General features: G+C 49.5%; 1 protein-coding gene and 1 long non-coding RNA gene across 4 annotated transcripts; both read right to left on the reverse strand.

The window, feature by feature from the left end:
- Window positions 1–12,667: 12,667 nt before the first annotated feature.
- On the reverse strand, window positions 12,668–114,185 carry SH3BP4 (SH3 domain binding protein 4). Of its 3 annotated transcripts, XM_050752932.1 has the most exons (7): window positions 81,289–81,807; window positions 69,397–69,470; window positions 55,868–56,060; window positions 33,629–33,879; window positions 25,639–27,998; window positions 15,538–15,726; window positions 12,668–14,699 (listed from the first exon to the last, which is right to left on the reverse strand). In XM_050752932.1, the coding sequence occupies exons 4-7, from the start codon at window positions 33,744–33,746 to the stop codon at window positions 14,475–14,477; spliced, it is 2,892 nt and encodes a 963-aa protein (XP_050608889.1). In that variant the 5' UTR covers window positions 33,747–33,879; window positions 55,868–56,060; window positions 69,397–69,470; window positions 81,289–81,807; the 3' UTR covers window positions 12,668–14,474. The 3 variants fall into 3 exon arrangements, with proteins under 3 accessions (XP_050608889.1, XP_050608888.1, XP_050608887.1); XM_050752931.1 differs by lacking the exons at window positions 55,868–56,060; window positions 81,289–81,807 and adding an exon at window positions 113,988–114,185; XM_050752930.1 differs by lacking the exon at window positions 55,868–56,060.
- On the reverse strand, window positions 23,753–25,315 carry LOC126933212 (uncharacterized). Its single transcript, XR_007718460.1, has 2 exons — window positions 25,219–25,315; window positions 23,753–24,896 (listed from the first exon to the last, which is right to left on the reverse strand). It is a non-coding gene; the product is annotated as an uncharacterized LOC126933212 (long non-coding RNA).
- Window positions 114,186–143,821: the final 29,636 nt, after the last annotated feature.

A 143,821-nucleotide genomic window follows, 5' to 3' on the forward strand; every position in this document is an offset into this window, starting at 1 on the left:
ATTACCCAGTCTCGGGTATGTCTTTATCAGCAGTATGAAAACGGACTAATACATCCCCTAAAACCCATCCATGGACCCTGGCTGCAAAAGTCTTGTAGGAATACGCAACTCGTTTTGATTATCTGTCTGTATATGCCCACTTTGTTGATTAATAACATGTTAATTAGGTACTTGTTTGATTTCTAATTTTGCAAATTGGGGTATTTGCTCTATTCCTTGGGTACTTACAGACAATTCTAAATTGCTCTCATTTCATAAATTATCGGTCACAAAAAAGTCTGTAGAATTATGAAAATTACATTGGCACTGAGTAAGATGCTGAACAACATCAAAGGAAACACAATGGAAACTGGGTCCTTCTCCAGAAGTTGAAGTGCAGGTCCCAGCAAACCCATGACTAAGTTTCTTGAGTGTCATTTTAGAAATACTTCACGTACAGCTCTATGTTTTTTCTTTCACTATAAATGAGAGATTTTATACTCACTGCTCTCTTTTTTCCCTTTACTGTGTCTTGGAAAGCCTTTCACACCAATAATTATAGAGCTGCCTTTTCCCTTTTAATGGTGGAACAGGATGCCATTGTATAAATGTAGTGCGAGCTCTCTAACTACTCCATTATTGACAGATATTTATGTTGCAGCAAATTTTAAAATCACTCTTGGTTCAGGAGGTCTGTGTGCTGTCTCCACGCCAGCCATCAGAGTGTGCAGAGAGAATGCAAACTAATGATATCTGCTTGGCCAAAGGAAATAAAAACAAAAAGCATCAAATCGATGGCAAGTCTTTCTCCACTTCTTACCGTCCTCTTCATGTCAAGAGTGAGAAATTACAACTTTTGCTATTTACCACTTTGAATTAAGTCACTATTTATCTTGCTGGTTTATTTTTGTTTTGTTTTGTTTTTGTTTTTTGGCTTTTTGAGACGGAGTCTCGCTTCTTCGCCCAGGCTGGAGGTTTTTGACTCAGAAAACCATCACCTGAGCATGATGGCAGCAGGATACTGCGCACACGTTAGAGCCTTGGAGCCGCATTTAGATCTCAGCTCCGCACTTCCTAGCTGTGTGACCTTGGGAAAGTTGCTTAACCCCTCTGTGCCTCACTTTTTTAAAATTATGCTTTAAGTTCTGGGATACATGTGCAGAACGTGCAGTTTGGTTAATTCTGTCTACTTTACAGGCTGTTGCCGGAATCAAATGAGTTAAAAATCTCTAAAGTGCTTAGGACTGTGATGGGCACAGGGTAAGTGCTAAGTGAGTCTTGGCTGTTATTAGTCCAGGTGGCCTAGGAATAAAACTGGAGCCGCTTTTGCTTCTGCAGTCGTGGTGTTGCCCAGGGTAAGGAATGCCAGGAACTGGGCTTGTCTCAGAACCCTCCTGGACCCTGGTGGACACACACACATACACACACACACACACAAATCCTCACCTGCACACCTCCCAGGGACTTACAAAGGCCTACTACGCAGGTACCAGTGTGCAAGAGGGACCTGAGCGAAGTCCTGTCTGAAGACTGGCATCAGCCAGATGTGAGGACTGTGGATCTGCCCACGTGGTACCTTCCACAGAGACAGGGAACCTCTGTCCATCCAAACAGCCATGGCCCTTAGTTCCTGAACATATAGCCCCGGGTCAGCCCCAAGCCTCAGCCTGGCCAGGGGCACATGCTGTCCTGTTTCAGAGTTTCCAGCAAGGGGATAAGAATCACTCTCTCAGGCCAGGCGAGGTGGCCTATGCCTGTAAAGCCAGCACTTTGGGAGGCTGAGATGGGCGGATCACCTGAGGTTGGAGGTTCAAGACCAGCCTGATCAACATGGAGAAACTCCGTATCTACTAAAAATAAAAAAAAAGCAACTGGGTGTGGTGGTGCATGCCTGTAACCTCAGCTACTTGGGAGGCTGAGGCAGGAGAATTGCTGGAAGCTGGGAGGTGGAGGTTGTGGTAAGCGGAGATCATGCCATCATACGCCAGCCTGGGAAACAAGAGCAAAACTCCGTCTCAAAAAAAAAAAAAAAAAAAAAAAATCACTCTGTTGGATGCACAGACAGCCTGAGACAGACACTAGGTAGAGAGAGGGGGTCCGTTGCTAAGCCCTGGCTGGCTTCTTTATCCCTCTCAGCGGGGGCAACCCAACAGATCCCAGTCACATGATCTGCATCAAGAAGGCTCCCTGAACACCACTGCCTGGATTTTAATTACACTTCAGCGGGAGGTGCTGCAAGTCGGACAATGATTGGAAGCCAGGAGATGCAGAAGGAAGAGGCTGGAGCTGTGGCTGCTGAAATATTTAGAAATCACAAACAGAATCCCCGCTCCTCCCCTCCTCTCCAGACATGGCAGTCATTTGTTTCTTTTCTGTCTAGAATTTTACCAAAAAATCAAAAATGGAGCTTGTCCTCACATGTTAGGACATGGAAGAATCCGAGGGAAAGCTTGCTAAAATGTAGATTCCTGGGCCTCCACAGGCATCAGATTCAGGAGGCCTGGGAAGGCCTTGGAAGCTGTATTTTTACCAGGCTTTCTCCTGCTGAGTTTTCTTCAGGAGCTCCATGGGCTACACTTAAAGACACAGATGAGTGGCCACAGCAACTATGTTTTCAGAATGGTATTAAATAGTGGAATTCTTTCATTTTCTCCAGATTACTAGGCTGGTACCTAGTTGGCCTCCTCCCAGAGCTGTGAATGAAAGAATATACATGGAAACCCAAGGTAATTATATTCCAACCAGAGCTCTGTTGTGATCTGGTTGATTTGCAAAATACCCAAATAAGAAAATTTTATAAAAATTTCAATAATGTGGCTGGGTGCCATGGCGCATGCTTGTAATCCCAGCACTTTGGGGGTTTGAAGTGGGAGGATGGTTTGAGGCCAGTAGTTCGAGACCAGCCTAGGCATCGTGGCAAGACCTCATCTCCATTAAAAGTTAAAAAAGAAAAAATGTAGCCGGGCATGGTGGTGGCACACAGCTGTGGTCCCAGCTACTTGGGATCACTTGAGCCCAGGAGGTTGAGGCTGCAGTGACCTGTGATGGTGCCACTGCACTCCAGCATGGGCAACAAGAAAGAGATTCTGACAAAAACAAAAAAAACAAAAAAACAACAATAATGTGAGGAAACCATATATTTTTTTAAATTGTATTTATTCATTTATTTATTTTAGAGATGGGGGTGTCGTTATGTTGCTCAGGCTGGCCTCGAACTCCTGGCTTCAAGCAATGCTCCCATCTCAGCCTCCCAAAGTGTTGGGATTACAGGCGTGATCCACTGCGCCCGACCTAGAAAACATATTTTTAAGACATTTTGAAAGTAGTGATACTAATAATGACACTAAGAAACTGCTTTGTTTGAAGTGAAGTGTGAGTAACCATACAAAGCTCTTTCATTGCAGGAGAGAAAGCTGCCTGACTACACCAAAGGACTTTAATAATATTTGAAGTAGAATTTTGGAATATTGTTATATGCACATCACAAACAGAAAATGGAGTTGTTTTTGCTTGGATATGAATTTCTGAATGTGAAAAAAAAATCCTTGTTTTGATATTCTTGTGCGTGGCATAGTGACATCAGCCTTTGGTATATCTGTGTATGTTTTGGACAAACTTAATATTTGAAAAATGATAGCCACCTCCCAGGACCTGAGAAAAATCCATAAATCTCCAGGGTCTGTGTGAATTATTGTTAAGTAGGTCAAGTGCCCTGAGTCCCTCAAAACATACACACATCCCCTTTCCTGTCTTTAATTTCTCAGCTCATCTATCATGTGGAAAATGTGATAATGAGGAACATATAAAGGTGTTGTACAAAGTGCCTGGAAGAACTGGAATCTGATTTTCTAAAGAGATGTTTAATGCATAATTATATCCTTATGAATTCACTGGCTGTGCAAAGAATCCACCCCATCCAGCACTCCCGTAAACAGGCACAGAGTTGCATTTGTACCTGTCAGCGTTGCAGGTTGTTATGCTGATCTGTCAGTGTGAATTTTGCTGTAAATTCCTCATTCTATGTATGTTGGTTCTAACCAGGCTCAGAATAAAAAAAATGTAAGTGACTCTGTTTTCTGGATCTTTTCTTTCCTAGACAAAAAGGATGGCTTTGAGCCTCCTGGAGTTGCCAGGCAACCTCCCTACACCCCTCTACCTGTCTTGGGCTGGCTCAGGTGTCCGGGGACTGTTCAGAAAGAACTTTCAACAATCAGAAAGCTCACCTGAGGCTACAGATGCCCACCAAGTGTACCCATACTTGCTATTCTCGCCTAAGTGGGATCATCTACACCCTGGGTGTGAACTGATTTTACACTTCAAGTGCAGAAAAATATGTGGGTGTGTGAAAAATACAGCAAGCACTTGTTATTCCAAAGTGTGAGCTTCAGCTGAGTTAAACATACGTAACATTATAGCGGGAAGACCAGCAAACTAGAAACGAGTAGAGATGAAACTTTCTAGAACAAAGTCTGGATTCCCCCACAAAACATGTATTTGTTTGATTAAGAAAGGAGTCAGCCGGGGACGGTGGCTCACGCCTGTAATCCCAGCACCTTGGGAGGTCAAGGTAGGCAGATCACAAGGTCAGGAGTTCGAGACCAGCCTGGCCAACCTAGTGAAACCCCGTCTCTACTAAAAATACAAAACATTAGCCGGGCGTGGTGGCGGGCACCTGTAATCCCAACTACTCCGGACGCTGAGTCAGGAGAATCGCTTGAACCTGGGATGCAGAAGTTGCAGTGAGCCGAGATTGTGCCACTGCACTCCAGCCCGGGCAACAGTGCGAGACTCCGTCTCAATAAAAAAAAGAAATGAGTATCACAAGGTACTCACAAAGCTATTCAGGCACTGGGACGTGGCCTCCATGCCCCTGAGGGAATTTCTCTGAAGATTTCATTCATCCAAGAATGTATTGAGTGTGAGTTTGAATTTATTGAGTGTGAGTCCAGTGCTGTGACATCCTCTTTGTCCATTTCACAGTCTGTGGGGTACACCAGGCAAAGACTCAGCCGTGATACAGAGAGATTCAGGTTCTATTTGTGGTGAGGTCAGAGAGCTATGGGAAAACGAATGAAGGACCTTTCACAGAGGGAACATCCCAGAGGACTCTCCTAGGAGCGCGATTTGTAGAGCTGAATCCTGAAGGAGTAAACAGAGTAGGAAGTCAAGGTGCTAATTGGAAGGCAACAGAAATTGCCAAGGGTTGATTCTTCACCAAAGGGGCTTAGTAAAGGAGACTGGGCAATTCACAACAGGGTTGGGAGAGCTGAGCCCCACACTCCGCGCTAAGCTTCCAGGAACCCCGTCCAGAACTGACCTGGCGATAAACGTGTGGCTGCAGCGGGCGTGCCTGGCACTAGGACAAACTGCCATGGCCGTATGTCCCCCACGGACTCTCAGCCAGGTCAGGAGCTCACCCTGGCGACCACGGCTGCCCTGACACTCCCGCCAGCTCCCTTCCCTCCTTCTGCATGAATCAGAGCCTCAGAGTTCAAGCTCCACGTGGTGGATTCTGGTCATATGCTTAGATTTAGCTGCTAGGGAAGCTGTGAGTTTGTGTTTTAAGGGTCCTAAATACAGCAAGAGAGTTTCCAAGATGCTGAGCACCCGGAAGGTAGGACAAAGGCCACCCTCCCAGTGAGGGCAGAAACAGCCGCAGGAGCAGACAGCGTGGAAATGCTGCAGGCAGGCATCCCGTCTCTGCCTCCCTGTGTTCAACAAGAGAAGTCTGGAACGATGTGTGTTATTGGCCAGCCTTTCACCTTGCCAAGCAAGGCATCAAAACACCAAAACACCTCCTGCCTCTACAATCCCCTGTCACCTTCAGTCACCAGGATATAGGACATTTTAACGCCAGAAAGAAGTGAGGGGCTTAACTTCAGGATCAGAGACAGTTCCTTGATTTGCATCAATGTGACTTCATGAAAATCCTCTGTGCACCATCTTTTCTTCTCTCATTTTTCGTGTACCTGTGAAAGCTTCATCAGGACCCACAGTGACCTCCAAGCTGGCATTTGGGAGCCTCCATTCATCAGCTTAAACCTGGGGACTGCTGATGGCAGAGGCTAAGCAGGAGAGGGGTATGAATCCTTTTTTATCTTGAGACAGAGTCTCGTTCTGTTGCCCAGGCTGGAGTGCAGTGGCACAATCTTGACTCCCTGCAGCCTCTGCCTCCTGGGTTCAAGTGATCCTCCCACTTCAGCCTCCCTAGTAGCTGGTGTTACAGGAGTGCGCTACCACACCCATCTAATTTTTTGTGCTTTTAGTAGAGATGAGGTTTCACCATGTTGGCCAGGTTGGTCTTGAACTCCTGACCTAAGTGATCCACCCACCTCGGCCTCCCAAAGTGCTGGGATTATAGGTATGAGCCACTGCGCCCGGCCTGAATCCAATTTTTAATTTATTTTGTATTTTATTTTATTTTAAGATGTAGTCTTTCTCTTGTCACCCAGGCTGGAGTGCAGTGGCGTGATCTCTGCTCACTGCAACCTCCACCTCTCGAGTTCAAATGATTCTCCTACCTCAGCCTCCCAAGTAGCTGAGATTATAGGCACACACCACCACATCCGGCTAATTTTATATTTTTAGTAGAAACAGGGTTTCACCATGTTAGTTAGGCCAGTCTCAAACTCCCGACCTCATGTGACCCACCCACCCTGGCCTCCCAAAGTGCTGGGATTACAGGTGTGAGTCATCGTGCCTGGCCTGAATCCATTTTAGAAGGACCCTTCTGGGGGCCATGGAGGATGAGCTGATGGGACAAGGCTGGAATTGCGGTTACAGCGAGAGGTGACAGTGCCCGGAAGTACAGGAGTCGCCGTGGAGAGGGAAGGAAGAGATGGAAGGCGGTTGAATCAGATGCCTAATGACCAACTCAATGGGTGGATACATGAGGGGCTGCTGACCAGGTTTCTACGTATTTCCACCTTTTCTTCTCACCGGCCGTCTCTCAAAGGCCTTTACCCTCTGGTCCACGATCTTCCAGCTACGCCTTAGATCCTCCCATTCAGAGCTGAGTCCTAGATCTGCTTTCCCTCCTGCTCCCCCATCTATGTCTTACTCAGCTTCTCCCCCAACCACAGCTTCTCCCTCCACCCCTCCTCTCCTCCAGTCCAGCAAAGCTGCTCACCGCAGCCTGGGCCACATCCTCCCAGGACACCAGTCCCTCTTGGCCCAGCCTGCTCCTGTCCAGCTAAACGGCAGACGAGTTGACCCTCCCTCCTCCGTTTCTGTCTGCCTTCTGCCTTCCCCATTCCTGGGCCTCTTCAGGCCGAGCCTGGCACTGCCTGACGGTCCCATGGCCTCCGCCTCCCTGTCTGCCAATCCAGGCTGCTCACCACTGGCCTGTCTTCCCACCTCTCTTAGCCCATTTGTGCTGCTCTAACGAATGCCCAGCGCTGGGTGGTGTCAAGACAGCAGAAATGTATTTCTTAGTTTGGTGGCTGGGAGGCAAGGATCACAGCTTGGGCAGGTTTGTGGGCTGGTGAGGGCTGCTCTCTGCTTCCAAGATCGAACCTTGCTACCATCAAAAGGGAGGAATGCTGTGTCCTCACGGGCAGGGCAGAGGGGCAAGTGTGCCAAGCGCTACTTGAAACCGTTTTTAATTTTTAATTTTTTTTCAGGCGGCGTTTCATTCTGGTTGCCTAGGCTGGAGTGCAATGGTGCGATCTCAGCTCACTGCAACCTCCGCCTCCCAGGTTCAAGCAATTCTCCTGCCTCAGCCTCCCAAGTAGCTGGGATTACAAGCATGCGCCACCACGCCCAGCTAATTTTTTGTATTTTTAGTAGAGACGGGGTTTCACCGTGTTGGTCAGGCTGGTCTTGAACTCCCGACCTCAGGTGATCCACCCGCCTCGGCCTCCCAAAATGTTGGGATTGCAGGTGTGAGCCACCACGCTCGGCCAAAACCTCTTTTTTTTAAGGGCTGTAAAGTCAGCAGCCTCCTGATCTAATCACTCTTTAAAGACCCACCTCTTCATCCCATCGCACCGGCCATTACATTTCAACACCTGATGTTTTGAGACACATCCAAACCATAGCTCGTCCCACTCTAATACCCCCTTGCCCTTTTTAAAGCAACTTACTCTCCAGCTTCTCTGAGCTGCTCACTCTTCCCCAGACTTCACCTCACAGGGGAGGCCTTCCAGGCTACCCTGCTCCAGCCTCGCCCTGGCCAGTGCATCACTGATTTGTCTTCCTATCACCTCTCTCTCCTCAAGCATATGAATCTAGTTCATTGCTGTTTCCCCACTAGCATGTGGGCTCCATGGGGACAGGGACCCCATCCCAGGGCCTAGAAGAATGCCTGGCAAACAGAAAATCAGTGTCTATCAATTAATAAACACCTCTCCCTGTCCTTTCTCTATCTTCTCAGGACCCCACCCTGCCTTTGGAGTCTCTTCTCATAGCCTTGGAATACTCAGCCTCGGTAGCATCCAAAGCTCCATCACGCAGCAGGTGCTCTCCTCTTCCTCAAGCACTTTCTCCGCTTGCTGCTATCTCCCTTGAGTTTCAGGTGTTTGCTCCTGGGTCTTTTTTTTTTTTTTTTTTCTGAGACAGGGTCTTGCTCTGTCACTCAGGCTGGCGTACAGTGGCACAATCTCGACTCATGGTGGCAGCCTCTACCTCCATGCTCCATGGTTGAAGCGATTCTCATGTCTCAGCCTCCCTAGTAGCTGGGACTCTAGGCACTCGCCACCACACCCGGCTAGTTTTTGTATTTTTAGTAGAGACGGGGTTTCACCATGTTGGCCAGGGTGGTCTCGAACTCCTGATCTCAAGTGGTCTGCCTGCCTCAGCCTCCCAAAGTGCTGGGATTACAGGCATGAACCAGTGCTCCTGGCCTGCTCCTGTGTGTTGATCTTCCTTATTGGATGCAAACTCCTAGAGGCCCAAGAACCATCTCTTTTCTCCCTTGCTGTCCCTTGGACCCTCTGCGTGCCCAGGACTGACATGGGCCGGCCTGTCTCTGACAAGCAGCGAGTGGCCCTCTGCCAACGCCAAGCTGCCTGCAGCTCACTAAGACGTATGCCGCACCCTCCCAAAATGAAAATTACGTTGAAAGTTGTAATATATATATATGACATAAGCACAAAGATTTTTTTTAAAGCCAATTGAAATGGAAAATTAAGAAAGATGACTTTAGATATTTAAAAAGTCACAGGCGCAACCAATTAATTTCTTCACATTTTCCTTCTCCCTCATTAAGCAAAAAATTCTATCAGAGAAGCAAAGCTTTAGAAATACAATTCTTGCTAGCCTGGAGCAGAAAATACTAATACAAGCACTTAAAAAATGTGTATAGCAAATCTGGGTGACTTCAGTTTCCTTAGGACGAGCTCTTTTTTCTTGAATAAGGGGAAAACATTATGTCTTTATTTTCATTAACCTGCAACTGGACGTTGGTGCTTCCTTCAAGAATGCACCTAGGCAAGGAACCTCTCTAGTATTAGGAGTTCCTGTGATGTGCCAAACACAGAAATCTCTGATATTTTTATTTCCGTCAATGCTTTTGCAGGTAGCGAAATGCTCATCACTATTTTGAGTTTCCGGGGGATGTAAGATGAACTACTAGATTGTGTTATTTAATGCATAAAGAAGTACATATATTACACCACAGTTTCTAAAAATTGTTGGTAATTGTACGTAAACATAATTGCTTTCACCTGTGAGCCCAGGGTTTTTATGTGCATTTCCATAATACTGAGGAGTTTATTGCCTTTATCAAACTGCCAGAGGGGTTGATCTATAGCACAGAAGAGCTAAGTTGTTCATTTCAATCTATTTTACATAAAGCCAAATTTTATTGCAGTATAAATCATGGACCAAACTGACCACGTTTCCCTCATGCCAGAAAATGATTCATTAAGGAATATAATGGTTCTTGGTATACACTTCATGGAGCTATATCCCTGCAAGGTTCATCTTTGACTTCTTAAAATCCAAGCCGGTTTTGATGCATTCATTGGTGGACAACTTTCACTTGTTTCTTACATTGGTTGTAAACACAACATGAAGCCATTTTATTCACTCCAATAGCCAAAGCCATCTTATTTGGAGATGCATTTCTATTGCAGAGATAGGAACAATTCCTCCAAGAAACCAATATTGATTGTGTTAGGCTCTTGGGATTCAGAGATGAGCCAAGACAAGATTCCTGTCCTCAAGGAACTCAGTGTGTGACTCTGCCAGGTAGGGAAGGAAAGGTGCCACAGCCTGGGCACAGCTTAGACCAACGCAGGGAGGTTTATAAAAAGATGGTCAAGGGAGTGCTGGAGGAAGTCCGTGTGTGCAAGGACAGAGCAAAGGGGATGAGCCCAGAGTTGACCACACAGCAGGATGCAGGAAGGGCTCCTGTGAAAGGAGTCCTTTGTCTATGGATAGGGGAGGACAGAATTGGAAGGGAGGACCAGGGGGAGGGTGTTGGAGTAGCTTGACCAAAAAAAGAGGATGAGCATCAAGAAAAAAAAGTCTTAATTCTGGTCATGGCAGTAGGAATGGTTGTGAAACCTGAGCTGCTGGAATCTGGACCACGGCTGGGGAAGGGCCCCAGGACCGAGTCTGAGCTTGGGCACTACTGTGGGGTGATGGATACTCAGAGGGGCTGGGTCCTGGAGGATTACAGAATAACTAACTTGACACATGCCCCAAGTGACTTGACATAAAGATGGCCAGGTGCAGATCAAGGCAAGAATTAATCAGGGACAAAATTGTCCTTTCCTCAAGAAGTCAGAGCCTAACTCTTTTCTAACTAAATCTTTTCTCCTGAATGAGGTCCTGAAGAAGACCTACAAGTACCATAATGTTAATTATCATTCTCAACAATGTCAATGTCCAAATCAATATCAATAACAAGCTGGAGGTTTAACTGAACTGCTTGAGCTGGCCTAGGAGTATTAGGGAGAAAAGTCATTTATATTCAGACTGGTACTGACCAATTGTGAACATGTGTAGGCCAAGAAAAAATTGTGTGAAAGGGGGATCTTGTTGCCTGAAATAATGAGGCGTGGTAGGGATGTTTCCCAGTTAAGAACAAGCTGCATTCCCCGCCAGCTTGTAGATTACAGTGATCATCTGGGCATAATATACCTGAGATAAGGTAAAGCAACACCAGCCACTCTAACAAGTAACTCTCACCTTCTCAGTGGCCAATCACAGTTTTTTCTCTCTAGATACCATGTGACAGATACTCTGCTGAACAGAGCTTACGGGGGGTCCCTAAGGGACTGGGGTCCTTCTGTCTGCCCCTGCCTCACCTTTAGGAACTTGGAGTTCCTTGTGATCAGTTGGAAGAATGGAGGATTTCTGGAAGGTTCCTGCGAGCCAGACTCAACAGCAGGTGGCCCATAGCATTTTGGTTCCCATCCTCCAGCTGGACTGCACCTGACTGCAAGGGAAATGGGGAAAGACAGCCCAGTCGCTGGCTCAGGAAGAGGATGGGTCTTGGGGGAACACAGCAGTCCATCAGAAGAGCTTTCTCCCTTTAAAGAATTGCCTTCCTCCACCCTGGCTTTATGTTGGGCGGAGGGCACCAAGATAGATTAAACCTGATTCGTGCACCGTTCTTCCCAAGCAGGCTACGCCCAAAGGGCCAGGCATGGAGCAGGGTGGTGGGTGAATTGTGCCTCTCAAAAAGACGTGTCCAAGTTCTAAATCCCACTGTGAATGTGACCCTACTTAAAGACAGGGTCATCCTAGGTGTGATCAAGTTAAGATGAGGTCTTGATGGATTAGGGTGGGCTCTAAATCCTATGACTGGTGCCCTTAGAGACAGATTTAGTCACAGACACGGAGAACAAGCGGCCATGTGATAGCTTGATTTCAGACATCTGGCCTCCAAAACTGTGACAGAACACATTTCTGTTGTCCTAAGCCATGCACGGCACTTTGTTACAGCAGCCCTGAGTCAAGGTCCCTGCCTCTCTTATTGGCTATGTAAATTACGGGACCACATTGAGCCCTGTCCTCAACTGCAAAATGGGTGTGAGGACCCAGCTGGCAGGTGCTGCAGGGTGGAATCAACACAGGTACAAGGGGTGGAAAGCGTTCAGCTAACAGAGGGCTTGTGCTCACTCCCCAAGTTCCAGCCATGTGGAGGGTTCAGCCTCTCCTTGCCCCATGTACTGTGTTATCGACGTTGCTGACACACTGGTCCCCAGGTCTGGCCTGTTGGTGGTCTGACTCCCACTCAGCCTTCAAGCCTTGCATCAAAGTCATGTTCCATAAGCCCCATTCCTCCCCCTACCTCCAGGTGGAGTTGGTCTCCATTAGGAGTCCCCCATAACACGGTCTTCCTAAAGCAGGGTGTGCCCTTGTTTGCTGCAATCAGCACTTCAAGGCTGACACCTGACACACAGAAATGACTCCATCCTAAACTTTCTATTGCGGGATTGGGGTTGCCAATTCACAGGACCCAGAAAAAAGCAAGGCATCGATGTGCTTTCCTTTGGGTGCCTGACGTAACACCAATTCCCATTTGGTTAGTGATGACTGACTCTTGTTTCAAGAGCAAATTAAATGAATAGCAAGAAAATAGACACCTGCCACACCAGCTGTCATGCTGTCATCTAGGGGTGACGATTTTGGGGAGGCAGCCATTGGTCTATGTATAAATACTTACATTAGGTTTTATTTTTGTTTTATTTAAAGTTTGGTTGGGTACAGAAAACACACACACACTTAACAGGTGAAAATATCCAAATAAAATTTACTGCAACTTTTGTAGAATTTTATTTGTGCTACAAGACACGTTGCATAGGAAACTATTTAAAGCCCCTGAGGAAAAAATATCCATGGTTTAAGGTGCAACTGGTTTTGTTTCTTCTTTGGGGAAAAGGTGATAGATGATCTCTGGGAGAAATTATGGGGTGGAGTTGAGAAGCACAATCGAAGGTTACATGGTGGGATGATTGGCGAATTGTGTGTCCTGGTTCTTGCAGCATAAAATAGCTAGTGTTTGTTCTTATTTTCAGTCCATCGGTCTTCAGTATCTGAATAAGTAGCTATACAACGTTTCAGGCCAGTAAGGGAGTATACATTGATTACACTAAGGAAGTAACATGTTTCAGGAAAGCAGTTTTAGAGAATGAGATTTGGGATCCCAAATGGCCCCTGACAACTGCAGGCACACAGCTGTGTCCTGGCGCGTTGCTGGGGATCACCTCACTCTACTGATTTGCCAGGTATCAGTCCTTCCTCCTGCTCCCTTCCAAGACGTGACATCTATGAGGCATTGTGAGATTCACACAGCACGTCTGCACCCTAAAGTTATTAATGCGACACTGTGCCAAGTTCCTGATTTTATGGGAGACACATTTTCATTTTTACAAAATGCTCATCTTGCTCAGATGATCTTTACATTGTACAAAAAACCGTTTCATCCAAACTATTACTTCCTTCGAGGAGACGTAGGTACACCAGGAAGGAAGAGGGGTTAAGCCTTAGATGAAATGAAATGCGGAGTTCGGCAAATGGTAGCTGGCACCTGTGCACATCAGCATAAGGCGTTGCTTGTGAGGCCAACCACAGCATTTGCAAGAAGCACGAGAGTCGGTGGCCACCAAGGCTCTGATTCGCTCGTGAAGTTTTCTTCCTGTCCACAGAAGAGGCAGCAAACTCTATGGGAAGCACTGCTTTGACCCCAAGGAAAAAACAGTACAATGGCCTCGTAGCAGTGGGACCACCTCACTCTCAAATGGCATTGTTCTTGTCAGTGACTAAACGCAACTGGCATGGCTGCTTTCTAATCTATTGGTGGAAACAGCTCAGGGCACCTAAATGCTAACGCGGGACTTCACTCTGCCCACCAAAGCTCACCAAAGATTTACATGTTCTGTGGATGGTCATTCACTACGCGTGAGGCAAAGCTCAGAAGACAATCCAATCCAAGGAGGGAGCAGGACCTCGGGCCTTCTCAGAAAGAATAAGCTGTACCCGTTTATTGAAAAGCCACTTTTTCCCACGTGATTCACGTTCTTATGTGTAGGGAGTGAAAGAGGTCCAGCAACCGAACGAGTGTCTTTCTGGGCTGAGTGCTGAAATGCAAAGTGTGGCCGGGAATCAGAAATGCCCCCAGTGACCTTTAAATACCTATATACATCTCTAACATAATTTAAAAAGGTCTATAACAACATAAAAACCTCAACAGCCTGTGCCCCGATTAAGTTTTCTTTTAAACCTTTATGGTCCATAAAAAAATTAGACACCACCTTTCTCATAGATCCCTTCCCCCCATTCTTTAGAAAAGTGATTTTAAATTTCAATTTACACTTAACAAATAGAAAGCTATGTGATTGGCAACGAGCTGCAACAGGCAGTCCCTTCAGGCCTCTCCCTCGATGGAGGAGGGTGGCACAGGATGGGTGTAGGCCTAGCTGGCGGGCCCTAAATCTGTCTGAGCAGCTGTCCCTTCCTCCCTCTTCAGCTCCGTGGTGACAGCGGCACTCAGGGCAGAAGAGGGCTTGCACTCCAGAGCAGCAGGAGGGGAGGGGACCCACTCAAATCACGAAGTCGTCCTGGTCCACGGGGCTGAAGGCGGCTGCTCTCAGAATGTCCAGGGAGTTCACCAAGATCAGAGTCCCCGTGAGGTGCTTCCAGCGCTTGGTGATGGGGTTTTTCATCTTGTCCAGGCCCAGGTGCAGCTCCTGGATGACATCCCGGTAGCTGTCCCCGATCTGATGGCTCCAGGTGAGTAAGAAGTCATACGCAGGCTTCCACATGGCCTGGGAGGTGGAGTCGTAAAAAACAAAAGGAGGGACAAAAGAAGAAAGATTAGGAGACAGAACGAGATTTGTTCCTATTCCTTGGTGCAGCTTCTGTAGTCACTATTTGAGACACTCTTTCGCGAGTGAACGAGTCCACAGAAAAAAACAGGGGAACCATCTCGGGGCCGGGGTCCACACACTCCAGAGGGAAAAAAGCAGGGCTTTGTGCAAGAGTAGGTGCACAACAAATGAATCATCAGAAAGGATTTCTCTTTCCTTACAATCCTTATGGCACTTTCTCTCTGTGCCATTCATTTGGAAATTCATCCCATTCATAAAACACAGCCTTGCGCTTGGGACTTCCTGCTTCCTGGATCTTGCAAGCCTGAACCGCCTTCCAGGAAGCTTACTAGGGTGCCCTCCGCAAACAAGCAAGCATACAAAGGACCTCTGAGCAACAGCCCGGCCACACCGGCTTTGGCCCAAGTTATGTAACGTACCAGGTATCACTCCAGCCCAGAACAGCTCACAAAGGCCTCTGTGTATGCGTTACTGCATTATTCAATCCTACTGATGGTAATTTAAGATCGAAATGAGCAAGGGACAGGCAGTTCTGTTTGTCTTTCCCATGTCGTGTGGGAAGGACATCCTAAAGCCAGGGCTCATGGCAACCAATCCAGAGGACGGTTCCCGCTCAGTGAGGCGCACCCAGTGCTGGGCACATGCGTGCACATTTCCACCCATCTCACCCTCATGGAAATGCCACGAGGCAGACCTTTTTACAGCTGCACTGCATGGGTCCAAAGAGCCAAGGGACAGAGGGGCTCAGTGAGCTCGAAGCTCAGCCGCGGCTCACCTCGCTGTCCACAACCCCGTTCCTGTCCCGGTGAGGAGACTCGTAGGCGTCCATCTGCTGCTTGGAGACCTTGGCCAGCTTCTCGGCCAGCTCCCGCCAGCGCTGGGCCACCTCTACGGCCGTGGTCAGGAGCACGAAGTCCTGGATGAGTCTGACCACCAGGCCCTGGCAGTCCATCTTCAGTAGGGCCTGCAGAGGAAGAGGCACAGCGTGAGACAGTGTAGGGAGCAGGGCAGGCTTGCTCCCCGCAGAATTCCAGCAGATGGCGCAGGAATGGCCATGGGCTCTCTATTCTCCATGTTCCCTGGCCTACCAAATGTCCCCTGAAATCGATCACTGCCAGGGCTCACGGGAGAGAAAAGATGATGTGCAGAGCGTGCTGGGTTCACCAGTGTCTCCCTCCAAAGCCCACATCCACCCAGAACCTCAGAACGTGACCTTACTTGAAAATGGGGTCTTTGCAGAGAGAATTAAGATGAGGTTCTTCTGGATTAGGGGAAGTCACCAACGACTGGCGTCTTCATAAGAAGAGAAAGCAGACACAGAGGCAGAGGGAAGAAGGCCATGTGAAGATGGAGGCAGAAGCTGGACAGACGCAGCCACAAGCCAAGGAACAGAAGGAGGGTTGAGCCAGCAGGGCCTAGGAGAGGCAGGCCTGCAACACCTTCTCCCCCACCGCTTCCAGACGGGGCCACCCTGGGAGCCCTGACTGAGACCTGTGGCCTCCTGAACAGTCAGAGGACAAGTATCTGTTGTTTGAAGCCCCTTGGTTTGTGGTCATTTGTCTTGGTAGCCCCGGGAAGCTAACAGACAGGGTGAATATGGATTATAGTTGTCACCATTCCCACTCTCTGGGGATGCCAGAGAGGAACGAATGCATTTCACCAAACAGACACCATAGCCTGAGGCTGAAAGGGACGGAGGGCGAGCTGGACCTGCTGAGCGTGCAGTGCTGACCTTGGCCAGTTAGAGAGCACTGCGGGCAGAAGAGACGAAGGCTGGTGGATTCAGACACAGACCACCCAGGGAGGAGAAGGCAGAGAACAGAAGAGGCCTGGGGCAGAGACAGAGGGTGTACCACCAAGAACCACAGTGATCAGGAGATCCACGGACCTCCCCCAGGACTGTGCAACATGAGGAAACAGTTTCCACAACTGGTGGGACTGCTCCCATGCCAAAGCTGCAAGAACTTTGTACTGTGCCTTTAGGACAGGGATTACTAACCACAGAGGAAGTCAGAGGGGAGTTAATAGGACAGACAGCCCTGCTGGGACAGTGAAGTCCCAGCTGAGGCTGGAACCACCACATGCTGCCTTGGGACTCAATTCCCACCTAAAAACGGGGGCTGGATGGGACAGGCACTGAACATATGGCTCAATAGCCTAATATACGTGGCGGACCCCAGGCTGGGGTCAAACTCACATTTCTGGTTTAAAGAAACAAATCAAATTGGCTAGCACAAGCCAGCAGGCCTGCTAGTCCTGCACACCGTGCCAAGTCACATGACTGCCACTGGGTGTCATGCGAGCGGCTCTGGCGCCATCCTAATTATAAATGAGGCCACACATGGTTAGCGTGCGGCTCTGAGCCAGTCAGGATGATGTCACCAGGAAGGCAGGAGAGCCACACGCTGGGTCTGATTCTCGTCTGAGTCTCCTCTGCCATAGAAGGCACAGCTCACCGCCACCCTTCAAGCTTTCTCTCATCCAACAACGGGAAAGGCTTGGCTTCCAGGGCAAAGCGGCCCGAGGCAGCCCAGAGACGGTTTCTGAGGCTCCCGTGGGCTCTTGGACAGGCGAGTTGCTAAGAAGAGAGGAAAGTCACCAGGCCTGGCGTTCTTTCTCCCTACGCTCTGCTTCAGCACCTGAGGTTGTCATTTTAGGACTCCAAAGTGTGCTAAAAAACAAACAACCCCCCACCCCCGCCAACCACACCGCTGGTTGCCAGCGCTGTTTGGCCAACTATTTTGTGCGGGCAGCTGGGTCGTCTTGCTAGCGCTCATGCAGTCGGCTGGGCTGCTTGCTTCAAAGCGAGCCCAGTTGTTTTAGACTGAGTATTCTGAGGTACATTGTAAGTTTACTTGGGGGTAGTCTAACAATACAAAAAGGTGACCTTTTTGGTGACGTGTGGCATGCATCAGCCAGAGCAGGTGACTCACGGTCCTTCTAGGTGGCCCCCAGCATCTCAATCTGTGCAATTTAAAAAGAACCATGAGCACCGGGCACAGTGGCTCACGCCTGTAATCCCAGCACTTTGGGAGGCTGAGGCGGGCGGATCACGAGGTCAGGAGATCGAGACCATCCTGGCAAACACAGTGAAACCCCATCTCTACTAAAAAATACAAAAAAACTAGCCGGGCGAGGTGGCAGGCACCTGTAGTCCCAGCTACTCAGGAGGCTGAGGCAGGAGAATGGTGTAAACCCGGGAGGCGGAGCTTGCAGTGAGCCGAAATCAGGCCACTGTACTCCAGCCTGGGCGACAGAGTGAGACTCCGTCTCAAAAAAAAAAAAAAGACCCATGAGCACCAGGTGCGGTGGCTCATACCTGTAATCCCAGCACTTTGGGAGGCCGAGGCGGGTGGATCACGAGGTCAGGAGATCGAGACCATCCTGGCTAACGCGGTGAAACCCCATCTCTACTAAAAATACAAAAAATTAGCCGGCTGTGGTGGCAGGCACCTGTAGTCCCAGCTACTCGAGAAGCTGAGGCAGGAGAATGGTGTGAACCCGGGAGGCAGAGCTTGCAGTGAGCTGAGATAGCACCACTGCACTCCAGGCTGGGCCACAGAACAACTCCGTCTCAAAAAAAAAAAAAAAAAAAAGAACCATGAGCGACAGATCATTCTGATGCCTCCCTAGATATGAGAGGCTGAGGCTGACATCTGGCTACCAACGAGGTTGGCCAGAAGCGGGGGGGGGGGGGGGAGGTTTGAGGACCTGGTGGCCGTTTCTGTTTTTGTAGAAGCTACTAGAAACTCAGGGCTTGCTGCAAGCCAGACACTGGGCTCCTCCACTCCCCAGAGCCACCCCACAAAGCAGAGCCTGAGTTCAACCCACTTTACAGAAGAAGCTGAGAGAGGCGAAGTGGGTTTCACACCTAGAAATGCCACAGCCAGAGCTGCCTCTGGGCGCCCATCCCCAGCTCCTCCCTGCTGTGTAGGCTGCAAGGCGTCTGTTCTACAGATAAGCACAAGAAGCCCGCAGTTGTCCCGGGTCCCACAGCTGGAAGTGACAGGCGTGGGGGCAAACGCAAACTTCTTGGCACTCGGCCAGCGTCGTTCCCGATGCCGTGAGCCCCACAGGGCATTGGGAATTGAACCAAATGTAATACTGGCCTGGATTATGCTTCACATCAACTCTTTATATATTTCAGAAGAAGGTCTGTTTCAATTTGAATTTGGATGTATTCAAAATAAATTGTTTCAAAAAATGAAATGTTGCTAGATTTGTTTCAGCAGATAAAAGCATACAGGTGTGTATTCACGTGTCGGGAGGGTGTGTACTAAGCTGGTAGGCTGTCAGATCCTAATTTTCTTGCTGTGGTGGGAGCCTCGTCTGCGGTCCCGGGAAGGTGCGCTGGACCACCACAGGGTTTGATACGAAGTCACTCAATGTCCCCACTCAGGTCTTTCGTGGCTACTCAGCACACATCAAGCCCATCTGGCTGTGTGCACAGCTGCCTGGCTCCAAAGCAGCCTCATTTTCTAGGTAACAGAACACGTCAAAGTCACCTGCTTCTGACTCGAGTCATTCCTGGCGCGAGTGATCAGAACTGCTCTCTCCCCAGGGGAACTGAGCACAGGTCCCCAATGTCCTGGGAAACACAGGTGTTCTCTGGCCCCTGGGAAGAAGGGCGCCTGGACTCCATCCAAGGGCAGCCAGGGTCCCATTTTCCACGGATCCTGGATGAATGGAGAGGTCGGCACTTCCAACGCCAAGAATGAAGGCATCTTTCCCTCACTCACTTTGGCTCCACTTACACAACTTTTACTGAGTCCAGCCCTGGTTTAGTTTGTTACAAACCACCCGTACCATCGACAAGGCATAATTGATGCATATTTTCAAAGGGCAAATTTTGGGTGCCCACCAATTGTTGGCAATAGAAAAATCTCACAGCAGGAGGCTCTAGCTCTATGAGCCTGATCCCTGCAGCTTCCTCTTTGTATGGGCACACAGGTACCCCAGGAAGCACTCAGCGGACTGATGCCCTATCCTGATTTCAGTTGGAATTTTGTTAAAGTGAGTACACTGTGAGTTCAGTCAGGGTTACTGAACTTTATAAAGGGACAGACAGTAATTTTGGCTTTGTGGGACACAGGAAGCCTGAAAGCCACAGACAAAGCATATGGGAATGGGCGTGGCTGAGTTCCAACAAAATGCCATTGACAGGAATAGGAGACCTGAGGGCTAGAGTTCGGCAACTTGTTTCAAGAGACATTCTTGGCCAGGCAGGGTGGCTGACCCCTATAATACCAGCATTTTGGGAGGCTGAGGGGGGAGGATTGCTTGAGTTCAATGAGTTCTACATCAGCCTGGGCAACACAGTGAAACCTTGTCTCTACTACAGACAAAAAAAAAAAAAAAAAATTAGCTGGGTGTGGTGGCACGTGCCTGTGGTCCCAGCTACTTGGGAGGCTGAGGTGGGAGGACGGGGGAGCCCAGGAGTTCGAGGCTGCAGTGAGCTGTGATCACACCACTGCACTCACACCTAGGGAACAGAGCAAGACTTTGTCTCAAAAAAGGGGCGGCGGGGGGGAATATTCTTATAAAGTACAAAGAAATACAATTCAGGCTTTTTTGCTGCATGTTTATTCCACCCTGCTTCCTTCCCAACATGTCCCAAAACTGGAAGGGAAGCCTTCTGTACACAGCACCTGGACAATGGGCCCCAGCCTCCTTCCCTTTCCCACGTTAACAGCCACAGACCCTGGCTCTGGGGCTGCCTGGGAGGAACCCCCCAGGACCCCATCCAATGCACACTGTCCATCAACTCTTCCTCTTCTGGAGGTTAAAGTGCGTCTTCTCCCAATTCACAGAGAGTCCCTCCACACCATTCTTTCCCACCCCAATGCGCCCCACGCACTTGCTAGCTTCCTTATTTCTGTTAGTCTTCAAGTCTCTTTGGGTTTATTCCAGCCCCTACTCCACTCCTAAAACCACCACCCTCCCTTGCTTTGCATCCCACAGCAACTCCTCTTTCTTTCTCTTAGAAACTTCTCCACAGAGCCCGACATGCCTATTTCCCTACCTCCCACAACTTGAGCAAAAAGTCCCCGCTACAGCCATCACCGATGGCTCCAGGTCACCACACCCTATGGCTTCGTTCTTATGGTGGATCCAGGACCAGTTGTGACAGCTCACTCTGGCCCCTTAGGAAGTTCTCCTTGGGCCTGAGACCACCGTAGGCTGCTTCTGCCCCCATGGCTGATGGCCACTGCCCATGGCCATCTCCAGCCAACTCCCCTTCCTTCCCCACCATAACAGAGACCAAGTGCCGAGTGCTGACAGTATCCCGAGAATTGGGAATGGTCTCTTGCACCAAAAGGGCGCTGCTGAATGCAAAGTTTTCTGATTCTCAAAAAGCTGGGTTCCCTTTCAAAGGCCTCCACCACTGCCAGACGCTGCTCCTCCTCTTTGCCTGACAGGAATCCACCAACCACACAGTGTTTCTGGCCAGTCTACAGAGGATGCACTGTGAGGGTTTCATGTCCCCTGCTTCCCCTCTGATGTCTCAGGGGGCTGAAAGAAAACCCTACCCTCGAATCATGCCATTGCCACCATTTTTTTGAACATGGGACCACGAAAGAGCATAAGGCTTAAATGTGAATGTGCACGCTTCTCCTTTCATAAATATTTATGACTCCCCCTACAGCTTATTGAATATGTATATTTGGCCACCAATATCCATAAATTCTTGTTGCCTTTGCTCCTCCCTTGAAGTGTCTGTTTTTGGCTTCTGGCAGGAGGCTCTCCTTCCCAACCTGTCAGAATAGCCACCCGCAGGCTGCAACCCTTTATGAGGAATGAGGCTCTCCTTTCCAAATGCACAAACCTTGTCATTCTTCAGCTGACACCATCACAGACAGAGGCTCTAGTGGGAGAGAGGTGGCCAGGACAGAGGGGTACTCTGAGTGCAGCCACAGCCATGCTGCTGGGAAGGGGCAGGCAGAGGCACTGGGATGCCTCACGCACGGGCTCTATCAAAAACAGGCGCAAAAATAATGGAAAGAGGAAATGGAACCACAGAACAGAAGCATGGTACGGCCACATGAGAATGCCTCCAGCTTGAATTCTTAGCCCAGCCCAAGGCCTGCCTTCATTCATTCATCACTCATTCATTCATTCATCACTCATTCATTCATGCATCATTCATTCATCACTCATCCATTCATTCATCACTTATCCATCGAGTGCCTCAGTGATTCTTATGTGCCGGGGCCCTTCCTCTCATGCGACCTATGTTCAGTTAGAGTAATAATGAGAAACAAGTGCACAAGAACATAAACTTGTTTCTTTTCTTTTCTTCCTTTATTTTCAAGACAGGGTTTCACTCTGTTGTCCAGGCTGGAGTAGAGTGCTGCGATCACAGCAGCCTTGAACTCCTGGGCTCAAGCGATCCTCCCACCTCAGCCTCCTGAGTAGCTGGGACTATAGGTGTGCACCACTACATCCAGTTGATTAAAAAAAAAAAAAAATGGAGAGATGAAGCCTCACTATGTTCCTCAGGCTGGTCTTGAATTCCTGGGCTCAAGCGATTCTCCTGCCTCAGCCTCCCAAAGTGCTGGTATTACAGGTGTGAACCTCCATGCCTGGCCAAAACAAATTGCTTCTGACTCAAGAAACACCACAGAGACAGAGGATGATGGGGTGCACGGGGCTGCAGGGAAGGACATCCTGGAGAGATGGTATTTGAGCCGGCAGCTGAGGGAGATGAGGAGGTCTGGGAAAGGGAGCTTCAGGAAGAGGAACAGCATAGCATCTGCAGGGGCTAGAAGCCGGGCGAGCTGGGTGTGTTCAGGGCAGGGATGCACGGAGCATGGTGGCCTCCAGGGGTGGGATGGGTAGGGCAAGATCTTACAGGACTTTGTGGGGCAGGCGCAGGGGCTGACCCCATTCTAATGGCAGTGGAGAGAGGAACAACCCAGGTCTCATTTGATTCCTTTTTCCTTCCCATCTCCCTGCATACTGACCGTCTCAAACTCTCACACTTTCCCCATCATTTAAACACGGTTTCCAACCCAAGGCATCAGAACAAGGACACAGAAAGCCATGATAAAAATAAGAGGCAGGGGGTGGCCGGGCTGTGACTCTCTGGGAGGGGCAGGTAAAGCAGTGGCAGAGGCCGCAGAAATCGTGACAGCCCTGTGATGACAAGCGGAATAGAACAGCCAGTTTTCAGGGTCTCCTAATAAATGCCCTGGGAGAAATCCATCTGTGGTTTCTAGAAGTTTGGTCAAGATGATGACTGACACAGGTGTCGGGGGGGAGGGGGGGGCGGGTGGAGACACTGCAAAACCAGTTTTACTTTATCACCACAAAATCTAACCTTGCCTCAGGGAGCCGACCTGGCCAAGGGCAAGTTTCACTTCCTCCTCTCTGGGTAGAGGAAGGACTCGGGCATGGAGGACACACCCGTCCCTGGAGCGGACGGGGAGGCCCACCGATAAATCCCCTCCCAGAGACGCCAAGCAATTTGATTGAAAGAGTTTGATCATTTACGTCTTTTGGAAAAAGACAACAAAGCAGGAAATGAGTGTAAAAGCCACCTCCTTGGAAGTTATTTTCCGCCGCTGGTGTAGTAGTCCTGGTTGTGTCATTTTTCCACCTCTGGTGCAACGTCGAGGTGAGTGTCCTGGGCTCACCAACGCTGTCAGGTTCCATGACGGAATGCAGGGCCATGGCTGTGGTCTCGGGGCCGCCCGCACAAAGCCTCTCACAGGATGGAAGCGCTTTGTGTGCCACTGTGCTGGGTGCACCCGTGAGGAGACCAGGCCACGGCCAGGCACCAGGTTCTGGAAAGTTATTTTACTGGAGAGCCGGGAGGTGTGCTCTGAATCACACACGGGTGATGGGTGATGGCTGATGGGAGGGACACAGGCCATCCCCTCCCTGCAGGTGACCCCATGTGGGCCCCAGAGGCTCCCCTGCTGCGTTTGTTCGCCTCCTCCCCACCCAAGTGCAGTGCCTTCCTGGTTGCCAAGGTGGCCCCTCTGACAGCCGCTTCCAGTTCTATCTCCCTCCCCTAGCCAATCTCGTGGCTCCATGCTTCTGGTACTGCACACAACTGCACGACACCCAGAGAGGGTCTCTCGCCCCACTCCTGCCCCACTCCTGCTGGGCTGCGTCCCTTCTGTCTCCTGGCTCAACACGGGCAGCTGAGCCAGGTATGTGCCATGTGCGCCCCTTGCCTGCACACCTGTGTCTACAGGACACTCTGGGCTCTCCCAGACACACAGGGCTCAATCCAGGGGAGCCGGGGAGGTGGCAGAAAGGCCAGGGCACCAAGAACCACACCTCTCAGAAGCTAGGACGCAAGAAAGGCTGCGGGTTCAGAGGAACGAGGAAAGGCGGCACATGGCAAGGTCACAGGGTTTTCCCACAGGAATGAACACCAGCGATGCGCCCCTCTCCAGAGGATGGGGGTGGACTCTGTTCTATCACAGGGGGAAGTCCACAGGGACTCTCCACCACAAACACCCCTGATGCCAGAACACAGGTGTCGCTAAGCCTAGCCAAGGTAACCGCCAGGACCCGGCTCTGCTGACGGCGGGGCTGCCTGCGGGGAGCGGTGCTGACAAAGCATTGAGCAAATGCTCCCCAGTTGGCTTGTGGGCTGGGGCGTAACCCACAGTCTGATGCTTACTTCCCCCTTTTATTTCTTTGGATTCCAGCTCACAGTTGTGCCGGCAAAACAAATGCTGTCCTCGCCCCACAACTCAAACCAACACAGAGGGGGAAGTGGAAACAACACAGAGATGTTGCAGCTTCAAGGAAGCAAAGGCAAGAAAAACTCACATTACAATGAACTCAGGCTTTGGGGCAGTGGTTCTTGAGACTCTGGAGTCACAGACCCTGTTGGGAATCTAACGAACCACAGATCTGCTCCCAAGAGATCTAAACTGAAGTGGCGAGAGCACAGGCCTCCTTCTGCCCCCACCCCCAGCGGGTCCACTTGGGGACCCTCGAGGAGCTCACAGACTCGGTGGGAAAAGTGACTGGAATGCTCTTCTTTGCAGGGTTCTCGGGTAGTCTGGGGCCTCCCAGGATCCCCGGTACACCCGTATCTCCAGATGCACACTTCAAGCCCCACATGTATATCCCAGGCAGCGGGACATCAGCCACAGACACCGTCCTGGTGACCTACAACACCACGGCCCACGCCCAGGCATATTGGGAAGGTGAAAGGCTATGCTGAGCCGCACCTATCTCAGGCAGCGGGACATCAGCCTCAGACACTGTCGGGGTGACTTACGACACCATAGCCCACGCCCAAGCATATTGGGAAGGCGAAAGGCTATGCTGAGCTGCACTTATCTCAGGCAGCGGGACATCAGCTTCAGACACTGTTGTGGTGACTTACACCACGGCCCCACGCCCAGGCATCTTGGGAAGGCGAAAGGCTATGCTGAGCCGCACCTATCTCAGGCAGTGGGACATCAGCCACAGACACTGTCGTGGTGACTTACACCACGGCCCACGCCCAGGCATATTGGGAAGGCGGAAGGCTATGCTGAGCCGCACCTATCTCAGGCAGCGGGACATCAGCCACAGACACTGCCCTGGTGACTTACACCACGGCCCCACGCCCAGGCATCTTGGGAAGGCGAAAGGCTATGCTGAGCCAGCCACACCTATCTCAAGCAGCGGGACATCAGCCACAGACACTGTTGTGGTGACTTACGACACCGCAGCCCATGCCCATGTGCACTGGGAAGGCGGAAGGGCTTTGCTGAGCCGCACCTATCCCAGGCAGCGGGACATCAGCTTCAGACACTGTCCTGGTGACTTACGACATTGTAGCCCATGCCCATGTGCACTGGGAAGGCGGAAAGGCTTTGCTGAGCCGCACCCCTAACCTCCCAGGCACCTGCTGAGCACTCACCATCACAAGCTCCTTCTGGAAGGACTTCCGGTCTTTGCTCTCCGTGTTGTTACAGTCCTCCTTCAGCTTTTCCAGGACGGACGCCACCCGTTCGGGCTCACTATCCAGCTCTGCCCGGCAGAAAAAGGTGAGCGGCAGGTTCACGTAGCCCAGGGCGTCGGCGAAGGAGCGCCAGCTGCTGATGTTCTCCATGAGCAGGGTCCTCACGGAAGCATAGATGTAGGTGAGGAACTTGCAGGGCCGCAGGATCTGCTCCAGCAGCACCGAGGTGCTCAGCTCGGGGCCCGAGCACAGGCTGGGCCGGGCCCTGCCGACCACCAGCACGTTCTTGGCGTGCACGAGGCCCACCCTGCCCTGGTAGTAGCCGATGTACCACTCCTTGGTCCACAGCTGGCCCCGGAGCCTGACCCGCTCCTCGCTGAGCAGGGCGATCCCGTCGCCCTTCTTGTACTCCAGCAGGTAGTGGTTCTTGTTCTGCCGCACCACCGTCTTGAGCAACTTACCAAACTTGAGGCTGGACACCGGGCGGTCCTGGAAAGTCGGGTACTTTGTAGTGGTGGCAAACGGGGACAGGATGATTTTCCCGACTTCGTTCTTCTTGAGAAACCTCCTTTGCCCGGAAGGCTTGATGGCACTTTTAGGGGGTGGCTGAGGAGTCTGGACGCAAAACTGGGTGAGGATGGCCTCCTGGTCGTCCTTCACCTGAACCCGCAGCGTGAAGTCAGAGAGCTCGTTGGGGTTCTGGGAGGTGATGGGGAAGATCAGGCGGCTCACCTTGCCCAGCTTCAGCTGGAATCCTCGCACCACTTTGGCCTGCTCGCTGGCTTTGACCTCGTAATTCGTCATATTGGAAAACATACAGACCTTGAGATCCTGGGGCCTGGATAAAACGAACTGGTGCTTGCCCCATAGCTGCAGGGCCACCGGGGCAGGGTTGGGTGCCTGGCGTGTGACCTCGCTGACCAGGAGTGTCTTTGGGGCACAGTCATGCCCAAAAATGGTCACTACCGTCTTGAAGGATGGGTGGATGTGTTTGGGGCCGTAGAGACCCACCGTGACTTTTTTATGGATGAAATCCCACACGGTGGAAGGGTAGAGGATGCTTGGGCCGTGGGCAACGATAGCCACGTACATACAGGGCTCCAGGTTGTGCAGCTGTGCCTGGACCGTGTCCCCACAGCTGCAGTTAAGCGGGACGGAGACATACGGCCCTTCCTTTGAGTCGCTCCTCAGGCACTGGAGGCCCACTGTGCTTTTGCTAAAAAGGTCATTTTTTATCTCTGCTGACACTTTCATCTCCAAGATGATAGAGGTTTTCACTTCCAGGTTGCTCAGCTTGACCTCCAGCACGGGGCTGATGCTGCAGGACCTGTCACTGTTGAGCTCCAGCGGGGGGTCCAGCAGGGCTTTCATGGAGATCTGCTGGGTCTCCCCAGGGGCGACGTGGCCCTCGGGCACGTGGATACTGATGCTGGTGTCGGGAAGCTGCACAGCACCCCCGGAGCTATCCAGCTTGCACACGATGTTTGTCTCCACGGCTTGGGTCTGGCCCCAACCAGGGCTTTGGCCAAGCAAGTCCAGGTCATGGCAAGACCGGGCCAGCTTCCGGTGGTTTAGCCAGGCAGTTCGGAAATCCTCCCGGCTCTGAAATTGCTCGGGGGCAGGTGATTTCAAGCCGGTGAAGAAACTCGACGATGTGGGAGCGTCGGACTTGGCTTGGAGGACGGAGAGTTCCGAGAGACTGTAGGAGCGCTTGCTCCTGAAGAAGGGGTTGTCCCGCCTGACCGGCGGCTCTGCGTGGAGCCCGTTTGTGACTGGAAGCTCGTCGAAGATGTTGCCAGTGCTATTCGTGGTGGCTGAGCTGGATTCAGTGAAGGAGGATGTGCCTGTGTCAAAAAGGAGCAAATCCACAGTACTTTTCGGATTCAGCTCATCCAGGCTGGGCGTGACGGGCACGTTCCCATTCAGAAACGGGTTGGTCTGGACCCCGTTCCAGAAAGGGTTATTACTGTACGTTCTGCCTGGTACTTTTTTGTCATCCGTCCATCCCCCGAGCAGATCCAGCTCCTTGGCTACCTCATCTGGGCTGTCTGGAAGATTGTCAATCATACCGCTGTCACTCAGTGTTGAGTTCCGGTAGTTCAAGGGCTGCACGTAGGAGGAGGGGATGTAGCCCATTTCGGTGGTGTTGTGTGCGTACCACCACTCACCGCCAGATGTGTCCAAGACGTAGAGATGGTCGCCCTTGGAGAACTTCAGTGTGGTGAAGTTGGTGGGGCAATAGTCCTTGATCGCAATCACTTCCTTCGCATTTCCAAAAGGTGTGGGGTTGTCTACTAGCAAGGCACTGGGAGAAGGCACTGTGCAAAACACAAAGAAAACAGACAGTGAGGGCAAGGCCGGTGGTGCATCCAGAGTGCTTCCCAAAGGAGGGAGGAGGGTGGTAAACCAGACAGGTGGACAATAACCCAGGCAAGTCACCAACAGAAACAAACCAAAATGAAATTCGGTACGTCATTTACCTGGCCAATGAACTGGTTACTGAGAGCACCATTGCTACTTGGTCACTTTCGAAATCGACAGCCTATGCCCGGCAGAAAGACCACAGAGGATCCTCTCCATCACTCACAGAAAAGCAAATCAGTGCAATGGAATATTTAACATGCCCTATGCCCTAAACATCTCATTTTGGGCAACTTTAACTTCTTAAAAGAACTGCTACTAGATACAAAGAGAAACTGAATGTGATTTACTTAGAAAACACGGTGACATGATGAGTTAGGTGACCACGGCATGTGACCAGGGACTGGAAATGAACAGTCTCCCAAAACTCCCACAATGACATGTCTGAGCCGATTCCAAGCCCTGCTTCTGGATGGAAAGATTCCCTCAACCTGCTTCTTAAATTTCCAAACTCAACCTGTTCCTCATCCAACTGTTTCCTCAGATAAAGTATGAATTCTGAAGTCAGTTCCTTCCAACCTCTTTTATTCTTATTTTATGTATTTATTTATTTATGAGACAGTGTCTCGCTCCGCCACCCAGGCTGGAGTGTAGTGGCATGATCTCAGCTTACTGCAACCTCAGCCGCTTAGGTTCAAGCGATTCTCCTGCCTCAGCCTCCAAAGTAGCCAAGATTACAGGTGTGTGCCACCACGTCTGGCTAATTTTTGTATTTTTAGTAGAAATGGGGTTTCACCATGTTGACCAGGCTGGTCTCGAACTCCTGACCTCAAATGATCCTCCCGCCTCAGCCTCCCAAAATGCTGGGATTACAGGCATGAGCCACTGCGCCTAGCCCAACCTCTTTTAAATTATCATTCAAAATCACAACATGAAAATAGACTGTCCACATACCTTGAAAATGAGAGATTATGCCTAGTCATAGCTCATACTATCATTGAAGAAGTGTTGAAGCAGTCTGAAAAATTCCAACCCTTTAAAAATCAAGGGTTGGAATCAAGTTAATTTACGGTTCCTGCCATTAAACTCTGTATGTTACCAATGTAGACAGCAATTGAAACAGCAAAAATAAGTCAGTTAAACAAGTGGTGTGTTTTGAAAAATAATGGATATGATTAAATAACCAAGTGTTTTCTCTCCTTCTCATACATGAGAAGGTATATTCAGAAGATGAAGAACATTCTTTCTGAAGAAAATAAGCATATATACTTCTCCCCGGGACTCCCCTCCCCCACCTCCTACACTGCCTCACTTTGGGAGTCTGCTGACATTCTGGCTTCCTGTAATAAACAACTGAAAGAAAGAAAGGAAATGTTTCTTTTTCTTTTTCTTTTTTTTTTTTTTTTAAGTTGCCAAAGCAAAGAATCCATTTTTAGGTGAACTAACCTACACCTTTTCTAATGTGATTAAGTCCACAGTCATCATATTCTATCAAATTGCTCCCCCCTCTGCCCCGCCCCGCCCCAGAAAAAATCACCTGCCAGTTTCCTTTTCCTTTGAAAGGAAATAATCACACTTCCTTGGGAAAGTGTTAGGAAATCAGGTAGACAGTTTCTATTCATTTACATGAACTGGGTCCCAGAGATGCGCTTGGCTGGGAGCATCCCTGGGCCTTGAAGCCCCACCTACCTCCTCCTGTGAAATTACAGCAGGTGGTCTATCTAGGTGTCTCAGAGAACCCGGCTCTGGGATCACTGAACCAAGACTTGAATGGAGTCCTTAGAAACTGTGTGATCTCCAGAGCCTAAGACTCTACTCATGGTGGAGAAAAAGTATATTTCCTCAATGAGCTTTGGAAAGGATAAAATGCAAAGACGTAGATAAGGCACTTGTCATAATATTGCTTGTCCCAACTTGAAGAGGCACAGGATGTTATGTGAAATAGACATCTCCTGGCCCCAACGTTATCTTCTTCCATAGCTCTTATCACCAACCACTACATCATGTACCTGATGGGGTTCAGAACATGCTACCCCAAAATACAGTACCATGCGTATTTTAAGCTGGAGGAATTGGAGAAACAGCAGGTGCAGGAAGAACTCCCTGCCCACCCCTGAAGCAGGTCACAGACTCTCAAGTGGGAGGGGCCCTCACTGGATGTGGGGGACAGAGCATCCTATCTCCAAGGACACAGGGAATCTGCAATGCCCAGGCCTTGCTGTCCTCTGGCTCATGACACTTGCTCATGCTTTTTTTTAATCCCATCACATTTTTTCCAGGACTCTCCACACCTCATCGAACCCCTCAGGTTTAACTACTTCTTTAAGTCTTCATTTCCTTATGAAGAAATGTCTGCAATATACATAAAACATACATTAAGTCAGTTTGCATGCTTTTCTCTTCTTAATGTCTTTTGTTAAAGGGGCCCAAGCCAAGAACTCAGAATTTTTCCTTCTCTACATACCTTACACACACACACACACACATATATATATATATACAAAAAATAAAAAATATATATGAAAAATAAAATATATATATATTTTTTTTTTTCAGGAGGGGAGCCTCCATCTCCCCATTAGGATATCAGCACTATGAGAGCCTGTTTTGTTTGCTGTTGTATCCCTGGGCCTCGTACAAGGCCTGGCACAGAGCAGGGGCTCAATGAGTATTTGTGGAATGAATGATCATCGTGCGTGCATAAATGACACAGAGAAGCCATAGTCTGTGTTATTGGATCCTGGTGCTGGTCAAAGCAATGTCTGAATTCCCCCCGGGTATGCTCTTGTGCTCTAAAAAAATCATAAAACTGACAAATTATTTAATATGAGATGGAAGTGAACAAAAACCTGTGAAAGAAAATGGCTCTGATGGAGAAGTGGGAAGAAGTTATGAGGGTCAGGCTGAGGCCAGAGGATACAGAAGCTCTTCTCCCCTATTTCTGCTTGCTAGTCATGATCTCCAGGAATATCAACCATTTTGTCTCCTTGACACATCTACTGGAAATGTCACATAAAGATGAAAAAAACTAAATGGAAATTAAATAAAGCTTGCCGGCCATCAAAATCTTGCCAGAATCCCTCAAAGGTTATGTCCTTATTATGCTCCCCCAGAATAATTCCCTTATAGTCGTTTCAAAACTAAGAAACCAAAGCAATCAAGCATGCTTTGTGCATAGCCTAGAATGTATCAACGAGAATTATCACTCAGTTTCATCCAACTGAAGAATTAAGAACGGTTTCACTTAAAATTCCCAGCACTCTCCTTGGAAGAGAAGTCGTCACAGATTTCACTCAAGGGATCAGGCTTACCCAAGGGAAACCACCCCACTCTTCCTCTCCAGAATCCCAGGAAGGTGGACTGTTGTGTGATAACCCCTTCTAGACGAGGTCCTCCATCAGTCAACTGCCACCAAGCAGCCGGGGACCCTGGGGAAGGGCTTCCATCCCATCAAATGCCAGAGAATCCTTATCGAATTACATCTTAATGAATTCTGAGGAGTGTTACCCAGATTCACAGCCACCTCGATTCTGATACAAAAAAATCTCCCTGGGTTTTAGGAAGTTCAATGTACTGAATAATACATTTCCTATCCCTCTGCCTACGTTCTTCTGCAGGCAAAACATTCATCAGAGCAGAAGGTTCCACGGCAGATATTTTGGCTGAAATAAATTCCCACCTTGGAGTCTGTCTATCACCGGGATGTGCGTGAAGCTTCTGGCTGGCGCACTGCCTGGGTCACATGTGGTGCCTTGGAGGTAGACTCCCCAGGATCTCTGGGCGAGACCGGAGATCCCACGGTTCTGTCAACCTCAGATTCTCAAAACATCCTCCTCCTCACATTCGAGGCTGTCTTGTTTGTCTTCCTCCTCTAAATTTGGGAGTCTTTTAGGGATAACAGCCAATATTTCCTCCAGAGCACTGTCATTATTATTATTATTATTATTATTAATTTATTTATTTTGGAGACAGAGTCTCAGAGTGCAGTGGTGTGATCTCAGCTCACGGCAACCACCGCCTCCTGGGTTCAAGTGATTCTCCTGTCTGAGCCTCCTGAGTAGCTGGGATTACAGGTATGTTCCACCAGGACTGGCTAATTTTTGGTATTTTTAGTAGAGACAGGGTTTCACCACGTTGGCCAGGCTGGTCTCGAGCTCCTGACCTTGTGATCCGCCTGCCTCGGCCTCCTAAAGTGCTGGGATTACAGGTGTGAGCCACTGTGCCCAGCCCGCTGTCATTATTTTAAAAAGTTCACCTCACTTTAGACTCTGCCCTCCTCACTGTAACACTCTGCCCAAATCACACAATCTATGCTCCCTAGTCCTAGCTTTGACTTTGAGTTGGGCCATAAAGTAAAAAAAAAACAATGTCCATTAACAGAATCTGAAAAATAAATGCTTCAGTTATTTATGGCAACACCCAATCACTGTTGTTCTCTTATTAATAACATCTCATACTGGCTAGCCTTTTATTTTAAAGAACATTTACAGCAATGCTCAGGGATGCCAGCATCAATCAGAGGCAGGGAGAAGATGTTTGGGATAAAGGGGAAGGAGAAGCTACTCAATTAGACAGACATAAACACAGTGCGTATAATTTCTAGTACATCAGGATAGAGGATTACAACTTTATCTGGGGGATAGCGGTTTAGTTCAAGAAACATTTACTTAGCACTGACTTTAGGCCGGGGCTGAGGATACAAAGGTCAAAGTCAAGTTCCTACTTTTCAGCTGTGCTCCAGGCAAGACAATTTCAACAGCTAAGAGAAAGCCAAGGGATGATGATATTGATGATGATGGTGCCGTCACTGCAGCTGCCAAGCCCCGAGGGAGCACGTTGAGAGAGACTGAATGTGGCCTAGGTTGGGGCAGATGTCCAGGAAGAAAATGCCCTACTGGTATCAACCTTGGTGTCCAAAAGATAGGTCTTCTCATGAACTCAATTTTATGAGGACACTGGAGAAACCCGGAGACCCAGGGTTATCAAACCTTAGGACCACCTTCTAGAACAGGGATTGGTAAAGCACGGCCCTGGGGCCACACGGGGTTGTCTGCAAAAAAAAAAAAGTTGTCTTGGAACACGACTGTGGCTATTTAATGACTTACTTCTGTGGCTGCTTTCATGCAACAAAGCAGCAATGAATAGTAGTGACAGAGATGGTATATGGCCTGCAAAGCTTCAAATATTTCCTATCAGACCGTTTAGAGAAAAGGTTTGCTGACCCCTCCCCTAAGCCACCTTTTTTTCTTCTCTAGTGGTTCTCACTATTTCATCTATTTGCCACACCCTCTGTTCCCCTGGGTTTCTGCGCCACCAAGCTCCCTACCACACTGTCACTGAATTTTATCACGAAAAAAGAAACATACCCTGTATTAAGAAGGGGTTTCACTAATAAGGGGGAACCAAAAAATAAGACAAGCGGCTATGGTTCTAGGGCTAAACCTACGAACACGGTGAAGTTTAAAGAACTAAACTTTAATGATCTGAATGCTAAACTGGCGATCTTTAAAGCAGAAAAGTTCCTGAGTTCCAACTTGGAAATCCCAACGTTCTCCCTTAGCCACAGTCCTGTTCCCCAGAAGCTCACCTTTGACATCATTAAAGCTCGTCTCTGAAAACCCTTCGCTCAGGTCAATCAGGGTCCCCTCTGACTTGCAGCGAGGGAGGCCGCTGGAGTTGGCAGCTCGGATCCGCTGAGCCGCCATCTCGAAACTCGCTTCCCGGGTAAAGCTGCTAAGGCTTCATATTTCTTCCTCCAGTTATCCCAGCAGACGCTGAAGCTTCCGCCTCAAGCAAACATGCTGCGCGGCGGCATCCACTTGGCAATATGCCTTCTTCCTGAAAGTAGAGGAGGAAAAAAAAGTCCCCTGAGCAAGCGAAACATGGGTTCAATGGTAATTTTATGGGAAGTTGAATCCTCTTTCTTCCAGACTGTTCCAATGAGGATAGACCCATTTCATCCTTCCTGGCCCCACAGAGCAGAGCAGCACTTGCTCCTTGGCCTCTGTGCCCACTTTGTGCTTGTCTCATTGGCACCCTGAGCACACACAGCCCAGCAGTGTTTTCTGGCTATTTGCACCTGCTCTTCTTGGGAGCACAAGAGTGTTTGTGAAATGTGTTCCAGGCCAGCCCATTCATTACAGTCAAAGAGGAGGACAGAGTAGGACTGTACAGTCCACGCTGCTAGCTGCAGGGCTCGGAAAAGGAAAAATTGGCTTCTGCTTGTTCAGAGTGGTTGATGCAGGAGCAGTCATCATGGTGACTCGGCCCTGGGAAGCGGCCATCAATGGCACAGCCCAGCAGAGGCCCCAAGGGTGATGCTCCCTACCCATCCGCTGCTGAAATCCCCCCTGCACCCCAAATAAACAATTCTAAACACAACACAGAGCGGCCATAAGGTATTCTCAATGCAACGTATGCAGATGCAATGTATGCAGATGAAACCAGGGCATATTTACTGAACCACTGTAACTAAGCAGGAAAGATCTTTCCGTGGAAGAGACCCCAAGAATCACCCCTAAGGCCTCTGCTTTTTTTTCTGGACAGGCACACAGACAGGACAGAAGCATGTTACGGGCTCTGGATATGAATGAGGTAACTGGCTTTGAGCAGGCCCTTCACCGGGGCCCAGGAGAAGGGACAGGAAGAGCAGTGAGCCGATTTCAAAGCGGTGAATTTCATATGCTCTCCAAGAGAAACTGGCAGACACTGTCATAGCAGGCCACAGTACGTAGAGCTCTGAGCAAGCAAATCTCACCCCTACATAACCAGGCACATATACGATGGTCTGAGGTCCCTTATTCCTCAATTGCTCTATCCAGAGACAGCTGAGAATGTAGCTTCTGACCCAGCGTGCCGCCTTTACCTTGCAGAGACCCAGAGGCCCTGACACCACCCTTTGCAACGTTTCTGCAGCAGCCGGGACAGAACCCTGACCATCCCCATTCTTCTCCCAGGCTCCAAGTGCAGTGAGCACGGCTTGGAGGGCCCCTGTGCAGTAAGCAGAGCCAGGCGTGTGTCCACATGCTGCTATAGGGGCAATCTTGTGTTCAGTATTTAACCCTGCCGAGTCTCAGCCACCGTCACCACTGCATCAGAAGCTGCAATTCCAGCTCCGAGTGACCGGCGGACAGTGGCTCAAGGGAGGCATCGTTTCCACGTCAAGGCCTCAGAAGGCTGCACTCTGCACCTGAACGCTGTCTGGACAGAAGGCATGTATTACGGACTGAACTATGTTTCCCTAAAGTCCTATGTTGAAGCTCTGTCCCCTAACGTGATGGCACTGGGAGATGGGGCAGTGGGGAGTAGTTAGAGTTACAAGAGGTCATGAAGGTGGGGTCCCCATGATCAGATCAGCACCTTTATTTGAGACACCAGAGAGCTTCCGTTCTCTCTCCCTCTACCACGTGAGGACACATGAAGCCAGGAAGAGGGCCTTCCCAGGAACAGAGTTGGCCGGCGCCTTGACTTTGGACTTCTGGGCCCTGGAACTGTGAGAGATGAGCCTCCCGTGCTGGAGCCGCTGGGGCTGTGGTGCTTGAGCGCAGCCGGCAGCAGGAGAGGAAGGCACGGCGGCCACCTCTCTGGGGAGGGGCAGAGCTGCTCTGTTGGGGGCCCCTCCCTTAGAAAACACCCACCTGAGGCCAGCCTCGCCGTCTCTCCTACCCAGCATGGTAGGGAGGGGCGGAGTGGAGACCAGCACGCACACAGGCCAGTTACTCACAGGAAGGAATGAAGCTGTTCTCCCCAAACTGGGTGGTCACAGATGTTTCCATCTTTCCCTATGAAGTTACAATGGTCAGGTCTGCATGCTCATTCCCTATTCCCGGCCCCAGAGAACTGTGCGTTGGGGAGACCACAGGCTCCCTGGATGCCCGGGACCCAGACTGCCTGGCTGGAAGTGACGGAGCTCAGGCCAGGAGGCAGCCTCCTTCCACCCCACACTCCACTCCTCTGCTGGGGTCTGGGACGCTGAGGCTCAACACTGACGGGACAACACCCTCGCCCCCTACCAGAAGCGGTGACCGAGTGGCTCTGTCTGCACAGCCTGCGTGCAGAGCTGGATGAAGGGGTCTTGCCGCCACTTGAGAGACCCCCCTACCACAGCCAGGTAGCCCGGCAGCCCCCAAATGCAAGGGCCACATGTGCAAGCCCCTGGGCTGCTTGGAGGCCACTGCGGAGACCTCAGTGATGGCCACCTCCAGAGCAGCCTGACTTCAACAGGCTGAGTGAGGAGTAAAAATCCTTCCCATACAAAAATGCGGGATCATTTACTGAAGAGAATTGATGCGGAGAGAAAATGAAGAGACCCATGAGTGGGTGAGGGGAGGAGCTTCAGGACAATCGCAAGCCCACAACCAGTACTTGCCATGCGGCCTTTCACGTGTGACGGTGACAGTTCCTGCCTGAGAGTCTCCATCTGACTGCACCCGAGGAGGAGGAAAAGTCAGGGGGTGTCAGCTGTGAGGGCAACTGGAGCCCACCTGCCCATCCGGTGAGGGACTGGGGTGCCCCCACCCCCACCAGTCCAGAGCTACTCTGAGGACTGCGCCGGATGAGACTCTGGGTCACCGTGGCCGAACGAAGGCTCCTGTTAATCACCAATGTGTGCCCTTCCCACTGGGGCCATGACTCTCCTGCAGAAGGGAAAGGGCTGCCTCGGCCACCATGGTCACCCCGCCCCCTCATGACTATAGCATTGCCTGGTTTCCCAGTCACACCAGGAAGAATTATTTCATGGAGGGTTAACAAAAAGTCCATCTGGGCACAAGAGGGAGGCATTCCCAAAAGCTGCCTGGCATGTCCTGGCTCTGCAAAGCTGTCAGCAGAGATGGGCGTCAGGCACCTGGGGCTCCATGCAGGCTGCTCAGGACATTGCCAGGCCCGGTGGGGCCGAGGGCAGTAATAGGAATGGGGTCTGGAGAGCACGACTGGTGACATAGTGAGGCCCAGAGAGCTCCCACACGAGGTGAGATGCTAGTGAGTGTTCAGTGAGGAGGCGGCGGCGGCCCAGAGGCCTATGGAAGGCCTAACAGGTGGGCGCAGTGAAGACCTGGCTACACCAGTGTGGAGGGGCTAGAGGGATGGAGGGGCTATGGTGGGGCCCGCATCGAAGGCAGGAGGCCAGGTAAGCGGGCGGAATGCGGAGGTGAAGGTCAGTCTTGCCCAGGACACCCCAGAAAGCCACTGCAGCTTTCCGATTGAGAAAGAGAACTCTGGCTGTAGACAAGGGAAAAATGGAAGTAGCAATGTCGTTTTCTTTGAAAACTACTGACATACGGCCTCCAGCACCCTGGGGGCAGAAGAAAGAAGTCACAGAACTGTGCACGTGGTTTCTGGAGATGCAGCAGTGTTTGTGTTTATTATTGATGGAGGGGTATGGCCACTCCCCTGAACCAGTGATGAGACAAAAAGCTAAAGTGTTCGCGGTTCTAGAGAGAGATCTGCAGTCCTCTCCCCATAGAGGAAGCCATTCAAGGAAGACGTGTCAACAACTGTGGACTCTGCCACCCTTGCCCCTTTTCAGGCTGAGAGAAGCCAAGCAAGGAAGTCCCACTCCCAGGGCTCAGATGCCACCATGTTCCCACGGGCACCACTGAGCTCACTCACAGGCAGCCCTCACCTCCACGCAGCAGGTGGGAGACGTGTGTCCTGTGGTCCTCAATGCTCTGTAAATCCCCAGATTGACAGCTTCTTCCCCAGGGCCAGAGGGAGGCTTGACCCGTCCAGACATTCAGGGGTGAGTAACGGAGATGCCCACTGTCTGAACCCTCAGGGCCATTTTTACAGTACAGAAAGAGGGCAGCCAGCCCTGGTGTGGACTGAGTGTGGAGGGCTCCCTACTCCCAAAACCTTCCTGAGCAGGTGGAGTCAGACCGAGGGCTAAAAGGGAAGCTCTGCTCCTCCAGACACCACCGCATCTACAGAGAGCTAGCACGGGATGGAGAACGCGGCCAGCACCACAGGGCTGCCCTGTGTGCTCCTCGCTGGGATGTCAGCTCTGTTCTGTCTCCTACAGCAGAATCCTCTCCCCTCCCACCTCTCCTCCTCCTCCCAGCTCAGCCTGGTGTGGCCGCCCTCTCTGGTCACCTCCTGGCTGATAACCTCCCAATCTCCCCCGGATCACCCACTTCCCCCGATGGATCCTAACAGCATCTCTTATACCGAATAGATGTGGATGCTGACGGTTACGTGTCCTCCCCTTATAGCACAGGCTTAGCTCCAAGCTCCACCAGGCACCATCCCACTGCGTCCTCAAGGGCCCTAGGCAGCAGGTACCAGACTTGGCCGCACTTTGCAGATTCCATGAAAACGGGCTTGGAGAGATCACTAAAGCAACTTGCCCAGGGTAATGCAGCCAAGACGTGAGCCTGACAAAACACTCTCTGCTCCCAGCCTTGCTAACTATTTCTTCCCACGCCCAGGGTTGCCCAGGCCTTCGCTGCCAGTGGCTGCTGGGCCCCTGGAGCTCCTCAAGCTCCTCGCCATCCACCTCTGGTGAGCCCTTGATTTTCTCAAAGTCATGCTGCTGTCCTGCTCGAACACCTCTGGACAGTGCTCACTGCTTTTCAAAGAAATCAGTCTGCTCTCCCCTGGCCTGGGATGCAAAGCCCCCCGCTCCTCAGTGTCCACCTGTACCTCCAGGGTTACGTATCGCCGATCGCAACCCTTCAATCAATCACCGGCCACATTCGCTGGAACTTGCTGTGTCTCCAGCCGGCCCAGCACTGTCCACCTCTGTATTGTTCCTTCAACTGCTGCTCGGAGCAGCCAGGCCTCACCCAAGCTTCCAGGAAGCCCGTCTTCTCTCTCCCCATCTCTTAGCTCCACTGTTCCCCAATCCTGCGAGGTCCTAGAGTGACTCACCAGTGCACGGCCTGCGGAGTGCGGGTAACCCAGAGCCTCAGATCCGCCTTACCCAGCCCGAGTGCCACGCCCGTGAACTGGTCCTTGCTTTAGTAGAAAAGTAGGGTTGTAAAGGGCACGTCGCTGTGACTGACTTTATCATGAGCTCCCAAAGGTTCATTATGCTATCTTTCCTAAAATTAGGTACTTGTATGAAAATGTGCACAATAAAACATTTTTAAAACTAGAAAATATTAGGAAACATGCATTACCTACCTTCCCAGGCACGTGCCATGAGAGAGAATGTGTGTTCATGGGTGTGGCTATCTCCCCTTGGCTAGAAAAACTGCTAAGGAGCCACCAACTCAAATGCCCAGGCAGCCTGAGCCCCCTCAAAGCACAGGTGGACATGGCTGCGTTCCCATTCTGTTAACAAGTGGCTTCTGAACCTCAGACTCAGACAACCCCCTGTCCACCAAGTGCTCCCTTCAGTACCTAAGGTGCAACTTGAATTTCCTGGATCCAAAGCCAACTCTGGAGCTTGCCCCAAACCCCTGCCCCTGGCCTCTTCCATTTCAGCCATGTAGGGCAGCTCCATCCACCCAGCCAAGAAGCCGAACATCCCTCCCCGTCCTCCCTGCCCCGTCCCTCTCTCATGCACTCCTGGTGGCTCCACCTGCAGAACACAACCTCTGGCTGACCTCCCCCCAGCACCTCCACGCCACCGTCATCTCCCAACGCAATTACAGTCATCAGCAGGCCTGCCTGCGGCCTGGAGTCCACCCCTCAATTAGCAGCTGGAACATTTTGAAAAGTCAGTCAGACACCCTCAGGACTCTGTTTGAAACCCTCCAAAGGCTCCTGGACTCTCATCAGCAGCTTCCAGTGCCCTAGAAGCCCAACATCATCAGCCCCTGTCCCATTTCCTGCTGTTCTCTGCCTCCCTCCACTTGACTCTTCTGCTCTCCATGAAGTTCCCCAGGTACCAAGCCCCTCCCACCACAGGGCCTTTGCACATGCAGTGCCCTCAGCCCAGAAGGCCCCGGCCTAGACACAAGATGCTCTCATCCCCTCATTTCATTCAGGTCTTTGCTCAAATGTCAATGCAACAGAAACAGCCCTCACCCCATCCTCTTTCTCTGCCCTTCTTTATCACCACTAGACACACCATGCATAGACTTGTCCCTAGCCCAATTTTTCCATGAGAATCTGAGTGTTCCCAGGACATAGGACCATCTGTTTGTCTTTCTCTGTTCCTGTCACGTGCATGGTTGCCTCTCAAACCCGAATCAATGAATGAATTCGGTTTCAATAAAGATGACTGTTTCAGAGTTACCTTGGTAGGTATCTCTGGGATAATCTTCAAAGGAGCCAAACGGCTGATGTGACAGGATTATACTCAGGAGACTGAATTTAGGAATTCTACTCTATTCCTGAAACCTAAGCCACACGTCCTCAAAACACCAACAGGTTCCCTTGGTGGGCACCTCGGGTCTACCTAGACTGCCCAACAAGCTTGGCCACCCTCTACTCAGTGGGTCCCAGTGGTTACTTCTCCAGGACAGCCTGCAGGTGCAGGGCCCACCCCGGGCAGGGCAGCTACCACTGGATCTCAAGACCCCCTAGAAGAGCAGGGCCCATCTCACCTCTTGTCTTCCCAGCCGGGGTCAGGTTTAGGAAGACAGGAAGGCATATTTGAGCTCATAACTGATAAGTTTTTGCTTTTTCTGTGCAAAAGCTGATTCATCTAGAGACAAAAGAGGCTGCTCTTGGCTCCTCCCCAGGAACCAAGAGGGCAGCCTCTGAACAGACAGCATCACTGCATACAGAAGGAATCACTGACAGAATCCGGTGGCAAACTCAAGAACCCGCACACACCCCCTCTGCTACGGCTGCTGTCACGCCATGCGCAGACTCCAGATCACAGAATACTCTCCCTGTGGCCTCTGCCAACGATCTGCCCCAAGGAACAATTAGAGAACAAACGGATCCAGAAAAACCAACCAAACGAGAGCGTGTCTGGGGTGGAGAAGGTCTTACGGGAGCCTCAGGCTGAGCGCACGGACTGCTCATGTTCTCCTCTGTTCTCCCACGGCCACGAACCTGAACCCTGCAGAAGGAAAGCAGCCAGCCTGGAGGGAATCGAGGCATAAATACTGCCCTTGCTCCTCCCCTGCCAATTCCCTGCGTGCCTTGTTTAGGATGACTCATTCTCCATGTTTGATGATAATTTCTGGAGTATCATGTTGATTTCATCAGATTTCCTCCGGCTTAGAAAACAAAGAGCGTGAGTTTCCACCTGCTCTCTGTAATTTCTGTCACCAGCCTCTGTCAATGGAAACTCATCACATCTGCTCACCTCCCTCCCTGAGCAAGAGTGCGTTCCGGAGGACCCTGAAATCCACAGACGTTCCTCCCCAGCAGGTCGGTCCTCCTGTTACTGACGGCCTAACACCCAGCACCCCGCGCTTTGGACCCCATCGCTATAGCGGAAAAGCCTTCGGGGTCTGGGGGCCTGGGGGCCTGGGGTGGGTGAGAGGGACACCTGGCTTTCAGAGTCACTTGATGGGACCACAAGGAGACTATGGGTTTAACACCCCAGCTCCCTCTCTCACTCCAAAAGCAAAATCATGGAAATCTGCCTCCTACTCCTGACCCGACTGGTCTGGGCAACAGCCCAAGTGGAGTCAACACGTGACTGGTGTCCCTGCCAGGAGGTTTCTGGGCGTGGCTTGGCAGGGAATGCAAGGCTCCGACTCAGGGCGAGGACCAGCCCAGCTGCAGTGAAATCCAAATCTTTCCCGCCACCTTGGCAGATGCCCCTCCCTGTTACAGAAGCCTGATCAGCAAAACCTTTCCTAATGCACCCGGAGCACGGTCTATGGTCATACCACCCTGAACGCGCCTGATCTCGCCTAACGCACCCAGGGCACAGGAGGAACACGCTGCCCGGGGCTCGGGCGGGCTGCCTCTTATTGAGGGAGAAAACAGCACGGCCCATTGGAAGGCACGGGCAGCCACCGACAGGCACACCGGCAGATCAGACTCACTCACAGTGCCCCTCTGGGGTGCATTTCCCTAAACAACTGAGTTCAGTTCAGGAGGTGGCAGCGGTTATTTAGAGCCAAGGCCATGCCACAGAGTGAACGAATGAGGAACGAGGACAGGACCACGCGTTCCAGTCGGAGTTTGAGAAAGGTGGGCATCTCCCGGGTGCCACATCTACCTGGGACCACGCACAGAGGTCACCTTAGTGAACATCTACTGAGTGCCGGGCTCTAGCAACGAGGCTCTGTGCTCAAAACTAGGGATAGAAATAAATGGAAGAGAGTTGGTTTTGAAGGAACCCATATTGGAGACACACCAACAAAATGGAAGACCTGGAGGGGAAGGAGCGCTAAGCTTCTCCGTGCCAGACACCAGGTTATAACTTGCACACATTCAAGGCTTCACTGTGGGTGCAAAGCTGGTGACTCAGACTCCGGAGATGCATGGAAGACAAGGGCCACGAGTTGCCACTAGGAGCTCCTTGCTTGCTCAGTTTTCACTGTAAAAAGTAAGATGGCTAGCGCGGCTGGAGTCAGGACTCCAGATGTTTTCACCGGCCAGACTAAGAACATCTGAGGCTGGGGATCGCCCAGACAGGCCAGGAAGGGGAGGGGAGGGCATGCGAATCCCTCTCCAAGGCCTGAGTTTCTCACCTGGCCTCCTCCCTTTCCTGCCTCCCCTCTCCCCTGTTTCTTCCCTTCCCGGTCCCCTCCCTCTCCGCCTCCCCTCGACGTGATGCCGGGCTGTGGGGTTGTTCTCAGCACACGGCACAGATCTCCTTGTGTTCAAAGCAACCATGACAGACTCTTCAGAGGCCCCCACAGTCTGTGGGAGACAGTCTAAGCTTTCCAGATTCTTCACACCTTCCTCCGTACATCCCATGGACTCACCAAACACAGCTACTGTTTCTTCCAAAACATCTCCAGACCTCGTGCGTTTCTCCCCACCCACTTTCTTGAAGACCCAACAGGGTTCCCTATTTCTACAACATCAAAACCTACCAGTTGGAGAATGACCCCCCCCGAAACAGTGCCTTTGCCTTTGCAAATGGAAGTCCACCTCTTTTCCTAGCTCTCCTGGACACATCGTCATCGTCTCTAGGCATTTACTGCTTTTATCCCGAGCGTCACACCGTTCATCATGCTTGTTATTTTTTCTTAGTTCCCTAACTATACTCGTTTCCTTGAAAGCTGGTGACTTGGCTGCTCTGTCTTTATAATTTTCCAGCACTGAGCGCAGTGCCTAGCCCAAGCTTGGATTGTCTCCCACAGACTGTGGGGGCCCCCGAAGCTCGGTGCTTGGTGCCATCTGTGGCACGGATGACTGTTGGCGCTCAGACATTAATTCAGCATCACATGCATTCAGGACCAGTAAATACACAAGGGAAAGCAGGACCCGGACCTTCCCTCTACTGCTTATCATTAAGCTGGAAAGATACACAAGTGAAACCAACACCACAGGAGAGGGGTGGGGGTCCCCGCCATGTCTTCTGGGCGTGGATGAGACTGGAAGTCCGCAGACACCTTCCCTGGTGTGCTCCTAGGTCAAAGTTCTTCACCTACATCCCTCACCTTCCCCGCCCTCACCCTGCCGCTGAGAATCATGAAGAGCTCACAGACACACCAGTGTGTACCTGTCAAGTGCTCATCAAGCCTGGGGTTTAGGTGGACATTCGTTACAATGGGCTTCTGTCAGTCCCCTTGAATCACATGGGAAGGCTGGCCTACCCGTGTCAGACGACTGACAGCAGACAGGCTGTGAAGTAGGACCTTGTGATCAGCCCAGACCAGAAACACTTCCAAGCTCGGGTCCCCAGCCAGTGACCAGAAAGAAAAAGTGCAACTGTCTCTGAAGACGTTTTAAGAGCAGCAAGCAGAGAGTCCCATTCATTTGACTGGGGCTGGCCAGAGGGCTGAAGTCAGACTCCCGGCTCCCACCTGCCACTTAAGACTGCAAAGCATCGGCACTGGAAGGATTTGTGCCCTCCAAACACTAGTCACTGACTTACCATCTTCTTTTTAAAAAAATCAAATGTTATTAATACTTCTTTATCAATCAACCCACTTTTTACAACTTGGTCATTTTAAAGGAAGCTTTCTATCGTACTCTAAAGAGACTTGATAGATCTTTCCTAGTGCACATTAACTTAAAGGAATGTTTTAAAGTGCATCTTAGGTGCCATTCCGAAAACTGCAGAGCTAGCCAGCCCTACACATCTTATAGATGAGAAAACTGAGGCTTCCCTTTTATTGAAAGGAGCTTTCCCTGATTAAAACGCTGGATCTGAACAGGCTGGAGAGGGGAAGGTGGCTTCTAGGGTTTAATACTGTTCCTGATTCTACTAACAGTTCTCATTAGTGACATACACATGCCATGTCTGAGGCTCAAGGAATTTCATACGGTGAGGACGTGAGTGGAGTCCTGAAGCCAAAGCAGCCATGCGGATGCCACAGTCATTGCAAAAAGCCACAAGCAGAAAGCAAAACCCACTCAATCGATCTGCTGAAAAACGCCAACACGCCCAGGATGCCTGACCTGTGTGGAAGGGCCCTCAGGGTGTCACTTAGGAGAGATGACTTTGCAAGGTGTCACTCCTTAGTTTATTGTTTTAGCCTCTGCCTCTCAGCCAGACCTTCAGCCACAAAGAAAGGGAGCAACTGCAATTTTATCCACCAATTTATCAAGAATCTGGCCTCTGAGCAATTAGTACAATTTGTGAATGAATGAATTTCCCCACTGAAGAGCTCACATGTCCATGAATTACTAATTGAGATATCTAGAGCAAAAAAGCAATGAAAACTCCATCCTTGACCAATATTTATTAAGAAAATGAGAGGGGACAGAATTCCTGTCCCTCCTCCCCTCCCACTGTCCCTCAATATACCTGTCTTTAGGAAATCAAAGATGTAGATAAAGTGTTTAGTGATACGGAAATGGGAACAACCTAGTTCCTCACACAGAGATTGAGGGCACCGTATATCCATAAACAGCCATGCAGCCATTACAATTCTTCCTAGGCTATTTAACAGAATGGAAAATCCACACAACATGATATGTAAACAATTAAATCCACAGATTGTATAATAAAATCTTCTTCTACTTTGTTTTCAAAAAAATAGCTTTTATAGAAAAAGAAGAGTAAATTTCACACTCAATGCTGACATTATCTCTAGGTAGCAAGCATATGGAGAGCTCTTTTCCTCTTCAAAATTTTCTTAATTTTCCTAAGATTTTTCTATAATCAAAAATGCTTTTTATAAGATGAATTTCCATTCTTTTTTTTTCCCCCGCCCCTGAGATGAAGTCTCACTCTGTCACCCAGGCTGGAGTGCAGTGGTGCGATCTCGGCTCACTGCACCCTCCACCACCCAGGTTCGGGCAATTCTCCTGCCTCAGCCTCCCAAGTAGCTGGGATTACAGGCACCCGCCACCAGTTAATTTTTTGTATTTTTAGTAGAGACAGGGTTTCACCATGTTGGCCAGACTGGTCTTAACTCCTGACTGCAGGTGATCCACCTGCCTCAGCCTCTGAAAGTGCTGAGAGTACAGGTGTGAGCCACCACACCCAGCCTGAATTCCCATTCTTATTCTGAAACATGAGGCCTGATTCCAGCAGGTCTTTGCAACTTTGTAAGGCCATGCTACGAGCAAGTGAAAAGGATGCCAGCCGAGCTGATCCTGGATGTTCTCAGATACTTACTTGACTGAGCACCTCTAATCGTGTACTAATCCCGGTGGATCTAACTCCAGGATTCCCAATTCCAGCTCTATGATCTGGGGAAAGTCATTTTGCCATTACATGAAAATAAAAGGTGCACCTATTTCTCTTGGCCTTATTACTCCACTAAGTAGGAGATATGGGCTACTGGCTAGAAAGATGTGAGGAGGGACAAGGTCAAGGAGTGGGGCTCAGCCAGACTCATCAGGCCCCAACTGCAGCTCTGCAGAGGGAGCTCCACCCTGACCCCGCTCCTCCCAGCAAGACTGCCACATTTTTGCTACTGTAAGTGGCACAGCAGTGATCATCTTTATATCCAATCATACTCAGCATTTTGGGTTATTTTCTTAGGACTGCTTTCAAGTACAGCATGAAGGGTTGCCAAAAGCAGTCCTGGAAGACTGTGGCAATCCATCCTCTCCACAGCAGTGAGTGTCCAGTTCTCACCCTTAACCAGCAGGTCAAGAAAAGCCTTGCTCATCTGACAACAAGGGGATGGGCCGTCAACGTTTCGATTCACCCACTTTCAACATCTCAATCCACCCTCCTTTGAATATTAGTCAGAAATAGTTCAAGTATCAGCTACCTCTTTTTTTTTTTTTTTTTGGAGACAGAGTCTTGCTCTGTCGCCCAGGCCGGAATGCAGTGGCACGATCTCGGCTCACTGCAGCCTCCACCTCCCGAGTAGCTGGGACCACAGGTGTGTGCCACCACACCTGGCTAATTTTTGTATTTTATTAGAGATGGGTTTTCAGCATGTTGGCCAGGCTGGTCTCAAACCCCTGACCTCAAGTGATCTGCCCGCCTCGGCCTCCCGAAGTGCTGGGATCACAAGCGTGAGCCACCGCAACTGGCCAAGTAGCAACTACTTCTTAGTCCTACCTGGTGGATTATCATTTTGCACCCTCTGCTCAATTACATCCTAAAATCTCAGCAGGTCAGCTGCAAATATCTCCTCCGCTCTGTGCTCGCTTGCACTAATCCATTTGGTAACTTGATAAAGTCTCAATTATGTAATCGTATCAATCTTTCCTTTGTCATTTCTCCTTGATGCACAGAAAGGCCTCCCTTGATGACAAATTCAATAAACATTCACATCTATTTTCCTTTACTTAAAAAAAAAGGTTTGTGGACTGAGATTAATGTACAAAGAATTTATTTTGCTTTTCGGGGAGGGATGTTACAAAATTAACTAGCAAACAGATGAGCAATTACTCCTGCATGAATTCCTGAACAATCTGTCCCCTTCTGACTCATGTGATGTCATCTTAATGCACTTTTAAATGTGTACAGACACTAGGGTCTGAACCGGGCTGTTCTGTGTCATTAGTTTGCCTATATTTATCACAATATCAACCTTTATTTAACCATGATAGTTCTGCTGTGTTGGGCTACATGGAAGGTCTAGTTTCTATGCACTATTCTGTTTCAAAGTCCTATCAGTTATTTTTACCTTTTTTTTCTTCCAAATAAACTTTATTATTATCATTTTTTTTTGGAGACAAAGTCTCAACTCTTTCACCCAGGCTAGAGCACAGTGGCATGATCTTGGCTCACTGCAACCTCTGCCTCCCAAGTTCAAGGGATTCTCCTGCCTCAGCCTCCTGAGTAACTGGGATTACAGGCATGTGCCACCATGCCTGACTTTTTTTTTTTTTTTTTAGTAAAGACAGGGTTTCACCATGCTGGCCAGGCTGGTCACTGGTCAGGCTTGAACTCCTGACCTCAAGGGATCCACACACCTCAGCCTCCCAAAATGCTGGGATTACAGGAGTGAGCCACTATACCCAGCTCTCTTCCAAATAAACTTTAGAATAATTTAATAAAATGTCTCCCATCATCTAATTTCTGCAAAAACGTATTCCCACTGGCATTTCCTGGGTACTGCCCTACAAGAAGTGACAGCTTTATACTCTTCCATCTTTTCTCCCACAAATGTCGCTGGGTCCACATTGATTTAGATATGAGTCCCAGAGCAGCGTAGGGCAGGGATTGCCAAACTTTTCCTGTAAAGGGACAGAGAGGAAATGAAGCTTTGGGTGGCCATATATTCTCTGTCACAAAGACTCAGCTCTGCCCTTGTGATCCAAAAGCAGCCATAGATGATACAAATACATGAGGAGGAACATGTTCCAACAAAAATGTATTTATAAAAAACAGGAGGCAGATACAGTTTGCCTCTCCCCGGTGTCAAGAGTATGAGGGTGGGACACTCTGCCTGGAGTCTGGCTGATGGACTTGGGGCCTTGGCACTGCCAATCACCAGCTGGGAGGCTTAGGGCAAAAATCACTTGACCTTGAAAGGCGTCCTTAACTGCAAAATGGAAACAATGAAAACGCAATGAGATAATAGGTACACAAAAAGCACTGCTTCTAGGGTTGATATTAACTAAAAGCATAACAATAACTGTCGGGTAACACCAGCACTACCACCAACACCAGCTGTAGTAGTAACAGTAGGAGTCAGAAGAGGACTCAAAGTATTTTCTTTGCAGAAAATCTTTTTAATACATTACGATATTTTAAATTTGGGTTTGGATGTTGTCATCACCGTGAATGCCGTCTCTTTTTCCTGATTATATTTTCAGGAGATTATTGCTAGAAAACCGAAGTTACTTATTTTTTCTTTTCTTTCTTTTCAGACAGGGTCTCACTCTGTGGCCCAGGCTGGAGTGCAGTGGTACAATTTCGGCTCACTGCAACCTCTGCCTCCCGGGTTCAAGCAATTCTCCTGCCTCCGTCTCCTGAGTAGCTGGGATTACAGGCATGCACCACCACGCCTGGCTAATTTTTGTATTTATTGGCAGAGACAGGGTTTCGCCATGCTGTCCAGGCTGGTCTTGAACTCCTGACCACAGGTGATCTGCTGCCTTGGCCTCCCAAAGTGCCGGGATTAGAGGCATGACTTACTGAATTTGCTCAAGAAGTCACTTATTTCTACATCTAGGCATTTTCAATTCAGTAACTAAAATCTTGTTTTAAAGACACCCATTCCTATAAACCTGCTTCAAGGCAAGCCAGAGTCTGCCCAGCTCAGTGGCGTCTGTCTCACTGCCTTTCCCGTTCTATCTCTTACGTCGCAAAGAAGAATCTTCCTAGATTTGGTGACTCTCCCTCGGGGGGGCCACGAGCTCCAGCTTGAGTTTCTTTCTCATAATCTGGTCAATAATCAATTAAAATGTCATTTACAACAACATTTCCATATAGAACATGTAACTTGCTTTTCTTTCTCTCTTTTAAAGATTCTTTTTTTTTTTTTTTTTAAGAATTTCAGAGTATAGTCTGGGAACTCTGGCCTCAGATCTCTCATCTGGAAAAGGAGGAGTGGAATGGACCTCCTTCTAGATTGAGAAGGTAGCAGCAGCAGAAACAGTGGTGACAACAGAACTCACCCTTCCCTGGCCAGGTGCGGGGGCTCACACCTGTAATGCCAGCACTTCGGGAGGCTGAGGCGGGCAGATCGCCTGAGGTCAGGAGTTTGAGACCAGCCTGACCAACATGGTGAAACCCCACCTCCACTAAAAATACAAAATTAGCCAGGTGTGGCGGTGCATGCCTGTAATCCCAGCTACTCGGGAGGCTGAGGCAGGAGAATTGCTTGAACCTAGGAGGCGGAGGTGGCAGTGAACTGAGATCGCACCATTGCACTCCAGCCTGGGCAACGAGATCGAAACTCCATCTCAAAAGAAAAAAAACACAATCACCCTTCCTGCTGTCAAGCCCATCATCCTCACACAAGAGGCTTTCCCTGCATCTCTCCCCTTTTTCTGCCCCCAATCCAGCCCACTATGTCCAGTCAGTGTGATCGTCACTGAACTCCAGTCTGACCTCCTCTCTCTATTACCTGCTCCTGGCCATGTGCTCCATCACTCACCTGGATGCCCTGCAGCGCCCTCCCGCCTGGGCTCCCTGGTTCTACTCCCTCCACCCACCCACCAACGAAACCATTCTCCTTAGGGCACCCAGGGCTCTTTCAACAAATTAAGTCTCTCCAGGGGCATCTCGCTGCATTCAGAACAAAATTTCACCTCTTGACTAGGCCCTGAGGCCCTGCCTGTCCTTGTCTCCTCCCTGGTGCACAATGGAACTGTTCCTGCCCCAGGACCCTTGCACTGGCTGTTCCCTCTGGCAGGCAAGCCCTGCTCCAGAACATCACCTGGCTGAGAACTTTTGCCACCCAGATCTCAGGCCAATGCCATTGTGCCAGAAAGGCGGATCTGACCACTCACCAGTGCAGCCTTGCTCAGCGGGTTTTGCTGTTTTCTGGAGGGCACATGACTTACCTCAATCAACTCTGTCTTCAGGTCTTGTCTATTTCCTGGCTCCCTCTGGAAGGTAAGCTCCATGAACAAACTCCCTGTTCCCAGATGTGCCCGGATTCCCAGAACAGCGCTAGATATGACTTAGTCACTCAGGAAAATGAGTTAAAAAAAAAAAAAACCAACTGAAACCCAAAGACAGCATCACACACCAAAGGGGCCCCTCAGAGCACCCCAGTCCTGCCTCCCTTTCTCCCAGAAGCACTTCACTGTGGAAACAATAGTCATAATAATATGTATCTTTTTTGATCAAAAATTTCAGGAACTTTTGCTTGCAAAGATCATGGAGGGGTGGAAGAATGATTTACCTATTCAATAAAGCCTCCCTGAAGGCAAGCTGATGCCAGAATCATGCTAGATGCTTTGGTAACTAATGTTGGTGTTTAAGAGGGAAGTGGCAGCTTTTCCTGCTCACCTGCCCAGAGGCCTGAACCTGGCTATTGCACACTGGCCTGGGAGGGACAGCCTGTACCTGTTCCCCACGAGACTAAAATAGGCACAGGCACTGCTGTTTTGTTTCATTTATTGCTCTACCTGCCCCCTGCCCAATCCCCTGGTTTTTGGAACTGCACCTCACTCCGAGCAAGCATCCAGACTCTACAGAATGAACTCAGGGCCATGGTCTGAAATGAGTTCAGACCGGAAACAATCACCTCATCCAGCTTCCTCCCTCCTGCAGTCTCCCTGCCCCGCACCAAGGGTTTGGCTACACCATAAGCCACTTAGACCCTTGAACACAGGTAATCCAAGACCCTGTAAGCTCTCGTCTGCCCCCACTCTCCCTGGGCCATGGAGATCTGCCAGGTCCCCGGAATTAGGGCCTGTGTCTCACTTCTGCACAGAATGTTTATGTAGGTGGTGTTGATAGGACCCAAGATACGAGGTACCCACAGTGCTTTCTGCTCCAGTGGACCCACCAAGAGTCCTGCTGTGTTTTAGAAAGAACCAAAAAAACTGGTTGAATATCAACCATTTGATGTGGTTCAACCTAAAACCAACATTCTAAAATAATTCATTACAGATTTAATGTGGCACTGCCTCTAATTTCCTGAAAGGGATTTTAACACTGATAACACTCCACCCATATGAAAAGGCAAGGGAGGGGGCCTGACACATGGCACCCAGGGAATGACTCTGGGCCCCTGGAGGGCAGGGGAGATAAGCACGTGTGCAGAAATATCAATGCCCACCCGTGTTGATAAAGCTACTTATGCCCAGCCATTCATTCTGAGAAGCCAGACACAAAAGCTCGAGATAACCCCACAGACAAGGGTGAAACTGATTAATTAAAGTCTGATCTATAGATGACAGAATGCCAAGCAGCCATTAATATGGCTTAGGACTGGATTTTTTTTTTTTTTTTTTTTTTTTTTTTTTTTGAGACTGAGTCTCACTCTGTCGCTCAGGCTGGAATGTAGTGGCACAATCTCAGCTCACTGCAACCTCTGCCTCTCGGGTTCAAGCAATTCTCTGGCTCAGCCTCCCAAGTAGCTGGGATTACAGGCACCTGCCACCACACTTGGCTAATTTTTGTATTTGTAGTAGAGATAGGTTTCACCATCTTGGCCAGGCTGGTCTTAAACTCCAGACCTCGTTATCCACCTGCCTTGGCCTCCCAAAGTGCTGGATCTCGCCCAGCCAGGAGAGCATTTTAAAACATGTGAAATGTGAATATATTAAGTCTTAGAGTATTTTACCAAACAATATTACAGCATGGTCTCAATTTTCTTTGGGTACATGAGAAAGCTACATACAAAAAAAGGAAAAAAGGAAAAAAAAAAGAAAGCAAACAGAAACTCACTGCAGGAATTGAGATCTGGATGATTTACGCTGTTGCTTATAATTTTTTTCTGTGTTCCCTGTATCTTCTGAAGTCAACGTGGTTCGTTCTTGGGGGAAGTGTGAGGTGGCATCCCCATCTCCCACAGACAGAAACCCGCATCTCTGCATCAGCTTGGAAGGGACGGACGGATGGATGGATGGACAGACAGACAGGACGGATGAAAAGATGAGTTGTGGTGGCTCATACTTGTAATTCCAGCACTTTGGGAGGCAGAGGTGGGTGGATCATGAGGTCAGGAGATTGAGACCATCCTGGCCAACATGGTGAAACCCCGTCTCTACTACAAATACAAAAAAATTAGCTGGGCGTGGTGGCAAGAGCTCAAAGTCTGTGAAAGTTTCTTTGACACACTTATTTTTACTCAGCCTTGCTGCTTCCCAAATGTTCCAGTGTGGTCTGGAATGCAAAGAATTACACCAGATTGGGTTAACAGGTGCTTCATTACATTGGGTAGTATGATTTCTTTATTAACTACTGCTCAGTTACTAAATTTTCCCTCCATTGATAGCTGTGGAAACTATGGGCTGCGCTTAGTGAAGGGTTAGCAATATTCACTGTACCTTATTTGCATTTGTTTGAGCCATTTAAGGCCCAAACAAGGGGTTAAAGGATAACACAGAAATGCTTGTGAACAAGCGCCTTTTGGCTAAAACCTAAATGCCACCAGGCCCTGGAGAGGATGATACTGAGAAGTCACTGTGCTCCCATTGTTTTAATACCCTCTGTCCCTTCTAAAGATGCTGAAGGTCCTCATCCCCAATAGCTGTAAATGTGACTGTCTTTGGAAAGAAGGTCTTTGCAGATGATCAAGTTAAGATGAAGTGACTGGGGGGCCCCAATCCAGTAGGACTGGCATCCTCATTTATACAAGGAGGAAAGGTGGGCACGGAGAGACTCACACAAGGAAACGTGATGTGAAGACCCGGTGAGACGGTGACCAACTGCAAGCCAAGAAGGGATGCTGAGGAGTGGAAGCCAGGAGTGGAGAATAGCACAGATTCTCCCTCACAGCTTCGGGAGGAACAGCTCTGCTGATGCTTGATTGTGGACATTGGGCTTCCTGAGCTGAGAACAGACTTCCACGGGCAAGACACTCAGCTGGTGGTGCTTTGTTACGGCGGCCCCAGGAAACAAACATTTCCTTAAAGGCTAAAACCGAGAAGGTTCGGACGCAGATCCCTATTCTCAGAACTCACTCCCCTTAACGCTGTGTGGGCGCTGCTTCCCGGGTGCCTCTCACATCTAACACGATGCGGACTCAGAGCACACAGAGGGCGAGCTCCCGAAACACAGGGACGAGGCCTTCACCGCGAAACTCGGCCAGCCTCCACGCTCACTGAGTGTACTTTCCTAAGAGCCCAAACTATCCGGCATCGCCCGATCCTGCTCGCCATTCTTGAAGGATCAGGCTGACGTCGGCAGGCAACGGGTAATTATACCTCTATATCCACCGTGCAATTTACTAAATCCTGCTACGTCACCTTAAGAGCCACGCAAAGGCATTTCTTAATGGCAATCAAATCACTGGGGCTTTCACGCTAGCTTTCACTAAGATACTGGAGCTACCTGAACATTGCGATTAACTAGGAATGCACTCAAACCATTAGAAAATGGGGGGAGGGTCTCGGGAATAAAAGGACAGAGCAGAACGGAGACCCTGTAAGAGACGGCAGGCAAAACCCCCTTGTCCTCAGCCCAGCGGTTACCTTGGGAGCTCTCGAGGCAGCGTTGATCTCCCCAGAAAATCAAGTTCCTCCTGGTGGGGCCCAACTAGTCTGCAGCAGTATACGCACCAACGAACAAAATAATTACTAATGCAAATGAATGCCCATCCCTAGTCACAGCGCTAAGATCAAACTCCAAGGAGAAATTTCCAGCAGCTAGTAGGAGCTGAGTGAAAACCAGCCAAGGGTGGGAAATCCCAGCTTGCAGGAGGACTGGGAAGTACATGGACTGCCCAGAGACAGGGGGGACAACTGGAGAAGGGGGAATGGCTCCTAACACAAGGTTCCTGCGTGATCATGGGGAAGACGGGCCGGACCTTCTGCACCGGAGGGAGGAAGGGCTGGCAGCGAACCATGCAGGCCGGGGAGGCCACTCAGACAGCGGAGGCCTGAAGACCTCCTCCCTTCCCACACTGGCCAGATGTGCCCGGCGAGTCGGCATTTAGGGTTTTAATGTGTCTTCTCTCACAATTGCCTCTCACCTCTGCTGATTCAAGAGAGTCATTCTGGGAAAATTCAGCATCCGGCCTCCAGGCCGACCAGGCTGTGTACTCGTCTGATATAGTCCTTGGCTTTCTCAATCCTTGTAAAATATTAAAAACATTTCCTTCCTCCTGCTCCTTGGAACTAAGTTGGGGTGAGGGGCTGTTTTGGAAACATTTCTTTTTATTACGAGTGGGCTGAAGTTTCCACAGCCTGGGAGAAAAGCTGTGTCACCATCTGCATTTAGAGAGCATGCACATTCAGCATCCGGCCTCCAGCCCCACAGCCGAGGCGCAGAAAGGCCAGTTCTGCTCCCAGAGGCCTGTGTACTCGTCTGATATAGTCCTTGGCTTTCTCACCTGATCCTTGGTAAAATATTAAAAACTCATCCCCATCTCCTTCCTCCTGCTCCTTGGACCACAGTGGATACTAAGTTGGGGTGATGGCACGGCACGAGTTGGAAACGCGTGTTGGGGTTACAAGTGTGTAATGCACTCCGAGGAGTAAGGTGGGTGACAGTAAGGGCCATGGGCTGGTGCCAGGCCAGTGCACCCTGCAGGCACTGCAGCCCAGCTGGCCGGGCAGGTGAAAGAGGGGAACTATGAGCGAGGCTTGGGGTCAGGCCAGGCCTGTAGGCACACGGGTCACCGGCAGTAAAAGGAAAGGGTTCTAGCCTTCCCAGGGTTCTAGGTGTGGGAGAGAGGAGGGGGGGTTCTAAGGGTTCTAGGAGAGGGAGGAAGGGTTCTAGGAGAGGGAGGAAGGGTTCTAGGAGGAGGGAGGAAGGGTTCCCGAGGAGAGGGAGGAAGGGTTCTAGGAGAGGGGGAAGGGTTCTAAGAGAGGGGGAAGGGTTTTCCTAGGAGAGGGCGAAGGGTTCTAGGAGAGGGAGGAAGGGTTCTTCCCTTGCAGTGTGGCTGGTCATTGTCCCCACTCAGACACAGGGCGTGCTTTCTTTAGGTGGGACGTACAATGATCAAAACATGACAACCAGGATGAAAACTTGGCAGACAACTCAGGCGTCCCCTCAGCTCCCGTTTATAGAACGTTACAGGACACATTTGTAGCTACTACCCTTCTCGACCTGTGTAGATGGAGCCTGGTCAGCATGACCTGTCTGTGGGGTGAAGACGCTGGGTCACTGGCTGTGGCTGTCAATCACTGAACTGTGCCGTGTGCAGCAGAAACCCAGGAGATGGTCTGCCGAGGTCAGGACCCTTCCCCTTCCAGTTACTGTTCTTGTGTTTCCTCTGGCCGGCTGTCCCTCCCAGTGCTCTGAGCCACCGTCAGTGCCCCGTAACACCCATGAGCAGCTGGAGGGAAGATGCCACAGCAGACAGATACACGCTGCAGGCCAGACGGCACCTGCAGAGCTCAGAGGGGAGCTGGGCAGCAGGAGGGCCCAGACAGCACTCCAGAAAGCCTGCTTATCCCAAGTAATAGTCCTTCAGGTGGTAAGGTAGCAAGTATATTCTACCCGGAACCATTTCTATTTAAACAAACTCACCAATGGGTCAGTGATGAACACTTAGCTCTCAGCTATGGGGAAACACTCTTATGCAAATCAGCTGATTTCTAGACAGTCCCAGAGAACACAAGCTGTCCCTCCACCTGTCCCTTGGGCAAATGTCCGCCCAGCCCCTGCAAGCCAGCTGGAACCCCAGTGTTGTGTTGGTGCGGTAGAGGTAACAGGGCAGTCAGACAAAAACAGGCAGGCAGCAGCCAGCTGCTCCCATTGCTCTCTTTTTTAAAGCAAAGCATAAATGAGCAAAGTGTGTGAATCACCCCGTTTTTCAGTAGGGCCTCTGCTACAAGCCCATACCAGGTGGAGATAAAATGGAACAAAACTTACCCAACAGGTTTCCGAGCAGGAGAATGAGTTCCCCAGAGGCCAGTGGCCTTTTGATAATTCACAGCTTGTTTGCCTTGGAGTTTTTACAGTGACGTAGGGAGAGGTGCTTGGAAAGGGCACCAAGAGTGATCCAGAGCCAGAGGACACCGCCAGAACCAAGGGGAGCTTGGAGAAGCTTCTTTCTTGTCTCCAACTAGAAAGTACCGAAGGAGCATTATTCTACACAGAGGGTACCAAAAACAGAATCACGAGAAAATAACCACCTACAAGGAGAAGCGGTACAAGAGGCAGCACCTCAAGCGTTCTCCGCCCCTGCTTTATTTCGCCATGGTTCCTGAGCAGGCCTCAGCGGGTTCTTCCTGGCGTTTTCTCTCCGGCCCTCCTGGTGCCCTGCAGGGAGGCTGCAGCCCAGAGTTCATGCCAGGCGACCACACAGCCCCAGCTGCATCAAAGGGCCTCCCTCCCATCAAGGGGCTGTCCCAGCCCAGGGCTTCAGGCTGGCTGAGCTGGGAGGCGAGGCTGGCAAACAGGCCTTCTTTCTTTCAGCTTATATACATCCTGCAGTGGCCCCTCAAGCTGTGCCACACCTCTCCGGGCACCAGCTCCCACCTAACAGCTCACGACACTGTTCCCACCCAGGCTGGAGAGGAAGGCCACACAGAGGGCCACGTCCCAGAGCAGCTTTCCTGACAGCTCCGAAACCTCCGAGCCACCCAGCTGCGGCTCTTCCTTTCCCATGGGGGTGCAGCTCACAGGGCACCGGCCACCCCCCATGCTGGTCCTTCTTGGCCTCCTTCAAAGAGTCCCCTCCCCTGACTGTCTTTGATGTCCAACCTCTCCGGTGTCCATCCCTGCTCTGCTGGTCTCCTCGCTGGCACATTCTCCTCAGGTGCCTGAGTCCACCCTGGGAATGGCTAGGAGCATCTCTCCTGATGCCCAAACCTTGTCTCTACTCTGCCTCCTCAGCATCACCCACAGTTGCCCCCACGGGCTCAGGATGGCCACAGCCTCTCGAGCACTGCACGCCTGGCCTCTTCTTCCCCAGATAGCAAGTGGCAGCGCCCAGAAATCCCTCATCCTAAACTCCTCCTTCCTCCAAAACCAGTCAATCAGTTCTCTAGGTGAAACAGCAAACTTTGTCTGGAAAATGATTTCTCCATATCACCACTGCTGACATTTGGGGCCGGATCCGCCTTTGCTGTGGGCTGTCCTGGGCACTGTACGATGTGCAGCAGCGTCCTCAGGCTCTACCCACCCCATGCCGGTTGGAACCTCCTCCCTCCTCCCTGAGTGATGACAACCACAAGTCTCCAGACATTGCCAAATGTCCCTGGGGGGCTGGGAGAGGCAAGGTCGCCCCAGGTGAGAAGCCCTGTGGTAAAGGATCAGTCAGTATCTGGGGCTTTTCAGGCCATTTGGTCTCCACTGCAACCTGGAGGAAGCAGGGAGGAGTTGCTCTGGACCCCACCTGCTGTCTCTCCATCTCTGACCAGCTCCCCTCTGCGCCCCCCACCCCTGCCTTTCTGTAGGGACTCACATGTCTCACCTGGACTCTCCCCCTCAACTGCCTCCACTCCCTCCCTTCTACCTGATTTCTCAGATGTGGGTTCACCTGACCCTAGGAAATGGAATTCATTTCCATCCTGACCGAGAAGACGACACCCTTTACCCACGGCCAGGCCCTGTGCTAAATGTTCCGTCAGCTCATTGAAGTCTCTGAAGCAGGTCCGATGAGTAGAGGAAATGGAATGGATTTAGAGAATGAACTTGTCTAAGGACACACAGATGCAGCGTGGCACCCCCAATCTTCATCACTAAACACCAGGCACCATCAGCCATGTTGCTGCTGTCACTGAGGTCCTGCCCTGGTCCCCCTCTCTTTATCTCCCCTAACCCAGCCCCTCTTTGAACCCCCAGGCAAGACCCAGGTGGAGGGTCAGAGCTGGAGGGTCTTGGCAGCCGTGCAGCAGCACAGACGGATGCTTCCATTTGGGAACAGGCCTCACGCCCTTGGCCTTGCCAGTCTCATCTGAGAGCCCGCAGGGTGCTGGCCCAGCAGAAATCTAGGCTGGGCGGCCCCTGGCAAAGCAGAGCGAGGCGGGGGCCCTGAGTCCACGGGCTCCTGAGGACACAGGCCCCTGAGAGCACAGGCCCTCTGCTTCTGAGAGTCCTGTGGTCCAGCCCAGCACCATCGGGACCTTCATCCGCTGGCTTCCTTCCGGGAATGCTTTTGTATCACAGCTAAAAATCCACTAGGAATAAAAGGCACTATGCTTCATTTCCTAAAACAAAATGCTACCCCACAGATTTCTGATGGATCCACTCTTGACCAAACCCACAATGCGTATGATACCCCCCAGGCAGCAAGTAGCCGCTCTGAGATTTTCTGAACACACCCATGCCCATCCCAAAGGAAAAGGGCAGGTCAGAAAAAAGCCTCGCGGAACAAAGCCCGTGAAGACAAAGGAGACCGAGGCTGACTCCCATCTCCCACCTGCTGTCCTTTTTCCATCCCGCTCGCTAGGTCAGAAAAGCTGTGGCCAGCGTGTGCTCTGGGTACAAAGCAGGCCCCGTTCTCAGGTCACTCCGCTCCAGCCAGCCCAGCACCGTGCCAGGACAGGCGGCTCCTGCCCAGGATGAGTGGCTGGGGCCAGACAGCGGCAGGGGCTGGGCGGGCTTCCTACTCACCCAGGGATCAAAACCTGCCCCTGGCGACTCCCACAGCCAGGAACACAGGCAGGCACGCAACAGCGGATTCCAACTGCAGGAGCTAAGAGGGCTTGGCTGTGTGCAGCCCCCACAAAGCCAGCCTGCTTGGGACCCTGGGACGGCCAGCGCTGGCTTGTTTATAATGGGCCACCTTCCCAAAGCCAGCATGCTCCGGCTCTCCTCCCGTTCTGCCACCACTGCATTTTGTAAGATGTGTGTGAAACCTGCAAAGCCTGGATCCCTGGGAGGGTTCAGCAAACAAGCGCTTCCTTTGAAGCTCTGAAAGGCAGAAGCACAAGAGAGGTCAGCCTATAGCCTGGGCACAAGGAAGCCGAGATCAACAACTAAGTGGGGTGGTGGAGGCGGGGGTTCAGCAACTCTGAGGGGTTCATGGTGTCAGGGGAAGATTTGCTGAAATGCAGATTCTGAGCCTGCCTTGGAGATCTTCACTCAGTCGGGCTGAGACACCACTCAAAGGTCCCAACAGGAAAGGGGCAATTTACAACAGAGCAGGGACCCCAGGGGGAAGTGATGCTAGAGAAGCCTCTACTGGAACCTGGGGGAGACAGGGACCCCCAGCCAGGGGAGCCGGAGTCAGCCCCAGGCGAGGGGCTCCCCTGACACTTCCCTCTCCACCGCAAGCCAGAAGGCAGAGGAGCCCCTGGGGTGCAGCCAATTCAGACCACTCCCTAGGCCAACAGCACAGCAGGGCTGGGAGGGACAGACAGACAGACAGACATGGCCAGCACAGGGGAGGCCCAGGAAGCTGCTTTTTCACCACAAGCCTCCTGTGTGACACCTGGGCTGACACCTGGGCAGACACCTGGTCTAGGTCTGTTGTTGACTACCCTGCTCTCCACAAGCAGCGCTTCCTCGCATTCCTGTGTTAACACCCAGGGCGATCTGCAGGCGGAGAGCACCTAGCACAGGCCTTTATATGACAGCGACCCTTGCAGGTCCATGCCAACAGCGAGTTCAACAACAGACCATGCCCTAGCTCCTGGGAGATCCATAAAATCCTGGGGATAGGCATGGGATGGGGGAGAAGGAATCAAAAGCCTGGGACCTCTCCAAGAACTTGGGAATGAGAGAAGACAGCTCTTAGAATAGAATTAGATCATACATGAATCTTAGTAGCACCAGTCAAAAGAGCCAGAAGGTGGCAATGACCCAAATGTCCATCAACGAATGAAAGTGTAAACAAAAAGTGATATAGCCATACAATGGAATATTATGCAGCCATAAAAAGGAATGGGATTCTGACACATGCTGCCACGTGGATGAACCCTGGAAACACTCTGCAGTGAAAGAAGACAGTCACCAAAGGCCACATACTGTATGGTTCCATTTATAAGTCATGTCCAGAATACACAAATCCATAGGAATCCATAGATACCAACACAGAGCAGTGGCTGTCAGGGGCTGGAAGGAGGGGCAGCGACTGCTAATGGGGGCCCTTTAGGGTTGAAAAAACGTTCTGGAAATTGATAGAGGTGGTGGTTGCACAACTTTGTGAATATTCTATACGGCACAGAATTGTGATATTTCAAAATGGTAAATTATATGTTATGTGAACTTCATTTCTATAATTTTTTAAAAAAATAATGAAACCCGATAAAGAAGCAAAGTCACTCTAAAGAGGCCCAGTGCCACCGAGGCCACTACAGGCAATGACACCTTAAGAAGCTGCCCACGAGGAACCCATCTGGGGCTAAAATATTATACACATGCACAGAGAACAGTCTGGAAAGATACATTGATTAAAAATAACTGGGACACGGACAGCATTTTTTTAATTATGAGCAATAAACTACTAAAGCAGAGAAAAAGAAAACCTATGTTTAGTTAGGAGTTAGGAGGGTCCCTAGTCAGTCAGGCCCAGGGACAACGCCACCAACAGGAGAAGCCGTGGCAAACTTCACCGAGTGACAGCCAGGAGCTGGGAGCGGTTGGGGTGCTAACAGGGAGCCCCAAAGCCTGCAGTCCCACTGGAGCAGTGCACCCCACAGAGGGCAGTTACCCAGGGCCATCTTGGGTGGGTTTTAGGACTCTAAAAACCCAACTCAAACCAGCTAAGAAAAAATAGGAACAGACTGTGGCCCCTAAAATCACACCGAGGTGAGGACAGGGCTGGGGCCATCCCTGGAGCCAACTGGATGCAGACACTCCAAGTCCCCCAGCCTCTAGCCTCTGTCACCATCGCTGTAGGTTCAGCTTCTGTATGCCAGAGCCACATCTCCCTGCATAGGAGTGTGACTGGGAAGGCGTCACACGCCCATAACTGTGACTTCTCACTCCCACTTTACAGATGAGCAAACTAAGGCCCAACAGAGGTCAGCGAGCAGAGCCATGCAACTGTTCCTCACCAAGATTCGACCCCCTCTACCCCCAAGACCAGACAGTTTAGTTCCAGAGTCCAGGCTACACACAGGTGCCGGCAAAATGGGAAGAAAACAGGGTCTGCTTCTCAGCAGATGAAACAAACTGTAAACAGACTGTAAACAGCCCTCATTCTGCTCTCATGTCCCTGACCTGTACAGTGAGGACGCATTATCTGCACCTCCAAAGTAGCCCCTTTCTTCCTGTCAAATGAATACATTGGTACCCTAGATTCCATGGCCTGGGTTTGTAGGATCGAAGTCCACCCCAGAATCTGCTGTTTGAACGCCAGGCCCTGGCCAGAGAAGAGCTCTCCTCGGTCACGCTGGTTCCAGCCCTTGGGTTCTACCTCCCGGGTCCCCACTATGGAGGACTGAAAGGACAGGGCCACACTGGCCCTGCTGCCAGCCACACCCCATCCACCAAAGTCCTGGGTTTATTCGATCAGAAGCCTATTCACGTGTGTTAGCTTGAAGATTTTCTAAAGAAACGTAGCATCCGAGTTGGGCAAACTATTTCATAGCAACTTAGATGCAGACCTGCCTCCTGGCACACATCTATGCCTGGGCAGATGGCAGCCAGGTTCAGGTTACTTCAAGTTCTTTTGAAATCAAGAGATCAAAGGCAGAACGGAATCAGCATTCCCGTTAGAGGTTCATCCGGGCCGTCCTTGGAATCTGCTACTGTCAGCCAACTCCTCCCTCTGCTGACAATTCTGGAATCTTGTGTGGCCTTCTGTGATCTGAACCCAGCCCATTTGCTCTGGGTACACTATGTCATGGCACTGGGATCAGAAGTTTCTGTTTAGGCCCATCCCTGTCAAATGCCTGACCCTTTTTGTTTTCCTTGTTTTGTTTTTGAGACAGGGTCTCATTCTGTCATGCAGGCTGCAATGCAGTGGTGTGATCACAGCTCACTGCAGCCTTGACCTCCTGGGCTCAATCAATCCTCCCACCTCAGCCTCCTGAGTAGTTGGGGATACAAGTGTCACCAGCACGACTGGCTAACTTTTTGTATTTTTTATAGATACCAGGTTTTGCTATGTTGCCCAGGCTGGTCTTGAACTCCTGGACTCAAGTGATCCGCCTGCCTCAGCCTCCCTTGGATTACAGGTGTGAGCCACTGCATCCGACTTGACCTTGGTTTGATGACTGTTTAGCTTCTCTGAGGCACAAGTTTCCTCATCTGCAAAACGAGGCTGCTAATGAATACTTGGCTCAACCCACCTGTCCTTGAGAAGATTATGCAGCATAACAAACCCAAGAGAGCTTGGCAATCTATAAACCACTGTGCACAATGTAAACATAAAATAAACCTGCAGGAGAGTTCTTCAAACCCTGTATAGTAACAGTTCTCTCCCGCAGCTTCCTTTTCGCCAAATCTGACGATGGCCCCAGAATTGCATCACTTAAAAACTTACCCTCTGGCCCCCGTGTGGTGGCGCACACCTGTAATCCCAGCACTCTGGGGACGCCGAGGCGGGTGGGTCACCTGAGGTCAGGAGTTTGAGATCAGTCTGGCCAACATGGTGAAACCCTGTCTCTGCTAAAAATACAAAAATTAGCCAGGTGTGGTGGCACACACCTGTAATCCCAGCTACTCTGGAGTCTGAGGCAGGAGAATCACTTGGACCCGGGAGGCGGAGGTTGCAGAGAGGTGAGATTGCGCCACTGCACTCCAGCCTGGGCAACAGAGTAAGACTCCATCTCAAAAACAAAAAACAAAAAGCAAAAACAACAACAAAAAAACACCTAACCCTCCTTTGAGAGCCAATTCATAATTCCTCTTCAAATGCGGCACTGAAATGTCCAGGCTTGAATACCAGGAAGCCCGAACGATTCGTGAGGACTCACGTCTCCAGTCACCTCTCCACGGGCTCCCTGGATGCTGCCTCTTGCCCTGGACTGTGGGTTTCTATTAACCTATCTAGGGGAGCACCTCTGGCTCTCAGGTATCGTTCAGAAGAAGACCAAATTCAATGAAAAACCTAAAGATAATGTTCAGAAGCCAGGTCTTCCCTGTTCTGCAAGTGGGCAAAGAATATATGTACTTAATGAAAAGCACAAGAAATAAAAGCTACATAAAGGGAAGGAGAGTTTTACACTCTGGTTTCTGTCAAGTGTCATCTCTGTTTCAGCTGTGCACTCCAGCCACGACATTCAGGCCCCATTCAGGCCCCTTAGGTCCCACCTTGGCTTATCTTATCTCCAAGTGCGATAGGCTTGTCTGAGGCCTGCCTCCAGCTCAGAGGTTGTTAACGTTTTTTTGAGGGTGCAAATCCTCTAAGGAATCGGACAAAGTCTCTGGACCCTCTCTTTAGAAAACCACCTCCACCTGTAAAGTTCTGCATGCAGTTTTAGGGGTTTCACAGACCCTCTCAAAGGGCCACACCAAGGGCCCAGGAGCCCAGGATAAACACATCTGTTCTGTTACTGATAACAGTTACCTTCAGAAGACCAAGGCTGGGAAGAGCAGCAGATGCCCCAGGTCAAGCCAGAGCCTCTGTCAACACTGTTTATAATTAATTTCTCAAAAACTGGAGGCAGAGATGAGGTTGTACGCCCCAGCTCAGACACAAAAGTGAGCACCGTGTAAACGGGATTTATGGGCAATGACAAGGTAACAAGAAAAAGAATCAAGTTGTGTTTACTGAGAGCAAAGTCCAGAGCTGCCTGGGGAAAGGAAAGGGGTCAGAATGAGGTGACGCCTGCCCACAAGCAGCTGGGGCAACTGGGAGATACCACCAGTGCAGAAAAAGGCAGAGACCACATGGAGGCTGCTGGCAGTGGGGACAGGCCCCAGTGTGTGGGGCACCAGATGGAGGGTAGGATGCAGGACAAGTCCCTGGCCTTTATGTCTCTGCTTCCTCCTCTGCCAAATGCAAGGCTGGGCTCCGTGATCTTTCAAGTCCCTCTGGCCCTCCAACAGAGTGGAAAGGAGATTCTGGGCACACCACATGTGGGGCTCCAGGACCTGCCTCCATGCAACGGGGACATGAACATCGCAGCTTGACGTCCTCTGTGTCAGTGGCTCAGAGACAAAGGATCAGAGCCCGACCCCAAGATCCAGGCTTCCCCTTCTGGCTAAGCCTCTTGCTGACTTCTTGGAAGGAGGGGCCTCATGTTATTGACTCTGGCCAGTGGATCATGCTAATCCCTCCTCTGACCTTCCTATCCCCTGGAACCAAAGGGCGGGGCCCAGATCAGGAGAGCAACCTGCATGGGAGAATAGCATGAATGAAATGTCAGGGACAGGGGTGGCCCCCCTGGTCACATCAATAACATAAGAGTGAAGCCACACAGCTCAGGCTTGGGGGCCCTCCATAAGCATATGAGAGAAGAGAGGATACAGAACTTGCTTAAAGTGATGGGGTTGTGGGGACTTTCGAAAGGAAGGAAGAAGGGAAGGAGGGAGGGAGCTTGCAGAGAAGCCCAGCTGAGGATGAGTGATACTTCCCTGATTGCCTGGGGGTCCCAGTGGCTGTCGCTGCCTGGCCCAGGCACACCCCCAGCCCGGAAACCCCTATGGCCTCACCCCTCCCCAGATGGATCAGCGGTGGAGACCAGGTACAGGTGAATCAATCCACAGCAGACCCAGAGCTTGAGCTGGCCTAACCAGCTACTTCTGAGACTGAGACGTGGATGCTCAGAAACTCAAAAGCGGCCCAAGGGCAGGTCCTGCAATGGGCTTCTGCACCTTGGCTGGCGGCCACTCCCGGGCCAGGTGTGTGCTGGTGGTGAGCAGCAGAGGCCAGGTGACGGAGCCAGCCCCACAGGTGAGAGGAAAGTATAATTTTTGATGGCCAATTCATTTCTCAAAGTTTGAGAAGACTCACTATGCTCTGTTTCTGGATCATTCCAATAATCCTGCCCCCTTTTCTTCCTGAGCAAGTCTGAGGGTATCTTCAATTCCTTTTTAGTCTTTGAGAACCTTCAGAGACCCAGGTTCCATCTTTGCCAGAGGAAACTGAGGTCCAAGGAAATTCATTTATATAACATGCTATTGTGCCAATAATTGAAATCTGTCTATGCTTAGTCAGAAGCTCTTTGCATAGGTATTTTTCGGACCCAAGAATGAAATACATCCAGGTGCCCTTCTGAAATTGCAGTCAGCCCAGACAACTTTAAGGAATGAACTAACAACAGGGTGGGGGACAACTCCAAGCACAGAGACAAGAAAATCAGGGCTTTTCTGATTTGATGGGAAGGTTCTTCCAAACGGGAGCAGATTTCAGCAAGAGATTCAAAGGCTCTTGAAATAAATCATAGTGGAGTCTTTCTTTGACTGACATCTTTTGTCCCCACAGCCTCAAGTATGTTAAAAATCCCTCCTGTGAACTCACGACATGCTTGCTTTGAGAGAGGTGTAAGGCAGGCTAGTTATGACACCACAGAACAAGCCTCTTAAGAAGGCAGGTGCCGTTCTTAGTCCAGTGTGTCACCGGGAGTGCGGCTCACGTTTCTTTCTCCTCCATGCAGATTCCCCAGCTTCCCTTCAGTGGCTGATGGCCTCACCAATGTGCACTTGGCAATGGTTTATTCACTGAGGCCCTGCGGACATTGTCACCGGAATGCAGAGGCTTGGAGAGACGCTGAGCACAGTCCCGTTCAGCCACTACATGGCCTCAAGTGCCCTTCTCCTCCATTGGATTATCTGCTGATAACCCGGAGGTCAGGCCTTGGCAGGTGCAGAATCAGTGCCTGCAGGTCACCTCAATGGACAGTCCAAGCAGACCTGGTCATGCTATTAAGGACACTGGCCTTAGTTTCTCTGTCCCAAGGATGTATGAAAGCCAGGATCACTGTCCCAGATTGAAGGCCACGGGGACTTAACCCAATGCAAACCTCAAAAGTAAACCAATTAGTGGTTGCCAGAGGCGGGGACAGGGGCAGTGGGAGTGGTGACATAGCGAGTACAGGGTGCTCTTCCAGGGTGATGAGGAAGTTTTGAAACGAGACAGAGGTGGAGGTGACATAGCACCAAGAATGCGCTCGATGCCCACTGCAGTGGTCAGCTGGACGTTACGTGACTTTCACTTCGAAACCAAAACCAACAAACAAAAAGCTCACCAAACGCACACAGGGCTAGGAACTTAGGAGACCCTCAGTCTGAAGTGACCGCTGAAGACTTTCCATATGGTCCAGGCAGGAGGTGCCCAGGCAGAGCCGGCGTGGCCAGTTGCCCTGTGGAGAGTGGGTGATTCTACTACCACCCATTTCTTCACTGCACCTTCAACTGTCGTGTGAATTTACAGTCCTAAGAAAAAAAATCATGTTTACCTGTTCATTTTTACGTCTCCTGTTTGTGGCTCACAATGTATTCCCATTGGCCAGTCTAGAGTGGGGGTGTGGTACCAGCCCACGTGGTTCACGCGCCCCCCCGCCCCAGGCACCCAGCTAAGCTAAGGGAACGGAGTGGTTTAGGGGGCACACAAATGCAGCTGGACTCCAGGCTAAGCTCCGAGACTTCTTTCTTTTTGAGACAGAGTCTCGCTCTGTCGCCCAGGCTGGAGTGCAGTGGTACGATCTCGGCTCACTGCAACCTCCGCCTCCTGGGTTCAGGCGATTCTCCTGCCTCAGCCTCCCAAGCAGCTGGGACTACAGCACCCGCCACCATGCACAGCTAATTTTTTGTATTTTTAGTAGAGACAGGGTTCACCGTGTTAGCCAGGATGGTCTCAATCTCCTTGACCTCGTGATCCGCCCGCTTCAGCCTCCCAAAGTGCTGGGATTACAGGCATGAGCCACCGTACCCAGTCCACTGATACTTCTTAATCACCCTCTGAACTTGAACTTGAATGAAGTAGTCTGGGTTTCTGAGTACTCTGAGATGAGTTTCTCATCTGTGAAACAGGCAGGGTGTTCCCAGGACTTGAACAGACACAACTACAGAGGGTGGGTGTTGAAGCCGGGGGGCTGGAGCTCACCCTTCCCAGCCATCAGTGGGATGGTGGGAACAACCACAGGGGCGGGCCTTGTGGGGCCTCAGTCTCCGCACCAGCTCTGTCCTCTGGCTGACACTCCCCGGAGGAGCAGTCGGTCGTCCTCTGCCGCAGGCCTCCGTTTTCCTCAGTCGTTTTGGTCTCAGAAACTGAGTCAGGGAGCATTTCTGCTGCTTCCTTTGTCCTGAAGGACACCAGGCACCAGGATAAATTACCTTGGATGGTGATGACCACGGGAGCAGGAACAGGTTAACAACTGGAACCCACGAAGGGGGAACTACATGCAAATCACAAAATTTGCCACGGGCAAAACTCAGGGCACGGAAACAGAAACCCTGGGCAGCCCTGTCTCTCACTGACCCCCAGGCAAATCAGACTGTGACTATTCAGAGGCACCAAGAAAACACTGCATGTATGCCTCTGGGAAAACAAGGCAAAACGAAAATCAGCTCCGTGGCCTGTGGATGGTCTCTAACTGCTGTGAGGACCCACGCCCCCAAGCACCCCTAAACTTCACCCAGAGGCGCATGCAACGCTCCGCCCACTGTATCCGGGGCAAGTCTAGGTGCACCTCCCTCACCAGGCTCCCGGAAGCCTGTGTACCCGCCATGGAGACCAGCGGGCACCGCCGTGGGATGGCAACACCCGTCCCACCCTCCCGTTTCTCTTTCCAGACATCTTGCTGCCCCAGTAACTCTGGCACAGGGTCAGAAAAAGCAAACCACATGCGTGCCGCCCAAGGAACTGCTGCAGCCCAAGAGGGACCCCCATTAACCTTCTCCTGCTTTGCTCAGGATGGGGCCTCCTCTGGCAAAGCCCCAAATGCGAAGTCCAGCGAGGCGAGCCCATGTGGGGGCCCCCAGAGAACCATGCTGCACAGTTTATCTAGAGACAAGAACCCCCACGTCTCTCCAGTTTATCTAGACAAGAACCAAGCTGCAGCACTCGCCTTTGATTTTAGAAACCCCCGCTTTCTGACCAATGCCAGGCCAAAAGAATGCCAGGAATGTGGACGCCTTTCAGGAGGGTTCACCGCAGCCCAAAGAGACCACAGCCTCTGGGGCCAGGGGCTGCACTTATAAGGAAAGGCCTGCTGGTGGCCTCCGCCTGGGCTGAAGTGTTTCAAGTCGCTGAGGCCCCAGTGGGCGGAGGACTGACCCTAGGACCAGAAAACCCCTGAATTCCTTACGTCACTGTGAAAAGCCCTGAGCCTCCTCCTGAATGTCTCAAACCTTCTCTCCACCCTAAGGCACAGGCCGATACTGCAAAACAAAGAGACAGGACAGAAAGGGTGGGGGGAGAAGTTTAAACAAAATCCAGTCAGTTACCCTTAGTTTACAGGATTTAAGAAAAACCTGAAACCGTGCAAGTAGCTGCCTGCTTTACTTAGAAGGGTTTTTAAAATTCCAACATGGCCCAAACAGGAATCCCACTGTGAGGGTGGGACCCATCCCACGCGGTGCCCGCTGGTCTCCATGGCGGGGTACACAGGCTTCCGGGAGCCTGGTGAGGGAGGTGCACCTAGACTTGCAGAGGAGGCTGTGCCCTACGAGGTACTTCTCAACTCCCCCTTCGGGGTGCTTGGGGGCTTGAGCATCCAAATGTAGCGTTTACTGAGATCAATCCTTTCTGCTTGCTGGGGAAAGACTCGTATGTTGCTTTTTAAGCAAATGGAGGCTGTGCCCTACGAGGTAGGCGATCCTATCCAACCGACTTTACAAAGCAGGCTGTTCCTTCTACTGCCAACCAGGACGATAAAGGCCAAGAACAGCCAAGAAAACCTCCAGGAACATTTTACCAGAACACCATTTAATCCAGCTCTTCCTCATTTTACCAGAACACCATTTAATCCAGCTCTTCCTCATTTTACCAGAACACCATTTAATCCAGCTCTTCCTCACGAACACCAGCCAAGGCTTCCTTGGAACATTTTCTGCCAGCGTGTTTCAAGGACAAATGCTCCCCCCGACGCCCCAGGGAGGGTGACCCGTAACCACCGGTCGTCCCCATCTCGTTGCAGGTAACCTCCTGCGACGTGAGAACAATCCCTCCTCTGTGCACACACCACAGGAGAGGACAGCCAGCCTGGGCTCTGTCCTGCGGCTGCTGGGGTGGGGATGAGATGCTAGCCCGGCTTCTCAGAAGAGTGAGAACGTTCCACGGGAGGCAACAGAAAGGGGATTCGCTGAAAACAGAAACACGGGGCTGTTCTGAGAACGCGCTGGGGCTGGGCTTCTGGATGCCAGGATCACAAACGACCTTCCCACACCGGGGCCAACACTGTGGGCTTCCAGGACAGGAGGAGAGCACCATGAGGGACAGGCCTGCAGTGCCTGCAAAAGGTCAAGTGTCACCAGAAGCTTCCAGAAGCTGTCTCCCTCCTGCAGCTGCTCTGCACACATTTGGGGCCTGTCTCCCCATGAGTCCGGCACCTTGGTCATGACATGCTAAAGCGGGTCCAGGTACGGCAACCCACTCACACCATGCCTGCACTGCCTACCTGGTACAGCCACAGCCTCCCGCCGTCAGAGAAGTCCCAGGACACGGCCTTCTGTCCAGGAGAGAAGGGAAGCACTGCAAGACAAGAAGGAAACACGAGTGAGCTTCAGTCCCATCCAGTGCAGAACTCAGGCCTGCTTCCCACCAGGGCCCCTTCACGTCCTGGAGGACAGACGGTCTCTGCAGTGCATTTTCACGGCAGGTGAGGACAGTGGTGGACGCTGCCACGTGGCCCCCAGGTCCCCTTCTGAAGCCAACTCTGGGAGTGTGGCCAGCGGAAGGACCTTGACCCAGGGCCACCCAGAGCTGTCTCACTGGAAAGAGCCCTTCTCGAGGTCACATCAGCCCCATTCCTGGGCCAGCCTGCACCCAATGACCAGACCAGTGACCAACGCAGGGTAACAAAGCCTGCCCCTCACCCCACTCCTGAATCGGGGTGACTTGGCAGTCCGGCCCAGGCCAGAGCTCCTGTGGGGTCAGCGATGGGCTGCGTGGAGGCTGCGTCCCAGCCTCACCGTCCTCTGCCCCTGCTTGCTGCTGTGCTCCCCAGCAAACCTAAACATCCCGCCCAGTGGCCTCTGCGTCACGGTCCGCTTCACAGGGAGTCCTGCCTGTGACAATAGCTTATTGTGCCCTTTCTCACCCCAACACTGAGTCTCCCGTCACCTGCCATTACTTCTGCTGCAACGACTGGCATCGTGAGCGCAACAGAAGCATCTTATCAGCTGCGCCCTGAAGATGAACCCCAGACATGCCGCAGCAGTGGGGTCTCCTCCTCAAGTCACACGGCGCTGACATCACTACAGAGCTGGCGCCTTTGAGAGCAGAACTGGCCAACCTTGACGTGACAGGCGGGACTGCAGGTGCCACCATGACGCCCTCTCCCTCAAGCGGACTTTCTCCACAGGAATAACAGAGTGGGCCCTGGGGCCTTCCGAGGAATCCAGGACCTCATCGGACTATGAAAGAAGGAGTGAGAACTTCCTTTTGGACACCTTCCCTAAACCATGGCCACTCAGCCTCCGCAGGAACCAGACAGCCCAGAACAGACCTCCATCCATGTAAATATTTAACATGCAATTAAAAGAAGCACCACAATCACTCAAGAAGGAAAGAATCATTCCCTGTGGTGCTGGGACAACTGGCTGGTGTTCAGAGCACAGACCTCCCCACTTCAGGGCTTCAACTCATACCCAAAGATAAAATGAATTCCAGATCAATAGAACAGTGTGGAGCGGGAGAGGGAGGGAGGAAAGGAAATTGCCCAGTAGATAACAGAAAATCTAGCTGTATAGTTGATCTCTACATAGACACGGACCTTCTAAGGGTACAAGCGATGTGCAAAATCACACAGGCAAAAGGAAAAGAATCAATGAACGCTAAGAAAAAGGCTGCAACAATGTGACAAAATATATGCACAAACACAACAAAAGATCTCAAACCAGAGAAGACAAAAACAAAGGGTGGGAAGAGACAGGTGGGAATGCAGGTGCCACCACGGCTCCCACGCAGCCACTCACGCCTAGACTGACTTTCTGGACAGGAATCCCAAGGCGGCCCTGTTCACGGGAGAGAAGGCAGGACGCCGCCATCCGTCCATCCCCCTCCTTTGAGACAGGTCTACCATGTTGCTCAGAGCTCTTCAGAATCTCTCTCAAAGTACTCGTTCTCCAAAGAGTCATCCCAAGACAGAGCAGTTGAAAATCTCATCATCTTAAAAGAAATAAAAGGGCACTGAAAAAAACCTGGGGGAAGAGAAACTACAAAGGGGGTTGGCTTCATGGTATACATCCCTGCCTTCTTCAGACTCTTCCCATTTCCTCTACCGTGAGCGCGCCTTTCCCTTTTCTTCTTTCTGATTCTAAAAGCCGCTGCACCAGCATCTCTGAGAACCTGGTGCCTCTTCCTTCCTTTGTACCCCAAGCCCCTGTGCCCTGGTCAGGGTACTGGGAATCTCCATCCTGAATTCTAGGCAGGCACCGGCACCGCTGGGCCCCTTCGTCAGGCGGGTCCATTGCAGGCTGTCATAAAGGACAGATGGGAACTGCCTCAGTGGGGACCCGCCTCCGGTGGCTGCAGTTACTACTGGGCAGGTGAGGAAATGAGGGGAGGGCGAGTCCAGTGACACAGAACAGAACACCCCAAGAGAACGTGTGGCCCGAACATCAGCTCTGACAGGGGCTTTGAGAAACGGGCTTTCATCTCAGCTTCCTCACTCTGCTCGGGGCACTTCCTGAGACAAGCCCAAGGCAGGGACAAGTGTATTTTCCCTGCCCCACCAAGCGCTCCCCAGAAAGACCCGGCTCCCCTCACAGGAACTCCCCAGCCTCCCAGGCTGTGGGCAAGGCCTGCCCCAAAGCCTGCCAGGTGCTGCCCAGACCCAGAGCCACACGGCAGGAACACATCCATCTCCTGGTGCTGCCCAGACCCAGAGCCACGTGGCAGGAACGTGTCCATCTCCAGGGGCTGCCTAGAACCAGAGCCACGTGGCAGGAACACATCCATCTCCAGGTGCTGCCCAGACCCAGAGCCACGTGGCAGGAATGTGTCCATCTCCAGGGGCTCCAGCCCCAGAGCCACGCAGCAGGAACGCATCCATCTCCAGGTGCTGCTCAGAACCAGAGCCATGTGGCAGGAACACATCCATCTCCAGGGGCTCCAGCCCCAGAGCCACGCAGCAGGAACGCATCCATCTCCAGGGGCTCCAGACCCAGAGCCACACGGCAGGAACACATCCATCTCCAGGGGCTCCAGACCCAGAGCCACACGGCAGGAACACATCCATCTCCAGGGGCTCCAGCCCCAGAGCCACGCAGCAGGAACGCATCCATCTCCAGGTGCTCCAGACCCAAGCCACGCAGCAGGAACGCATCCATCTCCAGGTGCTCCAGACCCAGAGCCACACGGCAGGAACGCATCCATCTCCAGGGGCTCCAGACCCAGAGCCACACGGCAGGAACACATGGATCTCCAGGGGCTCAAGATGCCTTCCTCCTTGTGACACTCCTCCCCCAACTCACTCCACTCCACTCAGTCATGGGGGCTGCTGAGGCCACGGAGCTACCTGAAGAGCCACGCTCCAGCCGCCACAAGGAAAACGACCTGCGTGTGGCCCAGGGCCTCAACCTCCCCATCCTCGCTGCTGCCCAGCCCTCCCCAGGCTGCCCAGCTCCCGCCCCCCAAGGCGCAAAATAAATCTTTGCTGGATAATTCCAGATACCACCTCGCCCCCACTCCAAAAAGCTGCCACGCTCCTTTCTCTATTTAGAGAGAGGCTGCACTGACAACACCCTCCGTCACTGTGGCTTTCGGCACTGATTCTCTTCGCATTTTTCGATAAGGGCCCTGCAAGCCCTCTGGAGCTTTCCTTCTGGCAGGTTCTTTAGGTGGCGTCTTTACTTAACAGCCTTGCGGGCCCGAAACTGAGCCCAGAAGGCTCCTGGACAGCAAGGATGATTGGGTAAACTCACATCTCATGCCTAAGTAAGGGAGAACCCAGCTTCCCTGACAAGGGACTCAGAGACGCCAGAACTGGACCCTGGGCAGGGACAGGTGCACATGTGGCACCACTGGCCCCCTCAGTGCTGGAGTGGAGGGAGGAGAGAATCTGGCTCTGTCATGTCCAGGAGGTCCCAGTGGATGGATTCAGTGGACAGGACCGCTGGCCCCTTTCCACCTCCCTGGGAGGTTGATCACCTCCTGATCAACCTCTCCAGAGGCCCAAGGTTTCTGGACAAGGACCGGCCCTGTTGAGAAGAGGGGGGCACGATCTTTCCGTTCTCCCGTGGGCACCACCAGACACCAGTGTGGGCCCATCAGTCTTCAGGAGCCCCAAGAAAACCACGCAGTTTAGTGTGGGTGGATGGAATTAGCATGAAGTCTAGGGGATGCCTTATTCTCCGGTTGTTTCAAGAAACATCAGTGTTGTCATTAACCATGATTTGGGGCAAATCGCCATAAACCACAATGCCAAGAAGACAAGATTCTGTTGTCTTCAGCAGCTCAAAACACAAGGGTCTTCTCCCACGGTGCAGAGAGAAGGGCAGTTATGTCACTTTGTCCATCTGAGTAGCTGTTTTAACAACGGCTGACAGTCTCAGCTGATGACAAATCTGCAGAGGGTTCATCCCACCTCGGCGGGTCTGGGAGGGGGAGTGGATAAATGATACGAGGCTTGTGGTCCTCACCCCATCACATCCAGACAGGAAGCTATATTCATACACAGAGATGACCACTGTGTCCTAAATCCTCATTTCGGAACAGTCAAAAAGACAGCGATCGCCCCATTTCCCAAATGGTACAGATGGAATTGTGTCCCGCCAAATTTGCACGTTAAGTCCTAATCCCCAGTACCTCAGAAAGTGACCTTATTTGGGGACGCAGCGTTCAAGGTGCAATCAAGCTAAAGTGAGAGGACCAGGGTGGGTCCCAATCCAATATGACCCAGTGACTTTATAAAAGGGGAGAGTTTCAACAGACATGCACACAGAGAGGGACAGGTGACAGGACAACAGAGATGGGGGGTGAGGCTTCTACAAGCCAATGGCTACCGGCAAACCCCCAGATGCTAAGGGAGAAAGGCCTGGAACTGATTCTCCCTCAGCCTCAGGAGGAACCGGCCCCGCTGACACTCCTCTTGGACTTCCAGCCTCCTGACCTGTAAGATAATCCCTTTCCGCGGTGCAAACCACCCAGCAGTTTGTGGTTCATTGACAACAGCCCCGTCAAAGTAATTCATCAGACCTTAGAGTCTCCATCTGCAAATTGGGAAAAGGAATTCTCACAGCTCTGCCCATCTCAGAGGTTGCTGAGGGAGTGACAGATTTGAAAATATTCCGTGAACTCTTCGCCCAACTCAACCTACAGGCCAGCCTGTGCTGACCACACCAAGAGCTGGTCCATGCTGCAGAGCTGAGTTTTTCAGGGCCAGATCCACATGGTGAACATGCAGGAACACCCACAACTAATTCTGTTACAGCAACCTCAGGTATGGGCCCAAAAGTCCAACCCACTAGTTATGGGACATAGTTCTTGAAGGGTTGAGGTGAAGCAATGTTAGGCTGGTGTTGAGTAAACTGGAAAACATGTAAGCCTATTTCTTAGATTTCCAAGCCTCCACAGTGAACATCAATGGAGCCATTGGCCAGAGGAGCCTCTATATCCTGCAGCCCCGACAGCTGGATGACTGGGGTCGCTCCATCCTCACCCACCACCATACATCAGAGCCAATCACTAGAACCAAACTACAAAGTAGAACTAAGTACACGCTGAGTACCATTTATCCAAAATCCCTGGGACCAGAAGTGTTTCGGATTTCAGATTTTGGAACATCTGCATATATACAATGAGATATCTTGCAGAGGGGACCCAAGTCTAAACACTAAGTTCATTTATGTTTCATCTGTACCTTATACACACAGTCCAAAGGTGATTTTAAGTAACATTTTAAATAATTTTGTTCCGCAGCTTTGACTGCCACCTGTCATGTGAGATTAGGTGTGAAATTTTCCACTTGTGGCATCACATCGGTGCTGAAAATGTTTCAGACTTTGCAGCACTTTGGATTTCAAATTTTTGGATGAGGGGTGTTCACCCGGAAAATTCTTATCCAAATCAAAGGCAAACTACAGTCCGTGGGCCAAATCCAACTTGGCCACCTATCTTTGTATGGCCCGTGAACAAAGAATGTCTTTCTATTTTTAAATAGTTGGAGGGAAAATAAAAAGAGTAATATTTCACGATGTGAAATGATACGAAATTTAAGTTCCAGTGTCCTTACCTAAGTTTCACAGAGCACAGCCCCACCCGTTTATCAATAGCACTTCTGTGCAACCAAAACAGAGTAGCTGTGACACAGACCTTATGGCCCACAAAGTGGAAAATATTTACTCTCTGGCTTTCTACAGAGAAAAGCGTGCCAAGCCCTGTTCTCTACCCTTCCTACTTACGCAGCGGGCAAAGGGCCAGGCGGGATGTAGGCTCAGGCCAAACGGAAGTGGGCATTTACCCGGGTACATGGCTGCATGCCAGGCGTGTTTGCCAAAAGACCAGCTAGGGTAAGAGATGGCAAGAGGGAAGGAAAGAAAATCAGACGGAGGTGTGGTCAGAAAGGGAGACGGGAACGGGCCCAACATCCATTTCAAGGTTTCTTTCTAGAGCTGGCTCCAACCTCAAAAAGAGGGGAGGCATCTCTGGCCCCCCTCCGGCAGCACAGTGACGCCGTCCTCCTCCAGCTTCGGGTTCGCACAATCCGTCCTCATGCACGGCACGTCCAAGACTACAGGGGGGCTTCATGGCCTGGCCATGGACCCAACCCCAGGTTCTTCATTCTCTGTGAGGGCAGATCATTCCACTCTGAGACAACCAATTTACAGAACTGAGACAGCGGCACTCTGGCAGACGGACAAAAGCCTTTGTACTTCATGCTAGCAAAATCAACACTATTAAAACTTACACACTGACAACGTATTTGGGCAAGGGAAGGATGAAGCAGCCACGTGAGAGGGCCTGAAATCTCACCTGATGCACGTTACATTTTCTTATGCAGAACACAAAACTGCTTCACTTACCTTTCCTATAATTACACAAAATTTCCAATTTTACAGAGAATGTGATAAGGAATGGGATATGACCTTCCTCTCTCCCGTGTTAAACCTGGAATGAATACTAAGCATAAAAACGGGGGAGGGGCATTGAGACAACCACCCACCCAGCACCCGCAACAGCTTTGTACACCTGTTCATGAGTCCCCCCTGTACACCGTGAGCTCCTCCTGGCACCTGCGCAGCACCGAGTGGCTGCCTTCTCTGAACGCCCTTCCACCCTGGCAGGGCGGTGGAGGAGGTGGAGGCCCCCCGCCCTTCAATGTGAAGACAGGAGGATGATGAGACACAGGGCCCACTACACCTGTGGGGCCACAAGACCATTTTCTCATTCCCCTTTGGGCTCTGCTCCCCTGGCTGGAGCTGGGGGAAGCTCATTGTGGAAATTTTACATATTTAATTACTACACAAACTGATGGCAGGGGTGAGACAAGGGCAGCTCCCATGGCAACTCAAGTGGAATATTTCAGAAAGACTCACTAAAGGTGAATTACTTAAAAATGTGGCTGGCGGGCCGGGCATGGTGGCTCACACCTGTAATCCCGGCACTTTGGGAGGCTGAGGTGGGCGGATCACGAGGTCAGGAGATCAAGACTATTCGGGCTAACACGGTGAAACTCCATCTCTACTAAAAATACAAAAAATTAGCCGGGCGTGGTGGTGGGTGCCTTTAGTCCCAGTTACTTGGGAGGTTGAGGCAGGAGAATTGCTTGAACCCGGTAGGCGAAGGATGCAGTGAGCCGGGATTGCACCACTGCACTCCAGCCTGGGTGACAGAACAAGACACTGACTCAAAAATGTGGCTGGTAAGCTAGAAGACATTCAACACCTGAGAAAAATGGAGTCAACTCTAGGAGAACTCTGGGCACAGATGGCTTCACCAGTGTCCCCGTGTCATGGCACCATCTTGAACTGGAAATCAATCATGGAATCACGCATGTGGGTCACACAGGAGACACCAGGGCCAAACCCACACTCAGAAAAGACCCGAACCCAACAGAAAGACTGGAAGATCCGTGCACACTCAGTTTTTCCTTGTATTTTTAATGATTCTTCTAGACTTTGACTTTTTCAACTCACTGACCAATCACTTCCGGAGTCTCACAAGCTGATCTAGCTCATCATTCTGGGCTCTACCGGGGCTGCAGGCGGTGAAGGTTTTAATCCAAGGTTTCGACAATCACCACCTAAAAGCTAGCCAGGACAGCGTCTCAAGGAAGGCGTCCTAGGCTTTGATTCTGACCTCCGAACTCTCTCCCATGAACAAGTAGGGGGACACCATGAGCCGCCCATGTTGGGGGAAGGCAGCCTGGGGAATGAAGGGTCTGGAGATGGTCATGAGTCAAACGAGAGGGTTCACGTTTCTCACCCCAGCTCCACGACCTTTGCTAAATGACTTATCTTTCCTGGGTCTCGTTTTCCACAACTGTAACGCAGAACTCTAGCGTACATCCAGTTTGTATGGGTTTCTCTTCTTTTAGTTTTTCTTCCAGCCTATAGACCATGTTGAGGGCAGAGACCCTGTCTTTTGTTTTGTTTTGTTTTCTTTGAAACATACCAGACACTGATTACCAAATACATAGTAGAAATGGCACACAACACCCGTGAAATTCTGTGACTGAGGCAGTGGTTCTCAAACACCAGCATTCACTGAAATTTCCTGGAGGGCTGATTATAATATAGGTTTCTGGGCCCAACAACCCTCAGTTTCTGATTCTGTAGGTCTGGGGTGGGCCTGAGAATGTGCACTTCTAACCTGCTCCCAGCTGATGTTGATGCTGCCTCTGAAAACCATTAGCAGGCCAGGCGGGGTGGCTCATGCCTGTAATCCCAGCACTTTGGGAGGCCGAGGCGGGTGGATCCCTTGAGGTCAGGAGTTAGAGACCAGCCTGACCAACATGGTGGAACCCCATCTCTACTAAATACAAAAATTAGCTGGGCATGAAGACACACGCCTGTCATCCCAGCTACTTGGGAGGCTGAGGTTGCAGGGAGCCAAGATTGCACCATTGCACTCCAGCCTGGGCAACAAGAGTGAAACTTCATCCCAAAAATATAATAAATAGAATTATTAGCAGAATGTATCCTAGTTGATAATATACGTTCCCATCTGGCCTCTCGGTCACTTGTCACAACAACCCTGTGAGGTAGGCCACACGTGTATTATCATGCCATCATTTAGCAGATAAGAGAACTGAGACTGACCAGGTTTCAAAGACTTACCAGAGATCAGGGAGCGAAAAGCTGGGATCCTAACCCAAAGCCAGCAGCCTTGATAGGCAGAGTAACAGCAAACACAAACGGAACAATCCCAGGACCAGACAGGCTGTATGTAGTAAGACAGGACGTGGACAAGTGAGGGTGCAAGATTCCAGACCCGGCTCCAATCCTGCATTTTCTTTTCCCATGGCAGGTTATAAAATCGCAAGTCTTTCAAAGTAGAAGTGAACATTCCTGTCCTGAATCAGACTAACAATATTTGTGATGGAGTCTTGAAAGAGTTTATGCCCCCCTAATAAATCTTTAGGAGGCTGAAAATATCTAGGAAACATGAGTGTGTTGAAGACTTGGACCTTATTTGAATATGGACTCAAATCCTGGCTCTGCCACTAAATGCTGGGACCACAGTTAAGTCTTATCCTTCCTCCTCAACTCAGGGTGGGGAGGGAATGACTGGGCCTCCTCGTGAATAAGAGAAGAACGCCTGCACCGTGGTCTCTGTGCTCACAGGTGTGCATCGAGGGCCGGTTCACCTGCACAGGGACCCTGAGCTCATAGGTATGTATCCAGAGCTGGTTCACCTGCACACGGTCCCTGTTCTTGTAGGTTTGTGTCAGAGGCCGGTTCACCTGCACAGGGACCCTGAGCTCATAGGTATATATCAAGGGCTGGTTCACCTGCACCGTGCTCCTTGTACTTGTAGGTGAGTGTCACAGGCTGGTTCACCTGCACATGGTCCCTGAGCTTGCAGGTGTGCGTCGAGGGCTGGTTCACCTGAACATACATCAAGGGAGGCTGCTACAAACAGAGAGTCAAAACGCCTGTGTGCAGAGGGTCAAAAATACCTGTGCACTGAGAGTCAAAATGCCTGCATGCAGAGGGTCAAAAATGCCCGTGCGCAGAGGGTCAAAAACGCCTGTGTACCTTGGGTGAGAAATGCTTGTGCACAAGAGTCAAAAAACGTGTGTGCAGGTGAGATGCGCTTTCCCACTTCGTTCCCCTTCATTCACTCACACTTTGACTTTCTCCCACATTTTTCTAAACATCTTCCGCCACGTTGACTGTTTGTAAAGTCATTAAGGCAGATGTTGGTAGGTGACTCAAGTCTTGGTGGATGGAGCTAAACTACGGGCCTTTCTTATGACTCCCAGGGGACAGCCACAAAGTGAGGACTTGGTGGAAGTGAAGGCCAGCTATAGCAGATCTCTGTACACTCAGTACTCTGTTGCTGCGCTGTCAAAACGTTCTCCAAATGGTGGGTGGGATCTGCAGGAGCTCCGCCACCCCAGCACACCACAGCCCCAAGCCTGGGTCAGCCTGCAGGATGGAGGATGTGCTGCAGAGATATAGCCCCCGGGGCGGCCCTGGGGTCAACGTCCCCGCCTCTGGACTCCAGAAAGACAATTCTAGGGCATAGTATCATGGCTCCTCAAATGCGTCTCCAGCATGGTGGAGCCCTAACAGCGGTTAACAGTGGCCACTAGCTCAGTAGCTGACCCCTGATTTGCTTTTCCTCTTCCCTCTTCTCACTCTCTTCTGCTTGGATGGACTGCTGGGACCAGTCAGCTCCCCAAAAACATCAGCACCCAAGTCCTTGTCTCGGGCTCTGCTTTCAGGGGTTGCAAACCAGGACAGATGGTAAATGGCGCTGGACCACTGGGTTTTCTGTCCACGACACAGGCACTCCGCTGAGTGATGTAACTGAGCACTCGGTCGGTTCCGGTCAAAGCCAGTGGGCTGTTACGAATTGTTAGAAATTCCCAATTTAGAAAGGCAAGCAAATATTTTCTTCTGTTAATAAGATACACTTATACTCAGCAAAGAGGATTGATACCTCATCTGACATTTTTACATTTAAAAGGACAGGGCTTAGTGGCTCATGCCTGTAATTTCAACACCTTGGACAGCCCAAGCAGGGGGATTGCCTGAGCCCAGGAGTTTGAGACCAGACCGGGAAACACAGCAAGACTTAGTCTCTACAAAAAGTTAAAAAAAAAAAAAAAAAAAAATTAGCCAGCCATGGTGATGTGCGCCTGTAGTCCCAGCTACTCGGGAGGCTGGGATGGGAGGATCACTTGAGCCCAGAGGTCGAGGCTACAGTGAGCCATGATTGCACCACTGCACTCCAGCCTGGAGACAGAATGAGACCCTGCCCCGCACCAAAACAACAACAATAACAACAAAACCCATACACATATATATGCACTGTGGGTCATTTCCAGGCTGAGGACAACTGCCAGAGCAGGGATTCCTGACCCTTAGCTAGGCCTGGATCCTGATTCAGGCTTTGTGGCCCCAGCCCACGTGTCGGCAGGGAAGCCCAGCCCCAACCTCAGAGGGCTCTGCTCAAACATACCTCCCTCAAAGCCGCAGAACCCTGCATGACTTTCCTATCGATGTTGTAACAAATTACCGCCAACTTAGTGGCTTAAAACACACACTGACTCTTCAACAGTTCTGGAGGCTGGAAATCTGAAACCAGGCTTGCTGGGCTGACGTCAGGGCCAGTGCCTTCTGGAGGCTTCAAGGGCGCGAGCTGCTTCCGTGGCCCTGCCCTTTCCTGCATCCCATGGCTGCCTGGATTCCTGGCTCAAGGCCCCTCCTCCGTCTTCAAAGCTCAGGACTCCAGTCTCTGTTTCCACCATTCCAGGGCCTCCTCCGGTGGTCAGATCTCCATCTCCCTCTTCAAAGACTCGTGATAACATTTAGGGTCCATCTGGGTAATCCAGGGTATCTCACCATCTCAAGAGCCTTCAATGAATCACACCTGCAAAGTCCCTTTGGCCAAATAAGGTAACACCTACAGGTTCTGAGCATTAGGATAGAAATATCTTTTTTGTAGAGGAGATTCACACACCATATCAAAAACACAAGCACACTATTGCTGCCCACTCCCTCCCCCGGTCTTGTCCACCACTCTTGACATTCTTTTATCTATCATTTACTTCTCTCCTTTTTCTCCCACCAGAACAGCCCCCATGAACGCAAGGACTTTGTCCTGTTCACCGGGAACCACCTGGAACATAGCAGGTGCAGTCAGTGTTTGAATGGATGGATGATTTATAGAGTACCTGTAATGCCAATGCGGGTGGACGCACGGGAACTCAGAGCTTCTCAAGCACAAATCTGTGGACAAGAACAAGAAGCACCTTGAACGGGCTGCGTGGAGTGCCCTGGGGAACTGGCATCTGGGTGTCTGGCAAGCTGGCCTGTGTGGCCTGTGGGCAGGAACCCACCTGTCCTGCTCACTTCTGGATCCCCAGGCCCTAGGCCTGCACTAGTGCTTAGTGGCAGCTACATCAATAGCACCTGCTGCCTGAACAGAAAAGGAAGCTTCCCCAGCACCTGTGACCGGCAGCTTGGTCTTGGGTCCACCGATCCACCGCCTCCCTGCCGATCTCAGCAGCATCTCTCCACCAAATGTACAGCCCCACTGCCTCACCATCAGTGTATTAGCCTCGGCTCAAGAGCACAGGGTGCCCTGCTCCTTCCTGCCCCTTCCTCCCTTGGAGCCAGGCTTCCCTGCCCCATTTCGGGGTTCTCTGCAGTTTGCCCTACCCCACGTGGACAGACTCCATGGCATCCACCGCCAACCCCCTTCACTCAAGCCAGGTCAGCGGCCCCACCCTCAGACTCTCCTACACACATCCCACCTCCTCCCATTTGCCCACTGCCTGTTACTAGGCAATGCCTCCTTGGTCCCCTCCCTGCCTGCACAAAAATTACCTCTCCCTCAAGGCCCACACTGAGGCTTCCCTGCAGCCTGTGTTCCCAGGTCTCGGGGATAGCCCCCCTGCCACCCAGACTCTCAGCCCCATGGCACTTCTTCCCTGTGCACGAGTTTCTGACCATCTTTTTTGTTCTCCAGGGAAGATGATGGTTTCGTTTCTCCTGTGCCTTCCAGCTGCTGGGCTTTGAATTCTACAGACTAAGAGTTCCATTCACGAGCTCCACACCGCTGGACAGGCTGGTAACCTCCAGCCTCTCCCTTCCGCCCCCATAAAATGGGTACACGACCCCAGCCCAGCACCAGCAGGAGGAGGGTGCCAACACAGAAGTGGACAAAACCCTGCAAAGCCACAGGTGTGCCCACTGGTGCCAATAGCCCGCCTGGTGCCGGCGACACCCCTTTCAGCTAGGAGAGGCCCGGGCACCACCAGAGACCAGGACAGAGGGGCCTTCAAGGTGTAGCTGCGCCAGGAGAGGTCTCTAGACAAAACCCAGAACACCCGGTTACATCTGAATTTCAGGTGTACAGTTAATAACGTTTCAGTGTACATTACCCCAGATATTCAAATGGACTTGGGTATTTGTATTTGCGCAACCTGGACCCCACTGCCTGTGCCAGTCAGAGGGGGTTTCCTAAAAAGCCCAGCCTCAGGAGGTGACATCAGAGGTGGCCGCCCAGGAAGCAGGCGGACACGGGAAGACGGCAGCCGAGCTTACAAAGAGATATACTCTGCAATATTTGCTTCCCACTAAAGAGCTGCTTTCTAAAATACATAAATAAAATAATCTTCTTGCTAATTATCAACAACGGATTGTTTCAATAATATTTTTCCATTCCGGTATGATTCTTCAACAACTCGGAAAACAAAGCAGTGACTCCCACAACAGAGATCGCTGTGGAAACCGCTTACCTCCATCCCGAAAATCGTGACTTCACCTCACATTCCACCACAAACCGACTACAGATCCTTACCAAAGAATCCTTGTGCAAACAAACACCAGCCAACTGCGACTGAATGGCAGGAAATGTAGCAGCTTTTTCTAATTTTAACTTTCTCCAGGAATGCATTCCTTCTAAACACACTGGGCAAATTCTCCCCAGACCCGCGCATTCCTCTGCAGTCAAGCAATCACCTCCAGGGAGCCCAAGACAAACTGCAGATTTCAAGTGCGCACTGGCCTGGCTGGGAGGGGTCCCTGGGCTCCAGGTCCCGTGCTGACTCACTGACCCATGCTCTCCAAAGTGACTAAGAGGTTGGAATGAGCTATCTGAACAGGAAAGCGCTCCCAGACTGGAGGGTGAGCCACAGACGGGAACAGAGCCCAGCAGTCTCCACCTCAGGAAGGCAGCATCAAGCAACAGCGATAAACAGGGGCCGAGTCCGCAGGCATCAGTCCATGACCCAGAGACCAGGACACACAGGCCAGGATTGGGAATGCCGCAAAAGCATAATTCTGCAAATTATCCCCCCGGGAGAGAAAAACTCAGAATTGTGCCTGATTTGATTTTAAAAGCCTATGAGGGCAAGGGACATACCGGGATGCAGTATCTGCAATGCTCATAACTGAGAGGCTTATTTTCCCGAAAATCCAAAGCACTCCTACAATGAGCCAGGCATGGTGGCACGAGCCTGTAATCCCAGCTACCCCAGAGACGGAGGTTGCAGTGAGCAGAGCTTGCGCACCGCTGTACTCCAGCCTGGGCGACACAGTGAGACCCTGTCTTAAAAAAACAAAAACAGAAAGCACTCCTACAATTCAATAAGAAAAGTGGGCAAAAACCACAAAAAGGATCTCCGCATGGAAGGAAATCAGAATGGTCCGTAAACATTAGCTTCTGGAAGAACATAAAAACACTCAGATACCATCTCACACCCATCAGCATCCCCCCAAGTGAAAAAAGGCGGACAATATTGAGGGAGGGGAGCATGTGGAGGAGCCTGGGCGAACCTGAAGGCTGCTGTGGGAAGTGGAGCTGGACTGGCAGCCAAGGCCCAGCAGCACTCCCTAGATAAACATTTGCACGCTGAGCTGGAAGTCATGTACAAAGACCTTCACAGCAAGTGTGGTTTCTGATAGCAAAGGCTGTAAACAACCTATTGTCCTTCAGGAGCAGAAAGAATAATTAAGCCAAGGCATTAACATACAGCAGTCCCCCCTCATCCCAAGTTTCCATGGTTTCAGTTACCCCTGGCCAACTGTGGTCCCAAAACAGGTGCTACAGTACAATAAGATATTCTGGCAGGGAGAAAACACATTCACACAACTTTTATTACAATACAGTGCTGTAATTTTTCTATTTTATTATTCATTATTGTTCATCTCTCAGTGTGCCTAAGTTTGCAAACTAAACTTTGTCATAGGCATGTATACATAGGAAAAAATAAGTGTGCCCAAGTTTGCAAACTAAACTTTGTCATAGGCATGTATACATAGGAAAAAATATATCGTATATATAGGGTTTGGCACTATCTGAAGTTTCAGGCACACCTTCTGGGGGCCTTGTATCCCCTGCAGATAAGGGCGGACTACTTACAAGGGAAAGGAACATTGTAATGAAAGCAGATGAACTACAACTACAGATATCAACACAGACGAACCTCAAGAACATCACGCTCAGGCAAAAAAGGAACTCTTGCAAGACTATGTATTAGCTAGCTAATGCTGTGTAACAAATTGCCCCAAACAACAGACTTCTATTATTGTACAGTTTCTATAGGTCAGGAATCCAGATGCGGCTTAGCTGGGTGAAGAAGAGACCCTCTTCTTCAGGGCCTCTCACAGAGCTGCCATCAAGGTCTTGGTGCAGGCTGGGGTCTCATCTCAAGGTTAAACTGGGGAGGGGTCCTCCAGGGTCACCTGCTTGCTGTAGCATCCAGTTCCTCATGGCCATGGGACTGAAGCCTCAACTGCATGCTGGCTGCCAGGGGGTGGCCACCCTCAGTTCCTTGCCATGTGGCCTCTCTATATCGCAGCCTGCACCACCACAGCCAGCAGGGGAGACCATCTGTTGTCAAGGAGGAAGTTCTAAGCCCACATAACCTAATCACAGGAGGAAGGCGCAGCATCAACTTGGATGCATCCTACTGGTTAGAAGCAAGTTGCTAGCTCGGCTCACACCAAAGGGAGGGGACTTCACAGGATGTGAACACCAGGAGGTGTGGATCACTGAAGGGCATCTCAGAGTCTGCCAGCCACAAAAGATATTGCATGATTCCATGTATATAAAAGTTAAAAACAAAAACAAATGATGTTGCTTAGAAACACAACCCCATGTGATAAAACCAAAAAACAGCAGAGAATGACAACCGCGAAATTCAGGACAGGGACTCCCTTAAATGCTTTGGGTTTATCCGATAAACACATTTTTGCAGGGAGGGAAGAGGATCAGCAGCAGGGAGCTGGGATTGGGAGGGGCAAAGGGAATTTCAAAGTTAAGTTCCATTTCTTGGCCTGAGTAGTGGCTATGCAAGTGTTCATTGCTTTTGTGATTGTGTAAACATTCCCAAATATTTTCAAATATCATCTGTATCTACTCAAAGTTCAGGGACCACACGGCTTGCTCCCTTGGCACCCCACGGAACAGTGAGGACAGGGGCTCTGCACCCTGTGAAACCTCAAGAAATGCAGCAGATGCTTCCCCGGCATCCCCGCCTCCTGTCCACCTTGCCCTGCAAAGAAACGCACCAGCTCTGACCCAGAAGCATGTCCAGCACCCAGAAACCCTGCTCTCTCTCCTCACCAAACCAAATGTCAAAGCCTCTAGCCTGACCTGGAGGTAGAGCCGTTCCTCCAGAGGTTCAGCCTGTTCCTCCGTGCCGCGGCATGACTCTTGGAGTTCACCAGCCTCTTGCCCTTCAGTTTCAAATGCAGGCCACGGATGCTGCAGAACTCGGTCTCTCTCCACGGGGCCAGGGCTGCCCTCCAGGACCTCGAAGAACCCTACCTTTGGGGCGTTTGTCTCTGTTTCAGTTATCCCTCTTAAGGCAACTGAAAACAACCATGGATTTGCAGGGAGTTGGGAGTCGCCCAGAACCACATCCTGTTTGGCCCTGGCACTGATTCAGTCATGCCAATGTCACCCGGACAAAAGAACTTTCTACACAGGCTTAAGAAAGAGGCGCAGCACCTGCAGCAGGAAAGGAGCCCAGCCGGAGGGTTCACCACACCAGTCAGCGAGCAGAGTGCTGGACGGATGACCAGTGGGGCCTCGGGGCACTGTGGGGTGCAGGAAAAGAGTACCTAGTCCCGCAGTGACCGAGTGAGGGGGTCTCCGCATTTTTACCCACCCTTCTCACCTGGCAACACTGCTGCACAGGCTGGCAGGTACTTGTTGAATGAATGAATGAATGAATGAATGGATGAAAGAATGAATGAATGGATGGATGAATGAACGAATGAAGCTCTTCTCCAGGTGCAGTGAGGAAATGTCAAAATAGAAACAGACTGCCAGGCACGGTGGCTCACACCTGTAATCCCAGCACTTTGGGAGGCTGAGGCAGGCGGATCACCTGAGGTCGGGAGTTCAAGACCAGCCTGGCCAACACAGTGAAACCCCATCTCTACTAAAAAATACAAAAATTAGCCAGGCGTGGTGGCGCATGCCTGTAATCCCAGCTACTCGGGAGGCTGAGGCAGGAGAATCACTTAAACCCAGGAGGTGGAGGTTGCAGTGAGCAGAGATCGTGCCTCTGCACTCCAGCCTGGGTAACAAGAGCCAAACTCCATCTCAAAAAATAAATAAATAAATAAAATAGACCATCCGAGTGGGGCAGACTGGCCACTGGCAGCTGCAGGACACAGCCTCGGTGACCCCTTCTTAAGACTAGAAACTCAAGTGCAGGGCCTCAGGGTCTGTGTGTGTGCATGTGTGTGTGTGTGTGTGCGCCTGTGTGTGTGCATGCATGTGTGTGTGCGTGTGTGTGTGCATGCGTGTGTGTGTGCATGCGTGTGTGTGTGCATGCATGTGTGTGTGCGTGTGTGTGTGCATGCGTGTGTGTGTGCCTATGTGTGCATGCGTGTGTGTGTGCCTGTGTGTGTGCCTATGTGTGCATGCGTGTGTGTGTGCCTGTGTGTGTGCATGCGTGTGTGTGTGTGTGTCTGTGTGTGTGCATATGCACGTGCGTGTCTTTTCCAGTACAGTGCTCACTCTGTGCACTGACTGCATAAGCAAAAAAAAAAACATCTAAGGAGCAGGTGCCTTGGTGTGGCTGTGAATATTCACACTTGAACCAGCCCTCTTTGGGGGAGAGACACTCTCATCCTGTTTTCCATCCACTCACCCCCTAAGTCGGTAATGGGATTAGTGGGGGCTGGGGCCACAGCCACAGGTCCAACACCTGCCAATCACCCCAGAGCCGGGTGCTCTGGGCTCTGAGTTTCAGAGCCGTTTAATAATGCACCATTGTCCCTGCAGCTCTGCTCTGGTTCTCAAGTTCACTCGGCAAAAAACTGATCTGTCTCTGTGTTTAGAAGCTCCTCACTGGCCAGGAGGGTGGCTCACCTCTACACGTCTGGGCTGGAGACAACAAAGGACGTGCTGTTGGGAAAAGAGATGGGCCTCGGCCCAACTGGGAGGCCTGGGCCCACCTGCCATGGCGCACCAAGCGAGGGTCTGTAGGAAAGGGAAGTTCCCGGCCAGAGAGTGGGGACCCTGGGCTTCTCCCTGGCAGGGGGTGCCCAGTGTCACCTGCCTGAAGCGGACACGGGTGCAGAGGGTCAGGCCTGGAACCCCAGCCTCCGACCAGTCTTCCCAACCACTCTTACCTGTTTTCTTAAATACGCTTTTTCTTTTAGGATAGATTTATATTCATAGAAAAGTCATGGAGATAATATAGAGAATTCCCACAGGCCCCCCACCCCCTGGCTTCCCTGTGAATGTCTTACAGGAGGGCCACCTTTGTCACAATGGATGTCAGTGCATTAACGTCAAACAATAAAGCCTGTCCTTCATCCGGGTCTCCTATGTTTGTCCCTGAGGTCCTTTTATCTGTTCCAGGATCCCATCCAGATCACCACACGACGTTACGTGTCGTGTCTCTTTAAGCTCCTCTTGGCTAGGGCATCTCCCCAGACATTGTGTGTTTCGGGTGACCTTGACAGTACAGAGGAGGCCTGGTTAGGTATTCTGTAAGACGCCCCTCGGCTGGGGTTTGCCTCATGTATTTCTCCCAGTGAGACTGGGTTGTGTGTTACTCAGGAAGACCACAGAGGCAAGTGCCCTTCTCGCCACACGATGCCATCAGCGTGACTTATCCATGCGATGGTGACCCTGGTCACCTGTCCAGCCCCTCTTAACCCCTTCCGCAGGCCCCTGCTTGCTTTCTGCTCAGAGATGCCCCTATGTCCACTACCAGAAGGGGGTAAACATCGGCTTCTGTATTTATCACGAAAAAAGAAGCCCAGGACCAAGAGACGGTAGCCCTGCTTAACTGCAGGCAGCCACCCATAAAATGCAACAGAGACCTTAACTTGGTACACACCTGCCCTGTCACCCCATAAGGATCTAAGTGAGATACTCAGAACTGTCAGTTGACTATAAGCTCAACACGAGTTTAAAATCTAAGTGACTGAATGAATAAATAAAGGTGACACACTGGCCTGCATTTATAAAAAGGCAATTTCTAGGAGAAGGGCCCAGATACCACCTGTCCTGCCCAAGCCCTTCAAAGCTGGCCAGGTGGGCGCTGCTGGGGTAACCTGGACCGCCCTGCAGGAGCTACTCTTCAGGGGTAGATGGGGAATCCGCAGGAGGCCCCCACAGGGGTCACTAGATGAAAGCCAGGACCCCTGTCCCTAGAAGATACAACCACATGCATCATCCCTGGCACCAAACTCGGCACAGACTCCTGTGTTCTGGGGTCCTTGTTCAATTTGGAGAGCTCAGTTTCTATGGGGGACCCGGAGCTCAGTTTCTATGGGGGACCTGGAGCTCAGTTCCTATGGGGGACCTGGAGCTCAGTTCCTATGGGGGACCTGGAGCTCAGTTCCTATGGGGGACCTGGAGCTCAGTTCCTATGGGGGACCTGGAGCTCAGTTTCTATGGGGGACCTGGAGCTCAGTTTCTATGGGGGACCTGGAGCTCAGTTTCTATGGGGGACCTGGAGCTCAGTTTCTATGGGGGACCTGGAGCTCAGTTCCTATGGGGGACCTGGAACTCAGTTTCTATGGAGCTGAGGAGACAGGAAGCTGAGGCTGGAGAAAAGAAATAGTCTCTTTTAAGCAGAGAAGCGGGGAAGCCACTAGAAGTTAGGGGGAAACTAAGGTTGAATGTTCCTGGTCAAACTACTTTTTTATTTTTTTTGAGAGAGGATCTTGCTCTGTTGCCCAGGCTGGAGCACAATGGCATGACTGCAGCTCACTGCAGCCTCAATCTCCTGGGCTTAGGTGATCTTCCCACCTCAGCCTCCTGGGTCGCTGAGACTACAGGCACGCACCACCATGCCCGGCTAATTTTCATATTTTTTGTAGAGAAGGGGTTTCACCATGTTGCTCAGGCTGGATTTGAACCCCTGGACTCAAGCAATCCCCCTGTTTCAGTCTCCTGAAATGTTGGGATCACAGACATGAGCCACAGCGCCCAGCCTCAAACAACTTTCAATTTTTGACCCTCAAAGCTTGAGCAAACTGCTTGGTGCCTCAGTTTCCCCATATATGAAATGAAGCCACTCACAGTGCTTGCCTCACAGGTAGGATTCTAGAATTAGGCCCGATCCTGAGGTTAAAGCCACGTCAGACGACGGGACTCAGAGGCCAGAGGTAAGAGACACTGCCTTAGGTGCAGACAGATTTCCAGGCTCAAGTCCAGCTGCTGTGACCTCAGCAAGTGCCTGCACCTCCCCAGGCCCGGCTTCTCCACCAGTGAAAGGGAGAACAGCAGCAGCTCCAGCCAGAGCACCCTGCACCCTGAGTGACGCGTCTGCCGTCCTGCGACTGCTGCTGTCCCCGATGTTACTGCCATTTCCTGGAGGCGAGAAACCAATTCCCTGTGGGATAACAATGCAACCAACCACAAAATGCCTGTCTCCCCAGGAGCTCTCCAACAACTGTCTCCACCAGAAATACTCAATCCCGGCACCAAACGAACCCAGAGAAATACATCGCAAGCCAACCTTCCCCTGTCCAGTTCCTGAAACTCTGAGAATTGCAAGGCAGCTGCCTGCCGCCCGAGCTTGGCCTGCTCTGAGGGACGGGACTGAGATGTGTGCTGGGCATGCTTCCCACATGCCTCTAATCAGACTAAGTTTTATTATGATCCCCATAACAAATCGCCACATGTCACGGGCAGGCAGGGCGTGCCGGGGTGAAACGCGACCTGCAGCACCCCCAGTGTGGGCACGCTGACGGGCTCAGATCCTTCCCCTCCCCTCATCCTTGGCCAAAAAGCACCCCAGCACCAGCCAAGGAACAAAGAGGAGGCAGAGAGGAGCCAGAGAAGCTGGCAAGGAACCCCTCGATTTTTCAGAGCTAAGAGAGCTTGTGAACGCCCTGGGTCGCGGACTGCATGGAGCCTTTGTTACTGTAAAATGCAACCAGGGAACGAAGACCCTGAGCACCAGAAGGCCTGTGCCAGCCCAACACTAAGGCAAGACCTGAAGGAGGTCTTTTTCTGGGCTTCCAAGTGGACTCAGCACCTCCTGTGGTGGGATGCAGGATACTCCTGCTAGCTCCAGGGCTGCGTGTCCACAGAGCTGCGTGTCCTGCACATTTCACCAACGCAGCACTTTATGGAGTGGTGAAATGGGCTGGAGCTCATGACCTTCATAAATCTCTCTCTCTCTTTTTTTTTTTTTGAGACAGAGTTTCGCTCTTTGCCCAGGCTGGAGTGCAATAGCGCGATCTTGGCTCACTGCAACCCCAGCCTCCCGGGTTCAAGTGATTCTCCTGCTTCAGCCTCCTGAGTAGTTGGGATTACAGGCGTGCACCACCACGGCCGGCTAATTCTGTATTTTTAGTAGAGATGGGGCTTTACCATGTTGGCCAGGCTGCTCTCGAACTCCTGATCTCAAGTGATCCACCCACCATGGCCTCCCAAAGTGCTGGGATTACAGGCGTGAGCCACCATGCCAGGCCCTTCACAAATTGCTAAATGAGTTTTCCCACGACCAGCGAGGAGCTGCTGAGTTCTAAAAGCCTCCCCTGTTGACTTACTAGACCCGGAGCACTTGGAGACTGGCTTGTGTCAGCAGTGCAGCCTCATAGTCTCCCAAAAATCCAGGCTTGACCAGGTGCAGTGGCTCACACCTCTAGTCCTGGCACTTTTGGAAGCTGAGGTAGGAGGATCCCTTGACCCCAGGAGTTTGAGACTAGCCTGGACAACATAGGGAAACCTTCTACAAAAACAGTTTTAAAACTTAGCTGGGTGTGGTGGCACACGGCTGTGGGCCCAGCTACTCAGGAGGCTGAGGCAGGAGGATTCCTTGAGCCCAGAAGTCACTCATCCTTGTGCCCTCCACTCCAGCCTGGGCAACAGAGCAAGACCAAGTCTCAAAACAAAACAAAACAAAAAATCCGGGCTTTAGATAGAAGGGTTTCTGGGAGCCCACAGCTGAATTAAGTGAGGAAGGGCAGGTACCGTCAGTTCAGGGGGGTACGTATTGCATATGACCGCCTCAGAAAGTCAAACTGCTTTGGGACTGACGGGTGCCTCCCGCATAAGAGGTGGTCAACAAATCCTCGATGACTTGATTTCAGGACAAAGCACTGGAATGACTTTTGCAAAGTGAAGCTGTACCTACTGCTTAGAAATGCTGCAAAGATGCCAATCTTAGCAAGGAAGATTGGCAAGGGAAATGTTAAAACTGGGAGGGTACAGGGGTAGGTGAACCACTGTGTTCCATCAGCGAGGGGTCACGAAACAGCACTGAAAATAACTTCCCCGGAAGATGGCCTTCCACCTCCCGCCGGGGGTGGCTCACAGGTGGATGGTGTGTGGGCGACGTCAGCACCGCCAGTGAAACCTCCCAGTGAAAGAAGCAGGGTGCAGATATGAACACAAATGACGCCATCTAAAAAGAATGTCTGTGTGATTGAGCTCACAGTAATGGAGTTAAGAGAAGTCAGATGATTTTTAATTTCTTTCCGAGGCTCTATTTTCTACATCTTCTATGATACACATGTAACTCACCAACAGACAAAAGGACAATTGCTGGTCACACTTTAGAGTCACCAGGAGGCTGGAGTCTCAGCCCTCAGGTCTGCAGTGATGTCTGTGTTCCGCATGTGTTTTTCAACACAACATACTTCAACTACATGCACTGTCAACGATCTGCAAGGGTACAGGTGGCTTTGGAAGAGTAAACCCAGGAAAAAGGTTCGTTCCCACTTTCCACGGAAGGAACTTCTCTCTGCAGTCTGTTCAGAAATAAGCTCCCCAAGCAAATGTGCAATGAAAGAAACATACACTATCTAAAACAACTCACTTGAGCTTTACTTTTTCTTTTTTTTTTTTTTTTTCTTTTTTTTTTTGAGACGGAGTCTCGCTCTGTGGCCCAGGCTGGAGTGCAGTGGCCAGATCTCAGCTCACTGCAAGCTCCGCCTCCCGGGTTCACGCCATTCTCCTGCCTCAGCCTCCCAAGTAGCAGGGACTACAGGCACCCGCCACCTCGCCCGGCTAGGTTTTTTTTGCATTTTTTTAGTAGAGACGGGGTGTCACCGTGTTAGCCAGGATGGTCTCGATCTCCTGACCTCGTGATCCGCCCGTCTCGGCCTCCCAAAGTGCTGAGCTTTACTTTTTCTTTTCTTTTGTTTTTCTTTTTTTTGAAACAAGCTCTTGCTCTGTACCCAGGCTGGAGGCTGCAGTGCAGTGGCATGATCGCAGTTCACTGCAGCCTTGACCTCCTGGGCTCAACCATCCTCTCCTGGGCTCAGTCATCCTTCCAGCTTAGTCTCCCCAGTAGCTGGGACTACAGGCGCATGCCACCTGCCCAGCTCAGTTTTTGTATTTTTTTGTAGAGACGGGGTTTCACTATGTTGCCCAGGTTGGTCTCAGACTGATGGGCTCAAGCGATCCTTCTGCCTCAGCTTCCCTCCTCCCTCCTCCATCTCTACAAAAAACAAACAAACAAACAAAAAACAACAACAAAAAAAAAACTGAAGGGATTACAGGCATGAGCCACCATGCTTCCCAGCACTTTGGGAGGCTGAGGCAGGTGGATCACCTGAGGTCAAGAGTCCAAGACCAGCCTGGCCAACATAGTAAAACCCTGTCTCTACCAAAAAAATACAAAAATTAGCCAAGCATGCTGGCGCATGCCTATAATCCCAGCTACTCAGGAGGCTGCGGCATGACAATCACTTGAACCCAGGAGGCAGAGGTTGCAGTGAGCCGAGATGGCGCCACTGCACTCCAGCCTGGGTGACGCTGTCTCAAAAAAAAAAAAAAAAAAGGGCTGGGCACAGTGGTTCACACCTGTAATCCCAGCACTTAGGGAGGCTGAGATGGGTGGATCATGAGGTCAAGAGATCGAGGCCATCCTGGCCAACATGGTGAAACCCCGTCTCTACTAAAAATACAAAAATTAGCTGGGCGTGGTGGCACACGCCCATAGTCTCAGCTACTCTGGAGGCTGAGGCAGAAGAATCGCTTGGACCTGGGAGGTGGAGGTTGCAGTGAGCCGAGATCACGCCACTGCACTCCAGCCTAGCAACAAAGCAAGACTCTGTCTCCAAAAAAAAAAAAGAAAGAAAAGAAAAGAAAGAAAGAAAAAAGGGAAACGAAAAAGGAAAACTTTACAGAAACTTTAAGTTAATAAATGCAGTTTAAAGAAGGGAAGCTGGCCAACATCATGAGTCGTCAGAGAGATGCAAATCAAAACCACCGTGAGAGACCACCACACACCTGTTGAGACGGCTACTGTCAAAAAAAACAGAAAACAACAAATGCTGGTGAGGATGTGAAGGAACCGGAACCCTTGTACACTGTCGATGGAAACGCCAAATGGAGTGAATGCTATGGAGAATAATATGGAAGTTCCGCAAAAAATTAAAAATAGAATTACCATATAATCCAGCAATTCTACCTCTGGGATATACCCAAAAGAGCTGGGAGCATGGTCTCGAAGAGATATCTGCACACCCAGGTTCACAGCAGCATTATTCACTATAGCCAGGAGGTGCAACTCAAATGTCCATGGACAGATGAATGGATAAACAAAATATAACACATACATATAATGGAATATTATGCAGCCTTCAACTGTAACATCACAGGCCACAGCATGGATGAACCTTGAAGACACTACACTAAGTGAAATACACCAATCACAAAAAGACAAATACTGTATGATTCCACCTATACGAAGTACCTGCAGTAGTCAAATCCATAGCAACAGAAAGTGGAATGGTGGGTGCCAGGAGCTGGGGGAGGAGGAAACGGGTACAGAATTTTCATTCTGCAAGATGAAAAAGTGGTGAAGATTCTGCTACACAACTCTAAGGCAACTGAACTGTATGCTTCCAGATGGTTAAGATGATAACATTTATATTATGTCTTTTACCACAATTTTAGAATATTTTTTTAAAGGCAGTGAGGGAAGGCCATATTAAGTAGCCTATTTTGTTGTCTTCATGTAGTCTCTGAAGAAATGTGTCTGGTAACTCACGCTACAGCCATCACCACATCTACCTTCTTTCCATTTAGACCTGATAACCCACAAAACAATTCTAAAGCAGTTAAAAAAAAAGTCAACCCTCTCTCCAATTGTTTTTACTAGGCAAAAAGTGATCCCGATCCCCAGCGCTAATAAACAAAAAAGCAAATGACACATAAATCCCATCTGGGAATACAGACATGGAAACCTACGCAACAGAAGTCAGCTGAAGAGTGTACCCCAATTAGCTGGAATTAGCAGTGGAATGCAAGACCGGCACCCTGGGGGAAGGTGTTCCAGGAAAGGAGGGTGACTCACTGTTCACTTTCTATGTGTCTGTAATATTTGGAATGACTACAAAGGCTTTTATTATTCCTACAATAAAAACAGTTATGCACACCCAAAGTTTTGAAAAACCATGATCTCAGAAATGATACCACTAAAGACACGTATTCCAAAGGAGGTAACTGTCTAAACTGCTCATTTTCAATGCCAGTTGGGCCTATCCAATCACCTAGGATGCTTTTACAATTAAAAAGGCAGAGGTCCCAGCTGCAGGCCAATGGAATCTCTAGGGGAAGGACCTGAGCAATATCTTTAACCCTCACAGTTGATTCTGATGCACAGGAGGAGAAGTCCCACCAAGGTTTACAGATGGGTTAAGGCTTCTCCACATTTAAGATTCCATCCAGTCAGTCCTTCAGCATCAGCGTTCCCAAGTGTTTTGAGTTCTGACCAACACAGCTAGAAGTAAAGCAGAAGCGCTCTGGAAACAAAGAGGGGTGTGTGTGAGTGTGAGAGAGTATGTGTGTGTGTGAGTGTGTGTGAGAGTGTGTGTGTGTGTGTGTGTGTGTGTGTGTGTGTGTGAGAGTGTGTGTGTGAGTGTATGTGTGAGTGTGTGTGTGTGAGAGTGTGTGTGTGAGTGTATGTGTGAGTGTGTGTGTGAGAGTGTGTGAGAGACAGCGAGTGTGTGTGTGAGAGACAGCGAGAGTGTGTGTATGTGAGAGTGTGTGTGTGTATGTATGAGTGTGTGTGAGACAGCGAGAGTGTGTGTATGTGTGTGTGAGTGTGTGTGTTTATGTGTGTGTGTGAGACAGCGAGAGTGTGTGTGTGTATGTGTGAGTGTGTGTGAGTGTGTATGTGTGAGAGTGTGTGTATGTGACAGTGTGTGTGTATGTGTGAGTGTGTGTGTTTATGTGTGTGTGTGAGAGCGAGAGTGTGTGTGTATGTGAGAGTGTGTGTGTATGCGAGAGTGTGTGTGTGTGTATGTGTGTGTGTGTATGTGACAGTGTGTGTGTATGTGTGAGTGTGTGTGTTTATGTGTGTGTGTGAGACAGCGAGAGTGTGTGTATGTGAGAGTGTGTGTGTATGTGTGAGTGTGTGTGAGTGTGTATGTGTGAGAGTGTGTGTATGTGACAGTGTGTGTGTATGTGTGAGTGTGTGTGTTTATGTGTGTGTGAGAGACAGCGAGAGTGTGTGTATGTGAGAGTGTGTGTGTGTGAGACAGTGACAGAGTGTGTGTTTATGTGTGAGAGTGTGAGTTTATGTGTGTGTGTGAGACAGCGAGAATGTGTGTATGTGAGAGAGTGTGTGTGTGTGTATGTGTGAGTGTGTGTGAGTGTGTATGTGTGAGAGTGTGTGTGTGCACTTTCAGCCTGAAAGCTGAGAAGGAAGGTCCCACCAGGCGAGGCAGTAAGGGAAAGGCTGGGGTGCACACATGCTTCCCTGAAGGGACCCACAGGCATCTTAGGGGCCCGCTGGAGGAGGCAGGGCAGGCACAGGCTCTGGATAAAACCCTCCAAGTCCAGCTTGGCAGGCTCCGTGTACTGTGTGGAAAAGTGGAGGTTTATTCTGTAAAACCACGAAGCCCTTGGAAGTCTGCAGGCCAGGAAGAGGCACGATCAGATCTGTGTTTTCAGTCCTTGGAACAGCAGTAAGGCCACAACTGGCGCTGAAGGCAGCCTGTGCTTGTCTGCTGAGCGAATCAATGAACGAATGGGCAGAAGGCACAAGGGTAGCCTCCCAGACAGAGTCCAGGGTCACAGAGCCACCTACTCAGAGCCAGCACACACTGGGATGTCCCAGGACTGCACGTGATGGCATGCAACTTCCAAACTTCAGGGGAGGGGACTCTGAGCATGAGGAAGGGGCATAGACCCAGACTCTACCGTTCCCCAAAGCCACCCACAGATCAGAGCACCAAAAGTACAAAACCAAAACCACCCACAAAATTCTGCAAAAAGCCAATAAATGAGATATCCTACGCTGCCAATCTGCCTAACAAGACTGGCAGCTTCAACAACACAAAATTAGAACCTCTCAAATGAAAGTTCCCCTGTGGCTAAGGGGAAGAGGCACCCTGGGGGAAGTTGCCCTGGGCTGGGATGAGCTTGAATGCTCTCCTTTCTAAAGCTAACAGCAAAGTCGCCTGGAACCAGGGTGGCTGGTCTCACTTCCAAATCATAAAGGAAAGAAGAGTTCTAGAAGATGGCCTCTTCATATAAGAAGGCATTGATGAAACCAGCGGAGTCAGATCAAACACCAAATATGAAAACCAGCAGAAGGAATCACTTGCACACTGTTTGCATAAAATAAAACCACAACAAATGACCTAGAAAGGGAGGCAATAAAAGGGTATCAGGAAAAGTATGAAATACACACACACAGGATTTCTCTACTGGTAAAACTGCAAAGCAACGGAAACATCCAATTATGCCGAAAGAACGACTAAAACATATGGTAAAAGCTGTGAGTGAGGATCGGGGAAAGGGCAAAGCAGCAGCCACATAGGGAAGCCCAAGCCCGTCTCTTGAGATCTGACAGTCCAACAGACAAGACACGTGGCATGCGATGTGAAATACGATACAATCAAGCTTGATTTAACCGATCTATCTGAAATCCCATGTCCCAGAGAAAATACAATTGATTTGCAAGTATCCAAGGAGTAACCACAAACACTGAAGGCATTCTCAGCCAAAGAAAATTTCAATAAACTCCCCAAAGTAAAAACCTGTACTAGGCACCACTTAGCCCCAGTGCAATCATTCTAGAATGTAGCTAGAAAATAAGAGTAAACAACTTGAAAAAAAAAGAAAAAAAACAACTCTCTTGAGTTAAAGACTCCTTAGAAGGTACAAGGAGAATACCCCAGGGTCCATCTGGCTCCACAAACCCACTGGGCACCAGGTGGCCGTGTTTCTGCAGCCCCTCATGGAAACACAAGCCCCCAATCCCCACCTCATGAGTCTACTGAGGTTGCTACTAACAAATATTCCCTGAGTAGAGTTCAGATTTCTAAAGGGGAAAACCTAGAACACTCCATCTATTATCATTGCTACCACCGAGCTGACCAGATCCCTGACCACCCCCGGCTACAGCCCAGCTGCTCCCTTCATTCCATCAGCTACAGACCGCTTGGTGGAACCATGCGGACCTGGGTGTGGTCGCCCTCAACTGAGCAAGCGAAGGAGTGGGCTTCTCCACAGGCGGCAGGAAACCCAGCAGGTGCCTTCACCATCTGGGTGGGAGCTTCCTGTCCTGCACTAATTCTTAGATGAACACACAATGGCCAATCAGAGAAACCGACAATGTACAGATACCTGAGGCAAGCTTCTCAGGTTTAAAGAGTGTCTCTGCAGCATCCGCCACTCAGGGTGGCAGGGATCCTGGCTCCGATCATCTCCACCAAGGGTCCACTGTGGCTGCCCCTGTGCCACACCTCCCAAAGCAGGACTCAGCATCACCAGGTCACAAGGTGAGTGGCTTCAGTGACACCTGTCTGTGCAGAGGTGAGCACCAAGAACCCGGGCAGCCAGGGAGGAACGGGAAAGAGGAAACCTGACACAGATATGAAGCCATGAGAAGAATTCCTTGTTGCAATGAGCGCAGCCCCAGTACCACTTAGGGAAGTGTAAGGCTGCAGCAGAAGCCGCAGGGCTGGGAGGTCGAGGACTGCTGCAGGAGACTCCAAGCTGGCAGGGAAGAGAGGGAGCCCACGTGTCAGGGTGCAGTGGTGAGACCCCAGCTCTATACCCTCTTGGCGTTAGGGCCTTCCCCTCATCCTCCAAGGAGTGGCTCCTGCTGTAGGTCTGGACTCATCCTCCTGACTACCCACCTGGCAATCTCCCGCCCACCCTCACACCTCATCTGGGACCTCAGGTTCCCCACCTCCCACAACACAGCCCCATCCTGCTCCCCAGTCTGGTCCCAGTTAAGCACCTTGCTCACCCTGGAATCGAGACCCGGCGGCCCATGTCGGGGAGAACAGTATCATGGTTGAGACAGCCAGGACTTAACTCCCGGCTTCTGCCCTTCCCAGCTCACACAAGTCCCTAAACCCCGTGGTTCCTCAGTTTCCCGATCTGTTAAACAGAGAAGGAGTCCCTCCCCTCCTATGTGTTGTAAGGTTGTAAAGTGCTGAGAACACAGGATGGCATGCAGCCCTATTCTACTACTATTATTACTGTGAGCATAATATATGCATTATGCATGAACACCAAACAAGGATCAGAAAGACGGAATACATAAACATGATTAGTTAGCAAAGTAGGATTACATATTTTTAATATTTCTATTATCAAGAATAATGTTACCTTCATTAAGCAAAGCTTTTTTTACCTTTTCTGCCAGACAGGCAATGTTCACATTAGTTTGACACCAGGGCTATTTGCTGCCAATGAAAATAACTATTTCCAAAGTTTCAAAAGACCCTTATAATTCAAAGGAATATTAGAGAGTCAAAATGATGTCCAAGTCACAGGCATCCTCAAACGTAGAATGTGAAATAGAGTTTGCAGAAAAGTAAAAGCAACATGCCGGTGCCTTGTGTCTCCAGTTCCCCTCGGTTAATATCCAGACCTAAGTGCCACACACAAGATTTACTGCTTGGTGTTTCAGATACTTGCTGTGTTCACGGACACATTAATTATCCTCTTGCCTTTAGTTTCATCATAAAATGGAAACAAAATCATTTACTCCACTGCGTTTTCCCGAGGATTAAGGAAGTGAAATAACCTAGTACAGTGACTGCCAGTAGCTGCTTTACAAATTTTAGCCACCACCTCCCTTTCTCCTCCTTTTTTTTTTAAACAGAGTTTTGCTCTAGTTGCCCAGGCTGGAGTGCAATGGCACAATCTCGGCTCACTGCAACTTCCATCTCCTGGGTTCAGTGGTTCTCCTGCCTTAGCCTCCCAAGTAGCTGGGATTACAGGCCATGCCTGGTTAATTCTGCATTTTTAGTAAAATGGGGATTCACCATGTTGGCCAGGCCGGTCTCGAACTCCTGACCTCAAGTGATCCACCTGCCTTGGCCTCCCAAAGTGTTGGGATTACAGGCGTGAGCGACCATGTCCAGCCTATTTCTCCTCTTTTCTCCCAAAGTATTTAAATTTACAGTTTACTTTGTTTTCTTAAAGACAACGGGAGGGGTGAGGTGTGGCTGGGCAGGAGATAACCATCCTGAACCTCGCCAGGCCAAATCTCAACCCAAACAACAATTGTTATTTTTGTACATTCCCTTCCAGACCCTATTTGCAAGCTCTACTGCGTTGCCGATTTGCAATTCCTAGTAGCACAAGAGGCCAACAAACAACCTGACTTTCAAAGTCACACAAGCGCAAGTTTTTCCCATAATGCCTAACTGGCAATCATCGGCTAAGCAGTAAATCGGAATTTTGTCCCGAATGTTACTCACCTGTTAGTCACAGCCCTCCAACACAGGTTCACTTTGGGAATCACTGCCATTTTATCCATCTTCCTGCTCATGAAAAATAACCCCCATCTTCCCAGAATAACAATCCGACTCCCAATTTAGTAAGCAGCCAATTTCTAGACAATTTCACTAATGACAAAAAATTCAGTGTTTATGACATCATCTCTCAGGTTTTCACTATTTCCTTTTCACCTTGAAAAACCAATGGTTTTCCTCTGAGCAAGTTAAGGACAGCCGGTTTTCCTATTGCAGCAGAAGGTTGTATTCAAGTTTTCACAGAAGAGATGGGATTAGCCAGATTCATGTGGGTTCAACACAGAAGTCTTTCTGAATGGCCAGTAAACTCAGCAGCTCATGGGAGTGCAGAGACAGTGGCTGTCAGGGATCTGACCACCCAGCCCGGTGAGTTTCAGAAACTGACAATTAAAGCCAGGACACAGCCTGTCCACTGACCTTCCCTGAGGGGGAACTGCCCAGGAGTTCAAGGACTCAGCTGACCAGAGAGAGGTGCACTGATGCTGGGTGCCTCTCATGTGGTTTTCACTGGACAGTCTTCTCTTCTTCAACACTTTTTTCCCTCTGGGATGAAAGAACGCTGTGACTCCTTTAATGATTCAACGGTCAGCTTAGTTTCTGAAGTGTTGTTTTGGGTAATAAAAGTAACTTTTAAAAGCTGTACAGGGTGATTAATCAGGAGACAATTTTATAAGAATCTCACAGCAGGCCGGGAGGGAGAAGTTCCACATGTGGGTCATCTGTGGGGTCACGGGAGCACTGGGCTGGGAGACCGACTCTGCTACACGTAGTGCCAGGGCTGTGAAGATGGGGGTCTGGAACAGGATGTGGTGCACAGGATAACCTCCCCGCCACGCCTCGATGATGGATGGATCACCCCCTGTGCCGGGGAACCCCGGGCAGGTCACCTGGCCCCTTTCAAGTCATGCTTACACATCTAATCACATCTTCTCGGTGCCCTTAGATACAAGTTCAAAGCTAGGGAAGCGCAGAAGGACCTGTCCGATCCAGCCACCTGCCCCGGAATCCCTCCCAGGTGCTCTTGGGAAGGGGTCTCACTATGGCCGTCTTTTGGTTCCTTGGACTCACCAAGTCACCCTGCCCAGAACCCACCAGTCCACTGCCCCCCCTAAATCACCATGCACTTCCTGGCCTGCTCATTCTTCAGGTCCCCCTACTTAGTGGGACTTCTTTGGGGATCCTGTCCTGACCCCTAACACAACCTCATGAGCCCTGACCTTTCCCCTGGTGCACTTTAACGCCCCTTCTCCCCTGCTGGGTAGCGAACTCCCTGTGAGCAGATGCTGTGTCTGGTGGGCTCCCCATTTATCTCCTCCACCTGGAATCCAGAGGGGCTCAGCAGTGAGTCAAGGAATTAAAAGGCATTAAAGCGTGAACAAGAAGAGGGGAAGAGCCAGGACCATGTCCCAGAGAGTTAGAAAAGGGGTCAGCTCTCAGGCTTGTTGTCGGCACCCCCGCCCCCAGTCTCCTGAAGGTGTCCCCCACACTCAGAACAAAAAACCAGAACTCATGGACAGTCTCCTGCTTCCAGGCAGCCCCTGGGGTGTCCTGGGAATGCTGGCCAGTCCCTTACCCGCCTAGCTGGGGTTTCACGAAGCCCCAAAGTGCTGCCTCATGTTACCTATAGGTGGATGACTCACAAATACTGCGGTGCCAAGACCCAAGGAGGCAGCCAGGCCCCTGTGCAAAACTACGCACAGGAGACAGGCCAAAAAATATTCCGCCCATAAATTTGTTTTCCTCCCTTGCCAGAAAGAAGGCTTGTGACACCAGACCGCAGTCCAAGATCCAAATTACAGTCTTGCAATCAGCAGGAGGCATGACAAACTCTCCCCTTAGTGAACCCAGAGGTCCTGAAAACCAAGTCTGCGCTTTTACCAGATGCCAGATCCAATTGCAGTCTGTCTTGTCACAGCTGATCAAGTGACACAGCCACAAAATCACTCCGGACGCCCATGACGACCTGCCCCTGGAGAAGCTCGCAACGACAGTTCCGAAGCTGAACGCATGAAAACCATCACTCATCCCCTTCTAGGAGGGAGTGGGCCTTGAAGACCTCCCAGCAGAAACACCTCCTGGGCTCTAGGACACAGAGTTACTCCCAGATGTTAATGTTTCTGAAGCTGGCATGTATGTGTGCATATTAAAACTGAAGTATGCGCTTAAGGCATCAACGCTACCCTGTTACCCAACCTCCCACTCCAAAAGCACAGGACGCAAAGCACATCAGGATCTGGAGAAACAGAAAGCATTCCCCCAAAAAGGATGGGAATGAGTAAGGCTGCTCTTAAAGTTCACCAAGTTTTACACAACAGATTCTGGAACTCTTCCCAACATTCCTCCCTTTTGAGGTGCTTTTCTGTATAGTAATTACACAGTCACCCAACAATTAATATAATTAGAAGTTCTTCATGGATTTTAAGCACAATAAAAGTAAAAGATTCATTCAAAGGAGAAACAATATGCATGGAAAAATCTATATATCAGAGACGTTCATTGCAGTGTTGTTTATAATTTCAAAATAACTGGGAAGTGTCTATTCATAAACGCTTGTTAAACAAACAGGGTACTTACCTATACAAACCTGACATGAAAAATGAGGATGCAAATCTGTATTTATTGATCTGAAAATAAGTCAACAATTTTAGATAAAAAGCTATTTTTAAAAGCATAGTATTGCTGAGCACGGTGGCTCACGCCTGTAATCCCAGCACTTTGGGAGGCTGAGACAGGTGGATCGCTTGAGATCAGGAGTTCAAGACCAGCCTGGCCAACATGGCAAAACCCTGTCTCTACTAAAATATTAAAATTAGCCAGGCATGGTGGCAAGTGCCTGTAATCCCAGCTACTCTGGAGGCTGAGGCAGGAGAATTGCTTGAACCCAGGAGGTGGAGGTTGGAGCGAGCCACCCTGGGCGACACAGCGATACTCAAAAAGCCTCAAAAAAAAAAAAAAAAGGGGTAGTATTCATTCAACAAATACTTATTGCAAAATTGCTATATGCCAGATACACACGGAAGACCACTCATTGTCCCAGCCTATTTTTGTCTGGAAGCTCTATACTTCCAGGCAAAAATATCTGAAAGATGCATATGCAAGTGTCCAGAGGGGTCATCGTGGGTGGCAGAATTCCACTGATGTGAATTCTTTTTTTTTTTTTTTGACGGGGTTTCTGTCACCCAGTGTTTCTAAAAGCAAACACACAGGCGCCCGCCACCTCGCCCGGCTAATTTTGTAATTTATTGAGTAATTTAAAATACATTACAGCTTGAGCCACCGCAAGGCCTTTTTTTACATTTTGTTTTACAAACCTGTTTTATTTTAAAGAAGAAAGGGTTTTTTGTTTTGTTTTGTTTTTTAAAGAAGAGGCCAGGCACAGTGGCTCACACCTGTAATCCCAGCACTTTGGGAGGCCAACACGGGCAGATCACTTGAGGTCAGGAGTTTGAGACTTGCCTGGCCACCACAGTGAAACCCCCGTCTCTGCTACAAATACAAAAATTAGCCAAGCGTGGTGGCATGCACCTGTAATCCCAGCTACTAGGGGGGCTGAGCCATGAGAATTGCTTGAACCCGGGAGGCGGAGGTTGTAGTGAGCTGAGATTGGGCCACTGCACTGCACTCTGGGTGACAGAGGGAGATGCTGCCTCCAGAAATTAAAAAAAAAAAAAAGACAAAAGAAAATCACAAGGAACAATTCCGAAAACAACTCATATGTCTATAAAGTACTTATAGTGAACAAAAGATGTTTCTCACCTCCCTACCCCACCCAAGAAGTCACGGCAGGTAAAGACCTCTTGCAAACAAAGGCACAGGCGCCTCCGGCACTTGCTGCTGGTCCTTCTATGCTACCCGCCAGAGCCACACTCCACCCCAGGTCGAGGGACCTGTGGCCTCATCAAACACATCCCTCTCTTCACACACCCACCACCCCACCTCCTCCAGGAACTGGGCAAAGTCAGCATGGATGAGCCCTAAACCTTATTTAGACACTTAGGAACGCATCAAGCCCTGGTCCACACCTACATGCTTTTTAAAGGTCAAGTTGAGCACCAAAAGAATATCAAAGCCCTACAATCTGTTCAACTCAGATGCCGGAACATCACAGAAACTCTATTAACTCAATATCTAAGAATAAACTACGGCACATGTACACAAGACAAAAGAAGCAAGGCATGAAGAACTGCATGCTGACAAGTATGGGACTCAAAACCAATCTGGGGGCCAGGCGCAGTGGCTCAGGCCTGTAATCCCAGCACCTGGGAAGGCTGAGGTAGGTGGATCACCTGAGGTCGAGAGTTCAAGACCAGCCTGGCCAACATGGTAAAACCCCATCTCTACTAAAAATACAAAATTTAGCTGGGCATGGTGGGGCACACCTGTAATCCCAGGTACTTGGGAGGCTGAAGCAGGAGAATCACTTGAACCCAGGGGGTGGAGATTTCAGTGAGCCAAGATCGCACCACTGCACTCCAGCCTCGGTGACAGAGCAAGACTCTGTCTCAAAAACAAACAAACAACAGAAACCACAGGGACAATGATGCAGCCAAATCCACAGCTAGCAGTACAGTGGCATTTAGTGTGATCTCATTTAAACTGCCCAACTCTAGGAGCGAAGTACGATGGTCACCATTTTAGAGATCAGAAGGCTGAGCCTCAAAGACATCCAAAAACGTGTCCCAAGTCATATCAGGAAGACAAGCCAAATATTCGGACACAGACAGGTGTGTGGGGCTGAGACACCCCCTGCTCTTTCCCACTGTGATGTCCCCGCAATGAACCAGGTCCCAACAAAGAGCCACGGAGCCGCCACTGGAAAAAGGAACTTCTCATAGACGTTTTCATCTGTGAAAACGTCATTCCAGCTATTGTTCCCCGACAATGGCTGGGAAACAAAAAACAATGTTAGAAGAACATGATGCGTGAGCCATGAAATTCTTACCAAGGATTTTCCTCCGTACAACGACTTTCAGTTTTGCAAATCAGGCTGTTTCATATGTGATTGAGTTCGAAGAAACAGCTGTGTACAGAAGTGTCTCACTGCCTAACACAGGGAAAAGGCCAACAACTCTGGGAAGAATCCGAACCCAGGGAAACATCCTACGTTACACAGTACAACTGAGCATTTCAAGTGTGTGCGCATGTGGCCCCAAACAGTAGCATCTGCTTTCCCCCAATTTAGTAGTTCTGAAAATCACAGGTGGCTCCAATAAGATACACATATTAGCAAAAATGGGCACTAAGTGAACTCCTGGGATTCTATTTTTGATGACTAGCCAGTGCCTGATCTCCTGATGTCACCCAGAGTCAGCACCCCCTCACACAGGCCTGAAATGGGACCAAAATTCAAAATTGCGTCGATGTCCTAGTCCTGCACTGTAAAGGAGAGAATCAATGGTTGCTGCTCAGTTCTGAACCGGAACAGAGCATGCCTCTTACAAACATCTGAAATATCGATTCCCCAAACCACAAGATAAAAACAAAAACCCAACTTTCCCGAGGGGATATCTGGGACAGGAGTAAGGAGAAGTGAGACCAGGAGACCAGACCACAGCAGTAAGAATCACAACCATATTTTTATTCACCACTTTGCACTGGGGCCTAGGCCCTGGGCCTAGCATTCTACATGAATTATGTATAAGTATTACATCAGCTCTAATCATTATTTTCAGTTAGATCTGAACACAGGACCCTTATTTTCCATTTATGCACAGGACACATACAAATATTTGATAGCACTTGTCCATCAACTATGATTGATAGGAGGATTTAAAAATGTTTAAATGCACATGCATTTTAAGAATATTCCATTTACCTCTTAATATCTTAAAGCTATTAAAAAATCAAATCCTTGCTGGGCAAGGTGACTCACGCCTGTAATCCCAGCACTTTGGGTGGGGTGGGCGGATCAAGTGAGGTCAGGAGTTCAAGACCGGCCTGGCCAACATGGTAAAATCCCATCTCTACTAAAAACACAAAAATTAGCCAGGCATGGTGGTGCACGCCTATAATCCCAGCTACTTGGGGGACTGAGGCAGGAGAATCACTTGAACCCGGGAGGCAGAGGTTTCAATGAGCCGAGATCGTGCCATTGCACTCCAGCGTGGGCAAGAGTGAGATTCCGTCTCCAAAAAAAAAAAAAAAAGTCAAATCCTCTTACAAAGGGCAACAGTGGAAAATGGGTAAACAAAGGCGAGGTAAACCTGCCTGAATTAAAAATTAAATTGCACAGAACTATGGGGACAGCCACTTGACAGTTTTCATAAGCAAGCTGTTTATTATTCATAGGGAGGAATTACTTCTATCATATATTGCAAGTTTTAAACTGCCAAGATGTCAAGAAGAGAATATTGGAGTTGTCACTACATGGCTGTATGAAGTCACCACCCTAAGTTTTCACCTTGCCTAGCCTCGCTCTCTCTCTCTCTGCCAGCTCTTTCATGCACTGGGCATGGTGTCTGAGGGGCTCCTGTGTATGGAGGATGCAGAGATCATAAAATGCAACTGCTCCCAAGCAGCGCCCTGCCTAGGGGGACAACAGACAGGTAAGAAAGCTAGGACACAGGCAGAGCCAGGCGCAGATCACTCGGGTGTGTCTGAGAAGGGAGTGTGAACTGGGCCTGGAAGAGCAAGTGAGTCTGGTGAACTGCGTCTTAAGGACAAATGGGCCCCCCAGCCAGCCCTCCACAAAGGCTAGTGGGAAAAAGTTGCAGATGTATGATCTGAAAAAGCATTTGGGGAAGGTCTTTTAACCAGCTGCTCCTGGTGATCAGCTATTCACACCCAATGCTTCCCTCTCAGTATCTGCGGCCACTCCCCAGTGCACGGGTACCCCAAGGAGAATTTTCCGCCCCCTGCTAGAATCCCAGTCCCTCTGACCCAACCCTGGTTCCTTCCTGCCCTGTCTCCACACCATCAAATACAGTCCAATTTCTCTTATCACCAACATTCTTCTGCGTGGCCTCCACTCTGCACTATTTCTTCTATTAAAGGAGTTTCTCCACTACCACAGTGACAGGGTTCCAGTCCTCCCGTCCATAAATCCTCAGCACATGATAGACCCAGAACTGTCCCGTCTGCTTTGAGCTCTCAACCCCCTCTCCCCCTACCCCCACGTTTCTCCTCCTTGGCTTCAGGGCCACGAAGGGCACTTGTTCTCCCATCCCAGCTGCTCCTCCACTGGCTCCCCCTTAGCCTTCCTGCCCCACCCGGGGGTGACCCAGCAGTGTGATCCCGGCCCCTGCTCTTCACACTAGGTTCCCATGTGTAAGCTCTTCCACACCTACAGTCCAACTCTAAGGAAGGGAGCCCAGGCCCGCCCTCTCTCAAACAGCCCTCTTCTGGCCAGCAGGACAGACCCTGCTCCAGACACCCCCCAGGGTGAACATCTCCTTGAATCCTGCACCCCAGGGGCCTCGTGTGCCTCCTGCACCCCAGGGGCCACGTATGTCTCTCCCCAGTCCCAGCCCCGCTCACCAAGGCTGGCTCTGAAGTTGAATGACGTTTCCCTCCCACATGCTTACTGCCTCCAAAGAAAGCTCTCACATTTTAAAATAATTTTACTGCTAATTATGATGGAGAAAAAATAATCAGCTTATGTGTGCACCCAAGCTCAAGCACTCTTATGAAGTGCTCAGCTCTGGTCCTCGAGCCATAGGATTTCTCTTTCCTTCGCCTGGGTGGTCCCAGTAAGCCCCTCTGCTTTAACATCTGAGAACAGCTCATCACAGCCACCCAGGGGGTCTGCCTGGCTTCATCCTGACCCCCTGACTTCCTGGAAGGAAGACCCTTTTCCTTTCTAGACCAGCAGAAGCAACCAAAGCTAAACAAGTATGTGGACCTCATCAGTGTAGGACACGTGCCCCTGGAGGAGGACAGACCTGCTCGGGGGAAGATGGGCTCCACCTGCCTCTCCTAGCCCAGCACTTCCTCACTGGCTCCCAGGCTTCAAGGAAAAACATTCCCTGCTTTTCAAGGGAGATCTTACTTCCTTGGGCTCAAATACAGGGTCTGCCACACCCTGCCCCAAATTGCCCCCCCACCCCCAACTTTCTTCTTGAACAAATTCATTACCGCATCCCTGGAGTTCAACGTGGATATACATTACAGTCACCCGGGAAGCTTTCCAAATCTACAGAGGTCTGGCCCCACACCCAGACATTCTGATTCAACTGGGGATGGGCCTGGAACATGGACTGTTGTTTTTTCAAGCTCCCGGGTGATTTTAAAATGCAGCCTGAGTTTTGAAGCCTTCTACTCTTGCTGGCCAAATTTGGTTACTCAGTAGTACCCAAATCCTTTTTCAGCACTGCTCCTAGGCAGACACGGACCAAGCAGACACGAGGCCACGATTTCGGCTATTAAGTGATGGGGCAGACGGGAGGGGAAGCGGGGGTGTCATGTGGGTGGGCTCAGTGCAAGGAACGGTGAGCAGGACCCAGCTCTTACTGGCTCACACAGATTGTTAACTGTTTAGTAATGTTCCTAGCCCAAACCGGCAGTTTGAAATCAGGCTGGGCGTGGTGGCTTACATCTGTAATTCCAGCACTTTGGGAGGCCAAGGTGGGCGGATCACCTGAGGTCAGGAGTCAGAGACCAGCCTAGCCAACATGGGGAAGCTGGTCTCTACTGAAAATACAAAAGTTTGCTGGGCGTGGTGGTGCACGCCTGCAGTCCCAGCTACTCAGGAGGCTGAGGTAGGTGAATAGCTTGAACCTGGGAAGTGGAGGTTGCAGTGAGCCAAGATGGTACCACTGTACTCCAGCCTGGGCGACAGAGTGAGACTCAAAAAAAAAAAAAAAAAAAGAAAAAGAAAAGAAAGAAATTAGCCATGGTGGGAGTATTTACATCACAGAAATTGGCAGATACTGCAATCAAAGTTCTGCTTTTTCCTCAGAGAGCAGGTTTACCAGCACACTATGGGCTCAGGGACCTCCTACATCGGAGGGGCTAGAAAAGCTTCCTTCAGGCCTGCAGACTTTAGTAGCTCATAAAAATGGGACAAGGGCAGGGCAACGTGCCTCACACCTGTAAGCCCAGTGCTTTGGGAGACCAAGGCCAGAATATCACTTGAAACCAGGAGTTCAAGACCAGCCTGGACAACATAGCGAGACCCCATCTCTACAAGAATTTTTTTTTTTTTTAATTACCCGGGCGTGCTGGTGTGTACCTATATAGTTCCAGCCACTCACGAGGCTGAGGAAGAAGGATTGCTTGAGCCCAGGAGTTGAAGGCTACAGTGAGCTATGATTGAGCCACTGCACTCCAGCCTGGGTAACAGAGAAATCTCAACACACACACACACACACACACACACACACACACACAAAGAGGCAGGGTAGTCCTCAGTTATGCAGTTGGGGGGAAGATTTAACAAAAACTTGGAACCATAAAATCCTTTCAAAGGAAGTATTCTTCTCAGTCTCTACAGAAGAATTGGGCGAACAGGCTTCAGCAAAAAGAGCTCCCCTGAGACAAGCTTTTATTGTACAGATAAGAATAATCTCATTAGTATGTCATTTATTTGATTGTAAAGAGGAAGGTGGAACCCTTATTGTACATTTACTTAACAGCCTTCCTATAATCTTAATCTCATTCTAGTGACCTCATGTGCCCAAACGCGCTCTTTTCACGGGACAAGGAAAGATGTTGTACCAAATCCTGAGTTATCCCAAGTTCAAAGTCACAATCTTCCAAATAAACCTTGCTTCACCCTGGCGATGGGGTGAGGGTTTCAGGAACAAAGGTGCAAAATGGCCACCTTCCATTTAGGCTGAGAAAGCGTCACATGTTTTAAAGATTTCATCACCTTCAGAGTACAAGCTATTTTCTAATTGGGTGAAGGAGGCTGGCACCCTGCTATTTGCATGCCTGTATCTTCAGGCTCCAATATGTGACTGAGAGCCGTTTGTTTCTTTAATCTCAGCACCCTGGGATATGTGATGACGAGCTCTGGACTTGGACAGATCCAGATTCAAATCCCAAGTCAAGCACTCATTAAAGTCTAAGGTTGGAGGAGTTTCTTAAATTCTCGTAGCTTCCCTGTAAAATGAAACCTCTGGTAGCTTTCGTGAGGATTCAAAAGGGCACACATGTGGCCTAGCATATGGTAAGCCCTCAACAAGGGGTACCTATTTCCATCCCTCAAAATACCCCGAACCTTAAATTAGAGGAATTCCATACAGCAATTCTACCTCCTCAAATTCACATGCTTCCTGACGACTTCAGGAGGCACTGTTCACCTGGAAGATGGGAGGCTGTGATGTTCTAATGGGATTTCACCCTTCTTAAACACCGCACACAGCCTTTCTTTCTAAAGCGAATTCTGCACTCCCTCGCCATCTGAAGACTGATTATTGAGACTTTTTCCCTTTAGCGAGGTCACGGTGGCATCAGGTGCTGGGTTATGTAACACACGGATGCCCTGAGGGCCCACCGAGGAGCTGGTTTCGGCTTCCTGGAGGATACTGAATCAAGTAGCTGGACTGTTCCCCGGGCGTTTGGGGGCTAAATGAATTGTTTTTCTGTCACTGCTCCACAGGGTGGTGGCAGAATGTGAGGCTTCTTTTGTGCAAATAGCTGGGGAGACCAGAGACCTAGCCCGGCTCCCCAGAAGCTAAGTGTAAACGCTGCTTGGCCTGAGGCTCACTCCCGGCCAGGAGCAAAGCTGAGCCGCGCACTGAGAGTGCTCTGAGAACTCTATTTAGTGTTCGGTGACCTTTTCGGATTCCTGGTTGTCAGGCGGCGACCTCGCAACAAAGACCTGATGTCCACCCCCAGGGCCTTGGGAAATGTCCCAGGGGCCTGACTCCAACTTTCAGAAGAAAAATCACAACACAGCCCCATTTAGGTGTGGAATTTGAAAACAATAAAGCTAAGGGAAATCCACATGGCTGGCCAATTGTAAACAGCAGTTCCTACTCGGTCAAAACAAGGCTGGTACCTGAAACAAGGAACGGGGAGGTCTGCCCGGAGCCAGGGGCCAGGGACGAGGTCTGCAGGGCCGCACTCTGGAGCTCTTAACCTCGTTTGGGTCAAGGGTTCTGTAAGAAGCTCCCCAGGAAGAGAAAGCACACACACCTCCCACGCAATCTCAGGGGAGCCAAGGGCTCTTAACTGGCCAGGATCCCAGGATTTAAAACCAGGAACACCTCCCAGGACTCAAGGGCGTAAACCACATTCACCATTCGCATATCTTATGATCAGACCAGAACCCAGCATTAGAATAAGAAGAAAGTCTATTCAAGCAGCCCAGAGGGAAATAATTCCAGGCTGCCGGATTAGCAAACAAGAGCAATGAAGAAAATCCAGGAAGGTCCTCCCTCCACTGAGAAAAGTAAGAGCACAATACATTCACAGACAAGGCACGCAGTGAAGGATACTTTATCAGCAATTTTCTCAGCCCACTTTCTGGGTCTTTCCAAAACCCCCGGCTGAGCTGTCATCTGCAACTAGACAGACCCTGATCAGATCCACGTGCTGGTGGAAACCACAATTTAAAAAATGAAACTATCAAATGACAAACTGTTACAGAAAGAGGATCTTCTACCCTGATTACTTTGTGGTTGGCGGGGTGGCATGGGTGCCTGGGGACAAAAGGCATGCTGTGAAGTACCTCTCCCCACCTGGGCCTTTGGTACCCAGAATTAACAAATGGCATGGCTTCTTATTTATTGTTTTATAAGATCACTAAAATGTAGTCTTGGGACAACAGGAAAAAAAATAATAAAGCTCACAGAAGTGTCCTGGGCTTCTCCGCAGCCGGTCATTGTTCATTTAGTAAACAAGTGAGCCATACAAATCCCTAGGAAGCCAGGTTTGTTCAGTTCACGCGTCCTCCCAGAACTAACTGTTCTTTTGGATAAGCACGGCCCGGGCATTCCACAGACCCACAAACATCAGGCAGTGGGCAATCTGGGGTCCTGCCTAAATATCACTGCCCCCTTACTTTAAGAAATCTGCCTACAAGCAGAAAGCAGAGGTCGGGGAGAGGGATTTGACAGTGCTGCCTCCTCCCAAGCTTCCCACTTAGAGGGATTTGGCCGAGTCCCGAGGGCACTGAGCAGGGAACCAGGAATATTGTCCTCAGGGCTCCACTGGACATTCCTGGAGTCTGTTTCTTGGGCAGGGCGGCCAGGTGAGAAGCAGCCTATATTACACTGGATGACCACTGCAATGAGGAACAGCAAAATGTTCCCCAGCACCTTAAAGTACAGCCGCTGTCCATCCAGGGATGTCAAAACGCTCTGCAAACCACCCATTAATTTTTATGGTAGCCTGAGAAGCAGATTGAGAATCATTACCTTCATTTTTACAAGGCAAGGAACCAAAACCACAGAGGGCGGTGAGGATTCAGGCCTCTCCCATCATTCCATCTGGGCCATGGATCTCAAGGAAAGCCCCAGCCCACAGGGAAGGGGACTCGTGGCCAGCAGAGGCTCTGCCCGAGTAGGGAGCAAGGAAAAAACGCAAACTTTGGAGCTCAGAGACGATCACAAGGGTGAGAAGGGGAAGCTGCATTCAGGGATTCTCTGGTTTAGGCAAGAATGGCTCCAGTTCTAACTTAATGTTCAACTCTGCCAGGCTGTGACAACGCTGGTAGAAACTGTGGGATTGGGGATGGCTTCCTGTTTGCTGTTTATATTTCTCTTTATCTCCAGCTTTCTGCCCTGAGCATACATTGTTTCTGTAATCAGAACAAAAGTTATGCGAACTTTATTATTATCCCGGATAAATTCTATAGTTCCAATCTGCCTATTAACTTGAAAAGAATAAGCAAGAATGCAATCTCGCACAGTGTTCTTTTTCAGATTTCATTGATCCATCAGGTTCCACGACCCTCTGCTCGCTGAGCCCGGCGGCTCTCCCGCGGCTCCTTCCGCGTGGCATATCTGGGTGCCCGACACCCGGTCAGGGCCAGCTGGGCCTGTCCCCCAACCCCGTCTACACCGCAGGCCCCGGGCTAGGAGCCGCGGGACCCAGGGTTGGGGTCCCAACAGACACCCGCCCGTGCCGCGGAGCGGGCTTCTCGGTAAACATCGCTCAGAGAACAACGCGCCTCTATCCCAGCCGGTCCCCGCCCGCGGGCCGCCGGCGCTGTCACCTCGCGGCTGCCCGGTCACCCGATCGCCAAGCCAGAAACCGGAGTTTTCAATTTCATCCTCACAGGAGGGATCTCCGAAGAAGTTGAAATATGCATTGTCACCAACAAGTTTAACTGGAGACCGCACGTCCTTCCCTCCTCCCCAGCGCCGCGCGAGGGGGGCGCCCCGACCCCTCCACGCCCTCCCGTAACCCCACGGCCCCCACGAGCAGAGCGCGCCCCCCGATTCGCGCCCGAGGACGCGTCCGGTTGCCCAGGGAGGCCACCCTGCAGGGCCGCCCGCCGGGAAGTGGCCAGAGCCGGGGTGGGGGGGTCGGCCCGAGCGCATGCGGGGGGCTCCGAGAGCTGCTCGGCCCCCGGAACCCCGAGCCGGGTCCCTGCCCGCCAGCAGCGGGGCGACCCGAGCGCCCGGGGGAGCGGCGAGGGGCGCGCGAGGCTTCCCCGAAGCCGCCCCGCGCCCAGGCACCCGCGCAGCCCCGAACTCAGGCGGCGGTGGCACGATCGGCGCCCGCGAGGGAGTGCAAAGCCCCGAGGACGACCCCGCGCCCCCGCCGGCCTCCAGGGCCCTGCCGCCCGAGGCGCTCCCCGCAGCCGCCTGCCTACCTGGCTCGCATGGCGTCCCCGCGGGCTCCTGCGGCTCCGCTGGTCGGCCGGCGGCTCGGCCCAGCCGGGGGCGCGCGCGGCTCCGCGGGACTCACGGCGGCGGCGGCGGCGGTGGTGGCGAGGGGCCCGGACCGCCGAGAGTGCCGGGCGCGCTGGGCCCCCGCCTCGCCGGGCGGAGGGTGGTCCCGCGCTGGGGCGGGGGCGGGGCGGGGGCGGGGCGGGGGCGGGGGCGGGGCGGGGTCGCGGGGGGCGGGGCCGGGACCAGAGCGGAGGCCGCGGAGGGGTGGTCCCGCGCCGGGGCGGGGCTTCGGGAGAGGGGCGGGGCGGGGCGCGGCCGCCTGAGGTTGGAGAGCGTGGGGCGGGCTGGGGGTGGTGCCGCGGCTCCGGGTCCCGGCGGAGATGCAGTCTGGGCGCCTTCTCTTGTTACTCCGCCCGGAGCCGGCCAGGGTAGCGGGGTCCTGGCCGCCCGGCATCCCCAGGTCTGGGTCCCCGGTACCGAGCAGGTCTGGGTGCTGGCTCGCGCTCCTGTGCTCCCCCGCACCCCCATCTCCCACCCCTTCTCCGGGAACCCCTAGCGAGGACCCCTGGGGCGGTGCGGCCCCCCTCCGCGAGCGGGCGTGGGCGAGGGTCGCGCCGGGTTCGGAGACGTCTTACAACACCTTGGCGGAGGACCGTGGAGGGAAGGCAGGCGCGAGGCTGCGGGGGCCGGCGCGAAAGTTACACACTAACAAGAGGGAAGGCAGTCACGCTGAAAATCATAAAGGGAGGAAAGCTTCCTGCGAAGCGGAATACAGATTGAAGGGCTCTGGTCGGAATAGTTTACACTTCGTCTGACCTGGGCGCTTCTGGGCCCCCGGCGCGTAAAACAGGCCTGGCACGTAGTAGGCGCTCCGTCGAAGCCCAGTGAGTGAACGTACCACTTAACTATGTGGCCAGCCACGACTATGGACCGACACAGCTAATCCTTAAAAAAACAAAAAAAAAATTTGGCTACTCTCCTTAGTCCATTTCACACGAGTGTTTTAGAGCTCGGAGGGTTGGTTCGCCACAGCAGGAGAAGGGTAGAACCAGAATCTGAACCGAGGCCGATTCCAGAGGCTGGGGTCTAAACACTGTGCCACTGCCTGGGGCCCTCGGGACTCGCCCACCCCCACCCCGGGAACCCGGAGCCCAGCAGAAAGCGCGGGTCTTTGCCGGGGAAGAAGCCAACATTTATTGCTCCGAGACACACACAGTCAGTCCTCCCCATTAACCCCCAGGCAGATATTGTTATTGTCCCCATTTTATAGGTGGCTTGAGACGTTAAACATTATGTTATGATTGCATGGGGCGTGCCAGAGTCTGAATTCAAACCGGGAACGTTCAGACTCCCAAGCCCCTGCGGCTGCCCCAAGCCCTGCCGCTCCTGCCGTCCGTCTGGTAGACCTTCCTTTCTCTAAGGAATCTGGTTTTCTGCCGCTGGATTTGAAGTCTGTGTTGAAGTTTCAGGAGACACAGGTGGACAGAGACACCGACCTAGGGCTCGGGAGAAGGGTGGACATTGCTGTTCTGATTTTGGTGTCATCCGTGTGTAGATCATGGAATTCCTGAAAACGGATACGAGCATCCCTAAAATACATGCGGCAGATTTTTTTTTTTTTTTTTTTTTTTTTTTATTTATTTATTTATTTTTTTTTTTTTTTTGAGACAGAGTCTCGCTCTGCCGCCCAGGCTGGAGTGCAGTGGCCAGATCTCAGCTCACTGCAAGCTCCGCCTCCCGGGTTCACGCCATTCTCCTGCCTCAGCCTCCCGAGTAGTTGGGACTACAGGCGCCCGCCACCGCGGCTAGTTTTTTGTATTTTTTAGTAGAGACGGGGTTTCACCGTGTTAGCCAGGATGGTCTCGATCTCCTGACCTCGTGATCCGCCCGTCTCGGCCTCCCAAAGTGCTGGGATTACAGGCTTGAGCCACCGCGCATGCGGCAGATTTTAAAAGGAGGCAGTGAGGCGAAGGGGCAGGTGGAGGAAGCAGAGAAGCCTCCGAACACAGGAAAGTTTCTGGGTGGCTAGAAGGTCTGATTGGTGTAGGGATGTGTCTGGAGTGTGCCTGAATCTCTGGCAAGTTATCTCGCCTCTCTGTGACTCAGTTTCCTAAATGAGTGTGAAAATGAAAGGCAGCATGCAAAGTGCTCAGCAGACTGCCTGGCACATAGTAGCTTTTAATAAGTTTTAGCGGCTATTAGTACTGCTATCCCAAATAACATCCACACTGTGTTTTTAAAAAAATACCTATAAAAACATTGAAAAAGACAAGCCAGTAGAAAATGAACAAAAGCTATGTAGATAATTCCTGAAAATGGCTCAAAGCATGAAAAGCTCCTTGACTATACTAGTGAGGGAACTAGGGCTAAATACACACACACAAAAAATCGAATGAGAAAACACAAGGCCTGTCCAGGCAGCTCAGTTCACTGAGCAGAGAGGGAGGAAGATACCCTAAAAATCACAAAGAACAAAGTGCCGTGGAAATGCAGGATAGAACGTGAATAAACAAAGCATTACAGATTTCGCCTGAGGAAGCAGAGAACGTGTCTTATGATGTCCACATATGTATGCGCAGTACTGGCTACAGTCATGCCTCAAACATCCTCAAACCAGTCCAAATCCTAGAGAGGAATTAACAGAGGTCAGAATGTTTAAACAAAGATGGGGGTGGCAGGGGGAGAGAACATATTACCTTATATTCTTACTACAGTAACTGGAATTCTTCTTCAGCTGGTATGAGCCAGGGAGTCAACATTACTGGTTTAGGTGTAAGTTGTTTGTGAACTGTTTTCTTTTTGCATCCTGGAAGGCAGAAAGGTCTCTAGATGTTGCTTCCTGTTGAATGTGTGCTTTTCTTCCACCAATTTTTGTTACTTGCTCTTCTAAAGGCCTCTGGATCAAAAGAAAAAAAAAATGAGCTATTCATTCGTAACACTCAATTATTCAATAAGCTTTCCAGTGGGAACACATACAGCAAAATCAATAACTTGGGGTTTTTTTTAGTACAGAGATAACACATTTGTTTCAAAGTATTAAAATGATTAGAGAATTTATGTATAGAGTAAAAAGTAAGCATCGATCCTAAGGTCCTACCCTTTCCCAGATTCCATAGTTAACTGTGAATTATACTCTGCCAGAGGCTTTCCCCAAGCGTCTTGGGGAAAGCGTTTGCACGTGTTGGGTGTGTGCATGTATAGATGATACATATGTGCATGATTTGTATGGGTATATATACATGCAAATGCACCTATGTATAAAGACAGTGTGGTGGGTTCTAAAATCAGGCTGCCTAGCTTTGGATGCCAGCCCCACCACTCACCCGCTGGGTGACATAAAGCAGGGTCACTCAGTGCCAGTGTTCTCACCTTGGAGTGGGTACAGTGCTCACCAGGATTAATGGAGGTGGGGCATGGAGACTGCTTAACGTAGTGCTGGGTGCTGGGCTCAAGGCACATTGTTTACAAATAGAAGCTGTTACTATTAGTATTTACACACACATATACACTATTCTTTGTTTTACATTAATAAGTCGAAGACAGTGAAATTCGGACGTCTTGAAAGGACTCCACTTGGCAAATCTCTCGGTGAGCACGGGCTCCTCTGTGTTGGGGTGTACTCAGTGTCTCTGTCGTCTAGGAAAGTAAGATGCACACAGACGTGCAGGGAAAGATTGGGGTAGGTTTGACGGTCAATGTGCTGCGTCTGTTACTAACACCAGCAACAGTTCAATCACACCAAGCACCACCAATTCATCACAGGGACTTCTCAGAATAGATATAACACTCCCAGAAAAAGCAGCCCGGGCAAGAATAGCTCCCAAGTAATACACACTATCCTGAGCTCTACATAAGTCCTCTAATAAGTTATAATGTTCTGGCCACCTATAAAGTACACTTCACATTAGGAAATAACTACTCAGAAATTGCATGTGGCCCACCACGAAAATATCTCCCTGTGGACAAAAAAAAAAAAAAAATGTTTTTTTTCTCAGCAGTGAAATAAAAAGAATAATGTTCTTCTGGTGAAGTGAAATCATCAATGACCAAAATGTCCATGTCACAGGGAAAATAGAATACAAATGTACAAAACACAGCTAAAGGAGTGAAGAAGAACACAAGGCATAGGATATTTTTCAAATGGAATCCGTAACAATAGAAACTGAATCGTCGATGTGGGTGAATGGAATTTTAAATTAGTTGTCTCTGACTCAGAATGCGGAGAGAGGACCTGTTATCAAAATGCAAGCCTGGATACATACCCTCTGTTGGTGATAAAATTTGGATATTTGTTCCTTTGAACTCTCGTGTTGAAATATAACTCCCAATGTTGGAGGTGGGACCTGGTGGGAGGTGTTTGGGTCATGGTGACAGACCCCTCATGGCTTGGTGCTGTCCTCCCCAGGAGTGAGTGAGTACTTGGGAGATCTGGCCTTTAAAAGTATGTGGCACCTCCCCCTCTCTCTCTTGCTCCCACTTTGCCGTCCACCATGAGTAAAAGCTCCCTGAGGCCTCATCAGAAACTGAGCAGAGGCTGGAGCCATGTTTGTACAGCCCACAGAACTGTGAGCCAAATAAATCTCTTTTCTGTATAAATTACCTAGTCTCAGGTATTCCTTTATAGCAACACAAGAACAGCCTAATACAGTGGATTTAAGTTGAGGGAGAAAATGCTGCTTACATGATTCACAAGCCTACAGAATGACATGCATTTGTTCAAGAAATATTTATTGGACATCTGCTGCATGCCAGCCCGGGAGCGTGGCCCCAGGGAGGGAGAGCCCTGGTGAGACAGAGGCCGCTGAGATTCCAGAGTGGAGCCAGGCAGAAGGGGAACCACAAAGCCTGCAGGTGGTGAGAAGCATCCTGAAAGAAAGCACAGGCGGCTGTGAACTAGGATGACGTGAGACCTGCTTTATGTGGGAGGGCTGGAGAGGCTCTAGGGGAGGTGACATTGGACCCAAAGGGAAAGGAGTGGAGAGGGGCATGCTGGGCAGAGGGAGCGGCATGTGCAAAGACCCTGAGGCTTGAAAGTGCTTCACACCCTCAGGGACTGAAATGACACCAGTGAGACCAGAGAGAAAAGAATGAAGTGAATGGAAAGAGGGAAAGAGAGAGATTCCAAGGGGACTGTGTTGGGAAATGGGGGCTCATGGGGCATCTAGATGCAGCCCATCCTCTGTAACTTCCCCAGCAGCTTGGAGAACATTACTTTGCCAAAAATTCCGTGAGACACTAGCTATAAGAGAGAGCGAGACTTCGGTTTTGCCGGAAAACGTTGGGTGATATGTTTGCCATTCTGAGAAGCCTCTATCCTTCCAGTTCTAAAAAGTTGTGACAGGGAGCCCCCTCCACACAGCTGACTGTCCTTAATAAATTTATATGCACTGGGCCCAGGCACGGTGGCTCACACTTATAATCCCAGCACTTTGGGAGGCCAATGTGGGTGGATCATCTGAGGTCAGGAGTTTAAGACCAGCCTGGCCAACATAGTGAAACCTCATCTCTACTAAAAATACAAAAAAAAAAAAAAAAAAAAATTAGCAGCTGTGGTGGCGCATGCCTGTAGTTACGGCTACTCAGGAGGCTGAGGCAAGAGAATCGCTTGAACCTAGGAGGTGGAGATTGCAGTGAGCCGAGATCCAGCCACTGCACTCCAACCTGGGTGACAGAGCAAGAATCTGTCTCAAGAAAAAAAAAAAAATCATATGCACTGGGACATAACCCAGGCATCCCAGGAACATACAGAATCCAGAAGGGATACAGAGACAAAATGATCTGCTGAAGAGCGTTCTGTGGCTTTAAGGAAACTTCCAGAAACACATCTAAACAAATATTCATTACCTTGCTCATTTATTCACTTATCCATTCAACAAATGATGTAGAATGCTTGCTGTGAGTCAGGCAATGTGCTAGGAGCTGAGGATAGGAAGATAGGTATGTTCTAGATTCTTCTACTTAAGGAGTACACAGTTGCTATCATTCTATATAGTCTATAGAATGATAAATAGTTGGAAAAGTGTCAGGGTGCACAGAGGAAGGCGACCTGGACCCATCCTGGATGTAGGTGGGCATGGGTATCCTCAGGGCTGGATGATGAAGGGTGAATATGATTTGTTAGTAGGCTTAGAAACAGAGCTGGGGGCCGGGGGCAGTGGGTCACGCCTGTAATCCCAGCACTTTGGGAGGCCGAGGTGGGTAGACCACCTGAGACCAGGAGTTTGGGACCAGCCTGGCCAGCATGGTGAATTTTTCGTATTTTTAGTCTCTACTAAAAATACAAAAATTAGCTGGGTGTGGTGGCACGAGCCTGTAGTCCCAGCTACTTGGGAGGCTGAAGCAGGAGAATTGCTTGAACCAGGGAGGCAGAGGTTGCAGTGAGCCAAGATCACGCCACTGCACTTCAGCCTGGGCGACAGAGCGAGACTGTCTCAAAAAAAAAAAAAAAAAGAAAAGAAAAAAAGAAACAGAACTAGGGGACAGACATCCCAGGCAGAATCTGCAAGTGCAAAATTTGGAGATTTGAGGAAGTTCCAGGAAAGGATCAAAGGGCTTTCTGTGTCTGGTGAGGAGAGTGGGATATTTCTGCGAGGCCAAGGAACACCAGGCCAGATATGCAGGCTACCTCAAAGCCCAGAAAGTCCTGCAAAGAATAGAATCAAAACTGTGCAAGGCCAGTCATCGTCTGCACAGTTAATATTTCAGTGTCAAACTATGAAAATTTGACAAAGGCATTTTGGTGAGTTTGGGAATGTGTAAAAGAGGTGCCAGGTTTGTATCCCACAGCCAGTCTTGTGATTAGGAAATAGCACGAACAGCAGAACATTCTGTCTAAAGGGCTGAGATTTACCCACATTTGTTTCTCTGGTTCACATATGGCTTTTCCACATGGCCTGGGAGAAGTTGCTTTATTTCTTTAAAAAAAAAAAAAAAAAATTCCGGGCCAGAAGCAGTGGCTCATGCCTGTAATCCTAGCATTCTGGGAGGCGGAGGCTGGTGGACCACCTGAGGTCGGGAGCTTGAGACACGCATGGCTAACATGGCGAAACCCTATCACTACTAAAAAATGCAAAAATTAGATGGGTGTGGTGGCAGGCACCTGTAATCCCAGCTACTCGGGAGACTGAGGCATGAGAATCGCTTGAATCCCGGAGGCGGAGGTTGCAGTGAGCTGAGATTGCACCACTGCACTCCAGGCTGGATGACTGATAGGAGCTGAGGATAGGAAGATAGGTATGTCCTAGATTCTTCTACTTAAGGAGTACACAGTTGAGACTCTGTCTCAAAAAAAAAAAAAAAAAAAAAAAATCGGTAACTATTAGTCATATCAACATGGATATCAATTGTATTTACATAGGGATTTTAACTGGTGTTTTCCATTTACGTCAAAAAAGGAGAAAGATCTCAAATAAACAACTTAATATAGTGCCTCAAGGAAACACAGAAAGAAGAATAAACTAAGCTTAATGTTAGTAGAAGGAAAAAAATAATAAAGATCAGAGGAGAAATAAATGAAAAACACTAAAAATAAAATACAAAAGATTAACAAAACGAAGGGTTGGTTTTTTGAAAAGATAAATGGCCAGGTACAGTGGCTTATGCCTGTAATCTTAGCACTTAGGGAGGCCAAGAGGGGTGAATCACTTGAGGCTAGGAGTTCAAGACCAGCTGGCCAACATGGTAAAACCCTGTCTCTACTAAAAATACAAAAATTAGCCAGGTGTGGTGGCGTGTACCTGTAGTCCCAGATACTCAGGAGGCTGAGGCACGAGAATTCCTTGAACCTAAGAGGTGGAGGTTGCAGTGAGCCAAGATCTCATCACTGCTCTCCAGCCTGGGTGACAGAGCATGACTCTGTCTCAGAAAAAGAAAGAAAGAAAAGATAAACAAAACTGACAAACCTTTAGCTAGAAAAAGAAAAAAAGAGAGGACAAATAAATAAAGTCGGAAATAAAGGAGGAAATATTGCAACTGATACTACAGAGATATAAAGGATCCTAAGAGACCTCATGGTTTCACTGCTGAATTTTACCAAATACTTAAAGAATAACTAATACTAATCTTTCACAAACTCTTCCAAAACATTAAAGAGGAGGAAATATTTCAAACTCTTTTTGTGAGGCCAGCATTAGTCTGATACCAAAACCAGAAAAAGACACTACAAAAATTAATACATAAATAAGTAAGTAAAACTATGGGCCAAGATCCCTGTTGAACACAGATACAAAAATCCTCAACAAAATACTAGTAAACCGAATTCAACAACACATTAAAAGGATCATTCACCATGATTAAGTGGAATTTATCATAGGATAGGAAGATGGTTCAACAAATGTAAATCTACAAATGCGATACACCACATTAACAGAATGAGGGACAAAAACCATATGATCATGTCATCAGACACAGAAAAAGCATTTGACAAAACTTGACATCCTTTCATGATAAAAACTCTCAACAAATTAGGTATAGAAGGAATGTACCTTAACACAATGAAGAATATATATAGAGAGAGAGAGCACACAGTTAATCTTATACTCAATGGTGAAAAATTGAAACCCTTTCCTCTAAAATTCAGAACAAGACAAGGAAACCAACTCTCACCACTTCTATTTAACATCATATTGGAAGTCCTTGCAATTAGGCAAGAGAAAGAAATAGAAGGCATCCAAATGGGAAAAGACGAAGTGAAATTGTTGCTGTTTGTTGATGACATGATCCCATACAGAGGAAACCTTAAAGATTTCACCAAAAAACTGTTAGGACTAAGAAATTAATACAGTAAAGTTGACTATTACAAAAGCAACACACAAAAATCAGTAGTTTCTATTGATCTGTTGACACTATGAACAAACTTTCCAAAAAACAAATTAAAAGAGCAATCCCATTTACAATGGCTTCAGAAACAAAAACAACTTAAGAATAAATGTAGCCAAGTAGGTGAAAACCTGTACACTGAAAACCATAAAATGCTGATGAAAGAAATTGAAGAAAACACACATAAATAGAAAGATATCCTATGTTCATAGATTGGAAGAAGTAATATTGTTAAAGTGTCTGTGCTACCCAAAATAATCTATAGATTTAATGAAATCACTATAAAATCTCCAATGTAATTTTATATAAAAATAGAAACAATGATCCTAAAATTCATGTGAAACCACAAAAGAAATCCAAATAGCCAAGGCAATCACACACAAAAAGGACAAAGCTAGAATGATACTACTTGAATTCAAACTATACTACAAAGTGATAGTAATTAAAACAGCATGACACAGGCATAAAAATAGACACATTGACCGATGCAACAGAATAGAGAGCCCAAAAATGAATGCACATCTGTACAGTCAATGGGTTTTTGACAAAGGTGCTAAGAATACACAATGGGAAAAGGACAGTCTGTTTACTAAATGGTACTGGGAAAATTGGACATTCATATGCAGAAGAATAAAACTGGATCCTTATCTCACCCCATATACAAAAATCAACTCAAAATGGATTAAATATTTAAACATAAAATATTTTTTAAAAATAGCCAGGTCTCAAGACTTGAGACTTGAGACTATAAAACTGCTGAAGGAGAACATAGGGGAAAAGCTACATTAGTCTGCATAATGATGTTTTTAGATTTGATTGCAAAAGTAGAGGTAAGAAAAGCACTAATAAACGAAGGGGATTACATCAAACTAAAAAAGCTTCTATACATTAAAGGAAACAATTAACAATGAAAAGACATCCCACAGATTGGGAGAAAATATTTGCAAGTCATATATCTAATAAGGGGTTAATACCCAAAATATATAAGAAACTCAAGCAACTCTATTAGGAGAAAAAAATATCTGATTTTTAAAATAGCAAGAAACCTGAATAGATATTTCCCAAAAGAAAACATATAATTGGCCCACAGATATATGTAAAAATGTTCAACATCATTAATCATTAGGGAAGTACAAATTAAAACCACAATGAGACATCAACTCACACCTGTCAGAATGGCTATTATCAAAATGACAAAACGTAACAAGTGTTGATGAGGATGTGGAGAAAGGGAACCCTTGTGGGCTGTTGATGGGAATGTCAATTAGTACAGCCATTATGGAAGACAGTATGGAAATTCCTCTAAAAACTAAAAGTAGAATTACCATATGATCCAGCAATCCCACTTCTGGGTATTTACCCAAAATATTTGAAATGAGTATGTTGAAGAGAAATTTGCACTTCCGTGTTCATTGCAGCACTATTCACAATAGCCAAAATATGGAATCAACCTAAGTGTCCATCAACAGTTGAATGGAGAAAGAAAACGTTGTGTATAAACACGGTAGAATACTATTCAGCCTTTAAAAAGAAAGAAATTTTGTAATTTTCGATAACATAGATGGGAGAGAAAAACATTATGCCCAGGCACAGAAAGACAAATACCACAGGTTCTTACTTATACGGGAAATCTAAAACAATCAAACTCATTGAAACCAAGAGTAGAATGGTGGTAACAGAGGCTGGGGGTTGGGGACATGAGGAGGTGAAGGTCAAAGGGTACAAAGCCTCAGTTAGACAGGAGGAATAGTAATTTTTTTCTTTGAAATCTGTTACAAGGCATGGCAAATATAGCAAATAATAGTGTATTGTACATTTCAAAATTGCTAACAGAGTAAATTTTAAGTGTTCTCACCCCAAAAAATGATGAATATTTGAGGTGATGGTTGTATTTGTTGGCTTGATCTAATTACTTCACATTGTATTCATGAATCATATCACTGTGTATCCCATAAGTATTTACCACTATAGCTTGTTAATTTATAATAAAAATGATAATTAGATATAATCAGAAAAAAAAAATTGGTGTTTTCAAGAATGCCAGGGAGATGTGGACACAGATTCCATAGCAAAACCTGCAAATTTTTCTTCTCTTTTGTTGTTGTGTCTACTGGTGGGTGGACTTTTCTCTCCGTGTGTAAGATGTTGGAGAAGACATTCTCTCTTATTCCCTCTGTCTTCCTCCCTGGCTCCCATTCTCCCTCTTCTTTTTTCATTCTCCCCTCCATCCTCCTCTGCTCTCCCTGCCTCTCTTCTTTCCTTCCCCTTTTTCTCTTGCATTATAAGGAGCTTTCTTTACCGCTTATCTACTTTAGCCACATTTCTGTCCTTGTTGACCTTTTGAGGGCCAGAGAGAAGCATAGATTTGAGATTTCTGTTTCGATAGCACATTACTCACTGGGGAGAGGTAAAGGTCTGGTCAACACGTGGTTCTTAACATCTGGAAAGTCAATAGCAAACCTTTGTATTCCTGGCCTCTGGTGCATTTTGGGTTGCCTGCCTGCCACTCTACCCCCTCCTTGGTGAACCGTACCCTCATCTTCCTTTAGGGAGTCACACTCAGATGTGTGCTTCTGGTGGCGCCCGCAGCTCCTGACTCCAGGACCAGCCAGTCAGAACCTCCAAATCTCAGAGGCAGACACCTGAGCCAGGTCAGGCCAGGGGGACAGAAACCCAGGGCTTTTGCTGGAAGCATGAGGGAGAGAAGCTGCAAAGTAAGCGATGTCCATTTCTTATTTCCATTTTGTTTTGGTTATAAAGGGCAGAGGAGGGAAATGATTTGCTTTTTTATGCTTGCTTGTGCATCAGGTGCTCTTGAGAGATAGTTTGAGAAAGAAAAAAAGAAAACAAAAAGTGCCTTGGTGGGGTGCTTGTTGTGTGTGGGGCCCCATTTCTCCAGCCCAGTAAGTGATGAGGAGAGCTCACGCTTGCTGGGACTCTAAGACAGTCTGGGCCTGGACCTCATAGTTCATTCTTCCCCAGCAGCATGCTGGCCTGAAAGCAGGTACCGACCCTGGAGAGGAATTCGGAGGCTGCCAGGTGCCCCGCACCTCTGGTCAGTGTAGAGCAGGGCAGCAGTTGGAGCTGTCACTAAAGACAGGCTGCGTAGGGAGAGGGCCCACTGCGGGCTCAGCTTTGGGGTGATCTCTCCCTAAGCTGGTAGTTTTGTGTATCAGCCTCTCTCCCTAGGGGTTCTGGGAGGGCACAGAGTGGAGGGCAGGTGGCCCTGCTCCCTTCCCAGGTAATGGGCATGGTCAGAGAAGGCCACCGTGGGGGTAGTAATCTCACAGGCTCACTGTCTACACACACATGGAAAGAACAGGGAAGGGGCTTCCTGATTTTCTCCTCTGAGCATCAGAATCTAAATTCTCATAGATGAAGGCAGGAAGGAGGTCATCTGAGAAGTTCTTTTAGACAGCAACAAAAGGACTGGGTCTCAAAAACTGTCACTTATTAAAAATGTATAATTATATGCTGCAGGCTAAAAGTACAACTGCCCTCCCCCAACTCCTCCTACCTCTGTTTCTGATGTCAGTTTCTAGTTCCTCCACCTCATAGAGGCAGGGTATGGAACCTAGGCAATGGGACACTGGTTTCTGGGCTGCTGCTTCATCCTGTATAAACCTGATATATTTCATCTGCACAAGAACCAGTCACCCGTATCTCTCAGGGGAGGACTCCCAGACCTGACGACTGGCTCTCTGTTTATGCACTTGTTCCAAATGCCACCTTTGGATTCCGAGTCTTTATCAGTTGTTTACACGGGAAGCTCTTCCTGGCATTTATTCTGCTCTGCACCTTTGCAGGTAGATCACCCCGCCTGGGCTGGGGTGCCCTCTGATGCCCTAGCCTTTGGGTCTAGCGTCTCAGGCAGCTGCGGAAAGAGTCAGGCAAAGGCATAGACTGTCATCTTCAGATCTCTCTGCGGACCTTCCAGGGTAGCACCTTCCCCAATAAACACCGAGTCAAATTGAACTAACAGCTCTTGAGTGCTGCTTCTGAGGCAGATACTATGCTGCACACATTGCCTCCTATTATTTTCATTTTTACAAAATCATTCTCAGTAATTAAATACTTTGGCCAAGATCACAGATAGCTGGGAAGTGGCACATGACAGGCTCGAACCCAGGTCTCCGTAACAGCAGGTGTTCTTCACCTGCAAGGCTTGCGCCTACTGATGATTTCCCACAGGTGAGGGCCGTGCAGTCCTAGGTGTGCCCACAGCTGCCTGTGTGACCTTCAATAGGTCACTTTTCTTCCTACATTTGGGTCAAATAAGCAGATGAACTAGATCATCTCTGAAGTCCCCTCAAGCCTTGACAGCCCAGGTTCATGTGTTCATTTAATAAACAGTTAAGAGCCTACTGTGGGCCAGGCATTGTTGGAGCCCCAGGGAATATTGCAACGTACATGCTGTCACAGAATTAAAATCAGGTAGGGGTAACAGGCAATACATGACAACATAAAAAAGTCTAGGGGAGGCATTTTCCTTTCTCCTTTCCCTAGACATGAGAATCACTACGAAGGAAGATCATCAAGAACTCGAGGGAAAAAAGGGCCGTTCAGAAGGAGAGGGGCTATTCCCATACACGGAGGCTCCCAGGGCTGCAGTGTGCCCCGAGCACAGGCTGGAGGCTGACATCTCTGGGGTGGGGTGGGATAAAGGCAGACGGTTTCTTCAGGCTTATTTTTCATGCCCATGTGTGCTCCAAGGGGATTTAGACAGTTCATGATGAATAATACGAAGTCCATAAAGCCATTAAAAAGAAAGTACATGTTTGAGAGCCTTATAATATGGACTAAAGATGGAAGGAGGTTTTTTTTGTTGTTTTTTGTTTTTTATCCCAGCAAAACTTGGCTGAGGTGTATGCCTGCAACTGAGCATAAGATTTAACACCGAGCTCCCAGGTAACCAAAGAAAAGGGAACACATGGGAAGTTATTAATACACTTATTATCCACTAACAAGAATTGTATCACTTATCCAGATAGACCAGCGGTTTTCACCTCTGACGTGCACAGTGCATCTGATGGATAAATATTTCTTCTCTCGGTGTTCTTAGAAATTTCTCTCTGTTCCCAGGGTTGTGAAATTTCTTGAGATGTCACTTTGTGTTCTATTTTCATCTATTGTGATTTGTGATGAACAATTTAACAGACTTTCAATCTGGAAACACACACGCTTCTTGTGTTTAAATTGTGGGAGATTTTCCTGAATCTTTTTTCTTTAATAATTTGAGCCCGGCCGGGCGTGGTGGCTCTCACCTATAATCCCAGCACTTTGGGAGGCTGAGAGGGGCAGATCACTTGAGGTCAGGAGTTCGAGACTAGCATGGCCAACACGGTGAAACCCTGTCCCTACTAAAAATACAAAAATTAGCCAGGCGTGGTGGTGCATGCCTGTAATCTCAGCTACTTGGGAGGCTGAGGCTGAAGAATCTCTTGAACCCGGGAGACGGAGGTTGCAGTGAGCTGAGATTGCACCACTGCACTCCAGCCTCGCTGACACAGTGAGACTCTGTCTCAAAATAAGTAAATAAATAAATAAATAAATATAAAAGAAAAAGAAAATGAGCTCCTCCATTTTCTCTCTCTGGAACTCTGATTTTTTTCTCTCTCTGGGACTCTGATTTTTTGCATGTTTGACCCTGTTTTCTTTTTTTCCTCATGTATTCCCTATCTCTATGTCTATTTGCTCAGCTCTTTTTAGATACTGCCTTCATTTTATTTTCCAAATTTTCTACTGAATTCTAAAATCTTTGCCATTAAACTTCTAATAGTCTATTTGCTTAACATGCAAACGCTAGCCTCCGCACAACACTATTCTGCACCTTACCTTCTGCCTAAACAGACTATCCTGGAAATGGTGCCAAAGCAGAGGACAGAGTGTTGCCTCCTTCTCTTTAATGGACATAGAGTGTTTCACTGCACGGCTGTGCCAGACTTTATTCACCACGTCGGGTTGGTTCTGAAGGATGACAGGTATCCACTAACCAAGAGGGGGGCTCTGGGCATCACAGGTGGAGGAGGAAGTCAGTGGGAAGATGTGGGATGCGGGACAGCCTAGGACATTGCAAGAGCTGGGCATGGGTGGCCCGGGTGGGCTGGAGGAGTGGGATTGTAGCACATGTGTCTGTGCATGTGTGTTGGAGAGAATGTGACTTGAGAGTCAGATAAAGGACAGATCACTTTTCCAAGTGATGTTAACAGAATACTCTAGACTGAAAGCAGGGGAGGGCCATGCGGACATCTGTTCCTCAAAAGTCCTCCTGTCTGGAGTATGGAAGGTGGACCAGAAGGGGATGAAACTTGGGTCATGAAGGACAGTTAAATGGTTGTTGCAGAAACTGGGGCAAGAAGTGATGAGGGTTGGGACTGGAGTGGTAGCAGTGTGGTAAGCAGAGATGCTCGATGTGAGGACAGTAGGCGCTGTTCGATTTGTGGCTATGTGGAGGGAACGAAGGAGAAGACTAGCACGATGCCTCCATTCGGCCAATTGACTTAGCAGATAATGTCTCCCTTCACAGGATGGGGAATCCCAGATAGGAAGCTGTTCTGAGGGGAATGAGGAAGTTGGGTTTGGACATGTTGAGTCTGAGATATTTCTGGGACATCCAAATCGAGATATCCTAACGACGGGGGTCTGATTCTTAACCAAGAAGTGTGGGCTGACGTTGTAGATTCATCAGGACGATAATGGAAACTGTCATTCCCTCCTGGACACCTTGGCGCACGCTCTCCCTCCACCCCTTCCTCTCTCGCCATATCTCCCCTGCTGCTCCTCAAACACATGCAGCAGGGACCTGCCTGAGGGTCTCCGGACTTGCTGTTCTGTTTGCCAAGTGCATGCTCCCCAGGACTTCACGTTGGCCACCATCCTGTGTCATTCCACCTGTGATCAGCAGCCTCCCTCTCCGATCACCCCAATCCAGGTAGAGCCCTCTTCTAACTGTTACTCTCCATCAACTTCGCCTCCTTTTATTTTGCTGCCCAGTGTTTATCACCCCCGGTCCTCGTGGTGCATACTTAAGCATTCATTTATTTGTCACTTGTTCCTTGCTCTCCACCCTCGCCCTGCATTGAAACGTTAGGTTCTTCCAGAGGAGAGGCGATTGCCATATCCACTGGGCCTAAACACTCCCTGGGAACAAGTTGGTGCCCCAGAAATATCTGTGGAGAGAGTGAGTGAGTGTCCAGAGGGAGTCAAGAGAAGACTCAGAAGGCACACTTGGGGAAACAGAAGGGAAGTCAAGGTAGCCCAACCTCCGAAGGCCAGGAGAGAACGGATTTTAAGTAGGAGAGAAGGGTCAGCCATGTCAGATGTGAGTGGAATGGCAAAAAAGAGAAAAGCAGAGGACCTCTGTTGGTTTGGCAACAGGAAGAGCGTGGGTCGCTTTAGCCATGACAGAAGGGCAGAGGGCGGAGGGCAGACTGGGAGGTGAGCGTGGGGGACCAGGGCTCAGGATGTTTTTAAGAAATTGGCTATGCATAAAGACACATATAGTGATTTAATGGACTTTGTGGACTCCAGAGCAAGTGGGAGGCAGGTGAAGGATAAAAGAGTACACATTGGGGCCGAGCACCGTGGCTCATGCCTGTAATCCCAGCACTTTGGGAGGCTGAGGCGGGCAGATCATGAGGTCAGGAGATTGAGACCATCCTGGCTAACATGGTGAAACCCCGTCTCTACTAAAAATACAAAAAAAAAAAAAAAAAATTGCCAGGCGTGGTGGCGGGCGCCTGTAGTCCCAGCTACTCCAGAGGCTGAGGCAGGAGAACGGCGTGAGCCCTGGTGGCGGAGCTTGCAGTAAGCCAAGATTGGGCCATTGCACTCCAGCCTGGGCGACAGAGCGAGACTCCATCTCAATAAATAAATAAATAAATAAATAATAAAAATAAAATTTAAAAAAGAGTACACATTGGGTACAGTGTACACTGCCCAAGTGATGGATGTGTTAAATCCCAGACTTCACCACTACAGAATTCATCCATGTAACCAGAAACCACTTGTACCCCCAAAGCTATTAAAATTTTTTAAAAAGAGAAGAAATTGGCTATGAATGGATCAAGATAAGGGAGGAGCTAGAAGGAGACCAAGATATTGTCTTTTCTTTCCCCTCCAAATCATTGTTTATTGGTTTTGGGGTGCAACAGCCAGATAAATGAGAGGGCACAGTATGAATGGGAACCTGGAGGTGCCTTTTCAGAGGCAGAAGCATCTGAGATCGTTGCCAGAGTCTAGAGGTGGCAGTGGGGGCAGGTAGCAGGCAGAGCCTATGCCCTCTCTGTGGAGGCAACCATGTACTCCCGGGTCAGGCTCTCTCTCTGCCTCAGCCCCTCTACTGCTCCCCTCTCCCCGTAAGTAGGCTCTGATAAAGCTGGTAAATCCATAAGTATAGATTTTCACACGCTGTATGTTGCACTTGCTAGTGTGACTGAGTCTGGTGAGAGTGAGGGATGCCTCTTATCACAATGTCGTGCTGTCTGAAGTCCCTACCTTGGCCCGTGGACCTGGGCTTTGCCTTTCCCTTGGCTGCCTCTGCTCTCCTCTTGTCAGGCTGTCAGGACAGAGGCGCCCCTTCCTGTTCCCCACCAGGTAACCTGCTCTCCAGGCAAACCTGGCCACTCAAGGTAAAGAGTCAGCTTGGGGCCGGGCGCAGTGGCTCACGCCTGTAATCCCAGCACTATGGGAGGTTGAGATGGGCAGATCACAAGGTCAAGAGATTGAGACCATCCTGGCCAACATGGTGAAACCCTGTCTCTAATAAAAATACAAAAAAATTAGCCGGGCATGGTGGCACACACCTGTAGTCCCACCTCCTTGGGAGACTGAGGCAGGAGAATCACTTGAACTCAGGAGGCGGAGGTTGCAGTGAGCCGAGATTGGGCCACTGCACTCCAGCCTGGTGACAGAGTGAGATTCCGTGTCAAAAAAAAAAAAAAAAAAAGAATCACTTTGGAAGGAAGAAGCCCAGGATATCCAGCCCCTTCCCATTTGTGAAGGAGACTTCCAGAGAAGGCAGTGGTAGAGCCTTGGAGGAGGTTCCCATGTTCTCGAATTTTCTCAGAATCTCTGCAGAACACAGAGAAGGGAAGTTTATGTGTGCCCAGGAAATGACGTGGGAATGCAGTCTTCAGGCTGGAAAACTGAGGCTTGGGAGCAGATGGAAGGGCCACAGACGGTTGTGTTATAAAGGGACAAGCAGATGTAGACGGTCAGAGAGACAACACTACCGCCAGGACAGCTCAGAAAAATATGATCATAACATTTCAGAGAGTCCAGAATGGAGATGGGGCAAAACCAATCATCAACATTGTAGAATGAGCTGGGAGCAGTGGCTCACACCTGCAATCCCAGCACTTTGGGAGGCTGAGACGGGCGGATCACTTGAGGTCAGGAGTTCGAGACCAGCCTGGCCAACATCACGAAACCCCACCTCTACTAAAAATACAAAAAATTAGCTGGGTGTGGTGGCAGGTGCCTGTAATCCCAGCTCCTTGGGAGGCTGAGGCAGGAGAATCGCTTGAACCCGGGAGGCAGAGGCTGCAGTGAGCCGAGATTATGCCATTGCACTCCAGCCTGGGTGACAGAGTGAGAGTCCATCTCAGAAAAAAAAAAAAAAAAGAAGATTTGTAGAATGAAATACAAATCAGCCCAAAAATAGAATTCCAACATGAGGAAATCATGGCTGGAGAGGGCAGGCAGTGACCCGAGTTAAACATATGGAGAAAAAGCCATGCAACTTTTAAGACACAATTTTTAAAAGTACTTTGCTATTGTTATTGAAAGAAATGATTTGCAGGGAAATATTAAAATGATGATGTTTACAGGTCCAGATTAATTTGGAGTGAGGGTGGGGAGGTAAGGAAGAAAACTTCGAAATCTACTGTTTTCCTTATAAGGTTATTACAAGGATCCTTTCCTTGCTGACTTTGACAGTTAGTTTCCATTAAGTTTAAGAATAGATTTTTAGGCCGGGCTCAGTGGCCAACGCCTGTAATCTCAACACTTAGAGAGGCTAAGGTGGGTGGATTACGAGGTCAGGAGATCGAGACCATCCTGGCTAACATGGTGAAATTTCATCTCTACTAAAATACAAAAAAATTAGCCGGCCATGGTCGCAGACACCTGTAATCCCAGCTCCTTGGGAGGCTGAGGCAGGAGAATCGCTTGAACCCAGGAGGCAGAGGCTGGAGTGAGCCAAGATCACACCACTGCACTCCAGCCTGGGTGACAGAGCGAGACTCTCTCGCAAAAAAAAAAAAAAAAAAAGTACGTTTTTAAATATTTTCATGTAGGCCAAGCACAGTGGCTCATGCCTATAATCCCAGCACACTTTGGGCGGCTGTGGCAAGAGGATTGCTTGAGCTCAGGAGTTCGAGACCAGTTTGAGCAACACAGCAAAACCCTGTCTCTCTAAAAAATACAAAAATTAGCTGGGCATGGCGATGTGCACCTGCAGTCCCAGCTACTCAGGAGACTGAGGTGGGAGGATCGCCTGAGCCTGGGAGGCGAGGCTGTAGTGAGCTGAGATCACTCACGCCACCGCACTCCAGCCTGGGCAATAGAATGAGACCCTGTTTCAAAAAAACTTTTTTTCATGTAACAACTATTAGATCAAAAGAATATTTACCTTACAAATCAGTACTGGAATCTATACAGGAAAATAAAAGGGGGGGAAAAAGACCTCACTCAAACAAAACCATACGGAATAGAGAGGAAACAATTACAGAAGCAAAACTGAAGAGAAACAATGTTGATGGATATAAATGGGTTAATTCAATCACTAAAAGGAAGCAAATTGAATTAAAAAACAAAAATCTGATAATAGGTTGCTTACAAGTCAGACCCACGACATGAGGACAAAGGGAAAGATAATTACAGGCAAACATATAGTACCAGGTACAGGAGAACCAGAAAGGAAGTGAGGGGGGATATGTTAGCATCGGCTGGGATTCAAAGCGAAGTCTCCCTGGGAAAGTGGAGGTCTGCTTGCTCTGCGTGATAAGGGAGGAAATCAACACTGTCTGCCTAGGCGACCTCATCCACACGCCCACAGTTAACGATCATCTGTATGCTAATAATCCTTGTTTCACATCTCAGGTCCAAATCCAATCTGTCACCCACCTCCATACCCCAATTCCATTTGTCTGTTTACCACCCTTACCTGACTCAAGTTTCTGCAAGAGTGACCAAGGTTCCCATCTGCCCAGGCCTGTGGGGTTTTCATGGGCAGGAGATTTTCAGTGCTGATCTGGGACAGTCCCAGGGAAACCAAGGCAGTTGTCAGCCCGAGTCCCTCTGTCACTGAGAAGGGGACGTCCTGTTTGCTCCATGCTGCTCAGCGCAGACTCTGATCCCAGGCTCATTTCTGCTTCCTTGTCTCAATCTACAAGGTGGACAAAGCCTATGTTTGGGATTGTTTGCCTTTGTGTCTGCGACCTTTCCCGCATGCCTGGCGGGGAATCAATGTTGGCGGAATGAAAGAGGAAATGAACGATGGCCTAAGGTCAAGACTCTTAATGTGCTACAAAGCAGCATCAGAATGTGCAAGGCAACTCCCAAATAATTTGCTCATTTAAACATTTAAATAGACTTTTTAAAAGTATAAAACAAAATATGGGCATGGGGCACAGCGACTCACGCCTGTAATGCCAGCACTTTGGGAGACTGAGGCAGGCAGATCACTTGAGGTCAGGAGTTCCAGATCAGCCTGGCCAACATGGCGAAACCCTGCCTCTACTACAAAAAAAAAAAAAAAAAAAAAAAAAATGCAACAATTAACCGGGCGTGGTGGTGCATACCTATAATCCCAGCTACTCGGGAGGCTGAGGCAGGAGAATCGCTTGAATCTGAGAGGTGGAGGTTGCAGTGAACTGAGATTGTGCCACTGCACTCCAGCCTGGGTGACAGAGCAAGACTCCATCTTAAAAAACAAGCAAACAGGCCGGGCGCGGTGGCTCACACCTGTAATTCCAGCACTTTGGGAGGCCGAGGCGGGCGGATCACGAGGTCAGGAGATTGAGACCATCCTGGCTAACACGGTGAAACCCTGTCTCTACTAAAAATGCAAAAAATTAGCCGGGTGTGGTGGCAGGCGCCTGTAGTCCCAGCTACTCGGGAGGCTGAGGCAGGAGAATGGTGTGAGCCCGGGAGGCGGAGCTTGCAGTGAGCGGAGATTGGGCCATTGCACTCCAGCCTGGGCGACAGAGCCAGACTCCGTCTCAAAAAAAAAAAAAAATCAAGCAAGCAAACAAACATTACCACATTTGTGTGTGTGTGTGTGTGTGTGTGTGTGTGTGTGTGTGTGTGATGTTTCCTTTAGCCACCTTCTCTACAGAAATCATTCGGAAACGCCTCCATCTTCCTGAACTCTCCTCATTCTTTAAGTTGTCGCATCCATTTGTTTTGCTTCACAAAAGTTTAACTTTTGCAAGATATTTTAGTTTCCTAAGATTTTGGAATTTCTTCAACTTTGCTGAGTAAGTTTGGATTTCAAAAGAAAACAAGGCCGGGCGCGGTGGCTCAAGCCTGTAATCCCAGCACTTTGGGAGGCCGAGACGGGTGGATCACGAGGTCAGAAGATCGAGACCATCCTGGCTAACACGGTGAAACCCCGTCTCTACTAAAAAATACAAAAAACTAGCCGGGCGAGGTAGCGGGCGCCTGTAGTCCCAGCTACTCGGGAGGCTGAGGCAGGAGAATGGCGTGAACCCGGGAGGCGGAGCTTTCAGTGAGCCGAGATCGCGCCACTGCACTCCAGCCTGGGTGACAGAGCCAGACTCCGTCTCAAAAAAAAAAAAAAAAAAAAAAAGAAAACAAAAAGCAGAACAAACAAACAAACAAACAAAAACAGAATTAAAATAGAGTGGCCATTTATTACTAACTAAAAACGTTTTTCCCCTCGATGTAGAAATTGCCCATCTCGGTATCATTTACAGAAACACTTTCTAGTCCCCAAATATTTATTTATTTATTTATTTATTTATTTATTTATTTATTTATTTTGAGACGGAGTCTCACTCTGTCACCCAGGCTGGAGTGCAGTGGCCGGATCTCAGCTCACTGCAAGCTCCGCCTCCCGGGTTTATGCCATTCTCCTGCCTCAGCCTCCCGAGTAGCTGGGACTACAGGCACCCACCACCTCGCCCAGCTAGTTTTTTTGTATTTTTTAGTAGAGACGGGGTTTCACCATATTAGCCAGGATGGTCTCCATCTCCTGACCTCGTGATCCACCCACCTCGGCTTCCCAAAGTGCTGGGATTACAGGCTTGAGCCACCGCGCCAGGCCCCCAAATATTTATTAATGAAATATTTTTATCTCCAAACATGCCTTCTAAATATTTACTTCTTAGCAATGCTTTTGCAAAGTTCTGTTTATAAATTGCTAGGAGAAAGTGGTGAGAGCCCCTCTTACTTCGCAGGACTAGGGTAACTTGGGTGAAAGGTTGTTTGGTTGTTGGCTTTGCTACAGAATAATAGATTTGGTTCTGTTGTGTTTTGTGTGGTTCCAATGTTTAAAACACTTATCCAAGAATAGATGCATATGAATTTTCTGCAAGAGAGGATCTAGCTATAATAGACACAAACAGATGAGTGAAACCTGAGAATGAGGAGTGGGATGCCTATTGTTAGTTCACAGCAAGTGAAGGCCTATGGACGCATTGAATGGCTGACTCACAAGGCACCAAGGCACATACAAACATACTTACAGGATGACCCCTTGAGTTCTTCTTCCCTTTTCCAGACCTTTTCCCTTTTCTACGGCCTCTGTGCTACTACAGTACAAACACAAGCTCCTGAAATTTACAGGACCATCTTGAATTTAAATATTTAGGCAGTTTTTAACTGCATGTAGCAAATTAATCCCAGTTTTTGGCTAGAAAAACGTGATCTAACACAACTGAGTGCTTTATAGCACTTTACTTGGTAAGAAAGAATGGGTTTTCTCAACACATCTCCTAGGAGAAGGGGACTTAAGTTTTGGGTATGTCGTCAGCTTGCAAAATAAACGCCAACATCTTTTTTGGGGGTGGGTGGAGTTGTGTTACTTAAAACGATGGGGTTATTTTATTGTACGGTTTGTGTCAGCTCTGCTCAGTTGAGTGTTGCAATGCACGGTGTTTTCTACGTGGTTGGTGTAGTACTCCAAGTAATTTGTTATTGGCAAAATGTGAAGCACCAAGGTTGGTGAATAATTTACCTTAAAACAATTTGAGCTGTTATGTCCTCAATGGACTCCTTGCTCACTTGCATTTGTTTGGCTTTATTGGATGGGGGAGAAGGGTTAGAGCAACAGCCAGTAGCCAGCGGCTTTTTTCTCCTGTGCCCAGGCAACCCTCTTGGGACTGTACCACATCTGTACACATCATCTGATCATGTGTGACTCAGAGGAGCTCCTGCATGATAGCACTTGTTTTCTAAAAACACTTCTAGCTCTTTCCTTTCTCTATAAGGCAAAAGAGGCAGTTCTGGGAAAGGCACTTGAGGTCTGATGGGAAATGGAAACCTTTAAGCAGAGATAAAGGGAGTAGCTTATTATAAGATTTGTGTTGTATAATAGTTTCAATGTACTTTATAAAACTAAATTATTTAGTGCTGATAGAGAAAGTAATGAGAAGATAATGCAAAATGAGCTCACAACCTAATGGTCTTTATATTTAGACTTGTGTCTCTGTGTGTTCCCAGCAAAATGGGCTGCCCAATTCTATTTTCTTAGGTCAGTATTGCCCTGCGCCTGCATGCTCATCTGTGGTGAGTAGTCCCAGCTAAGCACAGGAAATGTCTCCCAAAAAACTAAGAAGAAAACCTAGAACTTAGTTTTTATTGTTGCAATACACAAATTGGATAATCTATGTGCCCTCTGTGCAGTGTTGGTTAAAAATAAACAAACAGGCCAGGTGTGGTGAATCATACCTGTAATCAAAGCACTCTGGGAGGCCGAGGCGGGCAGATCATAAGGTCAAGAGATCGAGACCATCCTGGCCAACATGGTGAAACCCAATCTCTACTAAAAACACAAAAAAATTAGCCAGGCATGGTGGTGCGCTCCTGTAGTCCCAGCTACTTGGGAGGCTGAGGCAGAAGAATGGCGTAAACCCGGGAGGCGGAGTTTGCAGTGAGCTGAGATCCGGCCACTGTACTCCAGCCTGGGCAACAGAGCAAGACTCCATCTCAAGAAAAAAAAAGTAAATAAAAAATAAAATAAAGTAAATAAACAAACCCAACACTGGGTCCAAGTAAACATAAATGTAATAATTTATTAAGGTATTAATAACAAGTGATGTAACCAAGATTTAGCAAAACGGACCACCTTACAAATTGGTCCTAATTACTCATATGCTGGAAAATATGTTTTCAAGATGTCTGTGAGAGTTTGTCTAAAATTCAGTATCCTTTAAATAGCAATTTTGTTTTTCACACTTACCTAGCAACTATTCCTGAACTGCTCTGTGGTATGCACCCACTTATTACCAGTAACTGTTCCTGAGAATTTTAATTATTCAAGTTTTGCTGTGTGTATTTGTCATCTTTTCAATTATAGGGACTATGCCTTTTACTATCTGGAGCCCTCTGTTGTGCCCAAAACGGTGTCTATACAGCGTAGGTTTCCAGCACATTGTAATTCAGTTTCCTGCTCTTCTCTCAGAAAGAAAGGATAGCTTTTAAGATCACATGTTTGTAGAATTCTTGGAGGTTCAAGAATTCTGTGGCCAATGCCATCTGATGTTGATTCCCTTTTCCCACCTCCTTGGCCAGCCTCTCCTTTCGGCCCTGCAGAAGCAAGAGGTCCCATGATCGCTGTTGGCCTGGGCACGTGAGAGGCAGCGGTCGCCACATGTGACAGGAAATCTGCCTTCCTGAGACTTCTGGCATCAAGGCTGTCCGGCTCCTGGGCATACACAACCATGACCTTCTTCTTCTGAGAGCCCATTTCAGGATGGAAGGGAGCCCTCCTAACCTCCCCATTGCCTGTCTGTCCTGGGCTCACCAAAGACTAAGTTTCCTTGCCTGTCCTAATTGAAGTCGTTCCAAATCAGCTTGCTCTATGGCTGCAGCATGCGGAAAGTGTCCAAGGCTGGTTTCCTTTGACTATCCAGCATTGGAATCTCCACCCTATATTTGCAGAATATCCCATCTTATGAGTATATTTGGGAGAACAAGCCCACCTCCCACTACAGAAGCTGAACCCCGACAAACGGGGTGGCGGCTTTCAACCACCTGAACCCCTGCCTGCTTTCTCTTCCCCTTGGAGCCAGTACTTGGGGCTGTGATGAAGGCTCCTCCAACCAACCAGATGAACCAGGCTGTGCTTTGAGTTGAGATGCAGAAGGATCATCTGGATGCTCGTCCCAGGCAGTGAGGGTGGCGCTCTTGAGGGTATTCAGGGTCCTAGGCTCCGTGGCGGTGGCAGGCCCATCCTATCAGGAAGATTCTGGCTGTCGGTTGCAGGTCTGCCCACCAGCTGCTCCTCTCCAGCTCTCCCAGAGCTTCTCAGTGCTCTTCTGTAAATGGTTTTTCTGCTTAAATCAGCAGTGTCCATGTCTGTTTCAGGCAGCCAAAAACCTTGTCTGATTGTACACTGTATGGCGTGGTGGTGAAGAGTTCTGGTGTGGAGCCTGATTTAGGGGCTCCCCATCACCTGGTTCCCCACCTCTGTGGCAACAGATTTTAACATCCTCTTTGGGAAAAAGGGATAATAATAATAATCCTACCTCCATAGGATTTCCCATCAAATAATTAAATACATTCATTAAATAATTAAACATCATATTAGTTTGTTAGGGCTGCCATAACAAAGTATCACAGACTAGGTGTCCTCAACAACAGAAATTTATTTTATAACAAAATCTGGGTTATAACTAGGAGTCTGAGATCAAGGTGTTGGCAGGCTGCTTTCTTCTAAGGCTTCACTCTTTGGCTTATACTGTAGATGGCCTTCATTTTTTTTTAGGGCGGGGGCATGATCTCACTCTGTCACCCCAGGCTGGAGTGCAGTGATGTGACCTTGGCTCATGGCAGCCTCCACCTTACAGGCTCAATTGATCCTCCTGCCTCAGCCTCCCATGTAGCTGGGACTACAGGGATGCCACCATACCCAGCTAATTTTTTTTTTTTTTTTTTTTATAGAGACAAGGTTTTACTATGTTGCCCAGGCTGGTCTCGAACTCCTGGGCTCAAGCAATCCACCTGTCTCGGCCTCCAAAAGTGCCGGAATTACAGGAATGAGCCACTGTCCCCGCCTAGATAGCCATCTTGTTCCAATGTCTTCACACAATCCCCCTGTGTCTTCATCCTAAGCTCCTCTTTTTATAAGTACACCAGTCGTATTGAACTAGGGCCTATCCCTATGACCTCATTTTCACTTAGTTACCTCTTTAAAGGCCCTGTCTCCAAATACAGCCACATTCTGAGGTCCTGGGGATTAGGAATTTTGAATGGATACCATTCTGCCCATGGCAAAGGTCATAATACATGTGAGGAGCATGGCGTGGAGCCTAACATGCCAGAAGCAGCATTGCCCTTTATATAGGCAGGACTCATCCCTCAGAACTAGGTCTTTGAAAGCCGCCTCTCACCTACGGGACAGGACTGTCATGCAGGACTGTGCCTGGTTGAAGGAAGTATGTTGTTGCTGCTGTTATTATTATTGTTTTTAGCTTTGGCCACATTGAAGATGTTGCAAAAAAACAAAAACAAAAAACAGGTGCAGTGACGGTTCAAGTCTCACAAATAAATGGGAGGTTGAACACCATCACACTGCCGTCCTTGACATGGTTCTAGAGCTTGGTTTTTTGTTGGCTCCAGCCCTCAGGATGAGACAGAGCAGCTCCATTTGTCCTCTTTGTTGATGTCTCTGAACAACTGGAAGCCCCGGAGGTCCACTGTAAAATGCGTTGTTGAAACGATGGGCATTCACTCTGCTGTGTATCCAGCTGGGGTCCCATGTGGACAGGACAAACCACTGCAACAGCTTTCAGCCGTGTGCGCTGATGGCAAAGCTGATTTCTCCTGAGTTGGTCCTTATGGGGCTTCACCCTTCCCTGAGCTTTAGAGAAAGGTCTGTAGGGAATGGCAGATTAACACCAGGAAGGTCTTTTGTGCCAGAATGACTCCTGAAATCGGGCACGGAGCTCCTGAGCACGTTCCTCAGCAGGTCCAGCACAGTCTTGGGAGGCCTTGCAGATGCCTACTGCAGATGCCTCAGACCTGAGCTGTGTGCTTTCTGTTTTCTTTGTTTTAATCCCCCAATGACAAAGTCATACAGATGAACACATTTGCTACAGAAATGGAAGGCACATCAGGAGACCCAGTACTCGCGATTCTTCATACTTTGCTTCTTAAGATAGGCCAAATATAAAACTAAGTATATTGGAGGCTCGCTGTTCCAGTAACAGGCTTTATGATGTGGGATTATGTTCAGAAGCAAGTTTTAAATTTGGGTCCTTGTGGGATTTCCAAATGTCTGCCCTCTAAACGGACCCAGATGAATACTGCTGATGCCTGCACCCATCCTGAGTGAGCTCTGAAGCAGGCTAAGTTGCACTCCCATTTTCTAAATATTTAACATCCCTTGAATGTGTTTGATATGCAATCCGAATGCACAGTCCTTTGAGTTTCCCCATAAAATGCATTGTCAAAATGACGGGCTATTCACTCGACTGTGTATAGGGGATTTGAAATCAAACGTCGTAGTCCAATTATAAGGGATCTCAGAACAAGTCAGGTATAGCTGGAGTTTGTATATCACAATAGAAACTGGAAGCTTCTGGCTCAGAGAAAGTAAAATGATTAGGATCCGTTATTTTGGAATCCTGAACATGCAATGTGCTTAAGGAATGTATCTATCTATCTATCTATCTATCTATCTATCTATCTATCTACCTACTTACCTATCTATCATCCTCTATATATGTAAGGAAGTGTAAATTTTATTAGCTTGTGACTAGTACCAAAATTATTCTTAGGAAGGGATCTGTCTTTGTTTAAGGAAATACTGTGGCTGGGTGCGGTGACTCACGCCTGTAATCCCAGCACTTTGGGAGGCAGAGGCGGGCAGATCACCTGAGGTCAGGAGTTCAAGACCAGTCTGACCAACATAGAGAAACCCTGTTTCTACTAAAAAACGTAAAATTAGCCAGGCGTGGTGCCACTACATGCCTGTAATCCCAGCTACTTGGGAGCCTGAGGCAGGAGAATCACTTGAACCCTGGAGGTGGAGGTTGCGGTGAGCTGAGGTTGCCCCATTGCACTCCAGCCTGAGCAACGAGAGTGAAACTCTGTCTTAGAAAAAAAAAAGAAAAAGAAAATATGGTGATAAACTCTTTGATGAAAATCTAAAACCCTAAGGGTGTTGGATAGTAAGACACAAAAAGAGCTGATCTGCCTTATTGTAAAGAAATCTACAGGATGGGCCCAAAAGCTCCTTTAGCTGTTAAACAACTTCAGCAAAGTTTCAGGATACAAAATCAATGTACAAAAGTCACTAGCATATCTATGCATCAACAGCAGCCAAGCTGAGAGCCAAATTAGGAAGGCAGTGCCATTCACAATTGCCACAAAAAGAAGAAAATACCTAAGAATACAGTTAACCAGGGAGGAGAAGGATCTCTACAATGAAAGTTACAAAACACTGCTCAAAGAAATCAGAGCAGACACAAATGGAAAAATATCCCATGCTCATGGATAGAAAGAAACAATGTCCATTAAAATGGCCATATTGTCCCAGACAATTTACAGATTCAATGCTATTCCTATCAAACTAACATTCTTCACAGGACTAGAAATAACTATTTTAAAATCCATATGGAGCCAAAGAAAGAGCCTGAATAGCCAAGGCAATCCTAAGGAGAAAGAACAAAGCTGGAGGCATCGCATTACCTGATTTCAAAGTATACTACAGGGCTACAGTAACCAAAGCAGCATGGTACTGGTACAAAAACAAACACATAGACCAATGGAGCAGAATAGAGAGCCTGGGAATAAGGCTGCACACCTACGATCATCTGATCTTTGGCAAAGCCAACAAAAACAAGCAATGGGGAAAGACTCTCTATTCAATAAATGGTGCTGGGATAACTGGCTAGCAATATGCAGAAGATTGGAGCTGGACCTTTTTCTAACATGATATACAAAAATTAACTCCAGATGGATTAAAGACTTAAATGTAAATCCTAAAACTATAAAAATCCTGGAAGACAACCTAGGCAATACCATTCTAGACAGAGAAATGGGCAAAGATCTCATGACAAAGACACCAAAAGCAATCACGACAAAAGCAAAAACTGACAAATAGGATCTAATTAAGAGCTTCTAGACAGCAAAAGACACTATCAATAGAGTAAATGGACAACCTACAGAATGGGAGAAAATATTTGCAAACTATGCCTCTGACACAAAGGTCTAATATCCAGCATCTATAAGGAACTTAAAATTATAAGAGAAAAACAAATAACCCCATTAAAAAGTGGGCAAAGGACATGAACAAACACTTTTCATAAGAAGACATACATGCGTACAACAAGGATATGGAAAAAACACTCAATAGCACTGATCTTTGGAGAAATGCAACTCAAAACCGCAATGAGATATCATCTCACACCAGTCAGAATGGCTAGTACTAAAAAGTCAAATACCAGGTGTTGGTGAGGTTGTAGAGCAAAGGAAACACTTATACACTGTTGGTGGGAGTGTAAATTAATTCAACCATTGTGAAAAGCAGTATGGTGGTTCCTCAAAGAGCTAAAACTACTCTTCGACCCAGTGATCCCATTATTGGGTATACACCCAGAGGAATATAAACATTCCGCCATTATGACACATGCACACGAATGTTTGTTGCGGCAGTATTCACAATAGCAAAGACATAGAATCAGACATGCCCAACAATGACAGACTGGATAAAGAAAATGTAGTACATATATATCATAGAATACTATGCAACAATAAAAAAGAAAGAGATTATGCTTTGTGTGGGAACATGGATGGAGCTTGGAGG

The sequence above is a fragment of the Macaca thibetana genome, chromosome 12 (assembly GCF_024542745.1).
Source record: "Macaca thibetana thibetana isolate TM-01 chromosome 12, ASM2454274v1, whole genome shotgun sequence".
NCBI lineage: Eukaryota > Metazoa > Chordata > Mammalia > Primates > Cercopithecidae > Macaca > Macaca thibetana.

Excerpts from the sequence above, each read along its gene's own strand:
- SH3BP4 (XM_050752931.1), bottom strand. The coding sequence starts at position 33,746 with ATGGCGGCTCAGCGGATCCGAGCTGCCAACTCCAGCGGCCTCCCTCGC. Across the intron at positions 27,999-33,628 it reads GAGCTTTAATGATGTCAAAG|TGCCTTCTCCCAGTGCCTTG; the intron begins GTGAGCTTCTGG and ends TGTTTTGCACAG. Across the intron at positions 15,727-25,638 it reads TCCAGAAGGAGCTTGTGATG|GCCCTACTGAAGATGGACTG; the intron begins GTGAGTGCTCAG and ends CTTCCTCTGCAG.